Source organism: Ischnura elegans, chromosome 12 (genome assembly GCF_921293095.1).
Source record: "Ischnura elegans chromosome 12, ioIscEleg1.1, whole genome shotgun sequence".
Classification (NCBI taxonomy): domain Eukaryota; kingdom Metazoa; phylum Arthropoda; class Insecta; order Odonata; family Coenagrionidae; genus Ischnura; species Ischnura elegans.
This window is the reverse complement of record NC_060257.1, coordinates 82,234,849-82,341,043: the sequence shown is the minus strand read 5'-3', so window position 1 is coordinate 82,341,043 and position 106,195 is coordinate 82,234,849. Positions and strand designations below refer to the sequence as shown.

The window sequence follows — 106,195 nt, the reverse complement described above, 5'->3', positions numbered from 1 at the left end:
AGAGGACCAATATAGTTTTTCTATTCATCCAAAGTTCTAATGCCAAGGACTAGATATTGGAAATCAGCCTCTTGCCAAGCTATATGTATAATCCTCTGCAAATGGTTAAGACAGTGAGTACAATACATACATGCAACTATCTTAAGGAGCATCAATGGCCAAAGATAACTTTCCAATTCTGTGTTGGGTAATAGCACTCTGCATTCAACTAAATGTTTTTTAATCGAACAAAAGAAAATATGCAGATGTTAATTCCACCAGACAAACAAATTTACTCAAAAAGTGAATTCCAACAAACAACCTTACTGTACAAGTGCAATAAATTGCAAATAGCGTAGCATATTAATACCCAAAAAAGTAAAGGGAGAAAACGTATCATTTTGGAGCATAAGCAGGTGGGGGTTTAAGCTGCAATGTATAGCTACTCTGGAGCCATTCTTATGGAGAACATCACATGAAATCATCATACTTAGTTATGACAACAACAAAGTGAGGTTCTTATTGATTACATGAGGCTAATTACTGTAACACTTATTTAATTTAGCTCATTAAATACAAACTGGACGCTTGAATGTGGTGGAAGGGCTCCATATTAGCAATGATCACACTTTGTGACTTCCAAATTTTTCTTTTTTTTATAATTGCGGAAGTCGGGAAGTGTTACCATTGCTAATACATTTACCTTGTTCAATTGCAGTGTACATGGAGGACACTTACCCTGCCCCCCCTTATAGGACCGCACACATTGCTGAACATTGCAGAACCACAATTATAACTTTTTATATCACAACATGGCACTGTGCATACATGTGTATAATCAGTTTAAATAATACTACCTAAAACTTTGCATTTGACTCGATCATTTTTTTATTACGAATAAAGTAATGGTAGCTCAAGATATCTTTTGCCCCCCCCTGCTTGAGTTTTTTCCTGTATCAGCCACTGTACTATTGGGCAGCACATTTGAGGAAAACAGAAACTGCAGTAGTAAGATATCAAGATGAGAATTCTGTGCAATGGAAGAATTTGTAAAACAGGAAACAAGCTGATAACAGTGTACCTCTGTGAAAGTGTAAAGAAATGACTAGCAGATCTACGTTTTATTTCTTAATGAAGCAAAAACCAGGATACTGAGGAAGGAAGGCAAAAATAGACTGAAGGAGTATGAGATGTATAATACTGGAGAGCAGAGGAACGGAGGACAAGGAATGGTGAAGTTTAAGACATGATGGGTGAGGAGAGGGAACTCTGGAGGAATTGCGGAGGAGACAGGGTGTAGATGAAGAATTTACTAAGGGGAGAGGGCATGCTGAAAACAGTGTTAGGGGGAAGGATTTTGCGTAGGCCAAGAAGAAAAAGGAAGAGAACATGGTTCAGACATAGAATGGAAGGAAAAAGGCAACTTTTCCATGTAAATCTATACTAAAAAAACTGGAAAAATGACTACCTTAATAAAATCCAGCAATATCAAAACATAATACTCCCATGGGCGATTTTCATTTGGAAAACAATCATGTTTTCATTATATACTACATCAAATAAGGGCTTCTCAACACTGGTTGTGAAAACGATTATATTGACATTCATATAAAGAATGCAGAAGGATATATAAATATAACAATATTCATGAAATACAATTCCATACTTACAGTTTTTTTTCAACCTCTAAGAGATACCAAGATGAGGGACAACCATATTTTATGCATGACTGTATGGAACACCTAAGGCTACTTAATATGTATATATAATTGGAACATAACTTAGATCAGGGGTCTCCAAAATACGGCCCGCGGGCCGGATCCGGCCTGCGCACTCGTTTCAAGTAGCGTGCGATTCTCGCTCGTTTAACTCTGCGAGATGCCGCTTGGAGCATTGCAGCGCCATACTGCATGTTAAAGTCGCCTTCAACTGTTCGTAAATAAGAAAAATGCTACCGGATACTTCAGGAGACGTTGGTATCGAATACTTCAGTCATCGGTAAATTTGCTATCCAGCCCGCGGGGCGATTCGGAACTTGGAATGTGGCCCTCTTGGCCTAGCAAATTGAAGACCCCTGACTGAGATTATGAAACAGAAACCTACTCAACTAAAGAGCAATTTACCCAAAAGAAAAGCTATAACAGAAAAAGTAACAACTTACCCTCTCCATTTCACACTCCTCAACCAATGAGATATGAGGATCTTTGAGGCCATGAACTAGAAGAGTTGGTACAAGAATTCGCCGATGGAATGCAGAGTCACCATCTGACCACTCCTGTCCCCTCTCAACATGATTCATTACGTAAGGAGGTAGTTCATAAGTGCAGAAGGAAGGCAATTGTTTACCTCGAGGAGCATAAAACACTTCTCTGAAAAACAAGACAACAACAAAACTTTGGAATTCAATCTTAACTTCAGTATGAGCGATTAAATGAAAAGTGGAAAATTTCAAGTACACGAAAACGTGACGGCTAAGTATATATGATGGGAAAACCCCGTGTGACGTCATTCTGGTTCCGTGTGTCACCGTGTGAGGTGACCTTGGCGCGAGGCTATTAGCGCTGATACGATGCAGGCTGCTAGCAAGTAGCAGAGTACCCTGCTAGCAGGTAGCACTTGGCTTAAATAAGGGTTATTAATACCCTATCAAACAAAGGAAACTTTCCGACCTTGGGCAATTCTAATAAGTGATTATTAAGAAATGTTTCCCTGAGCTCTGTGCCTCATGCATGCATTGGTAATCTCAGACGATGTAAAACTCTAATCTACTCGTATAGAAACTAGGTCCCTGTGACGTCACGTGGAGTGGCATCGCATGTGCGCCAATCTGGCCTTTTTCAAATGCAGTTAAAATTGAGCATTGCCATTCGTCTAAACTGGAAATTCTAAAACCAAATAATTTTTATATTATGAATACAGTAATGCTGGGTAACGAATCACAATCAATGCCTTTTGTTTTCTTTGATGAAGGAAACTACCCTATTAGGATCTCATCCCTGTTCAGTAATTCAGACAGTCATATAACCTTTGGCAAAATTTCCATTTTACAGGGATTATTTACTTATCCAAGTGTTCACACAAGAGATTTTAAAGACTAATGAACAATGTAAAACCTTAACGAAATTAATGCCATGATGAAAGGATGGAAATAAAAAAAATGAAAATCAACAATATATTAATTCAAAGCAATAAAGCCATTTTTACAAAGAGAAACATTCAGAGTAGCAATAAAATTATTCTTGATTACATAAAGCCTTTCAACAAACATGAGTATTTGCTAACATAAGGCATAAATCTTAACTAAACAGGATTACTTGAAGTAATACAACTCCAAAATTATTATTCAAACTTGGTGAAATATAAATGTGAACAAGTTACCATAACTTTAAGATAAAGTGAGGCATTAAATATGAAACACAAATACAAGCAGAAGTTAAATTATGAATCCCTTTCTCTAGCCTGGAAATGAAAAATGTAAACTTACCTTTTAAATCCACACATGAGAAACGGCCTCATGACGGAGACAACGCATGGGTGAAGAGAAAATAGAGTCTGTTTGGGAACTAAGGGTGATGGACCACCACTGCTCAGAAGCACCAACTGAGATATTTGCTGAGGGCGATATCTGGCCAAAGCAGCTGCGAAGCACGAACTGTAAAGTAAAATAATGAAGTAAACTCAAAAGACAATTTTATGAACATATAAAATTGTCTCAGGCTTAATTTTGTGGAATCATGGATACAATTTTATGACTTATTAATTTCCTGCAAAATACACTGGAAATCATGATTTAATGTTAACAACTATTCATACAGCAGCAATTACCCATAAGTGAGAAGCACCTTTGAAACTATTTAATTCTTCTTATCTATATCATACGAGACATTCTCTGCTGCTATTTCTTACATATAGAAAATCATGTTCATCCAACATTTTTCAGGAGTCGTTTGACAATTTTTCACAACAAAAATGGCTACAACATAATTTACACTCGATATACAGCATTAGAGATGATGGACTCACTACTGCTAAGATGTTCCAATATAGCTAAGAAAACTCAATACCTTAAAAGAAGACAGCTTGGTATTTAAAGTTATGGTATAGAAAATTTGTATTAGAGCTCATTTGTAAAATCTTTCCAAGTGCAATTAAAAAAACACCCAAATCATTATACCTGTGAAATCAATCATTCTATTTTTTGCCATTAGATGATTCCATTCGAGTATTCGACAAAAAAGGTTTCCCTTCCACAACTGAATGGACGCAGGTTTGAAAACAAAATAAAATCAATTTATTACCTAAACAACAAGATCACCTTTACAGGGCAAAGAAAAATTACTAGGGATGGTCGGATCGGATACCTAGGATCCAAATATCCGGAGATATCCGGAAGACATCCGATTTGGATCCGAAATTTTAAATAATAACTTCAGTGGGTGAGTGCAACGCCCCTTAAGGGTGGAAAGAGTTCCGATTCTCTCTTCGAATGCGCCGTCGCATGCGATTCTTGTCCTACTCATGAACCGTTTTGTTTTAAAGCTCTCGCAGAAGTTACGTAGCAGAATTTCAGCCGTGGAAAATAAAAAAGGCAAAATATGACTGGCACATAGTGTGACTCTTCTCAAGAGATTGAGCAATCATCGGGGGAATCTCAGCGTCCTAGGATAATAACCACGTCAAAAGTAACTACGTTGCAGATTTCAGAAAACCACCTTCAGCCGTCCATCAGCCCGTGCTTGCTGTTCTTTTTTGTTTCCGAAATCACACGGACCATAAATCATTGTCTTCTAAGGAAAATATCAAATCACACGAGAACAATTGAAGTGTGTTTCTTCCTTACCCTGTCTCACCAAATGACCTTTTTTGGCCTGCCTGCTTCAATTCTCCATTTCTAGACGACAAATGCTAGGTGAGTGACTTTCTGGGCCCGAAGATATCTCGATAGCTTCGACAATTAGATGACATGCACGAGATTTAAAAAAGAATTAGACCAAACGCGTTGCATTCCTAAGTATATTTCTGTTTATTTTTCAGCTCTAATTGATTGCCACTAAGTTTTCTATTTACAATTGGACTATACTGATATGCAACATTGTCCAAACAGCACAATTGTCAAAGAAACAAGTGCAGCATTAACCCCTCAAACAAGTGGAGACGGATTGAAAACGCTAACTACATATATCACGTAGTGTGCCCCGCTTCGCTTTGAAGGCAACGACATCACTGAAGCAAGATATGTATGACTTATTCATCCTTGACTCCCTCAGTTGTAGCCTCGTAGCTTGACATACAGAGGGAGCGCACTCCTTCCCCTCCACCACTCCTTTACGCGCTCCTTTCCCTCCACCTCTCCTTTACGCGCTTCTGCTGCCCACCCCTTCCTCATGCTGAGCAGTCGAGCACCTCGTCGCATGTGACGTTAATGCTGTTCTAAATACTGTAAATTGTGTTGCTAATTGCACAGCTGCAATTTAATTTAATGATATACTGATAAAAATGTCTTTCATTGTGTAAAAAAATTTCTATTGAGATAAGGAGAACCAATGTATGCCATGTGCGTGCACTGTGGCGTGAAATTATCTCGAGGAAGTGCTAAATCCACCTCACCATACTGAAGCATTTTTGGGAGAAACACAAGTCCGTATGCGATGAGAAAGTAAAATTCGGGGGAAACGTGAGTGAGGAAAATTTGAATTCAGTCGATGGCAGGGGGGTAGCCAGGAATTTCGTTAAAGGGGGTCCAAAACTAGGGGGGAAATTTTTTAACAACAGGGTAAAAAGGAGAGGGTTTCAAACTAATTTTAACATCCTTCATAATAGAAAAAAACATAATTTTTCAAAGATTCTTTTTTTTTTCATTTTTGTAAATTCATGATTTTTCAATATTTTGTTTCCTTTTAAGAAGGAAAGTAATTGAGTTTCTATATTTCGAGGGGTTAGAATCCCCCCCCCCCCCCCCCCCCCCCCGGACCTCCCTCTCTCGCTAAGCCACTGGTCATTGGTTTGTCCGAAGATTTTTCCTATTTTCATTTCCAAACCCAAGTGTAACAGTTTAGGTCCTGAGCATGTAAAGATGTCTTTAAAAAACAACTTGAAAGCCTATAAAAATGATTTTTAATTTATAAAAATATTAAAACGTGTATGAAAATCTAAAAAGCATTCCTTTGATTGTATGTACCCAGAATAAACTTGAATAATTACTTCGTTTAATAGCAGGAATTTGTAAAATGCATTTGGATCCGAAAATATCCGATCCGAAAGATCCGGCTCCGAAAATCAAGGATGCGATCCGAATCCGAAAAAAATCCTGGATCCATCCATCCCTAAAAATTACACCACGAAATATGAACCCTGGATAGCTGATGCCAGTATAACCAAAATTTGTGCCATAATTGGGCACATTCTCAATCCCTCCGCGTCTCAACCTCTCCGAGACTTCATCACGAGGAGACGATTCGTGAGCATCTGAGTCCCAATCTCGCGAAGCATCAGAGTCCGTAGTGCCAGCTTGATTCTGCACGCCACTGATTCTCGCATCTAGTGAAGTCCTCCTCAATTTATAGTGAATTTATCAATGGTGTCGGCCTCTTTATGCCATGTGTGTACTCCCATTACTATACGCCGCTGCTTCTCCAATTGTAAGGTGAAACGTCAGAGTGAAACCTGTTTCCCCTCTTCTGACTTCACCTACCCTCTCACGCCTGCTTCGAGCGCGGTGCTCTGCTGTAAGCCAGCCGCAGCTCTCTCTCCCCTCCGGACATCGAACAAGGAAGGACCTCTTCGTGCCCGCCATTTTCCCAACTTCAAGACTACAATTAACCTCAGGGAACTCGGTATTATATGTATTGTGTACCTATAGCTTAACTTGCATATTAAATGTATTTATACTGTTGGAAATCAACCCTATTATTTTTGTTATTTTTCACTCCTGACCGCCTATTTCTCGTCAATTCATTTCTCGCTACGTGTGTGCGTTGCAAATTACTAATGCTTAGGTCGGAAATGCACCATTTTTAAACAACAGAAACTTTGAGCCAAGCGCTACGATTGGTTGCGAGTTTTCCCTGTTGCCTGATGCTCTATAACAATGGAAGCGCTTGGCTCAAAGTATATGTAATTTAAAAATGATGCATTTTTGACGTAAACATTATTAGTAATTTTGGTTACCACTGGCATCAGCTATCCAGGGTTCACATTTTGTGACACCATATTTCTCCATCCTATACATCCACTCTTATACATGCCAAGAGGATGGGAGTGGGGAGAAAGCAAACATCCCCAGGACCCAGGACCTGGAGAAGCTTAATAATGGTTTGCTTACAAGTTAATTGGGATGAGCTAAGTGATAATACTTTGTTACAGGGCCCAGCTAATATGTACCTACTCTTACATTAAATACTTTGGAAGTTCAAAAACTAAAATTTGTGGATTTCCCTGAGAAGATTTCTGCAGCACGATGCCGATATTTATTTTTCCCACAGCGCGCTTAAGTCAATACACATGATGGGCTCCTGTAAGAAATTCATCTTTCTGAATCTTTACCTGGCTTTCTATAGTATAACATCATCAAATGATGCCTCACTATTAGGAAATCGCTGATGAATAGTTTATTTCTATGCAACTTTTCTGGATAGTAATTTCAACGATCAAAAAAATTAAGTTATTCATGCACCAGACAGGGGTGTCATGGTGCCCGAACACCGTTCCGGCACTGGTTAAGAAAAGACACAATAGTCTAATAATACTTTTATCAATTTTGGTGCCTCAAAATCTCTAATATTATTCTTAACCAAAATAAAAATATTTTACAATTTTTTAATTCTGTATTCTGATAATTTTGCCATGACGTCACTGGTACCAGACCCGAGGATAATTTATTAAGGCCTGGTTACACAGTACATTAACATGTACGAGTTTATGTGCGTTTGCATAAACAATTTATGCAGACTGGAACGAAACATGGATGAATGCATGAACCAAATTAGAACGGGTTCTATTTTCTATTTGTGCATTCGCACAAGTTGGGTAGTCACACGGTGCATTTCTGTGTTATTTCCTACATTCATACACTAAGACATAAACTAGTACATGCTAACAGGGGCACAGCCAGGAATTAAGGCTAGGGGGGGGGTTTTAGGCACACTAATACTGGGGGGCTTGGAGGTATTGCATACCCGCCAGGGTAAGCAGGAGGTACTGAAGCCTTCTGCCGGAAAAAAATTAAGATAAATGATTCAAAATGATTAAGTAAAACAGATTTAACTTAAAAATTTCTGTGAGCTTTGGGGGGGGTTTTGTACCCCAAAACCCCCCCTCTCACTACACCACTGCATGGTAATGTACAATGTAAACAGACCATTAGAGCAAATATAAAAATCGCACATGGCCAAAAACATTGACTGTTTTGACTGTCTGCAGGATTCATTTTTAAGTGAAGAGGCTGAAGGATAGAATTATTCAACTATACTTCTATTTTATCATCAGATAGACTTTGACAGTTTCTTGGACATATTCATACATATTATCATATTTCAGAGACTGAAGAAGTTCACAGACAAATTTTAAAAGTATCAGAGTTCACTCACCCATAAGAATGTCCGATGGCAACACACTTTTGATTGTCAGAGACATATCTGTCAAAAATTTGTAAAACATCCTGAAGAAGTTTCTCAAATGTGTATGCAGCACGATTATTTGGAGCAGAACTGTAACCATGACCAAGCATGTCAGGGGCTAAAACTTCATACCCTGCAGAGGAGAAGTACTCCAGCATGACGGACCAAACATCAGCAGAACTCCCAACTCCATGTAAAAATAATAGCAAAGGTTTCTGAAAACAAGAAAAACAATGTTAAATCCACGATGCCAACAATGCCACTGGATTCTAAATAATGATTCAGACTAACTATTTCTTACCTGAGTATTTTTGTTATGCACACAACCATCTATTCCAACCTTGCCTTTGTCATTGAAAACTTGAGTTTTGGCTTCATGTACATCAAAGTGACTAGAAGAGACAGAATTATCTGAGTGACCCTCGTTCCCGCTTGGAACCACAGATTCATTGCCTAAATCATCTTTGGAAGCAAACGTCTTATCGTTGTCATGTATCCCGTTTTCTGGCACATCTATTAGCCTGCCAGAGAATGTACCAGCTTCATCGGTTTCATTGTCAGGATGCTTATGCGTTCCTGAGCCAGAATCTGGGGTTCTTCCATTAACTGGATTCGAAACCTCAAATTTGTATTGAATGGGTGAACTACTCACCAAGGAAGCATTGTATAGTTGAGGGTAGTCATCGCCACTACTCCTGATTTCATCTGGTTCACTCAGAGAACCAGAGAATGAAAGATTAATAATGCCACCCTTGCATTGCTGCCCGGTTTCATTAATTTCTGATTGTTCAATGAGTCGTTTCATACCGCTTCCATCAGATAAATCATCATGAGAGGCGGGGTATACGTTCAGTCTTTCGGATTCTTGGTTCTGTCTGGGAAGAACCACATCATCATTAGGACTTTTCAACCCATTAACACCATTAGGAGTATGATTACTTTTCTTTGACGGTGATCTTGATACACGAATATCAAATCCCAGGATAGAATTGAAAATGGAATGAAAAGCACTGTCGATCACTTCACGAGATAAACTATCCGCGTACAGGTCTATTGACTTGGCAATGATATTACCGACCACGATTATCTGATTATTCACATTCCCAGAGGGGTGTGTTACAACGCCATGATTCGCCGGGACATTATTGTCCCCACAAGGGCGAGGATTACGGTTGCAGTCATCACATTGTTTATATGGTCTATTTGCTCGAGCAAACCAATATTCTTCTGAAGATATGTCCAAATGCATGTGAGCCCTTCTTTCTTCGTTGCTTTTCTCGCGAACTGCCGTTATTGCAGTATTTTGGCAACGGCTCCATGAGTTCGGGAGTACATGAATAATTCGAACAATACGTTTAGAGCCAAGGTCGATGAACTCCAAACTTTTATCAATGCCAATTTCAGGATGAACTTGACATCTCTGACTTGAGCATGAATTTCCAAACCGGTGAATAACGGAGGTGATGTAATTGTAAAATTGCCCTAAGTGAGACCGAACGGTTGAAAAATTCATTATGCTTCATTCTGGACGGCTCAAATCCTGAAAAATTGATTAAATATAAATGGAAAAATGGCAAAAATTTAAACAAGCAATCTATTATGTACATATGGAATTAAAAAAAAGAAAAAAATAAGGACGCTTACCAGAGCAACTCATTTCCCACAGCGAAACGATTCAATGCATCATTTAAACCACATCTCATCCTCAAGTCATGTTGCAATTAAATCACTGATAAATCAAGATACACTCAACAGCGACAAAACATTTTAAACTTTCATCGTTCACTGGGCACAAAACAAACTTTGACAGGGATTGTCTATTATTACGAATACTAGAAGCCTTGGTTTCATTCAATGCTAAGAAACGATAAAAGCAAATCCTAATATTCAATAGATTAATTAACAAGAAAAACAACTCATTTTAAAAACTTGACAACAACCAATTGAAGCAACAGGTGCCCGAGACTTCAGAAGAATTGCACCGGTGTACCAACTCATTTAATTTAAGACAACTTTTATGAACAGATGATGCTCAAATGTCATAGAAAAACTAAAATTACATGCAAATATTTCCATGAATTATCTCGAACGATTTTTTCTCAAAGATACTGAACAAATTCCACCATAATTGTGCGTTGTTTAAAACATAAAATTATACTTATGTTGGCTAGTCTGCTGATTTTTAGGACAATCGCATGTCAATCGATATGCAAAAGCAACAGTATCGATATTCAAATCAGAGTCGGTGGTATTTATCGGTGAGGGAACATGATAGGTTTGTTAAGTTCCTAGTAGTTATCAACGAATTTAAATGAATGTAAATCTCTGAATCAAAGCTATAAAACAGTCTACATAATGTTTTTCTCATTAACTGTTTTGTTCATATCCTGAAATATCTTGACAATTGTATTCGAGTTCCTTGCTGTCTGCTGCAGTGTAATACGCAATTTCGCTCTTCACCTGTTCGGCAGAATATTTGTTGTTCTTGTTGATAGTTTTCCGGAATTTAAGTTGTTTTCAATCTTTACATTGATTCATTGGTGGATATTGAATCAAAGCACTACTGAGAAGCCGCTGCCTTTATTTATTGTGGTGTATCTGTCGCGATATCCCCTGGGAAAATGAGAATAACCAGAGCATTAATGTGTAAAGTAGGAGATTTAACGAAGCAGTACTCAAATCTTCCCGACTCATATGTGAAGAGGAGCATGGAACAGGTATACAAGTCTTTTACCTTAGTTAATGGTCGTTAGCATAAAAGGTAATGTTTGACCTAAGTAATCATGAACATTTTTTTCATCTTGAGTACCTTCTTCCTTACTATTATTGAATTTGTTCAGAGTAGACATTAAACATACCAATGTGCGACTGCATGTTCTATGCTGTCCCACCAAATATGTGTCAGTCGATCCTGTAAAATATTAATATCCTTTAATGAAGTAGAATTTTTTCTTAAGTGATTGCTTTAAAGAGTGAATTTCAGTGCCTAAAATGAGGTGACCGATCCATATTTTGTTGTATTTTTTTGTTTTCTGACCTCTAACAAGTAGCATTAGTGATGTGGGTTATAATACTCCTATATCAACATGCTTCCCTTTTACAGCCCGTATGAACGCTTTGTATTACCTAGAAAGTGCATTCACAAGCCATATTTACTCACATTTATCGTCAATGTTATTCTTCATGTCTTGATTTCAGTGGAAGCTTGATTATTTACCTCTTTTTTACGATAGTGCTGAAATAATTTTCTTCCTTGATGGATAGAATGGCATATCACTGTAAACATCTCTTTTTTTCTGAATGCTCCATGTTGAGGAAAATGTCCTAGGTGATGCATCAAGTATTTATTTTATGTGATCGTCAGGATTTTATGCTTTTCGATTATTTTCCATTATCTCATGGATGATGAAGGGAATTTTCTCTTTATTTTTTGCCTGCATTATAATTTTTTATGTGAAATCCTCTTACATTAATGAAACAAGTATGAGAAAGATCATCATTAACCTCGCTGCCTTTACAAGTGAGTGCTATATGTAATTATCATGCCTCGAAACTCAAAGAAGGGCGTTATCATTCTTATTTCGACAAAGAAGACAGCAGGTTACTGTGGAAATCATGGCACTGTGAGCCATGAATACCAATGTGTTGAATATATTGTCTATGACAAGAGAACAAAAGGCGGAAGATGTACACGGGATGAACACCAATTCGCAATCAGGAAAGGCGCCTAGGAAGCAGTGTTGGCCCATAGGTTGCTCATGGAGAAAAACAAAATGATTATGATGATATATGTTGAATCGGAGAAAATTTTTGGTTGTTTTGGTTGGAATTCTGAAAGAAATGGGAATGCTACGCAATGACCGATGATGGTTCAAATATTAAATCCAAGTATTAGTAATAACCAGTGGCGCAGCGAGGGGGGGTTTTGGGGGTTAAACCCCCCCCAGAGCTCACAGAAATTTTTAAGTTAAATCTATTTTACTTAATTGGATTAATATTGCGAATAGAATAGTGTGAGGATCAATAAAATATCCCTCAGAAGGCAGTAAAAATCACCATTATGAACCATTTATCTTAAATTTTTCCGGGGAAGGCCTCCGCACCTCCCTCTTACCCTGGCGGGTATGCAATACCCCCAAATCCCCCAGTATTACTTGCACCTTAAACCCCCCTAGCCTTAATTCCTAGCTGTGCCCCTGGTAATGACCATGTGAGCTGAAAAGAAGCAAAAAAAAGGAATGGAGAAACGCAAGAGATGAGTGATACGATATGCCACAGAAGACTACCGTATATCTTAAAGGAAGCTTTGGATTGATTGAATGGGAATTCTGAAAGATTTTGGAGTGTTCTCTATTGACCCAAATACTTTGTGTGACAGTCATGGTATGTCTCAATCTGCACCTAGTGATAAAGAAGCGAAAATAAAGGGGATTGTGATAATGTAAGTTTGAGGATGGTCAATTTCCTCCATTAAACATTAAATGGACAGTGGCTAGATGGCCTGGAAATCATTGTGAAGATGTTTGTTGTGTGCTGCAGCCGAGTAGGAACTGCGGTCAACATCAACCAGTTGTAGTGTAGTTCAATTGAAATGCTCAATCAGTGTTTTGTACCCAATTGGTGAAATATAAAGCGGAAAAATTCATGAATAATCAAACCAATAATCTTTCTACTCCTTTCATGCTATTTTAAAGCAAACGAGAATGCATGTAATCGATGAAATAGTTCAAGGTTGGAGACCTTCTAAAATGTCTGCTACTGAAGGTTGATGAAAATTAAATGCATTAACTTGACAGATGTTAGGAAGATTGAAGAAAAATGGAAGCGTTATCCTTGTTCAATTTTATTGTCCTTTCAATTTTTCATTTAACATACAAATTCCTCGATTGAGCATGTAATTTTGTCGAAATTCCCTTCAGAAAAAAATAGAGGCATTGATAAGATAATTTTTAAGGATAGGAATCAACATTCTTTTAAAAACTTTCTACACGAAATATAAATTTTTTTATCGAAATAGACATTAAGTAATAAATGAATGTTTCTCTTAAATTGTTGGTGATTGTTGCATGTGTACACCTCTTATGGTTATGGTTACAGGTGGGGTGGCGCACTCCTAAGGGATTACCTCAATATTTACCAAAAGAAGTCAAAAGGAAAACCTTTCGTTATACCACCAATCGCCCCTGGACATACCAGTTTTACCAGCAGAATATGCCTGGAAAGAGGAGGAAGAAAGTTTTTATAGAGCCTGTCAAAGAATGGACATTTTTCAAAGGCGATCGAGTAAGTATTAGGATTTTACATGACATACTGCATTTTAAATGTTCAATATTGTTTTGGTGGTCGAAGTTTAAAATCCATGATATTACACCCAATGGTGGATCTAATATTTTATTGATGGGGAATATAAACTAGAGATGGTCGGATCGGATACCTAGGAGCCAAATATCCACGGATATTGCCCTTCATCGGATACATCGGATCCAAAGTCGTGGAAGACATCAGGTCTGAATCCGAAATTTTAAATTATAGCTTCAGTGGGTTAGTGCAATGCTCCATAAGGGTGGAAAGAGTTCCGATTCTCTCTTCGAATGCGTCGTCGTATTGCGATTCTTGTCCTATTTTCGAACCGTTTTGTTTGAAAGCCCTTGCAGAGGTTACGTAGCAGAATTTCAGCCGTGGAAAATAAAAAAGGCAGAATACAACTGGCACATAGTGTGACTCTTCCCAAAAGATTGAACAATCATCGGGGAAATCTCAGTGTCAGGAAATTGAAAATGCATTTGGATCTGAAAATATCTGATCCGGAAAAGAGATTCGGCTCCGAAAATCAAGGATCCAATCCGAATCCAGATCCGAAAAAATCCTTGATCCGTCCATCCCTAATATAAACTCTTGAGGATGAGGTGGTCTTATTTGATGTATGACCAGGGGGAGGAAAAATGGGGGTAAAGGGTGTGCCTACATGTTGTATTCACCCCTGATTACCCCATTCATTCAGTTAGTTGCGAGATTTAAATGCCATCTATGATGTGTTCATTTTATGTTTGTGGGTAAGCTTTCATGAGATCCCAGACACTCACGGAGGGCTTCACTGATAGGGTAGGGATGGAGAAAGCAGGGGTGAACTCAACGTTGCCAAATGTAGTAATAGCCGCCCTTGTTTGTCGCTATAAATGTGTGAGTCATGTGTGGCCACAGGAATTTTGGGCCTGGGCCCGGCACCAAGGCAATATGACCACTCATTTGGAGGGCATTGAGGATAATCCCTGAAGCCCAGGGTATTGTCAGCTACCAAGGGAACGTATGAGGTTTGGCAACACTGCTGGAAGATTCGCGATGTGAACACGATGGAGGTTTGAGGGCGACTGAATTTTCAAAGCTCTAGACCACACCTGGTGGCTGCTGATTGGCAGAGGAAAAGTCGAGTGTCAAGAACCTTTCCCTCCCCTCACCCCCACTTGCTTTAACCACACCAGCTCACCCACAAAGATAAAGTGATCAGATTCTACCAGTACAGAGTATGTCGATTGATGTTTAAGGTCATTTTCATTGTAAATAACATCATTCCTTCACTGAGTGATTCAATCTGAAAGCTGTTGTGGATGAGTAAGGGTAGAACTCATTCCAGACTGAGCCACAGGCGTGTGAAATTCATGTATTAAGGGTTAATGGTCCAGTTCCTTCCCTAAGGCCACCCTGCGCATGAATTTTTATTTGGGGGATGTCCAAATGCTTCCCCTGGGGTTTGGATGTGGGATCCTGTGATCAGAGGGCCAATGCTCTACCCACTGAGTTACCATGCTCTCCCTGGCATAGCGTAAATGGCATGGAGTAACAAAAATTGTTGGCCAAAAATCAAACCTTTTTGATGTGTTCTGCTCCTGCCATTTTGAAGCACATGAATAAAAATTCATACTTTTTGGTTCAATATTATTTTTTTAAATGCAATGAAAGTGTTAATGAAAGCCAACTTCAAGAATCTTGATTAGTCATAATTTGATTTAAATCCTTTCTTGGAGTAATTATTGAATTAAGTACCTGTTGCTAATCAATTAGATGCAACTTAAAAACCAATTTTTCACGTTACCTCTCATGAGAATGAAATTATTTGTTTAATTTAGGTGGAAATTCTGGTTGGAAGGGACAAGGGAAAGCAGGGAATTGTTAGTCAAGTTGTTCAAGAAAGAAATTGGATTTTTGTGGAAGGAATGAACTGTCATCTGCGAATCATCGGGAAAACAAAAGACTTCCCCGGCACAGTCATCAAGTCAGAGGCTCCTCTACTAGTCACCGATCAAGTCTCTTTGGTTGATCCCTCAGACAAGTAAGTTTTCATGATGGGTTTCAGATGGCTGTCATTTAAAGGCTAATGGTTTTGTTCACTCTTCTTTTTAGAGCTAAAATGAAATGTATCAAGAATTAACTGGCATTCCAAGAGAAAAAATATTGTCAGCTTTTTGAAAAATGTATTATTTTATTGTAAATTTCACAATTTATTAGGTCAAAAGCATGATTACATCATTTATCAGAGATCATTTCTTTAGATAGAATGGTGAAGACTTATTACAAATCACCCTAATGCAGAGTATTCATACCATAGTTGTGATTTTTCTGTTCATTTCTTTGCTCCTTGGGTAAAATTATCGTGGTCATAAATTTTGGGCAAGATAAATAATTTTGAAAAGTACATGCTAATTTTCATGAAATGGAATTTTTTTGACAAATCGTTACATTTAAAAAAGCTTGTAATGCATTTTGCAGTCTCCACCATCAACACAGATTTTTAGTTTAAATTGTCTTTCTCCTCAAGGTCATCAGAAAGGACTTAATCGTTAATGTCCATTCATTGGAAAGTGTGATTCATTCATGCCTATTTCTTCCCCTAATGTTCATGCCGTTGGAGTGCATCTAAACTACATGTGTAATTTTACATACAGCAGACTCCGGATTATCTGGCTGCAGTTTTTCTGGGTTGCGGATTATCCATGAATGATTTTCACTGTTGCTCAATTTTTTCTGCGATCCTTATGAAACAAAATGGGATGCCAAAACATTGGAATTACGGCATTAATGCCAGGATATACGGGGCTTATTATTTCCGTACCAATCCCCTTCATAAAACGGAAGCAATCACGCCATAGCTGCATTCACGGGAGCACCGTGTTCCTGTTTTCCAAGCCTCGCACTGCGCGACCGCGCTCCTTGATCACGGATACACGTCGTGCAGCAGTTGCAACCCGGGCAACTTGTGTGAGACGCAACTGCATGGCATGGTGCGTGACAGTGTAGTTTCCGACGTTGAGCTGTGTTTTTGAAGCATTCGTGTAAGCCACTTTTCTGTATCCTTGATCACACAACCATGGGTGTATGGTTTTCGATACTATGTCGTACACGGATCAGTAGGAATACGAGTACAATCATGTTATCGCTGCTAAAAAGATCGCGAATTGGCGGAGAAAGCTCTCATTGAGTGCAGGAAGAACTCTAAAGTAACAGAGTAGCAGCATAAATAATAATATATTGTTTGTTTTCGGTAAATTATGAACAATGCAAGACATTTAGGTGAAAGATTGGGTTATCGGTGTTTTCCGATTATTCATGCCGTCTCTCCCCATCATTAGACCATTAGGATAATCGGCAGTGTGCTGTATTTTCTATTTTTCATTTTAAACTTGGCATCCATTTATTTAACTTGGTAGTTTAATTTCACAGAAAACCCTCTGCGGTTGAGTGGCGCTACACAGAAGCTGGAGACCCTGTCCGTGTATCCATTAGGACCGGAAGAATAATACCAATGCCAAGACTGGCAGAGGAAACACATGACTACAAAACATCTAATACTTACCTAGGTATGTATAGCTTCACTAGTTGAATGAATAGTATCCCGCAGAATTTGGTATTCACTATTCAGTATCAGAGGCAAGTCTAGAGGCAAGTAAAGTTTGGGAGTGGGAAAAACTTCGTGGGAGTGAATGGAATTCACTCCAAGAATCAAGCGCTCGGGGAAGAGTTTAAAATTTAGATAGAAGAATTTTGGCATTGTTTCTTAATAGAGGATCTCAACCTGGAAATATGTTAATTTTATCATTTGTGCATAGTTCTTCATTTCAAACGATAAAATTACTGGCCTAAGCAAAAAGTATTTTCTCCTTGTTTTATGGGCAAAACTTTCCTTTAGTAAGCTCTGAATACACCTCTTTTCAGTGTGCAAGAAAAGCAGTTTATAATAAAATATGTTAATCCTTTTAAAACTTTTTTGTGTTTGCATGTGATTTTATGCCACGTAAACTTACTTTTCGTATTTCTAAGGATTCAATATTTTTGTTCATAGATTTTCCAGGATGATCAAAAGACTCCTGTTCTCAAAAGTGGTTCACAATGTTGGAATGGATCCATTGCATGTAACAAGTGACTTTGTATGCAGTTACACATGTGCGCATTAAAGACTAGTGGACAGGAAAAAACTGCAATAATTAACTTTGTTCGAACCCTTACACTCCCCAATGATGATTCAGTGAATTTTCCCTTTCCTCTCTTCTTTCGGGACTTATCTTGCTTATCTCAACAAGAAGCTGATTCATTTTTCCTTTACAAAAACGTCAACCCCAATTGAGGTTACTCACGTAAAGTTGCAAAGTAAATTAGCAAAGGATATTGAATTGGAAATATAACTCTGTGTAGCACGTAAATGCATTATTGCCATCCATTTTTACATTTCATAGATGTTTTAACATAGACTGTGCTAAAACTTCATCTGTGTTGGTTTCAGTTAGTCTTGAAATAAGGTTTATATCTGAAGTATGCTTGCTAATAGGAATTGTTATGCTCAGAGCTATAATAATGGAATGATTATGGCTCAAATTAAGATGAATGTTTTCACTTGTTCCACACATTCCTTTTCTCTCTCTTACTTTATTTAATCCAACCCTATGTGCAATTTTGTGATTATCATTTGATCTTTCCAGAATCGCCGAAAGACACTCCTGCTGCAGAGGTCTCAAGCATTACTTTCAAACCCAGTCTTCAGACATTTGAGATGGACGTAATGAAAAGTTTATCTATCAATGAAGATCGTGTACCAGCAAAATCATACTGGTATTAAAATTAATGAAACGTTATTGTGTTTGAAGGTAGAAAAATTGTTCTTCGCATTTTCTTGATTTTAGAAGTAATAAATTATTTGTTAAGAAAGAATCCTTAGTTCGTTTTTAAATAATTGTTCAACGTAGCTCTGCTAATGCATAGCATTCATTAACATGTGACCAAGGATTGCTCCTTTTCCTTTAATGTACTTCTATAGTTCATTCCAGGCTGTTTCTCTAGAATGGAAAAAAATCAATGGAAAATTGTGCCGGTTTTAATACAAAATAGTGAGAGCGAATAGGTTGCTTGCTCAGTAAAGCAAAATCTTTGGCAGAATTAGAACATGTAATTTAAAATAGTCATTCACTCTACAACTTAGGATAAGTTCATGGGAAATATATGAGAGAAAACCCAAGTAGTCATTTTTCTTTTCTTATTTTGGATAAACAAATTTTCTGCCAGCATTCCCTGGAAATAACTCAATGTAGACAAGAATGTCCTACATGGGAAAAATCATTGGTGATATGTGTCTCCTAGATAGGATCTCCCAGTGGAGAGATTTAAGGAAAGCAGGACAAAGAAGCTGCTTCAAGCAAATCTCGGAATTAAAACTTTTGAGAGATACTCATGAATGCCAACAATGGAAAACAGACGAGGCCAAAAACCACTTGGCATGCTGCAGCGTCATGGTGTCAACTGAAATTTACCTTTGAGCTTGTATGTAGCCCTTGAAGTAGTGAATTTTGTTTTGACATTTTCTTGTTGTATGTGCATACCGAATTTTTTAGTGAAATGGCTGAACATTGTCGTTTGAGTTCTAGATCAGACTATGATTCTTCTGGTAAACTTTCATGTTTATTATGCTCCTTGATGGAGGCAACAAATGATAAAACGCTCCTAGATAGGATATACGTTTTAGTATGCCTGTACGCTATCTCCTGCTGAAATTATGGAGATGTAAATATGAGAACACAGTATCTATCAGGTGGCGTGAGGAGGTATTCCTTAGGTACATGTGTAGTGCTTGATTGGTTTATCCTGAAATTCTTCTTTCCTGCTATCTGGAACTACAACCGTGCATTCATAATAAAACCTCACGGAAATGGTACTGGTGAGTAGCACCATAGTTGAATTTAGAATCACTTATCTTATTGCTTGGAGATTGTGTCTGTGTCGCCTGTGATTTTTCTCATTAGCATTTCCCCAGATGATGTCTCAATGCTTCTGGGTTTCACCACTTGGATATTCTTGCTGATGTTCTTGCTGATATCAAAACACCAATGAGAAGGAGGATCAGACGGAAGCAAGGGCAGATGCAGTAATTCCGTTTGTATCTGGCACCTCAGAGAAGATTGCTAGGATTCTACGACAGCACAGCGTAGTAACAAGATTCACTTGTGTCACCAAGACTGGAGATGTCCTACCGTGCCAAAAAGACGTTTTGCCGCAAGACATTAAAGAAGGTGTCTATAAGGTGCCATGTTCATGTGGCAAAGACTACATAGGAGAGACATGTAGATAAATGAAAGTGTGCATCCAGGAACACAGAAGATCCACAAGAAATAAGCAATTTCAGCTCTCCGCCATTGCGGAGCATGCTTGGAGTGAACCTGGACACCAGATACTGTTTGACGAAGCAACAGTTGTTGCAAAAGAAAATAGGTATTATCCCATGCTAATAAAGGAGGCTATCGAAATATTCAAGACACCTGAAAACATGAATAGAGAAGATGGCTACCCTCTCCACAACTCATGGAAGAGGGTCAAACGAGAAAAAAGGAGGTGGACCAATCAACCTCCAGATGCTGGTTGGAATACCGGAAAAACTGTCGTCGCAAAGAAAATCCACACGGTGAAACCCAGGAGTATGGAGACATCATCTAGACAACGCCGCGGAAAACTACACATCAGCACTTCCCCAGTATAAGGTTTGGACAGTTGGACTGCATACTTGTTTCCGATTTCCTTCAATGAAGTAATGTCATTTTTTATTATATTTTCAAAGTTGCATTGCAGTTTCCTTTCCCATTTCATTGAAGTTATATCAGAAATCTCAAGGTGCCAATGGAGCCACAACTCAGTAAAAACATCAGTCTGGGAAAGGGCCCTCCATTCATCTCCTGTTATATTTTTTTCTGATTTTTATTTTATTCCTCAATGGCTATGATATGATGATGTGATTCCACAGACTTATTTATTATTCAATGGTAGATTAAAAGAGCCCCCTCCTTCACCCCTCCTTTAATTTCTGGAATATTTGAAAAAATAGTTAAATGTACGGTGGCTCTCCGATGCATCATTTTATGTCAGGAGCCTAAGACACAATGTTTAAAAACTGTTAATGAATATCTAGAAGCCATTTATCAATGTATATTAGACTTCTGACAAATTACCCGTTTGGTATTGCATATCAACCAAAGTGTAGGGGAAAGTAATGAACTGCCCTGTCAAAAACAAAGATCTTAATCTGTCCTTAAAACTACATTCCGGGTGCCGAGAGTTATCGGATGACAGACAGAAGAGTCTAGCTTGGGGTAGGGGGCAAGGTTGGGCTACCGCCGAAAGGCAGCACCACCTGGAGGGAGACAGGTGGAGGACCCTTAGCACCAGCAGGGTAAAGGTACCCTAAAGATTTGGTGCCCTTCTCCCATAGTAGAATCCCTGAGCCCACGGGAGTGAGACCTGCCCGCCGTAGCGTGAAACCGTGACTGAATCCGCAGCCATCGTGATTCGCCGATTCTTTTAGTGCAACTCAATTGTATTCGTGACACAATAAATTGATACATTGTTCATTGTTACATAGGGCGTAGTTATTTTGCACGAAAGAACCCTTGGAGACCCTATATAGACTATGAGCGTGATAGACCCAAAGGAAGAATTCTTTTATTTTGATGATTCAAAGAAAGGGCTTCTTTTGATGGCTCAGACTTGTTTCAGTGCTTCATATGTATGTGACAATGTTGAACAACTAGGCGAGGGTGTTAGGTGCGTTTGGGGGACAGCAATTGGCTGCAAACTGTGCTGGCGCAAAATGGAGGGGCGGAGGGTTCTCTGCCCCTCCTTTTGGGCTGTCATCAGGCAACTCTCGCCAGCTGAACTGTATTGCTCATATCTTCTTCAAGGGCTAAAAACGTTTGAGGTTACATGATCTCTAGTAGTTTTGGCTTGATTCTTAAGCAAAATTAAGATCCATAAATAATCAACAATTTTATTTTGCCCATCGAGTAACTAAACTATTACATAATTAAATCATTTTGAAGGACGAAAATGTGTCATGGTCCTCTTTGATAATTTATTGAAATCAGCAGCCAACATGCCATAATTTTTTGACGATGCAGTTTTATTTTAATTTTGATAAGCTATAAAAAGGATCTAATGAATGCCAAAAACTGTCTAGTTTTTATAGTATTATATTAATATTTAATTTTAATGAACTTCTTGGAATCATAGGTCTTAAAATCAGATTATCACCTGCGGACACAAGTCGCAAACCTGCTAATGTTTGACAAGCCATTGAGCTGTCCTAAAATTTGAAGTTGGCGCCAATGCATCCAACAATCTATGCATCAATTGCGTACTCTAGGCTAGAGTGCGATAGGAAATTAATTACTGTATCGCATGCAAGTATCATGAGCAAATAGGCCTTCTACTGGAATAATTTTTGCATGCTATTACGCGCATACTTTTCGTCTGCGGCGGGAAATACAATATGGCGTAGGAGTTCATTAAGTTCATCCTTCCGTGCTTCCGTAAATGGAAGAAGATTAATAAAAAAATAATTGTTCTCATTGTTCCCGGGTAAGGTATTCGTAATATTCAATCTAAAAGTAATAATTTCGCTAAGTGAGGCGTCCCTTTATTTCTTGTTTATTCAGATCAAAGTTAACCTTTGTTTTCTGTCTTTATCTTGATCTTGTTACGCCTATCCAAGAAATATGGCAACATTGTCCATGTATCCAAATCATCCATCAAGGCCTTGGAATGCTTCATGAACGTTGACTTTTAAATTGCTTTCACTTTGCGAATGCCGGTTTACTCAAGTTTGGCGACTGTGACCGTGCCGCGATAGAAAGCTGTAGAAATCGGCAGTTCTCAATCTTCACGTAATTATTCTTGCTATTAATCTTTTATCTCAAGATTAGGGGACGATCTAGTTTTAATTTCCATAGAATCTGCTTACAAACCGCAGTCCGCTTTACGAGGAGATGGCTGGCATGAATTCGCCTGTCGTTAGCATTAAGCAGGGAAGCCTTCGGGGAACAGCGAAAACAACCCTCAACGGAAAGCCATACTCTTCATTCCTCGGGATACCGTACGCTAAACCACCTGTGGGACCTTTACGTTTCACGGTAAGTACCGTCAGTGCTACAGTGAGTTACTGCTCAAGGATGCTCAACCGAATGTCTTGGCAAAAAGTGAATAGATTTTTAATGTGTCAGTGTGAGGTCGAGGCAGTCAAAACAACGTATGCGACCGTGTCTTCTCACACACCTCTCGCGGTGGAATTTTACAATTTTTATTATTTGCGCGTATTTTTTGTTGTGGTTACCTTACAAGGTCTAATTTATCGAAAATATTGAACTTCATGCATAGGTCTCTAACATAACTATAGGTATCTACATTTTTATGGACATTCTTTTGCTATTATGGTTATTTTTTACGATGTTTTAAAATCTCCAGATGATATTATTGATTACTGTGTGTACTGAAAGCTCAATATGATTCCTTTAATTTTATATTGATCAATGTTTTTCCTTATACGGACTACATTCAGCCCCCTGTTAAAATGTTTTGCAACATTGTTATTTAATCCCTCTTGGAGACTTACCTTTTCAAGCATGTGGAGGCATTGGCACAGCGATGGGGGTGTTGGGGGATAACCAGATCTCAGAGAAATTTTAAAATTTAATCCATTTTACTTAATTGGATAAGTATAATTTATATAATAGTGTAAGGATTAATAAAATATCTCTCAGAAAGCTGTAAAACTCACCACTTTGAACCATTTATCTTAATTATTAAAAATTTTCTAGGAAGAGCACCTGCACCTCCCCACACAGCACAAAGTGAATAATATGCACATAATATTCAAATATTATGCGAATATTATGCCACCACAATGGTATAAAACGCGCATATTATGTACATAATATGTGCATATAAATGGTATAATGTCCTCATAAATTGCGGTATTATGCGCATAATATGCGGAATATATGCAGTGATGGAATGGCATAATATGCACATAATATTCAAACATTATGCGAATATTATGCCACCACAATGGTATAAAACGCGCATATTATGTACATAATATGTGCATATAAATGGTATAATGTCCTCATAAATTGCGGTATTATGCGCATAATATGCGGAATATATGCAGTGATGGAATGGCATAATATTTGCATATATACGGAATATATGCACCTTTTATGTACATAAAAGGTGCATATAAATGGTATAATGTCCTCATATATTCCGTATATATGCAAATATTATGCCATTCCATCAGTGCATATATTCCGCATATTATGCGCATATATCGCAATTTATGAGGACATTATACCATTTATATGCACATATTATGTACATAATATGCACAAGTTATACCATTGATGTGGCTATATATATATGCACATATTATACTCATATATGCCATTTATATGCACCTTTTATGTACATATTATGCACAATTTATACCATGGATGTGGCCTAAAATATATGCGCATATTATGCCCATATATACCATTTATATGCTCCTTTTATGTACATATTATGCACGATTTATACCATTGATGTGGCTATATATATGCACATATTATACCCATATATATATGCACCTTTTATGTACATATTATGCACAATTTATACCATGGATGTGGCCTAAAAAATATATGCGCATATTATACCATTTATATGCTCCTTTTAGGCACGATTTATACCATTGATGTGGCTAAATATACGCACATATTATACCCATATATACCATTAGTATGCACCTTTAGGTACATGTTATGCACATTTTATACCATATCTACGAACCTTTTATGCATATTTTATACCGTTGATGCGTGATAACATGCAGTTGCATAATATTCGAAAATTACATGAATAAAAATTGATTTCTGGAAACGAGGAGAAATTTAATGAATCATTCATGTAGACACAGCATAGGTACATTGCACTAAAACAAGGCACAATCCTTCATCGTTGTATCACAAATATACAAATATTCAGTTAGGAGTCCTATATCATCGCAAATTTGGTTTAAATATCATGTGAATGACATCTAAAGACAAACATTCGCCCTTCCATAATCGTTACTCATGAAATTGCGATTAGAAAGTACAAAGTATGTCACACGAATTCACAATCACAACACTCGCGATGATTCCTTCCATGACATCCGCATGGTTGAACATCTACGGTCTTTTCTTAGCGAATGTATTAAAAATGGTCCAAAATGTGATTCCAAGCCACAAAGAGGTCTTCTAATCGCATAATTATCTCTGTGTTAGTCATAGAGTTGTGGCGAGCAATCACGCAAACGGTGTAAGCAAGCCGTTCTTGAAAATGCACTCCGAAACAATAAAGATAATATTGTCATTAATAATCACAAACTAAAATAATTATATGCATATATGATCAAGTACGTGATATCTTCAGGTCGAAAGTGCAGCTCACAACCTGGTTCAGTACTTAAGTGCCAAAACTTCGTCTTTCCTTGGAATAGCCTCCCTTCACTTTTCAAGCTGGGACTCTGACTGAAAAAGTACCGTCATAAGATATACATTTAGGTAAAAAAATTAATTAAAGTACTGGGAATAACACTCAAAATTAGGAGCTGATAATTTCAGATTTGCTTTCTACCCTATGACAAACGACAACGACTCACGTACGTGTACTTACTTTGATTTTAAATAAAGTCCTGTTCTTCATACCATGAAGCTTATTATTCCTTATCGTATATGCGTTACCAGAATAGTACTGTGACATAAAATAGTTCCGTAAACCCATCTTTTCCTCTTTAATATTAGATTTTTCAATAGACGTTCAATTCTCCCAACTACGGCAATATGGCTACGCCAACAACTAACAACAATGAACAACAACACAACGGCCATGCACAACGGCAATATGGCTACCAAGCTGCGTACCTCGCCAGACCGGAATATACCGGTGTGTAAAATAAAAAAATAATAATAATTGTGGAGTATTCTGCGAACGATACGAAATTGTTAGTGATATATTAAAACATAAGTTTTCACATTTTTTGATACAGAGGATGTATGATCATCGATTTTTACGGATACAATCACAGTTTACGGCGGCATAATATTTAAATATAATGTGCATATTATTCGCATATTATGTGCATAATCGACGGAATATTATTTGCATATTATGCCTATCCATTTATGCAACTTTTATACTGAATAGGATTTTTGAGTTTGCTGGGTGGCCGTTAATTAATGATTCTTATAAGAATCATAATTAATGATAAAATGTTACTAACAACGAAATAATATACATACAATGTCAATATTATTAATAGTTTACGGCGGCATAATATTTAAATATAATGTGCATATTATGTGCATAATCGACGGAATATTATTTGCATATTATGCCTATCCATTTATGCAACTTTTATACTGAATAGGATTTTTGAGTTTGCTGGGTGGCTGTTGATTTATGATTCTTATATGAATCATAACTAACGATGGGATGTTACTAACAATGTAATAATATACATATTATGTCAATATTATAGTAATAGTTTACGGCGGCATAATATTTAAATATTATGTGCATATTATTCGCATAATATGTGCATAATCGACGGAATATTATTTGCATATTATACCTATCCATTTATGCAACTTTTATACGGTATAAATTTTGAGTGTGCTGTGTGGGTCCCGTATCCCATACCCCCAGTATTAGTTGCTCCTGAAACCCCCCCTAGCCTCAATTCCTAGCCGCGTGCCTGATTGGAGGGATATATTGTACAACTAGTGTGTATCTAGCTCATTGACATTAGGACACTTTACCCTTTCCTGGCGGTGCCTCATCATCATCATTAGTCAACAGTCCTAGGATTGGTTAGACGCAGCTCTCCATTTCTCTCTCCTATCCGCTAACCTTTCCATATATATTTAACCGCTAACATTTCCACATATATCTTCTCTTTTACATCCTTTATAACGTGTCCTATATAGGATGTAATAACATATGTAACTCATTCGGTGCCGTCCCTTGCCCTATTTCCCTTCCACTTGACCTTCAGCGATTGTCTTCATCAGGCCATCGTGCCTCAAAATGTGGCCAACTAAGTTGTCCCGTCTTCTGCTTAAGGTCTTTAGGAGGCTTCTCTCTTCTCCCACTCTTCTTAGCACTTCCTCGTTACTTACTCAGCCAATCCATTTTATCTTCATCATTCTTCGGTAGCACCACATTTCGAATTCCTCCACTCTTGACTTCTCTGAACTCGTCAACATCCTAGCCTCGCTTCCATAGAGAAACATACTCCATATGTAGCATCTGATGAATTGTTTTCTTACTTCTTTGCTGGTATTTTCGGCTGTAAGAAGATTTATCTTAGAAGGTGGCGCCTACGAAAGGAAAAAAAATTCCCTGCTATGAGTGGTGTGATACTATTTTAAACCCCTCTCTATGGAGCTCTTTTTTGGGGAAGAAGTGCACATGTATCCTCACATCTTCATTGATTTGGGATCAAACTCAACGGAGCACCCTGCCACTGGACTAGACCTTCCAACCCTTTCTTAGCACAAGCCCATTGTCAACTTATTGCATTAGCTTTGCTCATTAAAAATAAATTTTGTTTGTGGTTTTCAATAATTCACACTTAAGAAAGGATAAATAACAATTTTTTAAGCATTGTAGAGTTTTAGACAAGTTTCTAGTGTTGAAAATAACAAATTTATTCCTGCATTCACGAGATCTGCATCTGAATCATAGCCAAGCCAAATGATTTTTCCTGGTAAAATTCACCCCTGGTGATAATGCATGCCTGTTTTTAACCCTTTCACGCCGAATGCCACACCTGTGCGGCGAGGATTTTCTTCCATAAACAACAAATGCCACACCTGTGCGGCGTTAATTTTCCTAACCTAAGCAACGAATGCCGTGCCTGTGCGGCACAGGTCGAAAAAAGTGACCATGGCGGACACAATAGACCCACGGACGCGGTCGCCCCTCGTGATCCGCCTTAGCACGAGCCCAGTCCCATCTTTGGCCGTTCAGGTCGACCCTTTCTTATCCTCTCCACGCGGTGTACTACTGTTATTTGCAGTGTGTTTTCCAAAAATATATTTGTAGCTTACTTTTGATATCTATTGCTATAAATGAATTCATCTTTTTTTGCTGACCACGTGGAAATTTCAAACAAAAGTCTAACGTTAATATCAACGGAGTTGTAGACCAACTAGTAAATATACTAAATCCGTCTATATCAATGTTAGAACTTCGTTTAAAATTTCTGCACGCTCAGTAAAAAAACACAAAATTCATTTTGAATGTAAAAAATCGATGCGAACAACAAATATTTGCATACATTTTGCATTAACATTTTAGCCAGCTGACCGTGGACTCGTCCTAGGAAGGGGCTTTTAATCCCTCTAGGGTCTGGGACAGAGGCCAAGGAAAGGGTTCGGCGCCCAACTGAGTTGGGTCCAAAATTGGTTAGGGAGGGAACCACTGCCTTCAGTCGACGCGAAAAAGCTTCGTACAGAGGAGTAAAGGAAACTTTCAAGATACTCGTATTGAGGAAGAATTTCCCTCAACGAAGGTCCGGCGCAAGAGGGTTAACTGAACTTTTGTTTATCCACCTGTCATTTTTGAACACTCCAATGCTTTTCTGATTTTCAAGCGTTGAATTTCATTCCATGGTGTTAAAAACCTTCATTAAGTACAAAAACAAAATGAATGTTGATTTGATATTCTCAATTGCATTCTCCTTAAACAGCCCTTTTGCTTGAATTGCTTCTCTCACGCCCTTGCTTTTCTTCAATGAGAATTGTTTTTCTAATCAGAACCTTCTGCTCTTTATTCTATTTTTCTATTGATGAGTATCGTCAAAATTTAAGGTGCATGTGTTGTCAGGTTTACTGTCCTAAAATTTTCATGGTCCTCAGCTTCATTAACATGAAGTAATAATAGAAATGTATTCTTTTTTATTGATGAATGGATTCATTGCATTACATGAGCTAAGTTCATCCTTATTCGTCATTAGTACTGTATCACATTTTCAAGGTTTTATTTTCCATTTTTGAAAGTATATTATGCCAAATTATTTCAAATATATTAAATATCTGAATGGAAATTCAATAATTTTTCTTTTGAAGTACTGCTCTTCAGTTGAAGTACATGTATGCATATCTTAATTCATTCATTCAACCGAATTGTTTGTTTGGATATGTGAGGGTAGAGCTCACCCCTGACTAGGCCTTATACATGTGAATTTCACACATTTGGTGTTGCGGGGCTAGTTCCTATGGGCCACCATGCACATGGATTATTTTGATTAACACGTTCCCTGCTGTGGATTTTTAGACGAATTCACTCATTGCACCTAATGTCTTTATTTTTCCTTTCGCTATAATACTTTGATCCTTTCCATTTGAGTTTTGGTGTGTGTTCGGCTATGTGCGCCATGGCGGTCACATCGAATACCTGGCACTGAAGTAGCTGTGACTGATGGCATGCTACGAGAGGCCAAGAGAGCAACTCTTACTTCGGTCATTATGATCGAAGCAGCGTGAAGATGAAGTACACGTTTTGGTCATTATGATCGAAGCGGCAGTGAACGCATTAAGTGTCTCCAAAGGCTTCACTTTGGATATGAACCCTGGAAACCCCTCAATCACGAGCCTTGTGCTATGAGTATCACAGGCTTTACTTTTATCTGTCTTGGTGAGGAGGATTTTGGACACATACTATAAGATAATAAGTATAAATGTATCCATACCTCATTAATTAATGACATGTGTGAGAATATGGTCCTAGCACACAGTGATACTCTTGTCATTTAATGTTATGGGGTGTCCATGTTTAAAATGAGTTAGCAGGGTATGTGCAAATGGAGGCAAAGTAGGCAGAGATCGGTGGAGTATCCAGGAATTTTATTAGGAGTGGTCCAAAATCAGGGGGGAAACATTTTTGAAAAACAGGGAACTAAGTAGAGCGTTTTTAACTAATTTTAACACTTTTTACTTTTTGTATTAGAAAATATTCATTTTTCAAAGAAATCTTTTCCATGTTGGTGGTTGTTTTCGGGAATTGCTGCGTAGGTAACATTTTCTAACTCGAAGTTTCACTCCTCCTACCGGGAGCGTAAAAGCTACATAAGCTCAGGACGAGAACGGTTTCCCATTCTCTTGATAACGCTCCCAGTAGGAGGAGTGAAACGTTGAGTTAGAAAATGCTACCTACGCAGCAATTCCCGAAGACAAACACCAACATTGATAAAAGATGCTGTGAAAATCTTCATACGAAAATCTTTTCCATGATTTTTCAATAATTTATTTTCTTTTATGATGGAGTAAAGAAATTGTGGTTTCATATTTTGGGAGGGCGGGGGTCCGGACCCCCCCCCCCCTCGCTACGCCACTGGAAAAGATAGAGGCTAAACATCCGCGTTTGCAAAAAGTTCATACGTATTTCCTTTTTGAACCAATTTAGGGTTTTTTTTGTGAATTCAAGTGCCCCACACTGATTATGCAACCCAGTAAGCACCTTCAAAATTGCTTCGCCAAATCCACCTTCTTGCTTTGAGGATAAGGATCTTGTCTGAGTTAATGCCCAATAGATGACCGAGTTAATATCCAATATCTTGTCGCAGTGAAGAAGCCCTTCCTGGAGAAATAATGACTGAATCTAACCTGTGATTTCTTGCTCAAAGCGAATAAAATGACTGTGCCACGTTTTGGAGTTTACCAGGGTAAATTTTTGTTTTGATGGTCTTAAAAGGTCTTAAAATGAAGTTTGCGGAAACATTGAAAAAATGACTGATTGTCACTTGGTGTACGTGATTTATCGCGATTATATTTTTTTTGCCTGGCTGTGAGCGTGCAAGTTGCCAAAAAATTTGGAACTCTGCAATAATCTGTGTTGGAGATAATTATATATTCCAGTTTCCATTTATTTAGCTTTCAGTTCTTATTATTATTCATGATTACGAAGTTCTCATTTGATGATTGTTTGTGTGTCCCCGGGTAGTCGCCCTTGAGTAAAGAAAAAAAGTGGAGATTCATGTTGACCGTCTTTTGTCATCATATCGAAGACGCAAAACAAAGTGCCCCCAAATGAATGTGTATCTCAATTTTGAAAATATTGTACTATATACTGGTACAATAACTAATTTCACCTAATTTTCATTGTTTTTTGCAGCTGAAATTTTTGTTTTGTTTAATCTATGTTTTTTTTAACTTTATTGAGCCACCTTTAAGATTAGATTCGTTAAATTGTCACTGCAGTATGTGCACCTAGATAAACCATCATGCAAACCATATGTTTCTCTCTGTATATTAAATTTTAGACCTATTGGCATTGTTTGAGGAAAAGCATCTGTTAATTACTTAAAACAATTTTTTCTCCAGATCAAGGCAGTTTATAAAAACGATTTCTCTATACCTTGCACGGGATCAGCTTTTACCTTGCTCAACAGCATTGATCGTTATTTGTGTCCGTACGTGCGTAGACCAAAAACATTCAGCATACAATACCTCAGCAAAAAGGTTTGCATCGGGGATATTAACAGTGAAGTGTAATATCCTTTGAGTTATGTTTTCCCTTTGAGCGTGTCAAGAGGTGTGCCTACCCTACAGGATGTCAAATCGCAGAAGCTGTATGATGTGACGTAAAAAATAATAATAATAGTTTTATTGGACATTAAACAAATTTGAATTTGCAATAGTATTCGTCATACACATAGGAATTATCAAATACACAAAATAAATATGGCAAAATCAATAGGATTATGCATCAATAAAGGACAACACAATTTCACATTCGAAAAACTCATTTATGGAGTAAAAAGCTTTACATGCTTTAGATGGTGATAAGAAAACGATGCGTCGGCGAAAACGTTGCGGCCGGCGCGTTCTTAACGTCGCGGCGTTAAGAACGCGCCGGCCGCAACAGAAAGTAGCACCCTAGCAGAAAACTAGTGTAGTTTTTTATGATATACCTACTTCTCTATATAAAACCCAATTATAGCGTTTCCTTAACATTCCTATTCCCTTTTAGCGTGAAAGTGCGAATTTTCGCTCGGGTTGCCTAGTTTTAGTTAACATTAATTAAATTAAGCGGCGCTCGTGAGCGATCTGTTGATCCCTCTCATGCGCATATCGAATGTCACCCGTTCAATTACCTGATGATGCCGCAACAGAAAAAAATTCATCGTGGTCTTCGGGTAAAAGATGCTTTGTCATGACGTTTCCCTTTGCAGGATTAGTCAATATTTATTCAGGCTGTGTTTGTAATGAAACGCATGTCAAACATTATTCTCATTTGAAATACTTTTTAAACTGGCATTTCTCTCGTTATCCCATCAAAAAATATATCAACTATTAAAAAATCATTCAGTATCGCTTGACGCAGAGTAAACTAAAGAAAATTTAGATGCAGCTGGTTTTCATTTAGAGCAGTTTGCGAATTTTTGATCCTGTTTCAAATGAGAGTGCCAGTTGTCTTGTTTGAACCAGAAATTCTTTCTGTTTTACCATTAAAACTTCGTAGTTTTTATCCGACGAAAACAAATTTCCGTTCTGATTTGTTGATCTATCTACCAACCTAAAGTATTTTTAGATTATTTGATACATTGCGCATTGATTATTTGCATCTACCGTCTAAGAAACAGGGCCGACTCTACAGTCCGGGCACCGAGAGTTGTCCGTTGACAGCTAGAAGGGGTTGGGGGAAAGGTTGACAGGTAAGAGAGGGAAACGCCCACCTCACATGTAAACAAAAGGGTTCCGTGAAGAAAGCAGCCGGCCAAAGGACAATGAGCGTGAAGGATCCAAAGGAATAATCCTTTGTTTTGGCGATTTGCAGAAAGGGCTTGTTTTGGTGGTTCAGGCTTGTTTCAGTGCTTCATATGCATGTGACAACGTTGTATTACTAGGTGAGGGCGTGAGGTGCGTTTGGGGGACAGCGATTGGTTGCAAACCATGTTGGAGCAGGGCGTGGCGAGGGATATGGTGCGTGATAGAATCCGGATTTTAAGGCGGTATCGAACGTTTCTGCGAAGATAATAATGCGATCTTGGTACAATTTGTGGCGACATATGAAGCGTTATGTCTCAGGAGACCTCTAAGTGAAGAAGGCTTTGAGTTTAAGAGATTAAGCTACAGACCACAAGTAGTATGGATTAGATCTGAATATGACTTAATTACATATTGAGAGCATGCGAATATATTAACTATTTTGAAGTAAGGCATTTTTATTAATTAATGACAATATATTTTCTCAATATATTCTCTCCTTTTAAAGTGCCATCGGACAACTCTCGCGGGCTGGACTGTATTTAATGTTTTTCCTTCCATTTGATTTTTTGGTGATGTTCAAATTCATGAATTTCTCCGCTTTAAATATGCGTAGATAGTCACGGAGTAATTGAAAATATGCAGAAAGGTTCCTCGGGTTTGTCGTCCATGTCTCCCACGGAAGACATGGACGACATCAACCGGTGGAAACCCCGAGAAACTTTTCTGCACCTGATACGCCGGGAAAACCCAAGATCATACAATAGGGTAGTTTCCTTCATCAAAGAAAACGAAAGACATTGATTGCGATTCCTTACCCACCATTAGTGTATTCATAATATAAAAATTATTTGGTTTTTTCAAATCCCAGTTTAGACGAATGGCAATGGTCAATTTTAACCGCATTTGAAAAAGGCCAGATTGGCGTCCATGCGATGCCACTCCACGTGACGTCACAGGGACCTAGTTTCTATACGAGTAGAAAGGAGTTTTACATCGTCTGATGTTACCAATTCATGCATGAGGCCCAGAGCTCATTGTCTGGGAAATAAGTCTTAATAATCACCTATTAAAACTGCCTATGGTCGTAAAGTTTCCTTCGTTTGATAAGGTATTAATAACCCTTATTTAAGCCAAGCGATACCTGCTAGCAGGGTACTCTGCTACCTGCTAGCAGCCTGCATCAGCAGCCTGCGCCTAGCGGCGCACATGTCCTCGCCCTAAGGTCACCTCGCACGGCGACAGCGGGAAGCAGAATGACGTCTAACTGGGTTTTCCCAGCATTGATACTTAGCCGTCGCGTTTTCGCGCGCTTGAAAAATTTCACTTTTCATTTAATCGCGAAAAATAGATATCGTCATTAAAAAATTTACAAGCGTGAAATACGTACTCCAAGGGTAATTATCTTTCGATTTAGGCTATAAAAAAATAATAGGAAACCACCCTTTTGAAAAGATACGTGGATTTCATATTCTGTTTTGGAGTTGGGATTTTTGAATATTTATTCTCGTGGTTGTTGACCTATGAGACCTTTCCTCTCAATAAGAAAGTGTAAGGTCATGGTTACGGTCGCAGATTCGCACTTATTGGACGATTTGATAGATACACATAGTATACACATTCTGCCCCCTGCGAATATCTCGTATCGGTTTCCTGAGGATTGTTAAACGCTTCTTATAGTGGTTTTTGAGACGTTTACATTAAATTTACCTATTCCTTATCTTTAAACTGAAAACCTGAATTTTAATAATATTTCTGAGATTTCCTCGAGAAATATTATTCGTTATTGCCAGATTGTCACTACAAAAGTTCGTGTTAGTTAGGGAAAACCTAATTTCCTCCAAACCGACTGAAAAAGGTTTGGTTTGAAATAGGGATGGACGGATCCATGATTTTTTTCGGATCCGGATTCGGATGGGATCCTTGATTTTCAGAGCCGGATCTTTCGGATCGGATATTTTCGGATGCAAATGCATTATAAAATTCCTGAAGCTGAGATTCCCCCGATGATCGTTCAATCTCTTGGGAAGAGTCACAATATCTGTCAGTCGTATTTTGCCTTTTTTATTTTTCAAGGCTGAAATTCTCCTATGTAACCTCTGCGAGAGCTTTCAAACAAAACGGTTCATGAGTGGGACAAGTATCGCATGCGACGGCGTATTCGAAGATAGAATCGGAACTCTTTCCACCCATATGGGGCGTTGCATTCACTGAAGCTATTATTCAAAATTTCTGATCCATATCCGGTGTCTTCCGCGACTTTGGATCCGATGTGTCCGATGAAGGGCAATATCCGCGGATATTTGGATCCGATCCGACCATCCCTACATAAAACCTGAATTTTAATAATTTTTCATAAATTTTCTCGAGAAATATTATTTGTTATTACCAGATTGTCATACCAGAAGTTCCTGTTAGTTAGGGAAAACTTCATTTCCTCCAAATCGACGCTACTGCACTGAAAAAAGTTTGGTTAGAAATGTTATTAAATTCTGATAAATTTATCAAACTTTCCGGTTCATATAGAACTTTGAATATTTCAGTAACAATGACCACATCAGTTTGATAAATTCCATAAAAAGAGCCCCAGCAGTTCGATATAAACTACTGAAATCAAAATGACGATAAAACCGACATAGTGTGCGCGCATATGAAAGATTTTCCACCCAGAAAAAAATTGTTTTCAAAATCATAAAATTGGAAGTTTAAAGTGAGTTTCCGCAAAAGAAAAAAAAGTGGAAAAAATACCTCAATACTTTAACAAAACTACTCCCTATCATATAAATTCGATAGATTTTAACAAATATGTTTTTTCCCTGTGGACAAAAAATTCTCTGGCATTCTTAGTTTAAGTGAATTTCCGTCGAATCATTACTTCAAATAGTTTTATGACCTCTCCCTAAGTCTTCTTAGTGTTTTTCATTTTCGTTTAGTCATCGCCTAATCTAGAGGTGTCAGGACACTCCGCTGCAGACCTACGCTTACCTTCGATATAGATTGGAAGGCGTTGTCTGGTGAAATATTCCCACCTCAGGGTTATTTTTGTTTACGCCGCTAAATATGGAGATCGAGATGAAAGCAAGGACACCTCGGCGGAATGCTTTGGAAGAGAACTCTGGGTGTAGGAAAGCTGTGAAGCAAATCCCTATTTACACGATTCATAAACACGTACGAGTTAATGCCCGTTTCAATAACCTTACGAGGTAATCACCATTTTAGGGTTCTTCGTCTGTTTTGCATGAACGATTTTTGTGGAACGGAAAGGAACATGTACGAATGCATGAACCAAATTAAAACGGATTCTATTTTCTGTGCATACATTCGCACAAGTTGGGTGCCTATGACACGATATTTTTGTCGCGCTCATTCACGCGTTCATACATTTAGACATAAACTCGTACGGATTAATTTACCGTGAAAACAGGCCTTACGAAGCAAATCTCCGATCTATTATTTATTTTTTACGGTTACTCTTTCATTCCCACATCTACATAAAAAAGCGGAGGAGACAAAATTTTATCCGTTCACAAATATGTACACGGAAAATTTTATATAACTTAACGCAAATTCCAGTTGTGGGAGATAATGAAGTTGTAGCCGACAAACAAGGACGAATTTTTTTTCAAATCTTTAATGAGTACATCCTTTGGTCAATAAGCCAACGATGTTGAATGTAATTCAAATTGGAAATGCCTTAATTGTGAATTGCACTTAATCGCCGGCCAAAATTTTCGTAGTGATGATATCTTTGCTTATGTCAGGGTCGGTTTGATAGAGGGGCCAGCAACATCCTTGAATTCTGGGAAAATATGCTTAATATTATACTGACTACTATCATTCTACTACGCAAATTTTTATTTCAAATGGTCAGGTGTTCGAAAGGAGACCCAGTTTTGTTTATATGTTCTGCATATCTCCTAGGCGCCCGCGAAAAGCAGCTCTCCCCAAAACAGCGCCCGTAATATGCTCCTGATTTGATTTTCTGGTTATTTTCTCAAATGAGAACTGCGAGATGTGTTCTTTCGCATTTGGTTTTTCTAATAAAAGACTCGAGTGATTTCGAAAGCAGTTTTCAATGCATGTGCTCTGTATTGCGTTATCCTCAAGAAAATCGTAAGAAACGCTTTGAAAGGATTAAATTAAAAATGTATTGTGGTGTTCAGCGATGGTGAATGAGTGAAACCTCATGATGAGTGTGGAACTTTTTGCCTTATTATCAGTCATTAATCATCTTGAGGTTTTCTAGTTGTAACCCTAGACAACAAAGCACTTGAAGCCAAGGACATCTTGCGATGAACTTAGATAACGTGCTTCATTCAATTCAAATAGTGCTACAACCTATCTGCACTACGAAACCAGTTCATTTGAAAATTAAGGTAGTTTCGTTAGTTTTGGTCGCGTAGCATGCCAATTAAGCAGTATTTTGTCATGATACAAAGTTATTACGCATCAAGATATCACGAAAGTAAAACCAGTTTGGGCATTATTGTGAACTATATTATTCTTTGTCCTCATTAGTTGTGTATCTATTTGCTTTCTTATCGTAATACTCTCGCATCTATGAGGAGTTGTTCAAGGTAGCGTTTTCCCAACCTTGGGTTAATGGAATTCACTGTTCAATCGCCTTGTCTTCGATAAATCATAGGTTTGTCGCAAATACCTCTCATCTATAAATAAATGCCTCGTGACGTGATTTTGTGTCAAGTTTTAATTCACATTCTGTAGGTTTTTTTTAGCGTGGATAAGGTAGATCGAGCCACTATAATGAGCTGTTCGGTGCCATATGCATGCAAACTCATAAACACGAAGTACGTTCCGTGGCGCTATTTGACCATATTTAGATTTCGACAGCGAAAAATGTCGAACGAAATTTTTCCTCTACCAATTGTTATGTCGTGCCTTGACCAACTCCATTTTGCCTTATTTTATTTAACTTAATTTATTTAATGTCATACATTAATTTGGTTTTTGAGTGTATTGATTTATATCTTAGTGTATGTTTTTCTAGGTTTATGTTTAGCAGCAGCAGCGGAGTTTTCTTTTATAGCAGCAGTACTAGCTCCCAGCCAATCAGCTGTCTTCTAGTTGATTCAGGAACGGGATGGTTTCTTATAGTATAGTTGGCTTCTTTTCTTGAGGTTTCAGTCTAAGCATTGCATTGGGTTAGGTGGGGAAAAATATATGGGAAGGTTTTAGGGCAAATTTGGGAGTTTTATGTCGGGGTTTATTTGGAATAATGTAATCCCAAAGATTCATTAACAGTTCGTTATTGGTTTTGCCAAAAGAATGCTGAAAATTTTCTACTGCGGTTTTAAGAAATGACAAAATTGGTGTTATTTTGAGATCGCTTCGGATTTGGCGGCTGCTAATGAACCATGGTGCTCCAATTATTTTCCTAATAATTTTATTTTCACAAGTCTGTATGCGCTTCAGATGGGTTGCTGCGGCGTGTAGCCAAACTGGAGAGGCGTACGTTAATAGCGGTTTGATCGAAGAGTTGTAGAGTAAAAGCTTAGTTTTTAAAGCCAGAGGAGAATTCGACTTCATCAGTGGAAATAAAGCGGCGTAGATTCCCTGCGATTTCTTAATTGATGGCAGGATGTGACAGGACCAGGTGAGGCGTTTATCTAGCGTAACTCCGAGGTATTTTACAGTAGAGCATTTCGGAATACGCTTATTTCCGTAGTAAACAGGTTTATGTTTATGATTGCTTATTGTTAGTTTAAAATAATGTTGCTATGCATTGTTGATAAAAGAGGGGAAGTTTGTTGGGAAGAAAGTTAAACAGAGAAGGCGTGTATTAAAGAGGGGAAATGCTAAATTGAGGTTTCAAGGAAGTTTATATCATTTTTGGGATATCGACGTCACACTGACACTTTTCATTGTCATTTTAATGGAATTTTTTCTCGTAAGTTTTTATTTCTCCATCGAACCAGAACTTTAAATTGAGGAGTTTTTATCTAATAAATTTACAAGTTAAAAAAAACTATTCTTTGAAAGACCTCATCAGTAGAGTAGATAAGCCAATTGTGAGTTTTCGACATTGAGTTTATGAAGAATCTACGTTCTTACCTCGCTCGAAGTTGGCCATTTGTCGCAATTGAAGGCCGTTTACGACACTTTCCGAACGCCGCACGCGCTGAATACGAATCGAATCAAGCCTTTCCCTTCTATTGAGGGGCGGAAGCTATGTGAACGTAACTTGATGTGCTGAAGGACAAGAGAATAATGGGGAACTTCCGATATAGGTCATGCGTAGGTCCTTTGGACTATAGCCACATTGAATCAAGTGAACTCTAGACAATTATCTGTCATTAGTATAACTGAGTACTGTAGTTGAATTTTATTTCTTTTACCTGGCCCAGATGTGGCCACAATCCGGCCCCCTCTTCCTCTGGACCAGGGCTCTATTTACAAGGTTATAGATACGGAAATGAAAGAATATAGTCATCAGTAAAAAAATAATATGATGGTAGATAAATTTACATAATAATGTGGCTAGGCCACGTTGCATTTTTTTGCCAGCATTGTAACTTTTTTCGTAAATTCATCAAATTCGGGCTACTATGAAAATACAACGTAAATACGTTGAAAAATTCTTTAATCGATTATATGAAATTTAGATAATTTTATTTACCGTTGTTTAGAATGGATACTTCGAGTTTAATCGACAATGCCAATGCGCAACCTCACCCATTTTGAGATTAATTATTTCAGACTATTATAATCGCACAATTTCGTCCAATCTTCATTATTTCATGTGCATGAAAATCCAGAGTATAAAATAAAATATCGAAAATGCTGGATGCCCAAGAAAAACCGTTTCCATGGCAACTGCAAAGTTCATCCAAAACAATGTTTGCGTTGCCATAGCTGAGTGACTAAGGAGTTGCGACCCTATGTTATAGCACAAAAAATGCTTAAAATTTTCTCCCTTACAACCTTCTGAAGTATTGCAGATTCATCCTGAAACTCCGTGTATTTATAAGTGTTGGAAGGGAAGGAGCTCACCACCCCCTGGAGGGGGAGAATATTTTCTAAGTCGCTTCCTTGAAGGAAGTTCCTTCTCTCTAAACTGTTTATATTCCAAGGCCACCGTCGTCACTGTTTCTCTTACGTGTTAGCCAAGCCATTCAAAATTAGTTTCTTTTGTAGTGTCGAAATCAAAGGATGTATTCAATACACCTTAATTAATCGTTGAACGCTTCAATTAAAAAAAACTGGAAATTATTCTCGTGATCCTCATGTCATTGTATTTTAATCCTTCGTCATGCTCTGCGAAAGAAAGAAGTTTGAAGCCATATTACAGTAGGGAGATGGGTAGCTGGAAAATTTCAGTGATAGGAAGTTAATCCTTGAGTAGTTACATAGTTAGTTGATTTCTTTAATATTTAATTGTATTTCTACTTGATGAACTGTGAAGAGAAACTTTTTTTTCATAAAAATTTAAAATGAGTTAAATAGAAAGAATCATTATATTTGGAGAAAGAAGCATGTAGTTTTACTTTATTATACGCTTTTCAAAGTCAGTGTTCCTTGGAATTTTATTCATGTTATTCATCAAGGTCGGGTTATTATGGGAAATAAAACTAAAAAAACGTTAAAAGATTTTTAAAGTGATTGTTTGAAATTTGGATAATTAAATTTGTATTTTTTTACCGTCGTTTAGAATGGTACTTCGAGTTTAAACTAGAAAATTGTTGGATAGAAGGACTTTGGTAAAAGGAGATTGTGCTGGTATCTGTGGTTGAATTGCATATATTATCTTGGAAAGCAGATAAAAATATTGTTACCTCACTCACTATTTACCTCACCGTTTGCGTTTGGAGACTGTGCAAATATCACATAAGATTACACTGCGGTACATTTTCTTGCGTATGTGGGTAGCCGCAATCTTGTATTACGAAAGGTTTCAGTTTCAACCTTCTCTTATCTTTATAACATTTGTAAAGACCTCGATAATTTGATTTTTATCACGTTTATAAATATCATCAGGTGAGGAATCTAGTTCTTGAAGCCCTGCAAAAAATATCTTTTATTCTTTTTGCGTTACTACTAAGCTTTCTCACCTCCCTGTTGAAGCAAAGAAAATTCGCTCTCTTTAGTGTTTTGAGGATTCTCGTATGGTTTGCCGGAAATGCTCAAAATAAAGGGAGGAATCTTTAAATATGCCCCCGCGAATTTTATAGCGTCCGTGGGATTTTGAGGAAAATGAGGGCTTTCTGTGCTGTTCAACGTTATCTATAATGAGAGTTAGGTTCGAAAATACGATAACTCTTTCGAGTATGACCACGCCGAAGACGCGGATAATATTAGCTCTCTCGGTTAGTGAAACTCGCTCCAACCAGCACGTTAACAAATAATTTAATAAAATGGCGCATATGTTTCCGTTAAAAGTGTAATGTGTGAAAAGGAAGCTTAAAATTAACGGTTGTCAAACAAATTATAGGAAATAATAGGAAAAATTGTATGCAATGCAATTAGTAAAACATTATTTTTTTATTACCAAACTGGAAATTTACTTTGGATTTTTCCTCTTTTGTTTTACTTGAAATCCCAGAATCGAATGTCTTTAATCTTGCAAATTATTTTGTGATCTTGCCTCTTTTTTGTGTTAAGTATTTTGTAATTTTAAGCGGAGAGTTTGGTTATAAAAGATTATGTTTTGTTCATTGCATTATATGCTAATTGTCCGATAATTTCTTGTAATTTCTTTAAAAACAGTTAATTTTAAGTATTCACACAAAAAAGAACCAAGATCACTTGAATATTACGAAAATATATATGCCAATGGAGTTTATGACTTATCGGTTACTGATAAGGACCGTGGGTTACTGTTTGAGACCTGCGATGATAAAATTGGAAGGTAAATTCGTCGACCTGTTGCGTCGTATATTGTGTCTACCGAAAGATTGTGAAAATCATCAGTCGCGAACATAATAGAATGTTTTTTTGCTTTGTGTGTTTGGGGCCTCCGTGGACGAATAAAAAAATCGCGAGTTAAAATCTGAAGGTTAATACAATGACGGATTCGTTGGGACAGAACATTCCGTGGTTACACATTAAGCCAATCTTACAGGTATCACCATTATCGTCAAAATGGGCTGGTTCCTTTCCGTGGCCCATCTATAGAGTACATCAGCATTCTACCCCGCGAGCCGCCTCAAAATGCGTGTGGCAGTGGGTGTTATAGGACACCAGCCTTCAACAAATAAAAAAGAAAACGCTCTTTAAAAAGTACCACAAGCATTTATCTAAGTAGAGGGAAAACTAATTCCTATATCCATCCGTTCGACAAAATATCTCTTTTAATTTATCGTTTCTGTCGCACCTATAAATATAGTGGGGTTCTAAAATTATGTTCTCTGTGTCGCTCTTAAAATTATATATTCTCAATTCCACTTGCAACCTTAAAATGGGCATCCATGAAATAATCTAGACAACTGGGAGGATGTCAGTTCTCAACAATATTAGCAGTCAGTTGATGCTTAGAAAGTCAGAAGTAACTTCTATTACTCCATTTGTATTTATTGAAAAATCATCAGTGCTACCGTGCTGCCTCCGAATCTGTAGCGGCTCCCAGCCTAATTCATTTAACATCTGTGTAACGCTTTATGTACACCCGTAGCAGTTTTTGACGAATCGCGCTTTCTCCTTTGTATTTTATCAAGTTCACAGATGCAGTCTTTCTGCACCGGATCCCATATTCTCGCAACATAGTAAAGGTTTTCCCCGACGAGTGCGAAAAAGCACCTACATTTTACTTTTTCGTCCGAAAATCAACCCGTAGCGAGTCATAGCTTTTTCGGTGATGATAATAAATATGTCTGTTGTTATAATCATATTTGAATTTGCTTTTTTTCTTAGTTCTTTCGATAATCAACTTCCCTGTGAGTATTTATGAAGTGACGTCATAACGCTTTACCTGAATTGATTTTATTGATAATTGAAAATATATTGGCGATAACATGAATCCATCCAGCCACTCAACACAAACCCGCACATCACAATATCATTCCAAGCACTTAAGTCCCTTACATTTTCAATCGCATCTTGCCATGAAATTTGGGAAAAGCATGCACTAAATGAACCATGATAATAAAAATCACTCCAAATAATCTAAATAATAATGTTTAAAATTTGATATCTGAAATGTAAAGTACAGGTTTTTTGTTGTTTTCTCTATATCTAATAAAATCCAACGATCCAAGCGTGATGGAGAGGAATTTGTCCACATTGAAATGAACACTAGGGTCCGTTTTGCCACTTTTTTTTAGGAGCGAATCGTAATACCCGGCAAAAGTTGCGTACCCGGGTGGGTATTACAGATATGATTTTTTTTCAAAATCGGTTAATAACTTCTGTTCGCCCTTTTTTTGTCTTGAAATTTCGAAATTTTTAACAAGAAACGTAAAAAATATAAATAATTTAAATTTGGTTTTAGAAAGCACTCATTTTTTTCAATGGTGTAAAACATTGGTCTTTCCTTGATATTTTATACCAAACACGACAGCTCTATTCCTTCTAATTATCGAGAAAATGACCTTTTATCGTATCCCCGAAAGCAGTTTTGTGGGTAGGCAACCCGCAACACACATTATCATTTTACGCTGTGCATGCGATAAATGACGCGAAATAGAGATGTTTTTCAGTCAAAAACGTGTAAATCATCTCTGAAGTTGTCAAGGGCAGTCACTTGCAATTTTCCACGATTATAAAGTGTATTCCGACCTAAATTTCAATGTTACTGCATAAGAAAAATGACGTAACCAACTTGAAGATGATGAAGTAACATCGAAACTCAGGTCGGAACAAATTTTATTATCCTGGAAAATTGCTGGTGTTTATTTCAACATCGCAAGATCTAGATGAAGTTTCGTGAGTTACCGATCCCTAGAAAAGTAAGGCACGTTTTCATTGTGACTGATTTGGTCATTGAAAAGCCAGAGGAAGAAAATAGGAAGGAGATATATAGAATGAAAACAATTCGTGACGCCTCTAAGTGTACGCCTGAAAAAGGATTTCGATACTTCGCAGACGGCAGCTCATCGGGTAGACAAAACATTCAATAGGTGGAAAAGGATAGATACACATTTTTATTCGATCAAAGCCGTTTGCTGCATACATGGCATTCATTTAAACACAAAACACATAGCCTGCCTAGGATGCGTGAAAATTATTCCTGAAATTGCTTATATATTATTCTCACCCGCTTACATCCAAGCCCCTTCGCCTTACAACGCAACCCACCTTACGTTTCGCGATTTGTCGAAAATCTCCGATAAAAATATTAAAAGATTGAGCCTATAATTTATCCTCATTGAATCTTCTTTTACTCAACCCATTAATCCCCAGCGTTGCGTTAACGCAACATTATTGAATCCTATTTCTCAGAACAATTTTCTACTTCAGAATAATTTTTTCTTCAATTTACTGACTTTTTAAAGTATCTCTAACTCTAATTTGGTCATTTTCACCAACATTTTCATTAATTTAATTGTATTTTTATGACCGATGGTGTTTGGCATAAAAAATCGATGCTTACAAGCGAGACACCCTAGGAAAAATGACATACTCCAGCATGTCCGTTAAAAGGCAGAATGGGGCATTTCCTCCAAATGGAATACTGATTACTCCCGGCGAAGATGTCGAGTGTGCAAATCAAGATAAAAAATATAATATGTAACCAAAGTTTTATTGAATAACTTTTTTGTTTTTACTTACCGGAGTTTTCCCAGTGTTGCGTATATGCAGCATTATGAAAATCATAGCATATGATGAAAATATTTTTATTCCAAAAATCCATATTTATTAGACCAAAATAAATAGGAAAATGAGGAACAACCGAAGTTAAAAGCCCCGAATACAGTCTGGGGAATAATGGGTTTAAGGGTCTGCATGGTGAGTGCGGGAGTAATGGGTTAATAAATTTGATTCCATATTTCGTGTATTATCACCGGCAGGTTTTCTCTTCACTACTAAGCCCGTTTCCTCACGTTAAAGGCAGCCAGTATTGGTTAAAATTAATTTTAATACATAACCTCTTTAGCCACGTTAAATGTACGATTCTCCACATTAATTATCATTACCTGACTCCAAATGAAAAAAAAACAAAAAACAAGGTGTAATGCATACAGCGTTTTAAGTGACTCTAAATTCAGCATCAAAATCCACCTTTAACAAGTCACCCACACTCCGAAAACAAAAATAGATTCAGGCATGACAAAAAAAAACACAACATTAAATCATTAACATCAACATCCTTTCTGAGTGTCACCGTTGCATACATTTCTCCGCCGAGTTCCCGAATTTGCAAGCCGACATGCATGCCGATGCATTTAGTTAAATTATATATATATTCGGAAAGTTTCCTTCATTTGATAAGGCATTAATAATCCTTATTTAAGCCAAGCGCTACCTGCTAGCAGGATACTCTTCTACCTGCTAGCAGCCAGCATCGCAGCGGAGCACAATATCCTCGCCCCAAGGTCACCTCACGCGGCGACAGCGGGAACCAGAATGACGTCACTCTGGGTTTTCCCAGCATTCATACTTATTGTTAGCCGTCACGTTTTCGCGCGCTTGAAAATTTTCACTTTTCATTTAGTCGCGAAAAATAGATATCGTCGTTTAAAAGTCTAAAAGCGTGAAATACGTACTCCAGGAGTAATTATCTTTCGATTTAGGCAATTAAAAAATATTAGGAAACCACCCTATTCGAGCAGAAAGACCAGTGACGAATTTAGCGACGTAGTATTTCGGAAAAAATGTTCAATTTTCTTAATTTCGCAATTTTAGACGTTAATTTTATTTTTTTGTTTAGAATAATCTTGAAAATTTAGTCTGGCATTTGGGTAAGCTCTGAACAATGCTTTTTCTGCCGGAGATTGCGATGTATCCAAGGCAACCTGTAACAGGACGAACCCGCCAATCGGAGCGCTTGGCTCAAAGTTTCTGAAGTTTAAAAATGGTGCTTTTTCGACCGAAACATCATTACTAATTTTGGTTTCTACTCGCATCAGCCATTCAGGGTTAAAATTTTGTGACAGGATTTTTCTTCACCCTCCATACTCCGTTGAATATTAAGAATTATATTCTGTTTTTCAGTGAAACACGTCTTAATAGGTTGATCGTCTAGATTTATAGAGCTTGAAACGGTGAGACGTCTTCAATACTTAATAAGATAGGTAGGCTTACAAACGATGGGATTTTTTCAGTGCATACTTGAATGTACGGGTGGTTGCCTATATTCATAGGATGTAATCATCCCCAATGTGACCAATCAACGACATTGATCACCAAGTTCCAGGTCAAAGTTTGCAAATCGGTACAAGTCGTCGGGGACAAGTTTACAAAGTTCTAATTGTGGAAAAATCCCACTGCATAAGCTATTGCAAATCCCCATAAGTAAGGAAGTTTCGATTGGCAAAAATCACTCTCTTTAATTTAGGAAATAATGAAGATTCATCCCTCAGATCCCTTTAATGCTTTAGTAAAGTTTTTCGTCACAGTGTAGTGCTTAAGTACTCATTCAGATTTAAGGTGTCAAATTGTAAACAGAACTATTTGAAGTGATGTTATTAATACTGATAATTTATTCCATGTTTTTCCCAAAATTCATGGCAAGATGTAATTGAAAATTTCATGGAGTAAAGTGATTGGATATCATAGCGTGCCAGTTTGTGTTCTGGTGAAGTTCTGTTGATTTTTCTACCAGAAAATTGATGCTTGAAATTCATGTGTTTGAGGCAGTTATGTATTTTTTATAGTTGAGAAGATTTTTAAAAAAACTTTAGAAATATTTTTTTCTTTTCCTAGGCTCCCCAGCCTGCGGAATCATGGAGTGGTGTGAGAGATGCAACAGTGGAAGGAAGTGCTTGTTCCAGCAAACATATGGTTTTCCGTAACTTCATTGGAACAGAAGATTGTCTATTTCTGAATGTATACACTCCTAAGGTATGCTTGTGACTTTGAAACTTTATAACATTGACCTTTATTATTTTTAGTTGGCTTTATCTAATTACCAAGTATTTTGATCTTCAAAAAGCTCATTGAAGAGTTTTTTTATGAAATTAAACATTTACCGCTACTAAAGAGTGGTGTTTTCTCTTTTGGCAATGCTCAACTTATAAATTATTACTTATAAGTTATAATTATAATTTTTAAGTTAAATTATGTCTTTTTGTTTAGCTTTTTGCTGAAAAGGAACAGTTTACGGATGCTAAGGCAGTGATGGTTTGGATTCATGGTGGTGGCTTTGCAATGGGATCATCCGAATTAGCTATGTATGGGCCGAATTTCCTTTTGGACGGGGATGTCGTGCTTGTCACCATCAACTACAGATTGGGTCCCCTAGGTATGAATGATTATTTCCTTAGAATAGTGAACATCCAAAAGAATGATTAAAAAATGTAGGTGTGTACCTACTTGTGCTAAAAAATGAGTGCATCTGCAATTTTAAAATTTTCCCTTATTCCCAGTACATCTCCAGGCTACTGAGAAGATATTCCGCCTGTCTTACCTTGGCCATTCCTAAAAGATATAAATCATCTTGTTCAGTTGATAAATATTTACTTGTACTGTGGAACTTGGATAATTCTAACATCAAGGAACCAGTTAAAAACTTTGAATCATCCAAAATTTGAATTAAAGAAGTCCTAAATAAATAGTTCCAAAGCAATAAAATTCATTTGAAAAAGGCTATTCGGGGTTCCAGCCGGGTGGTCTCCCTCCATTCTGCCGACGTTTCGGAACACGAGTCGGGTTCCATCCTCAGGGCTAATGGTGAGCGGATGAAGTTAGATCAGCTTATATAGCCTTCAATTGGTTGTAAGGTCTAACGTGATTGTCCGGGAGGCAGCCAATCTTATTTTCCTTAGTGCCGGTTTCCGTACATTACTTAGTGAATTAATTACTCATTAGACCTTACAACCAATTGAAGACTATATAAGGTGGCAAACTTCATCCACTCACCGTTAGCCCTGATGATGGAACACAACTCGTGTTCCGAAATGTCGGCAGAATGGAGGGAACTGGAAGCTCGAACAGCCTTTTTCGAATATATTCGCCGGGAAAGCATCAGATTTTAATAAAATTCATATTTAAAATCAAAACTTTTTATTAAATTGGCACCCTTGATATATAAATATGTACTTTGATTAACGCCTATTAACAAGTAACCTTAGAACAGGAATAGGAGTATTTGTACGAATATAGAACAGGAATATTTATTTCAACACGCTACGAAGTAAAATATAGTAAAATTTTTATTCTAACCTTAAAATGTCCTCAGCAACATCTGAACTTCTTTGCACTACCAGCTTAACTCATAATAGTATACGTTTAGATATGGTGTCTTAGCATAATGCACTGCATTAGAATCATAACCAAAGAGAATTTTGTCTAACGCAAGCCTTTTGAAAAAAGCGTTAGTAAAGCATATTTTCCGACGGATTCACAATTATTTTGAGTCGCAGATTATAATTTATACCTTAATTTGACTCCCAAGAATTCGAATTATCCACGATTTTTTTTAGCAATTTTTGAATACATAATGCTAGGGACCGAGAGAAATATTTTATAATAAGAATATTATTAAAGAATATTTCGAATTAAAGAAGTTCGAATTACCCAGGTTCCACTATATTTAACTTCCTGTAGGAAATTAGGAAAATGAATATGATTTTTTTTTCTCTTTCGAATTTGTAATAATTTTTATAAACCGACCTTGAAAAAAAGCCAGTGAAAATTAAAACTAAGCCCTTGTCTCTTTATTGTGTCTTCTCTTATGCATGCTCTCCTGGAATGATTCACTGAAACCCTCTTATTCTTAGGATTCCTCAGCACTGGAGACGGTGTTTGCCCTGGAAACTGGGGTCTGAAGGATCAAGCATTTGCGCTGAAGTGGGTGCAACAGAACATTCATGCGTTTGGTGGTGATCCTAGTCGTGTGACCATTTTTGGAGAGAGTGCTGGAGGGGCTAGTGTGCATTATCATGTGCTTTCCCCAATGTCCAAAGGTTGGTATGAGCTTATGAGTTGTCATTAGAGTACATATACGTGTTGAATAATGTCTGAGAAGGTTCTAATACATGGGCCGAGTTTCAAGTTTCATGTTGGGGGGCCAGCAATCCTGGCAGGGTTTTAGGGGCTATGGAATAAGTTCCTAAAATATATCATATTAAGCAGAGTTCATGTTGAGTGAGAGGTGAATTTCAGGCAGTATAATTTACACTCTGTGTGCCATAGGCTGACTTTTCTTGGGGCTGTTTCACCTCAATGGGCATTGTTGGACTCAACGTACGGGTAATTGAGAAATAAATATGACCACCAACACCAATGTAATATTACGGGAGTTTACTGAGACTCCAAATACAGTTACACCGCAGCAATGCAATATGTATAATAAAAATCAAGATGGCGACACACACTCGCAGCAGGTACAGTCAACTACCTCCATCCAGTCTCTATTGGGAACTATTAAAGGCGCACTCTGCTAGGTGGTGCACATCTACCTCTGATTCACTCTATTGGCAAACCCGTCAACCCTTGCCAAGTGACTGCTGGTGCTCGCATAGGGGTGCCAAAGGCATCAATACAGTTGATATGGTACAGTCTAGAATCCAATTGATTGTCATCTTTTGCAGAGTCAACTATGTCATGAATGTATTGAGATAAATCTTGTTCTTTGCTTTTCCCATGCTCATAAAGAGATGACATGAGAGTTTTCACAAGTTCCCTAGTTGAGGTAAAACAGGGAAATTGCTTAAACAAATAGAGAGCAATCATGAGACCCAGTCATGTTTTAGGGAAATCCACATTAAGCGAGTCTGTATCAAGTATACATATATCTATGACAGCAGCAATCAAAATCACAATTCATTTAGTATTCAGCTAATGCAAAATATATGTGTCAGTATTCCTAGAGAGGGGAAAGTGTTATTTTATAGGCACAAGAACGACACACATTTAATGGTCACTTACCCCTAGAGACAAAAGTGATCCTAGTCAGTAAGATACAGCAATAGCATATCATAAATAAAATAATTGCGTATGATACAGCACCTGGCACAATGGGTGCTTTCCATTCACGTGACTCACGCATCTACTTGTGTCGACTCACGGAAACTATTTATAATTCTAAATTCCTGCACGTAATCGTTGCTTGACTTGTGTCACAACAGTCGGCGACACGCACAGTGTGGAGCACGAAAACCGATACACAAGTCGACTTGTGTCGATGAATGGAAAGCACCCAACGTGATCAACACATGAATATACTCAAATGACAGAAAGATGATGACCATTTATTGCACTGTCTTAAGTATACACCCATGCCTCGCATAGTACTATTTTGATTAGCGCAATTTTGATAAAGCACAAATTCATTCCTCAGGGAAACATTGCAACGTAAGAGCGTAGGTTTCCGCGGCGATGGTCTGATCTCTGCATTTCTCCAGGGTTTTCTTCCGCGTGAGGTTGTTGGTTGATTGACAACAGTTTCGCTGGCTGCCCTGCCAGCGTCTTCAGGTCGAAGGTGTCGGCTGTTGGTTTCTGCCTCGCTTATATACTGTAGGCTGGATGGGAGCTGCACTGTGATTGGCTGTCTGACTGTCCCAGTATACAGTATATAAGCGAGGCAGAAACCAACAGCCGACACCTTCGACCTGAAGACGCTGGCAGGACAGCCAGCGAAACTGTTGTCAATCAACCAACAACCTGACGCGGAAGAAAACCCTGGAGAAATGCAGAGATCATTGCAACGTAGTGTAGCCTAATCAAAAAACTTTAACACTCTAATGATAAAACGTGCGCTAAGTACACACGAAATTGCTATCATTTTCGCATATTATTAGTATTGCTTGCCTCAAATCTTCTTTTTTGTTTATATATTAATTGAAATCCATTGCTGTGCATTGGCCAAAAGCATTACTGGTGATTGGGTCCGGATAGCCGGCCTACTGAAGTAATTTATCTCATCTCCTTAACAGAATGACAATAGTTTATTTAGATCATTAGTTAAGCATGGAGCAAGTGGAAATGAGTTTTCTGTAAGCAATATGGTGTGAGACGTAATAATTGTTTTTAGACTGGTTTGAAAAATCGTCAACTGCAGGCAATGCATTACGAACCCTTGAGATAGCAGATGTTAGCCCACCCGCATGACAGGAGGGAATTTCAAAAGCACGTACGAATTTTTTTTAATGTGAATAAAAGTCTTTAAATGTATGCCTAATACCTTTAAAGATATTTTAAACAATAAAAATTTGTATAAATAAGGTTTTCTAAGGCTATTTATGGGAATATATATGGTTTGGAGGAAATTTGATACCCAACACCTGTGCTACCAGGAACGCATCCCTATCTTCCAAATGTTAAAACGCTCTCGTATAACGCAAATTCGTAAAGCGCAAAGACCCTAAGGAACGCATCCCTTGCACTACATGAGGCATGGGTGTATAATTTAAGGGGAGAAGAGTAATTAATGTTCTATGTATACATATGTGTTTTATCAGTTTTGATCTTTTGTTTTATCTGTGTATTTTCAAGGTTCAATTACCAAAAAAGCATTTCTAATGGAAAGTGTCACTTTTCAATGTTTCTTTGTTTACCTGAAGGTCTCTTCCATCGAGCCATTGCTCAGAGCGGTGCTGCTTTAAATCCTTGGGCATATAGAGCAAAAGAAAATGCCAGAAGCTTGGCTTTCACGTTGGGGAAAAGTCTAGGTTTCACAGGGTCAACATCAGAGGAGCTAGTTAAGTTCCTGCAGGGTATTGACGTCAAAGAGCTAGTCTTGGCTTCGGAAAAAGTTTGTCCTCAAATGGTATGTATCCAGTTAATGCTTCCAACGATGGATTATAGAATCTTTAATTAACTTATCTGTCCATAAGTGCGATTAGTAACACATTTATCATTTTATTTCAGGAAAAACTGGCAGGAATTACGTTTGCATTTGTTCCAACAACTGAAGATGATGGGCCGAATGCATTTCTGCCTGGCGTACCCGCTGAATTGAATGCCTCAGGAAAATTCAACAAAGACATCACATTCATCACTGGAGTTACCACAGATGAAGGTTTTGTTGTAGAATGTGAGTGCTTTGCGAAGAAACATCGTATCTTTCAGCTTATAATTGTACTCCTTCATTGCTATATCATTGGAGGAACAACTTTTTGAGTTTTGGCATAACAGTATGGTGACCCCCATGGATCGAGCTGCCTGCATTTTGGGTGCTTGGGATAAATTAAGCGTTTATTCAAAATTTGATTTTTATGTATTGGCTTTAATTTACACACCAAGAATTGCTTTGCATGTAGTCCTAATTCATGAGCAAGCTATTTTTAATACCATGTGGTAAATTGATGAGAATCCTTTTGCTAGGTATGTAAAAACAATTTTACGGTGCTGGTAAGGCAAAATCTCAAGGTTTCCTTTCACAAATTCACTCCAATTTACCCTGTATTTGACTACGGACAGATATATTCATATTTCTGCATCTACTATTATTGATTATAATTTTAACTATATATATGCCGAGTAGATAACTAATGAAATCCTTTTTTTCCAGTCGGAGAAAGTTCTATATACAAGAATCCACCCATTCTGAACAGTATTGATCAGAATATTGAAGTTTTTGTGCCAAAAATTCTTGGATTGCCATTTGGGTCGGAGAAGTCCAAAGCAGCTGCTCAAAAAATCAGGAATTTCTTTTTTGGTGATAAACCCTTGACAATGGAAAACATCTCCCACTACTATGATGTAAGCTGCCTTTGTGTAGTGTCACGTATTTGTTTCGTATTATGTATATACGGAAGTCTTCTTTTGCTGGGTGGGGAGCAGACTGAGTGCCCTCATTCAAGGATATACATATGCTGTTTATCAGTGTTGTCATGGCAAAATTAGCAGTGCTGGAACACTCTTTCCTTAGGTTTTTTTTTGGTGAAATATTACTGTGTTTTTTTAATCACAAGTTACGTCTGCATAGTTAAAAATAAATTACTATTTTGGTGACAAATGTATATGTGTATTAGAAATTTTGAGAACAACAAAATTGTTAGTGTAATTTGACTATTATGTCTTTTCTTAACAAGTGCCGGACAGCACCATGACACTTCTTCTATTAAATAATTTAAAATTGATACCAGCCAAAATTCAGTGTAAATTAAGTACTCTGATAATATATATTGTTAAGTGCTGTTTGAGCTCCCAACACAACATTGGAATTCCTAGATGGGAGCAGTAACTTCATGTATCTACCGATGGGCTTAACACATTCAATGCGGGCCCGATTTTCATGAGTCGTCAGAATCAGCTGATAAAATAAGAAAAAAATAGAAAGAGGTTTTCGTGCCGTAACTTGCGTTCAAATGCTGCTATTTACGAATGGCGCACACGGGTCGAAAGAGGGAAGCTTGCTGAAGGCAATGCATGCAATCGGAAGACTCGGAAGTGGATATTAGTCTCGTACAGAGGCGGAGAAAGGGCTCCCGGCGTGACTGGCAGCCCTTTCTCTGTTGGCCCTACCGTCCGTATCTCGGCTTGGACGGCTTGCCAATTGACATGCTCCGTGCTGAATGTGTTAAGGTGATTTTGATAGTCAAAACTAAAGTTATTGATAAATTGCCCGTGGAATCAAAACGTTAGAATTTCATGTTAATTTTAGCTTGTACTCCCAATTCACACTCAAAATATCCAATTTAATTTGAGGATTCCAAGTTTCATGTCTTAGTCAAGCCGTATTCTTCTTATTCCTGTCCTTATAATTCATGTTACCATTGTATTTCAGAGCCAGACTGACCTTTTGTTTTTGTTGGGCATTGACCTTGTTTTGCAAGCTGTTTCATTGTATTCATCTAAGCCTACCTATTTCTACCAATTTTCATTCGAAGGCCTTCTTGGAATTGGGAAAAAAGTCATTGGAATTGATAATCCAGGTAAGAAATTTTGTCAATGTGTTTAAAAATTGATAGAGCATGTTGCGATTTAAATGATAGCTGCCTGATTTCAATTTCACCTCTGTACATAGTTACTCATTCACTTGTTGAAAGCAAAAAGCAGTTTTACAAGAAGCTTTGAATGGCCTAGAAAATTCAGCCATAATTCTGGTATATGTCTCAAATCATATTTTGCAAAAACCTTGATCATGTTTGAGGAATGTTGATTTTAATTCTCAATCCTGGAAGTGGCATCACGTGGGTACTTTTTTAATGGATGTACATTGGCTGGGTATTTATTTTTTAATTAAAAAAATTATTATTGAAATAAAATTAATTTTTTAAATTTGGTATTCAAATGCCTCAATTTTAATGGGACAATCAAGTGGATTAAGTCTTCTGAAATTTTTTCTTTGACATACCGGCTATACATATTGATTTCTTATCCTTATAAATTGTTGTGAATCTGGCAGACAATAAATAAAACATAATTGACTTCATGTAATTGTATGTATAACGTCTGCATCCAACTCATTTGCAGTTTCAATTTACTGTTCCCTATGATATGTTTTCAAAAGATTAAGATGAATTGTTTGAACTATGCATGTCATTTTCATTGTAAATTTCTTAAATCATATATCTTTGGCTAGCCTGCCACGAAAGAATTTGGACACATTTGAGTATCTCAGCTCTCAAGGACTTGAGCAGTCAGTTGATGTTTAGAGTGCCAGGAGCCACTCCTAACTCAATTTGTGGTGATGGAAAAAAATTACCACATTCTGTGTACATATTATGTCGATCATCCACAATAATGTCTAAAGGCCTGGTTACGCAATACATTAAAAGGTACAAGTTAGTGTTTGATTGCATGATTGATTTTTGTGGAAAGGAACAGAACATGTACAAATGCCTGAACTAAATTAGAACAGGTTTATATTTTCTGTTCATGCATTCGCACAAGTTGAGTGGTCACTCCATGCATTCTCATGTTCATTCACGTGTTCATACATTTAGGCATTAACTCGTGCATTTTATTGTATCGTGTAACCAGGCCTTAATGTGTGGAACATCGACACTTTCCCTAAATATTTTTCTTATAGGCAATCTGCAATGCAAAGTGTTTTGTTGGTTGCTTGTCAGTCAGGATATGAATGCGTGAATGAATTTGAGATTATCAACGTATCTGTGGAGAAACCTTTCTCAAAAAACCACTCACACCCAATTGCAGCCCTTCATGATGACTGATTCACATCGCATCTGAATGTCATGGGCATGTTGAAATTTTTTTCCCCATCCCAAGGATATCCCTCCTGTTGATCAAATGTCTATTAAAGGCTTATACATATTAGATTTTCCCTCTATTGTGCAGCCAAAGCCTGAGTTAACCTACTCCTGGAAATCTTACTAACAGCTTACGTGCTATCCCATTATTTAAAGAGAGCTTAAATACCTATTTTACTAGGAACAACGTAAGAGTTAAGTATGAAACTAAAATCTCACCTTAGTTTCTTTGTGGTTTTGCTTCATTAGTTCATCTTTTCCTGTTTATTAGACAGCATTTTAAATGTCTGGTGGAGCAAAGGTGAGAAATCACATAAAACATTAACTGCAAACCATGAAGCTCTCTATTAGTCGAGGAAAGATACGCGAAAAAAGGCCATAATAAAGAAATTTTTGCGTCCTGGACGGATCGGAATGCGGTTTTTTGCATTCGCTTGCAAAAATTATTTGTAAAAAAGTTGCCATATTTTCATTTGGGAGAAACCTTTAGTTGCATTGCTGCAGGCCAAAATGCACTCGGAAAATGCAATTTCTGAGACGCCCTTTGGAAAATGTGATAACTTTGTAGAAAAGAGTCAGAACTGGCCCGGAACGGGTACTCGGGGGTTTTTGAGGTCGCTGATCACGATTATGATGTTCAAATTGACACCCGGACCACCTTGGGCTCAGGAACACCGTCGAACGTCATCTCCGTGGAACTGTCCCAGAGTTCATGCGGGAAAGGAAAAACAAGCGGTATCCAGGGGTTTTTTGGGTCGCTGAATTCAAATATGACATCGGCGAACCTCCGCCGGACACCTGGTGCACCAGAACCTGGACCTGGACGCCATCCCCAAGAACTTTCTTGACAATATCGACAAAAACAACCCGAAAATTATCGGAGGCGTGTTTTTTGAGGCGCTAAATCACAATTCCACGTCGAAAACGACCCTCCGAACACCTGGTGCAACTAAAGGTTTCTCCCAAATGAAAATATGGTAACTTTTTTACAAATAATTTTTGCAAGCGAATGCAAAAAACCGCATTCCGATCCGTCCAGAACGCAAAAATTTCTTTATTTTTGCGTATCTTTCCTCGACTACTATGTAGCCGAGTAGTTAGAACTTTTGTACCATAAAATCAATTACTAGCTGGTAAAAGTTCAATTTATTTATTACTAGGAGTCTGCCATGGTGATGAGTTGGGTTACTTATTCAGTATGGATATGTTGCCTGTCCAAGAAATGGATCCCGAATCCCCGGAAAGGAAGATGATCAATCACTTTGTGACATGGTGGACGAATATTGCCAAATCAGGGTAAGTGTGCTGGTAAATGTTTTTAATAATTTTATATCGATAATCCTTTTCCTCGCAGCAGAGGATTTCACCCACTCAACAGTCTCTTTAGTATAGTATTTTATTGCATTATAAATTAGCAGAAATTTACCTGGTGTGATATTATGCATGCTAATTTCATAAATGGAAGCAGCCTACTTATTTGCAAAAGTTTTGTGTTGAATTCTGCATGAATTTTGATGCCCTCGAGCTGAACTTATTGTGAATTTATGTTTTTCAAAATATTTCAGGGATTCCACACAACTCTTATTTATTTCAAAGAGTCAGAACCATTTTATTATTGGTTATACTTTTTGTCTTATTCAGAATCCCCTTACATAATTATTGCATTTTGTTTCTTAAGGAAAAAAATGCTAATCAAGATTTCAGTGTGTTGAAATAATTGGCATGCTTTATTGTAATGCATGAAATAATTGGCCACTTTCGTATTGAATTTAAAAATTTTTGCTTTAAAATTCCATTATTTCTGTTACGCATATTGGATAACTCCATTTTACTGACAACTTTCACTTTCTTAAGTTTAAAAAATGGACATTATTAGTCCTAATATTATAATGGTATATAACAAAGCTTTTAATGAAGCAAATGTTCCCCAAATGAATGGTGTTTACAATTTGAAAATTTTCTTTTTGAACAGGTGCCTGAGTATTTTAACAGGAACAGGTGAAAGTATTTTAGGCTAATATATTTATTAATGAGCTAGCTTCTGAAGCAATATATTTATGTAAATGGGATTCTTGTTTACTCATGGGCACATAAATGGTTTTCTCCACCCTTTATGAAAATTCAAACTGTTGAATATTTAAATATAGCTTTCCCTGGCATTTTTTATGTCCTTCAAATATTTTCAATAAGTGAATGTCATGATAAATATTATTTTGTAAATTCAGAATGTGCAGCCTCTAAACTAATCCTGCTAGTGCCCTGTGTTGTCCTGTGTATAGCGGTAAACTTTTACCATGGAATTTCCACGTGTCACTACTAACATATTGGGTTCCAACTTTGCTGTGTGAAAGAAAATGAAGTTTTAAGAGATGAGGGTTTTTGATAAAGTGTCCAATGGGCACTAGTTTTCAAGATGAATAGAAAGTATGTATGTACTATTCCTTAAAATTTCATTTTATATCACACTGCAAAGTTTTAATGGTGACAATTCAGTAGCTTACCCTGTTAGTTCAATTTGTGTGGAGGATCACAGTTACAATAGCAATTCTCTCAAATCCCACATCATGATGGCTGAATTTTTTTTTTCTTTCCAGCAACCCTAATTCTGAAACTGGCGTCAATTGGGAGTCCATGCCAAAAAATTTGCAGCAAGTTAAATTCCTAGACATCAATGAAGTGGTCCAAATGAAATGTGGACGAGGACCTCATGGCGACAGATTGAAATTTTGGGACTCCTTGCTGAAGGAGTTTGGGGGTGAAAATAATATCTTTGATTTGAAGTTAAAAGAAAAGTTGTAAACCAGATCCCATTTTATGACCAAATTATCTCTGTAGATGGGTCATATTTGATGATGCATTATATATGAAAAGACATTTTGATGTTAAGCTGAGATGAACATTTTTACCGAATTTTTTATATGAAATATTGTTAACTTTTTGTAGATGAATATTACTGTGGGAAAGTTATTACCACCAGCATGTTATGAAGTAAATTGTTACAGCTTCTATTTTTATATGGCTATAAATTTGAGTATTATTTTCAAACTCTCCTGTTATCCTGTTGTCAGATTCAAAGTACAAGGCTATCCTAGATTCAAATGCATATCTGCTCTATTTGAGCAAATGACTAGAACTAGTGAAATAGGAACGTTTTAAGGGTGCTTTGAATCCATGTAAATGTGGAAAGCTTCACTTTTAATCCTTTTATGGTAATTTTTCTCTATATTGGACAGTAATTTGCATTTTATTAAGTAAATTTTGTCTAATCAAACAAATATTCTCATCTCTGTGGCTGGCTTAGACTAGGGGCTACAAATTATGGCCAGCGGGCCACATCCGGCCTGACACACAATTTCATCTGGCCCACCAAACAAATACCTGTATGTTAGCCTTGAAAATATAATTATCGCACAGCTAGCATTGCTGATTTATTCAAAGCTAAGGAATTATTCAGAGTGTGTGAAATATAACTATCGAGCAAATTCGTCCAATGATCATTTGAAATCAATTCTAAAAATTGGCTCATCTAATCTGGAACATGAATTTAATGGAATTTTGAAGCCAAAACTACAGTACCACTAATTTGGTTAAATACAACTAAAGGCACGAATCTATTTAATTTACCCACTAACCATGCTCCACCTCTATACAATTAGTTTTTCCATGGAATGGAGTCAAAAATGCCAATAAAGCATGACACAGAAACCAAAGTTAGGTCATGAAAATGATCATATCAGGATTATTTGCCTCATTTGATTATTGACTTGCGACTCCCCACCTAGAGAGAGAATAATCAAAGCTCTTCCCTGCAATTTGAAGGCGGAAGTCACTGCCTCAAAATAAAAAAACCATCACAAGCCCTCATGGGATTTCATTTTCAAATTAATCACATGAATAAAATAAAATGTCAGGTGAATAGCTCGGGTTGCATACCAGATAGGGAGGTGAAAATCAGGCAAGGAAATCATAGAAACCCGATGCTGGTCAGGGAAATACTTCAGGTGCACAGCATAAAGGTGGAGGTAGCTGTTGAATATGTATATAGGGCATTGCTGAGTTATAGCAGTGAGGTGGGCATTTTGTTTTGTTTGGGTTCCGTTGGAGAGAGGGAAGAAGGCAAAGTGCAACATTTGGTTGACCTGAAGGCCAAGAGGGCTAAGTTAACAACTGAGGAGGCTGTGGTAATCAATGCTAATGATAACCGCAATCAAACAAACGATTGATGCAATAATGGCAAGCTGAAGATTGATTTTTTTTTTGTGATGGCGTTTAATAATCTCAGATTTTCAAGCTAAGACTACTTTGATTTCATTTCATTTTATATTGTTTTTGAATTTCAAATGGAAAATATTACTCTCCCGGAATAAACAAATTTCATTTCACTGCGTGCCTTGCTGGATTTTTCTACAGTCCCCCTTATATACGAGTGCTTTGCCATTGATGTAAAGTCAGGTAAATAAAAAAATGGAAAGTTGGTATGAACCCTGTAGCTTCATTTTTACCTTTCAACATTTATAACAGCATTAGCGTCTTTTAAAATTCATTAGAGGCTACTCAGTAATTTCTTCAATTAAAAATTACACGTGTAAGTTACTACAGTCATGTAACCATCATTCAAGACATCACTCATGAAATGAAAAATTTTGATTAACTTGCAACAAATATCAGACATTGAGACAATTGAACTTGTTTCTAGTGCTGCCCAAAAACTTTGTGGCATCAGCCACTATGACTGATAAATTTGAAAGATTTTGTACAGCCCACACTTTCAGAATCATAGTGCAATTTGCAGGAAAAGGATGACGAAGAACATGAAAATATTACATGAACGTGTAAATGTTAAAGTAACAAGTCAAATTTATTAATAATTACACTAAAGATACAGAGATTAAAAAAATCACTCCACAAGTAGCATGTAAGAAAAATTCACAAAACATAGGTACATGTAAATACTTATCTTCACTGAGGCATATGAAGATATTCTTGTGCATAAGGTAACAAAACCCATTCTATGGAAGTAAATAAAAAACCACTAATTTTTAGGTTGATAAGACAGCCATAGATGCATCTAAGGCATTTCAGGCTAGATTATGAATTCATCTTCATTTTCATAAATTAATTCATTCCTACACACTGCAATACTGTTTTTAAGGTCAATGAAATATCTTATGAATAAATGAGAGGTCACTTCTTGATAAAATTTCACCAGTAAATTTGTAAGTGCAGTGATATACATAGTTTGTAGCACTTAGTGAAGGTTGGATGGCAACACCAATATATTTTTTCTATGATATACTCCCTCAGTAAACAGGATAATTAGATCAACTGTGCATTTAGCATATACATAGTATATTCTGTAAAAAATACTGACAGCATTCCTGTACTAACATAACACTAGGTAAATGAAAGTCAGGCAGAATTGGTTGGGTTTTATGTCCCATGACCCAATCTGTTCTTCATATTTCACTAAAAATTCAAGCTTTACATGATATAATGTCATTTCACTGGAGAAAAATTGTAACCATCAATTAAAAAATTAAAATCTGATCCACACTCTTACAGAGTGAAATACAATTTTTTTTAAATCCTCTGAGCACCCTAAAACTCATTCCAGCTCAGAATACCAGGGATACTGCTAGCTAATAAGGGATCAATTTCAAGTTTAACATTCACTTCTTTAAATATCAATGACGTAAAAATAAACCTTATTCATTATTCTACTTAAATAAGCATTTAACATCAAAATATCCCCCTCAAAACCATTTATACAACTATGGGATATCATTACTGACAGCAATTGGTTTTGAACATAGTTCCAGCCACTCTTCTCAGGTAAAGTAAAGGAATTGGTTAAGCAGAAATAGTCCAGAGACGAGCCACAGATTCAGCACGCAAATTCAGTAAGTGAAATAAGTAAATATGAATTTAATTATATTCTTCCACTCAGATTGCCGCATAATTACAGAAGTCATCACTCCTTTAAATACATACATAATTAGTCAGCTTCCATTACCAGAAAATTCAATTGCATGATGATTTAAATGGAAAAATGAGTGACTGCAACTAAAATACTCTTCAATTGCCAGTGGAATTCTAAGTGGTAGTTAAGTATCATTCTACCGTACAGAGAGTGAAACTAGCAATACATATTATTAATCACTTAACTACCCTAATATTTTACAACTCCTTTGATTCAATGCCAATACTTGTGACACCTCACTTAATGGAATATCTCATGAAAAGCTACTGCAAAATAGATCACTATTAAATAATGAAATCCACAAAGATGTTGACGTGAAATTGGTTTGTGACATTGCATATGATCTGGGAACATAAGATACCAGTTTTGATAATCACATTCATTTCAGGCAAAACACTGAATATCACAGAGAAGAGTCAAGTTTACATGATATCCAAAACCATGAACAATCGACATGAAAAGGGTTAAGTTGTGAAAAAGGCATTATGTACTTCAGAAGCGTTAGCGATGAAATCTCCGAGCGGGTGAAATTAAAAAACTAGTGTTTCCATAGCGGGTAATACCATGAAATGCTCCATGTTTCTCATATTTTTAATCCAAAACTATGCCAAGAGTGAAGTTAAAAATCGTAAGTTTTTTCCAAAAGAATGAAAGAAAAGTTACAAAACAATTCCACTTTGTAATTGAAGTACAAATGCTGATTAATAGAAGTGAGAATGAAAAATAGGTTGTATAAAAATGTATGTGAACTTAATTAGATGAGGATCGCCAAAATTTCTGGCAGCATAAGATGGTATTCACATATAAATCATGCAATAGATGATGTTTGTGTAACTTGGGTGATGAACAAGTGAGTTTTAGACGATCTAAATGTTTAATGGATATGAACATGAGTGTGATGAATGCAACTTAATTGATCATACTACATGAGTATTTATACCTGATAGCTTTAAATCTGAGAAAATAACAGCATTTAACACCATCATGAGAAGAGTCATATCTCAAAAGTGTGTTAATTTTAACTGAGTGATTCCAAATCAATTAAACACTGACTGACCCAACCAATACCATATGCTTCAACTATAAATTCAAGTCTCACTAACTAATTCTTAAACAAAATCTTGATTTAAACTCTCCCATAAATATTGCAAACAACACAAAATATGCATATGGGTGGAATTGGTAGTTTATTGTCGAAGCTACAGGTCTGGAACAAAAAGTAGATACAGCGACTACATTTAAAAACCTGCGGTAATCATATCTAACTGGAGAGCTGAGAAGTGCGTGAAAATAATGAATATGTTTAAGTATTTAAAAAATGTATTCACAAGATGCCGTTAAAATTTATTCAAGGAGTTGGAAGCTACATGTGTTAGGATTAAGAGATAAAAGTTTTGGCCAAATCTGAGAAGGAGTATTCGAGGAAAGTTAAAATGCTGACAACAATACGGAATGGTATTAAATAAATTTAATTGATAATAAATGTCTTAAGCAGAGGCTAAGCTTGAAAATGAGACAAAAGTCATACCTCTGCAAGAACTGAGAACATAAATTTAAGGAATAACAAGATTCGAGGCATATATTCTGCAAAACAACGTTGAGAAGTTAAATTATTAATTTAAAAAAAGTTGCTTTCTTTGTGAAACAGTCTCAACCATTTAGTTCGACATGAGTGTCCGCTTGGAAGAAATTACGTTTAAAATTGGTGAGCCTAAGGATAAATTGTTTGTTGGGTTGCGATGGGATGGTGTTGGGGGGGGGGGGAAGATAAGGCTGCCGATGTTCATAAAAAAAACAAAAGCAATAAAAGATAGTGAATGAATTTGAAGTCATGAAACGGATATAGAAGATGAAATAAGTAAGGAGATGTCTATTATGTAATAGGTATTCAAGAGGATGATGATGGAAGAAAATATGAATTAGATTATTGCATATTCATACAAAATGCATAACATTATTGCATTTTCATCATAGGAACACAGAGGAGAACTTTTAATCCGTCCATTTTTTGGTTAAGCACAGAATAAATCTCTTAAATTCATGATTTTCATCCTATTCTAAGAAATATTTCGGTGTTCCGTGGGTCACCACCTACTCTCGTGAAAACACCAATCAATGACATAACAGAGGGATCGATTTTTATCAGAAAGATGAGAAAGAAAGAATTCACAAGATTTAGAGAGGAACACACATTATAATTATTATACAAAAGAATTCATAAAAAATTGTTTTTGAATAAATTAATAGTGATATGAACTGATGAGAATGATCATTCACTCAAAAGAGCCATTTTTTATGCAAGCAATGACATCATATATTTTTATAAAATCATAATCTATGCAACAGATCATCCATTTTTGCTGATCAGTAATGAATTATTACGAAACAACAGTAATTCAGTATTTTTAATTACAATAAATGCCTATTTTCAATAAAATTTTCATCGCCAGATAAATTATACATAAATAAGAATACATAGTTAGGTTTGAGGACTTAAAAACAGTCACAAACAAGTTCCAAATTAACCATTAAATGCATGCCTTTCATTCATGGGCAAAAACGCACAACATATATGATAACAGAAATGTATTTCATGCAGATGTTCATCTAGAACAGGTGTGCCCAGTGGCGCCGACTCCATGGGGCCAGAGGGGGCCCGAGCCCCCTCAAAAATACGTTATGGGTGTGAGGAAAAAATGTGTCAGGCTTGTCGCCTTTCCCTGGAGTGTCCAGATATCGAGATTCGAATAATCAGGGTTCTATTTTTGATCGTATGACTATTCTAAAATGCTTAAAAAACTTAAAACTCACTACTTATAAAATTTCCTGGGGCAAGATCCCCAGTTTGGGCCCCCCAATATATTTTGTAAGTCGGCATCCTTGGGTGTGCCCAACGTATGGTCTGCGGTGCTTTACTCCATGTGACCCTGCCTTACATACATTTTCATATACGTATGTATTCGTGCATTGGGGGGAACATGAACACGCACTAAAATTGATCTTGATATGAAGTGAGACCTACAGTTGAAAAAAGGTTGGAAACCAGTGATCTAGAATAACGGGCGCACCCAGGATCAAAACTAGCAGGGGGCAAGCCGGGGTCGTTCAAGTCGTAGCACAGAAAAGGTTATGGAAACCAATATTTCAAGAAAATTATAACAGCATTTCATTAGTTTTTAAAATTATTTGCTCAAATTAAAAATTTTTATTTTAATCACGTTTTCCACTAATATCACTTTTCTTAGATTAAAAAAAAAAATTATCAAAACTTTCGTTTTGAACTAAATTTACTATTTTGCTTCTGCCCCCTGCTGGGTATGCCCATTTTTAGAATGTCAATGTATGAATAATAAGGGGAGCAATTTTCAAAGTAGATTAAACTTTATGACGGCCTCACAAAACAGCAAATTAGCATTTAAAATAAAGCAATTGAGATCACAAAGTATTTTAAGGAATCAAGAGAGAAAAAAATTGTAACTTCATGTTGAATTTGAGGGCACACTACAGAAAAACTGAAAATAGTTAAATAACACGCTCAAGGAATGGATTCTCATAGAAAATGATGCAAATTAAAGATCTTGTAAGTTTAGCCCAAATATATAGACATAGTATTGCTACTTGGACACAAAAATGCAATGGTTAATGATAACTATTTGGGAAATACATTAATGACAATTAATGTCAATCATTCAAAAAAGGTCCTCTATCAAAATTCTATATTGTGCATCTTGTGCAACTATGACTTGATCAGAAATGGCTATTGAAAAGTGAATGCCAACGTTAAATGTCAGAAAAGAAAAAATTTGCTTCCATTTTTGTACTTACAATGAGCCTCATGATATGAACTAGAGCATGTGTACATCACTCAAGAGTACTTCAACAGTGATTCAAAACTTGGAAGCAACGTACAATGCTTACAGTACATGTCGGGAAGATGGCACTAATGAAGCAATCCCCAATTGTGGCTCATCATGCCGCATTACTGGGAAATAGATCAGCACAACTCACACCTCCAAATATCAGCTCACATTTGCATGTCAAAGTCTTAAAACTAATAAAACATTCAAAAACTTTGGTATTAAACATTTAGGTCTTAAATGCACCATAAATCACCAAAGCATGCCCAAATTAGACTAGTATTGTACAAACCAGCAACTCAATGCAAGACCACTGGTTCTGTGAGGTTATGCAATGAAATTTTGATTTTGGTGTCTTGAAATAAGGCATTGGAAGTTGTGCAACGTGAACTTCTACCACTGATCATAGGAAAAATAAATTTCATCTAACTATCAAATCTAATTCTCATATTGCAACAATACGTGGGCAAAAACAAGAAACTGCAGCTTCATTAAGCTGTTTTGAGGGCACTCTACAATCATAGCACCCTTGTGTGATATAGCCCTGATTAGATAGGTTGTCGATTGAAATTCATCATTTTTCAAGGTAAATTAAATGCTGAGTTAATACATAATTGGAATACATAGAGTATGTACACCCAACATACATATATCTTTCTCTTCTTTGGCAGTTTGATCCCATGTAAACAGTCACGTCAACTGGGTTATTTACACTTATAATATTCCCATTTTTGGTCTTGTACTTTTTCACATCCCTACTTGTATAGAGACAGTAACAGCAATATATATATATATTTAGAATCACATGGCAAAGAAAAGACTCTGTTGCCCATCATAACATGAGATGTTATTTTCAAGAGTTGAATTAAGCCCACACCTGTAATAATAAAAACAAGATCGAATCAGTACAAGTGAGAAAGTAATTCAACTTCGTCTAATCACATTTTCGCACATACCCGCAAGGTATAATCCCAGCTTCCAGTTGACAAAGCAGTTCCATCGGGTGAAACTTTAAGGCATGAAACCCTATTCTCATGGCCATAGAGCATAGTCACCCTCACGCACTTTAATGTGTCCCAAACGTTCACCGTATAGTCGTTATACCCCGCAAACAATAATCTACCTGTAATTCAATAGGTTTTCATGTTCTAAGTCACAAAAGAGTGTGAAAGGAAAGTAAACATGCATTATATAATCAGTAAGATTACTTTCGAAACAGTAAAAGTTAAGCTCAAGTCACAGAGAATGAAATGTGGTTTTCCATATTTCAGTGTCAATGGGCACAAACTTACTAAGAAATGAAATGAAATAATCAGATTTTGGGATGAAAAAGTTAAAAAGAAACCATTAAAAGAAAGTATCACAATATAGCAAGTTGTGACCCATCACAAAAGCATACCTTTAAGTGGGGAAATTACAATTTAAAGAAAGCAGACTACGTGCGATAGTATATTTAAGTATCTCAAATGACAAACGTGAAATGCAGAGAACTGGAGGATCATGTTTTGAGTCTAGTTCAAGTGAGATGGCATTTTAATAATTCTTTAAATAAAAAAATTGACTTTCTGGCAATAAATCGGTGAACTTCATCACAGTGATATAAGTTTATAATGCGACAAGGAAATAGGCTACCTAGTGCAAAATCTTCCACAAAAATTAAGTAAAGAAAGCATTTCGAGTCAATACTTACCGCTTACAGAGAAATCTACAGAGTTAACACCAAATATTATGCTTTCTTTGGTGTAAACGGCAACTTCTCGATCAGCACGAAGATCAAAAAGTCTACACTAAAATTTTAAGAGACAAGAACATTAGGATAATACTTTTAATGAATACGCTCAAGAAAAATAATATTTTACTTACAGTGGAATCATCAGACCCAGTGGCAATTGCATCCCCGCTGGGATAAAACTTGACGGTGTTAATATCCGACTCATGGCCTTCAAATGATTGTACACATTGGCCTGTCCTCATATCCCATATCAATGCCATTTTATCACAGCTCTAAGAATGAAAACATAGATTTAATTGTTTAAAAAATAAGTATGTTTAGCCACAAAACAATGACACATTTACACATTACCCAACAGGCTGCCTCAATAGACATCTAAAGAACAGAGTTAAAATAAAAAGCATTGAATTTGAAAGACAATCAAGAATATTTTAAGTATACCTGGACTAGCCACGGTGATAACTTAATGGAGTCACCCACAATGCACAAATTGTGAGAAAAATCCACAGAGAAATGAATCATTCACCTTGATTGGGATTCGAACCCTCATCCCTCAACTTCTGGCCGAGTGCTTTAGTCCGTTAAGCTACTGAGGCGTCTTTCTCCCCTGTGGAAATTTGAGGGCAACTCCGAGCAAGGTGGCATGGACTGCTGAGCATATGATGTGACAAGCTGTCCAAGTCGTGTGCAATGCATTACAGCTGGAGAGCGAAGTCCAAACTTTGAACACTAAGAGGTGTTCGTTCTTGACTATTTGAAGTATACTCGGACTAACCACAGTGATAAAGTGTGTGTTCAAAGTTCGGGCTTAGCTCTCCGGCTGTGGCAAAGTGTGCACGATTTGGACTGCTTGTCACATCACATGCTGAGCAGTCCATACCACCTTGCCCGGTGTAGTCCAATCATTTCTTAAGGGAAGAATGATGCCTCTGTAGCTCAACTCGCTAAACCACTAGCAGGATACTGGGGGATCTGGGTTCAAATCCCAATCAAGGAAAATAATATTTTCTCTGTGGAATTTTCACACGACAATCAAGAATTTGGAATACTTAGGAAGCACATATGTGACAGGAAATGAATATTTTAATTACAGTATAATCATTCAAACATGTTTTTACGTATGTATTCTCCAATTTTCCAATCAGATAAAAGAAATTATGTACCAAAATTGAACTAAAGGCTTTCAAGTGGCAAATTCAGTATGTACTTACACCAGAAACAAATGTGTTGCCTGTTTCTGAAGGAGCAAGATCTACTGCCATCACGTCACCACTATGACCATGAAAACTTTGAAGCATCTGCCCAGATTCGACATCCCAAAGGGCACAAGTTGAGTCTCCACTACCCGTCAGTATCTACAATGGATAATTATTGTAAATAAAAATAGAGCAGAATACTGTTATTCCTTTTCCTATTAATTTGATTCTCGAGAGAAGAGAGATACACAAACATGCATGTTAGCTAATTTACTCAATTCTCCACTTAATTAGATCATAGAACATATAATTCCTTGAAAAAGTGTAATTACCTGCTGATCTGAATTAGGGAATGTGCAACAAGACGTGTAGCTTGTATGCGTACCAACAGTCTTCTTCTTGGTGGAGACATCTTCCTCAAGGCTCAAGGGATACACCGTAACCTTATTATCAAGTCCCCTTAAATGGAAATGAACGCTTTGTAACAACAGAAAATGCTGGACACACAATCAACTAACAAAAAACTACCTTTAAATGATAAAATACCTTTTACAGACAAAAATATCAGGTTTAATTGGACAAATAACGGAACGGTGATCCTTAAAAATAAGAAATAATTTTTCTAACATCACTTTCAAATTTTTGCTCAAAAGCTTCCTGAACTTTCACACATATTTCTTCCAACTAGCACCTAATGATCACTTAGGTGGCAGTGATAATTACATTTCCAAACTAGGCCAATAATAGTTCTCGCAAAATATCATGTCGCTGTGCAGCAGGCAATCCTGGGATTTTGCTATGGAACTCTCCAAATGCTTGTGATCAGTAGAGGAAGGTTGTTTTGTGTGGAGCGTTAAACTGATGAACCCTTCGTGATTGTTACTAACACTCCCACAACAAGAAAGGAGTGATTCACCACTACCTGCCTTCTATCTACTGTCTTATCACACAGCAACAGCACAAGGCCTGAAATTCTTCCCTAGTTGTAAATATGGTCTGGTATGATTGGGGGCCCTTGCCTGGGGTTCATGATGAGGCCCCCCTTACCCTTGGGAAAACACTGGGGTCCTCCCTTGGAAAATTTAGGACATTTCATGCCCAGAAATGGAATGAAACCGTGCTGAAATAAAATAAAAACTTCAAAAATAGCCTTTTCAAAAAAACCCTTTCAAAAAAGCATTAAGTTCTTTTATCATCTGACGCCTTTATTTTATTTTTTTATATAATCTTATCATGCAGAGTAAGTCGTAAATAAAGCAACCAATGAAAATGTAGAATTTTATAATTGCAAAAATATTTTGGTTCGAGTAATCTGGGTCTTTCTTTTACTACACCTTTCATATACGCATCACGATAGACGTGAGTGTTGTGGGGGTCCCCTAAGCTCAGGGCTCTCGGCCAGCAATCGCTGACCAGCCCATCTGGCCACACCACCCCTGGTTGTAAGGGTAGGTCTTGGCAATGGATGATTTCGTCACTTGCCTATTACCCTTGCATGTGTGCGCTTCGTGCCTCGGTCTTCTTCATTTCCACGTGTACTTAGGTGCATTTGTATTTCTCTCACAACGGCCATTACCGAATTTCAACATTTTTCTTAAGCAGTTTGATTGTTTGAGCTGTAACTTTATGAAAGAGATTTATTATTAAAATTAAAAAGAAGAACTTTGTGCGTTCACATGAATATTTATTTACACGGCCATGGTTTCCTTTTATTATTTATTTACACGACCACATCCTTTTATACCAGGCTAGGAGGGGGAGGGAGGAAAGATACCGTATAAGCTTGTGTAAGAGGCGCACACGTGTAAGAGGCGCACCCCTATTTTGAGGATCGAAGCTATAAAGAAAAATAATTTTGCGACTTTTTTTATCCTATCGTGCGGTGTTGCAGACGTATGCCTGGAATTTCGACAGTTATCGAAATGTCCTCTTTCAGTACTATTTGAAAAAGGAAATTTTGATAACTGCGGCGGCATAAGAGGGAGTAGAAAGAGTTCCGATCCTCTCTTTGCATACGCCATCGCTCTACGTTGCTTGTCCTACGCACGAACAATTTTGTTTAAAAGCTCTCGCAGGAGTATTGCAATAGAATTGCAGCCGTGGAAAATTTTAAGGCAAAACACGACAGGCAAATGGCATGAGCTTTCCCAAGAGATTGAACAACAATCGGGGCAATCTCAGCGCCGTAGGTTAATAACCACGTCGTAGATTTAAGGCCCCTTGCACACACACCGATTTTGGACGGCCGGTAAAATATCGGCCGTCCACATTCCAATGGTGAACAATGGGAGAGCATTGGAGCTTGCACACATACCGACCACACGCCGGCACCGGCAAAATGCCGGTTAGCTGCCGGCTATTGTCACTGTGGATCGCCGGCGCCGGCTCAAAAACTTAGCAACGTATCGTTTGACCGGTAAAAATCCGGCGTGTGTGCAAGCATCGCTTCGCCGGTAAAATATCGGCTTATATTTTACCGGCCGTCCAAAATCGGTGTGTGTGCAAGGGGCCTAACGGAACTACACTCGGCTCTCCATCAGCTAATGCCTCTGCCGTTTTTTTCCTTTCCGAGACTCCACAGGAAAATATCAAGTTACAGGGGAACAATGGAAACGTGTTTCATCCCTACCCCATTCCACCAACTGACCTTTTTCGGTCTACCAGGTTCAATTCCCCGAGTTTCTGGAGGTCAAATGCTACGTGAGTCACCTTCTGAGCTCGAAGATATCTCGATATATTTCAGCAATTGTATGACACGCACGAGGTTCTAAAAAGAATTAGACCTAACGCGACGTATATCTTACAGCATTTAAGTTTTTTGAGCTCTAATTGATTGACACAAAGATTTATAGCTAAAATAAGGCTACTAATATTCAGCATAGTCCAAACAGCACAATTTCGGAAGAAACAAGCGTAGCATAAGCGCATTCAAACAAGACGAGACGGACTGGAAACTCAGGCAACGCAAACTGCGTATATCACATTGCTGCGCCTTCGCCCCTTCGCTTTAAAGGCAACGACGTCACATGCAAGATCGGACGTGTTCTTCCCTTTCTCCTTCGCTCGTAGCTTTAAATACGAAGGGGAGGGAGCCCTCTTCCCCTCGACCTCTCCTTCAGCGCTCTTCACTTATAAGCATTTCCGATTTCTTCTATCCACCATTAAGTCCAACAGTGAGCACACTCGTTCGAATGTTTTCAACCGCAGGTTTTGACACCAATATTACTATATGCAGTATAAATGCCGCGGGATGCCCACTCGCGGCAATAAATTTAGCGCGCGCTCCGGAGCGAATCACCCCGCGCGATCTTTTCAATGTTCACCTCTGGGGTACCGACGTGACGGCGCGATGCTTGCAAAAAATTCAAACAGGAGCATTTTAAAAATACGTCACTAAGGGAGAAACTCCCCTTCCTGCTGCTTGATTTTGACCCAGGGTTTCAGATGACTGACTCACGCTGAAAACCAAGGCCACTCAGTTCCCCTTGAACTTGCAACCGGTGAAGGGGAGGGGGGAAGATAAGAAGTTTGTGTAAGAGGCGCACCCCCATTTTCGGCTGCAACATCTGGGGAAAAAGGTGCGCCTCTTACACGAGCTTATACGGTACTTCTCTGGCAAATCATGGAGGTCATAGGTACATATTTAAAAAAACACTATTAAATTTCAATGGCGAGGACAGATATCTCCTTCACAGCAACTGGAAAATACTCAGCCAAGAGATGGCTAACCAGAGAACAATGCCCAGCCAGCCTACAATATACAGGGTGGAGAAATATTTTGTTTTGAAACTTTAACCATGAATAGCTGATGCCAATTGGAGCCAAAATTAATTATGATGTTTATGTCGAAAACGCACCATTTTTTATACTGTAAAACTTCTATGTAGTAAACCTCCTTACATCATAAACCTCCATACTTCATACCATCCCTACGGTCCCGTCAGATTTACATGTAAATTTATAGGCATTTTTACCTCTCTGTAGTGATTTACATGTAAATTTATAGGCATATTTTAACTCTATGCAGTGAACCTCTTTATCTCGTAAAACCTCCACTTATCATACCAAGGAGACACCCCCGAGACAGCCTAACTACCTCTGCAAATTGTATTGAGGCAACTAGAGACTATTAATGCAGCCGCGATTACATACATGGAATGACATTTCCAGCAATAAATGTTTCACCCTTATTTTTTTCTTATACACCTTTAATATGCTGTAATTTTCACGTTAAATTGGTTATGGCCATTTTGTTCCACATGAGAGCACATCTAACAGTTAATAAGAAAAAAGGTATCCAACTATCCTAATAATTTAAGTGACTGTTGAATTAAGAGAGATCACATTGTTTTCTCTTGAATCATGGTAAAAATCATGTGATAGTGTTTGCTTTCTGTAATTATTTAGTAATAAATACATGTTCACTAATTCATGCATGTTTGATTAAACACATAAATATTAGGGTTTAAAAGACAGTAGTGCCCTTCATTTCCCAAGGATATGAAAAAATGGTACCTATCACTGAAACCTCTCTATAGTGAACCTCCATACATCAAATTGCCCAAATTTTGGTCCCTTCCATTACGATGTAAAGAGGTTTTACTGTACTACAGTAACTTTGAGCCAAGCACTCTGATTAGCCGTGAGTTTGCCCTGCTGCTGGATGCACTGGACAACTCATTACTTCGACTGCCGGAGATCGCGATGTATCCAAGATATCTGGCAACAAGGCGAAATCACAGCTAATTGGAGTGCTTGGTTCAAAGTTTCTGTGGCTTAAAAATGGTGCGTTTACAACCTAAACATCAAAAGTAATTTTGGTTCCTATTGGCATCAGCTATCCAGGGTTAAAATTTTATAATTTTTCTCCACCTGTTTAAGCAAGGCAGAAACCTCATGCCAAAACCTTTGACCTGAAGATTCTGGCAGGATAGCCAGCAAAAACTGTTGTCCAACAAGCCAACTGAAGCAGAAGAAAACCTGAGAAAAATGCTGAAATCAAACTATCCCCACAGAAATCTTTGTTCTAATGTTACATGATAAGATTTATCAGCCTTTTCAACACTAATGCTTAGTTGTTGGGCAGATGAAATGGGTCAGTTAAAGATATTATGAATACATTAGACAAGATTAGTTCAAAAAAGATCCATCAAGGTGGACATTTGCCACATGCAATGGCCCAACTCCACAGTGCCAACAAATTAGTAAGTAATGGAAACAGGAAATCTGCTGAATCCACGGTAGTTGAGGAAACCACTTTTTTTAAACCATGACAAGGAGAGGAAAGAACATCTACCACAAAAGAAGATAGTACCTCTACCTAATGCATGCAACACCCAAGGTATAGGGAAGGAGTTCATAATAGAGAAACAGATTACGAGGGAAATGAATGGTTCTTTAAGAAAAAGTTAACATTTACCCTGACGTGAAAGAGAGTATGACTTAAGGCCATTACACATATAAAAATGATCTTGCACATGGGCATTTGCATGATCATGCAAATGAAAATCATTCACTGTGCAAATTAGTGAATACGGCAAATTCTCCGCGGTTCATATCATCATGCGAATGAAATTAGGCTATGCTCCAATTGTGCTTGCACCAAACAAGACGCAGGGTCCATCTCGCACAACATCGCAACCTCACAATTTTCCACTCACATTTTGCAATTTTGAGAGCACATTCATCTCAGTAATGGCCAGAGCATTTAGTACATGTATGCTTTCAAAGAATCCAAATTCCCAAATATTAATTCTCGAGGAGTGACCATTCCATAACCCCAGATGGGATTTTTAATGAAGAAATTTCATTAAGATTGCATCAGTAGTTTGCATAATTTTTAATCTTACACCTAAATTCAGGAAAAATAAAGCAACACTTACCACAGGAGTTACCTCATCACTAAAAAAATAATAACCATAAAAATTATACCCCAACCGCATCATTATGCACCGCCATCTACATAAGAAACAATGAGCATGCAACAGGAGTGTAAACAAATAATTGTAACGGAAAATATTCACGACTAAAACTACTCATAAAAAGAGAAATAAGAATGAAAGAAACCAAGAAGATGAAAAAACAAAAACCGTAAATTCCAAAGCCTTCAGAAGCCTTTGATGACATACCCACAAGCAACTAAATTCCCTGATGGAGCATAAGCACAGGCCATCACCCAGGTGGTAGGCATAGTGACTGCATGCTCCTTGTTGGTAGTGAAAGCATCCCATATGATCATCTTTCCATCCTGAGAATCAATAATAATTGTATTCACTTGTCTTAGGGCTGGAACATCAAATGGAATATAAAACACTAAAAAATCATGAAACAGATAAATTTTAAAATTGATAGTTTGAGAGTTAACTTTGTGAAAGCGATTCATTATGAAAAATGAAAAAGAAGAACTTTGTGCTTTTACATTAATATTTATTCTCACATTTACACGACCATGGTTTCAATTTTAGACGTCATCATCAGGTGAACTCTACAGAGGTCCATCACATCAATTTACACCAGGCAGGGGGGTTCAGGTGAGAGTTGCACCTGCCATACACTCCCTAAAGGGAGCCTCCTCCCCCTAACTTCTTTCTACCGTATGACCAAGTTCTTTCCCCCTCCCTCATTTCTGTTGACCAATCCGTTCAACCTAGCTACCTTCCACCCTCCCCCTCCTAGCCTGGAATAAAAGGATGTGATGGACTTCTGTAGAGTTCACCTGATGATGACGTCCAATGTTGAAACCATGATCATGTAAATGTGTGGATAAATATTCATGTGGGGGTTCGGGTTGGTGTGGTGGCTAGAGTGTTGGCTTCCCACCTGGTGGGCCCGGGTTCAAATCCCGGCAGCGGCAGAGAATTTTTAGAGACTGCCCGATCCCTGCTTGAGTGTTGAGTGGAGGACATTTCAAGCGCAACACTCCGTCCGTCGGATGGGACGTTAAGCCGTGGTCCCCTTGGCACCTTTCGTTAAGAGCAGGCTAATGCCGACGCCGGGTTTCTCTCCACCCTTCCTTCCATACCCTTCCCTCATGGCGCATATGACCTCAGCTGTCGGTCGCCTCTTCCAAATACCATTCCAACATTCATGTGAAAGCACAAAGTTTATTCTTTTTCATTTTTCAAGATGAAGTTTAGTTGTTAAAATCCGTAGGTTATGGAAGACATATTAAGCAGTTATATATATACTAAGTAAACTTAAAATTACATGTTAACTTAGTTCCCATAGTAGTAAATTGTAAATCAGAACATTGCTTACTTATAATACACAGCATGTAAAAAGTATGCAGCAACAAACATGGAGTGAAAAGTTGACGGTGAAACATTTGAGGTGAAATTCGGCATAAAAAAATCATTTAGCCTGGGCAGGATTCGCATCTGGATCTCGTGATTGCCATTCAGGTAATCTACCAGTTACACTACCAAGGCATCTTCTTTAACAGACAACGGCTTAGAAAGCTCGTCCTTGAGCTCCTGTGCCACAATGTGGGCTTCAGCCACCAACACCTTGTTAGGCAAGACCAGACTGACAAGGAGACTTTGCGTAAGTGATGTCAAGAAAGAAAATGAAACTTCTTTATTTGAAAGTAGACACTTAGATAGGAATACTCTTGAAGGGTTTTGTCCATATACGCCCGGGTTTGAGAGAAAAAAGCATTAAAAAATTTAGAAATAGGGTCACGTTGAATTTAATTAAAAATTTATGCCCATTGTTTCAAGGCTGATTTGGCCTTTTGGTAGTGTACCGCATTTTTGTTTTAAAAGACCAGGGTTCGAGACACAGAAAGAGTAAATTTTTTCCAGTCTGCCACCTTCTCCATTTTTTGCAATCTGTTCCATCTTCTTCAGATTTGTTGATTTCAGACGTTTTACATTTTTTTTACTTGTTGGCTTCTTGAGAATAAGCCCTAAATTGGCATATATGTCGCTAGCTAACCCTTGCTTCGAATTATTCTTTCCATTGCCAATATTCATCCAAGCAAGAGAGATAAACGTGTGGTGCTCGCATCGAAGTGAAGGGAAATCATTTCCAAAGCAAAAGATCAATTGGAAGAAGGGTATATGTATTCATTTACAAGTTCACTCAAACCCTTCCACTTCAATTTCTTTTCTGAAAACCATGCTCCTATCCTCCGTTTATTTTTTCTGTGGTTCTCTTCAAATGGTATGGTCGTTAATGAAATCATATTTTGTAGTTTGTATAATCAATGTATAACAGTGAAATAAAAAGTGATTATTATTTCATTTTTAAAGTACAGTAGATTCCGTTTAATGGGTCCACTGGTTACTTGGGGCAGCCGCTTAATTGGGGCAGATCTTGAAGAACAGAACCCAATAGAAGAATATCCCAGAGTATTCTCCACTTAATTGGAGCAGCGGCTTAATTGGGGCAAAGTGCAGAAGTCCCAATTAACTGGAATCTACTGTATCTAGTTGAATAATTTGAGAACACAGCTATCTCTACTTGTATGAAATCATTTTACTACTGCCAATGCATCGTACTTCATGAAATTAAAGAGTTCTTTACGTACATTATGGATGTTTTAACAACATTAAACTTTCAAAATATTTATATGTATTGTTCCCTGCTAAAGTTATGAAAATCTGATGATAAGCTACATTCCTCACTGCGCCATTTGGCATCGAAAGTTCATGACAAGCTAGACTCTTCATTGCGTGATTTGGGATTGAAAATCCATGCAGCTAGACTCATCATTTCAGTGCAAGAGGTTAAGATAAATCTCACGCAAGACATTATTTAAGTGTTAGACAACACTTATAGTGGTGTTTTAAACTTTAAAGACGTACCACTGAGCTGTTCTAAGAGTTAATAATACCAGGATTATTCGAGTAATTAAGTGTACGTCAAAATTAAAAACAAGAGGCCTATCAGGATGATAGCAAAGGACTTGATGAATCAGACACCTTACAATATCCGAGCAATAAAAAGGATCTTAAAGGAACACACCATAAACTTAACGGTGGTGCAAACAATTCAAACAGAAAGAAGTCGTAAAAGAGACGAGCAATGAGTGCTGATAAATAGGCTCAGTTTTTAAAGAAGATGATGATGCAAAGCAAATGTAAAATTGAATAAGAGGCAGAAAAAATATGAGTAAGAGCATTAAAATATAAATTTCTAACTAAAGCCTATCTAGTTGTGTAAAACACCAAGGTTATTTACAACTCATATTCAACGTAAATATAAAAAATCTTGTTTATTATCACTTATATGATAATATTATGTCCAATATTCAACTAATTCCTTATATATAAAGACAATACCTAAAGTAATGTCAGCCGCGTATGTTAGAATTTTGTGAGACACAAAATTTTATTCCTATTAGACGTTTTTTATCTAAAAATACTAAGCCCCTATGACAACCCTGAGAGCACAGGAAAAATTGTAGGAATATAAAATCTGTCTATTATGAGTCTACAGGTAACTTAATCAATGGAAGTTTGATGTAGACCTTGAATATACACGATGTGTGCTTCGGTAGCATAATTGCATATGTTGCAGGATACGGTTCACAAGGAAACTTTGTTTGGTTGTTATCAAAATTGCCATAAATTCATTTTAGCTTGAAAAGCCACATATTACTACTAGATTAGCAGTACTATACGGATATTAAAAAAAAAAAATATTTTATGCCTACATTTGGTATAACCTTTGACCTAAATAATACGTTACCAGTAGACCAAAAAAGAGCGACATTGGCCCCCTCTAGAGTAGACCATATGTAGACGTTTACATTTGGTACACGGGAAACCATTAGGTTTGCTGTATGCCAGATATAGGCGTCTACATTTGCTTTAGATTAGGTATAATGCTAACTTTGTGCTCTCAGGTAACAATACAAGCAGTGGCGCAGCGAGGGGGGGGTTTCGGGGGATAAAATCCCCCCTAGAGCTCAGAGAAATTTTTAAGTTTAATCCATTTTACTAAATTAGATTGATATTACTAATAGAATAGCATAAGGATTAATAAAATATCCCTCAGAAAGCCGTAAAACTAACCATTTTGAACCATTTATGTTATAATTCCGCAATTTACTAATCTTGCACCTACTGCTTATCCTGGTGAGTATACCATATCCCCCACACCCCGGAATTAGCTGCACCTAAACCTCTCCCAGCCTTAATTCCTAACTGCGCCCCTGAATACAAGGTCAATTCAAATTTATTCTGACAAAAATACAAGAACTAAACAAAATTTAAGGTAAATAAATCTAGGCCATGTGTTACACTGAATTTTAAGGCTCCAACCCACTGGGTATTTACCAGGGTGCCTCTTTTTGCCACTTTATTATAAGGGTGACTTGTGGTACCCTAAATCTTGCCAACTCACAAAGGGATTTGACTCAAAAATTTAATCGATTCTTACTTACTTGCAACTTGATGTTACCATAGTTGGTCACAGAATTAAAGGAAAAATATAAAAAGGAATAATTTTAATTTGGCTACACGGCTTAAACTGTCTCCTAAACTTCTCCTTCTCTTTGAAAATTTTCAACCATTACGTTTTTGGTATCGATCAGAGTCAGATCCAGAGAGGGGCTTTGCACCCCCCTAGGGGTATCAAATTTACAAAAGATCAAATGGGAATTTTGTTCAGTTGTCGAATAAACAGGAGAAGAGAGCCCCAAGAAACCCTTTGTATTCTGTATACCGTAAGTTGCTGCACGGGCCTGCGAAGTACTTGAGCCACAAGCAAAGGAGGGGAGGAAAGGACCGACAAAAAAAACTGTATGGGACCGACACAGGTAGCTGGTGGGTCCGTTCGCCCGTCTCTTTCCTCCCCCCGACGAAGGCAACTAGCACCTCTAATAGAAGTATTAACTTTTTTTACTTTCCCATAATATCTCAATCTAAATAGCATATTTGTGAGGTACTAAAAAAGCTAAGAAGAATGATATAAAACATGAGGTATTTCGATCATAAATAATGAAATGGTCGAAAGTTATTTTTTAACCGTTATACTGTGTGTTTTGTTTTAACTTTCGACTATTTTGTTATTTATGATCGAAATACCTCATGTTTTATATCATTCTTCTTAGCTTTTTTTCAATACTTAACAAATATGCTTTTTAGATTGAGATATTATGAGAAAGCAAAAAAAGTTAATAATTCTATTAGAGGTGCCAGTTGCCTTCAGGGGGGAGGAAAAGGAGGGGCAAACGGACCCGCCAGCTACCTGTGTTGGTCCTTTCCTTCCCTCCTTTGCTCGTGGCTCAGGTACTTTGCGGACCCGTGCGCCAACTTACGGCATACACACTATAGATGCACACGAATTTTATTTCGAACCACTCAAGCGTATTGCTTTCAGAAGTCGTCTACAATGCATCTTTTCAGACAAATCAACAAGATGGGTGCCCGATCCGCCTCACCACCAAACTAGTGTAGAGGCAAATGAAGTGAGTCAAATGGAGCAAGCAAAGTCGATCTGTTGCTATTGGCTCCTAGTATGTACTGCCTGAGTTCGATTTCCAAGATATTAGTGGGAGCAATTTAAAACAGAACAGGAAAAGTTGAGGTTCATCAATTTTTGCAGGAGTGAATGGTTGACACGGTCAAATTCTTCGTTCAAATCGAAGAGGACCATAATGGTTGCCATCCTACGATCCATTGCACATCAGATATCGTGAGTAACTTTAAGCAATGCGGATTGCGTACTGAACAAGGGCGCTTTGGGGTGATTGCAGGCTCATGATGGGCCACTCCTTACACGGAGATAAAGGGGTGGTCCCCCGGAAAATACATAATTTTACATAATAATAATGAATTCAAAAATAAAAAATTATCGTTTTCTTTTCCGTTAAACATCCACCCGGTATATGGTGACATTAAAATGGAAAAACAATAGTGAAAGGACCAGTTAAAAACCGTTAAAGGCCTTGCGTGGTCATAAAACGCCCCTTTCCGCATAACCCTCCTCGGCGAGGATTGAAAAGGGAGGGTAGGGACAAAGAGCATAGGTTGTTACCTTTCCCAGAAACTGTTTATTTCTCTCTCTCTTTCGCATGCCGACTTAATCTCTTAACAATACAATATACAGACTATAAGTGTTGTCACAAGCCTCAAAATAGGGTAGTTTCCTTCATCAAAGAAAACGATAGGCATTGATTGCGATTCGTTACCCACCATTAGTGTATTCATAATACACAAATTATTTGGTTTTTGAAATACCGGTTTAGACGAATGGCAAGGGTCAAATTTTATCCTTATTTGAAAAAGGCCAGATTGGCGCCCATGCGATTCCACTCCGCGTGACGTCACAGGGACCTAGTTTCTACACGAGAGGATAGGAGTTATACATCGTCTGAGGTTACCAATGCATGCATGAGGCACAGAGCTCAGGGAAACATGTCTTAATAATCACCTATTAAAACTGGCTAAGGTCGGAAAGTTTTCTTCGTTTGATAAGGTATTAATAAACCTTTTTTAAGCCAAGCGCTACCATTCAGCAAGGTACTCAGCTATCCGCTAGCATCCTGCGTCCTATCAGCGCTCAGAGCCTCGATCAAGGTCACTTCACAAGGAGAGAGGGGGAACCAGAAATGCGTCGCACGGACTTTCCTACATACGCGTAGCGTTTTTGCGCGCTTGAAATTTTTCACTTTTCATTTAATCGCAAAAAATAGATATCGTCATTTAAAAATCTAAAAGCGCGAAATACGTACTCCAGGAGTAATAATCTTTCGATTAAGGCAATAAAAAAATAATAGGAAACCACCCTATTCTCAAAATTTTTTGTAACCACCTGGACCACCACAGCTGCTGGGAGATTACCCCTCAGTAAGGGCCCCCACCTTGCCACCCCCCCCCCCCCCCAGTGCCAAGTGAAAACTATGATGACATTTGGGGGAGCACCTTGAGTCAACTTAAGTCATAGTGACTGCTCTTGCCACTTTTAGGTAAAAAATCAAAACTTTCTGCAAAATAAATTCCTAAAAATATTCATAGGTGGATAAACCAATGAATAGAATGAATGAATGAATATAGACTGTGGAAAATAATTCAACCAATATCATGAAGAGTCCAATTTCACCAGTGATCCAGGATTATAAGAGGTTTAACTAATATTGGGATCCATTACAATTTGCACACCACCACTTGACAAATCAGATTCATGATACTTCTTCAACAGTTGGGCCCGAGGCCCTGATTGAGATCTTTGAAGAGCTGATATACCTCAGACAAGCATATTTTTACCCTCACAAAAGCAAAATTGAAGTTAACAAAAGTGATCTGGTAATTTAAGAGCTGAAAACTAGAAGAACTGATTAAGAACTGATTAAGAAACTACATTATTGATCAATGGCAGATTCAGAGTGGGGCTACAGCCCCCCCCCCCCCTGGGATATCCCATTTCTACTAGATAAAATGGTAATATTGTTCAGATCCCCACTACTGTTGGGGGATTACTCACTCCCCCCAGACCCTCCACCCAACCCCCCTCTGTTCATATCCATGGATCCGCCACTGATATTGATGATATTAAAAATAAACTCGGTGACATCTCGCAGATCTCATCTCAGTCTCAACCTTCACAGTTCAGACAAGCAGAGGCAAAACCAGGAAGTTTTCAGGAAAGGGATTTCATTGATAGAATGAAATTTAAAGCTTTTGTGAACACCTTCATGATACGCTTTGAAGCTTGATATTACCTTGAAAGGATTAAGATTAAAAATTTTCACTCAAAGTTTTAAATTTTACCCTCAAGAAGTGGATGCTATTCCTGAGAATCTTTGTCATCATCACAACACATTCCTTTGCAGTTATTATGATTAAGCATAACACATTTTAATAACTGCGTGGCTTAAGAAAAATAAGGCAGGAATAGACAAATGCCCAGGGAACTCCGAACGAAACATTATCAGACGTACTTACAGATTTCTTCTATTATGTCACATTTCATCCCCTGCCAACAGGTTTCCAATAGGGTGGTTTCCCATTATTTTTTTTTTTTCCCTTAATCAAAAGATTATTACTCCTGGAGTACATACTTCACGCTTTTAGATTTATAAATGACAATATCTATTTTTCGCGATTAAATGAAAAGTGAAAATTTTCAAGCGCGCGAAAACGCGACGCTCAAGTATGAATGCCGGGAAACATCTCCGTACGTCGTATTTCTGGTTCCCCCTCCCGCCCGGTGAGGTGACCTTGAGGCGAGGCTTAGCGCTGATACGTCGCAGGCTGCCAGCGGGTAGCTGAGTACCTTGCTGAATGGTAGCGCTTGGCTTAAAAAAGGTTTATTAATACCTTATCAAACGAAGAAAACTTTCCGACCTTAGCCAGTTTTAATAGGTGATTATTAAGACATGTTTCCCTGAGCTCTGTGCCTCATGCATGCATTGGTAACCTCAGACGATGTATAACTCCTATCCTCTCGTGTAGAAACTAGATCCCTGTGACGTCACGTGGAGTTGAATCGCATGGGCGCCAATCTGGCCTTTTTCAAATGAGGATAAAGTTTGACCCTTGCCATTCGTCTAAACCGGTATTTCAAAAACCAAATAATTTGTGTATCATGAATACACTAATGGTGGGTAACGAATCGCAATCAATGCCTTTCGTTTTCTTTGATGAAGGAAACTACCCTATTCATCTTCATAGTAGAAACCTTCCCAAATCTTTCTTTTTGACACCCATTCTCTCCACTGAAATTTTAGGCATCATTAAATCCCTTAGCAATTTCTCTTCAATAGGGCCCAATGCCATTCAGCAACCCATTTAAAATATCTCCGCACAAGTGATGGCATTACCTCTGGCTAAAATTGTGAATCTATTCTTTCACTATGGTATTTTCCCCTCTGCAATGAAACAAGCAACATAACTATCCCAAAGAAGGTTCTGATTCAGAATAGTGACAATAGATCCATTGATTTTCTCCACATTTTTTAATTGAGAAAGTTAACACAACTTTCAGTCATCAGTTCCCTTTGTTTCTGCCACAAATTTCAGGGAGTTATAACCCATTCGCTGCTGTGTGCATATCTTTTCTTTCTCCCTGTAGTGCACCGTGAATGAATTTTCCCTTTTCCATATCCTCACTCTTTTCAGGAATGACAATCTTATCCTCAGACAATTAGTGAGTCAATTTTTTTAGATAAGAATCTCTTTTCCTCGGAAGTAGTAGAGTGTAATGTCCCATGTAGGTACTATGCCCCTCACTTTTCTGCTGCATGCGGCAATTAGCTTTCTGGAGAGCAAGCTGTAGTGAAATGGCTGAACCCCCCTTAGCTACGTTGAGCAACAGTTTACTTCTCAAGTGAACATAAAATGAAGTATGTATATCCTCTTGAAAATGAGCTGAGCAGGTCAAAACCAGGGGTTACTTCAGAAAAATTACGAGGTGAATTTAACAAAGTTCATTTTTACCATCAACTCTTTCTTCCATCAAGTCAGCTCATATACTTAAGATAATTATTCATTTGAGAAATGTTTGATACCTTTGGGAGGCATTTCGTTCTCAAAATCTAATCCACTTATACATTAATTGACAAAAAGGAACATTTTTTTTATTTCTATCCTTATCATCACTCAGATAAAACTAAGTGGTGTATAGTTCCACAAGGTCACATTACACGTGTAAGCAGTGGGTATACATTTCATATTTCTTCAGTAATGTGAGCCTGGGTGGATCATCACTCATGCCATAATGATATGTAGGAGCTATGAACATGTCAATAGTGTCACACTCTGTTCATGCATCTGCCAGCTAATCTTGACTGTCCATTGTTTTTCTGGAACTTCTTCCGGTTCCTTAAGGCCAGTCGTTTTACAGTGCAAATTCCATAAATTAAGGCACAGGATTAAAAATACCCCGTTACAGATAATATGCCAAAATTATTTCAGAGGACCAGTAAAAATGTTTACCTGGGACGATGAAACTATATGCCTTTTATCTTGAGACCAATCTGAGCAAAGGACTTTAGCCTGATGCCCTTTCAGTATTCTTCGAGGTTTTATGTTTAGTGTAGCAATGCCTTCCAGTCTGTCAGCAACTGTCGATACTATAGTGGGTACAAAAGTTCGCATTCTTAGTTTGATTTATAACATAAATACGAATGATGACAGAAATGAAAAGGTCATAAAGGTACTCCGAAGTGTCATCCTTATTTCATGCAGTTTCATGAGGGCACTACTCTTCCAAGACAAGGGTTTTGAGCAATGAGCAAGCAAGACCAGTCTACGATCATATTTCATCACTACCACTTGATTCTTTCCGAAAAGTGCGAAGAAATCAATAACTAATATCATGCATAACCATCTACAAGTAAACATGAGTCCAAAGCTTCTAATCTTTAAAAAAGAACGTCTTTAACAAAAACAGACGAGATGAATTTCGGATGTCTCGTCATATTCTGACCAGATACTATTAACCTAATTAAACAAACAGTGACACTGCAAGTTAAAAAATATTTGGATGAAAATTGTAAGCTAAAATATATTGTGAGGATGCAATTTCTTCAGCACTTACAAGGGACGTCGTTCAACTTCTGCCTTTCCTCTTCCAGCTTAGCCTTTAACGTTTCCGCCTCTTTCGTTAGAGTTTCAATGCTATCAACCGGATTGTCTCCGGTTTTAGACACACCTCCACCATCTGAAGCCATTATACAAGTTTGGGCTATATATAAGAAATCTAACCAAATGCCTAACGTAGCTGATCCTGTGCCAAACGGACGTCAATTCGATAACTTCAACCACTTCAACGCAAGAAAGTCCTGCGCATACTCCCAAAGAGCCCAAAGCACCCAAAGAACCATGGAAGTTGGGGATTCCGGCGGTACTTTCAAATCAAGTCATATATCTTGATTTATTCTCTCAGACGAATCGTATGGAAGTGATTATAAAGATGATGAAGAATTTCTTCGCTTGAGGACTATGAATTCATAAAATTTCTGAATTAAAACTGCGAAGTTCGAGGTAATTTTCTCCGGATCGTCCGAATTTGTTTTGGCCCCATCCGGAACTTCAATTCATTACTCCGTAAAAGTTCGCCATAATTTGTGGAAAACAAAAATTAATGAAATTACAGCAATGAACATCTCCCTCTTCCATTATTGCTACAGATCCCTATGTGAATAACTAATCTGTGGCAAACAAGCCACTGATAGCAGTATCTCTTCGCTTAAACGAATTACGCAATTACACGAGGTATCCAATAAAATTGGGTCACGCACTGATAAAAAAGATATCAATACTTAAATGATATCCCGACGAACTTTATGAGGTCAACTGATTCGATCAAGGCTTGAAAGTGGAAAAACGAAATTGTCAGTCTCACGCGCAGGTTCTTACGTAACTTTAATAGTGATCGCCATCTTGCTTTGTCTGGATTGGGTGGTGAATCCACTCAGTCCTTTGTGCATTTGTTGTTTGTCATCCTGATATTTTTACACTTATCCTGTGCCGAGCCCATTTGATAAAATGGAAAATTTAAGTTGTGTAATTGTTAGTTTATTATTTATAGGCCTTGGAAGTATCGTTAAAACTCAAGGTATGACTTTTACTTTGTGGTTTTTAATGCATAATAATCATGGATGCAGAGGACAATCGAGTGATTTTGATATGTAGGACACGGATACTTTTATTGTATTATCGAGTGACCTTCATGTTTAATGTATTAATATTCATTGCTTTTGCCTAGAGTTAAGTTACAAGCACTGAGCCGTGGTTCGTATTCTGTTTCACCGACGGGTGTCTTAATTCAGGATATAAATCAATCAAAATATAGTTGCTCATCCATATGAATGAATAGTTTGTGTCATCTTGAGTAATTGCTTCAGTGAATTATCATTTATTTGTAGTATAATTGATTTAGTGACCCAATTTGTGCGTGCACTAGTTAATTTGACTAGTGTGTCGTAATGACTCGGGTGTCAACTTCACTTTAAAACAAGAATCCTATTCTATTCGAAGCAACATAATTTCTATTTTGGAACTGTTTATTTTTTCTCACTTTTGGTTACTTTATTCTTTAATACGCTGTACGACTTTTCCGAGTATTTTACATACGTGTCTGGTATATTTTGTATCTTCCATAGGGGGTGATGAAGTCGTTTATAAGGGTAAAATACTTGTGATGGAAGGGGATCCCTTTGAAATCGATTGTAAAGTTACAATGTTTGAACCTATAAAATGGCAATTGGACAGTCGCACAATAGTTCCTGACAAACGGAACAAATACAGCTTCACTAAAAAAACTGTGGCTGGTGCAATGATTTCTACTCTTCATGTGCCCAGTGCTCAATCTTTTCATTCAGGAACGTATAAATGCAATTCCTTCCACCGCGATGGTCATCATTTATTTGTTTTAAGTGGTAAGACCACCCCGTTCAACTTTGTGTGATTTAACAGCCGTTCCATTTGATACCTAACAGTCTTTTTTTGAACATACCAAGCTGTTTTACTTATTGATAATATTGGCGTTTGGAAATTGTTTAATATTAGACTCCTTGGCTTCCTACAAATCCCGTGCGTTGGTTACGTGCGGTGACTCACAAGTTGAAAGATGCTGGCTCATGCGTGTGTTGAGCAATTAAACATTACTAATGCGTATTGCAGTGCGTATCCTACTTACCATAGAATTGCATGGTCAGTTTAGACAATTGGGACATCTTAATTTTCGACGCGAACACTTTGTTTGAGATTAAATTTATCATGCCCAAGTGTGCCATTTTTCACCATCGTTGGTATAACTATCGCCTTGACGGGAACAATCTCAGTACATCGGGCTCCTTCGATTATTTTATGCAGCTTCTTGTGCGTGTCTGTGGCCGGCACTGAACTGTCGAAAAATACTCCCTTTTGTCATGGTTGACGACAGACTTCCTGTTATTCATGATAGACAGTCAAACCTTAGTACCAATATGATGCTCAAGCAAGATGTTTTTTTTACCCCAGCCCATATTCTTATCTGGACATGTTTATTGGAATGGGTTCGCCCGTTGAATCCAGAGAAAGCATGCTAACACCATTTTGATTGCAATTGCTTTAAAGGTGGTTTATCATTTGCCATTATATTTTGAAAAGTTCATAATTATTTCTTGGGTTGGGTAATCTGTGGTTTTTAAGTTTCTGTTTTGGGGACGATTTGAGCTTTTACGCAACTGTTTTGGCATATGATCATAAGACCTTTGTTTTCAGCTATCTCAAGAGCACTCTTTCGTTATTTAGTCATTTATTATAGAGCAAAGTAGTAAAATTATGTATTACTTCATCATTGGAAATTGAAAGGTCATACATCTTTCTTTTCCAATGTGAATATAGAAGTAATAGCATTTTTTGATGTGGTGTGATCTTCCTCTGTGTTTCACGTAAACCCCTTAACCCTTACCTGGCGCGGGATGATGGTAGATCCTCAGGCAGTGGCGTAGCCAGGAATTTCGTTTGGGGGGGTCCATAACCAGTGGGGGAAATTTTTGGAAAACAGGGTACTAAGTAATGGGTTTTAAACTAATTTAACACTTTTCATTATCAAAAAAACTTCATTTGTTAAAGAAATTTTTTTTTAATTCATGATTTTTCAATATTTTGTTTTCTTTTATGAAGGAAAATGATTGTGTTTTTATATTTTGGGGGAGGTCCGGACCCCCTAGACCCCACCCCTGGCTACGCCACTGTCCTCAGGCTGGTAAAGTTGTTGTTAACTTCCAGGCTGATTTGGCGACATCTCTTAGCTACTTAGTATCAAACAAGCAGCAGCAAAGTGATCTGAGGACTTGATATGTCCCCGTGCCTCTAGAGTTGCATTATAAATACCTCGTTTTTTTGCATGAAAGTAATTACCATTGTCAAGTAGTGTTATTACTTAATTTTGCGTTTTGGTGTAATAATTGAATTATGAGTTCCCAGGACCTGAATGAAGAGAAAATTAATTATATGATTAGTTTGAAGTATACCGGGACTAGCCGCGGTGATAACTTTTACGGGAGTCACCTGCAATGCACAATCGTGCGAAAGATCCACAGAGAAAAAATCATTCGCCTTGACCGGGATTCGAACCCGGATCCCCCGATGTTCTATGTCCGGGCCTGCTCTCCGGCTGTGGCGCTGTGCGCACGATTTGGACTGCTTGTGGCATCATATGCTCAGTTGTCCAGTAACACCTTGTCCGGTAGTGTCCGAAAAATATCCACAGGGAAGAATGACGCCTCGGTAGCTTAACTGGATGAAGCACTCGATCTGAAATCGAGGGATCCGGGTTCGAATCCCGGTCAAGGCGAATGATTTTTTCTCTGTGGATCTTTCGCATAATTATATGATTTTACCTTTTCACAAAAAATGCAAGGTCTTTTCTAAAAATATGAAAAATTGTTAAATATTGAAAATATCAAAATCTTATAATCTACAACTGTTGAAAACAATTTAAACTTTCAAAAATGGAAGGTGGTTTTGACAAAATATCAGTACCTAGTTATTAAGCAATTAAATAAATAATTTTGGGATGCGGTATGTCCGCACGCTAGTACTAACGTCTCAAAAAACTGCGCCAGTAGTCAAGGGTTAATAATTTTGACACCGTAATTCCATGTTGATCTTGTCACAGTCAAAATCTTCTGATGTTTGGATGCGTTTTTAGGGGTGCGTCGACAACGGTATTTTGCATCTAATGTTTGGACTTGTTCTTGCCTACCGCGTCATTGGATTTATCTTTTGCTTCATTAGTGGTTATTATCTCATGGAATTATTATCATTGTGTTGACTAACGCTTTCGTCTCTTTTCCAGGTGATATTGCCCCAAATTATGATTTTGAAACATATAAAGTTTTGGAGCCTAAGCAACCCCTTGTTTTGCAATGTAATGTTACTGGTACAGATCAGAAATATTCATTAAAGTGGTAAGTGTCCACATTGGAATGTTAATTTCTGGACTATTTCCTTCGGATAAAACCATTATTCAATTCATGATTTTAGGTTTAAGGAAGATCAACCAATTGAACAGCCATCTGATGAAAAGGATACACGGGTTAAAATAGTCGATGCTGAACATAAACTGATCATCAACAAGCCTAATGAAGATGACATAGCTAATTATACTTGCAGAATGGTCCACAGTAGCGTTAATTCTAGTGCTTTGGATTTGAATGCCACTATTACTGTTGTTGGTAAGAAAAAAATCAATAATTAATGATTCTCTATGGTTTAAGTGTATACCACCGAGAAGTACATGATTCAATTCATTGTTTAGGTCGTCCTACTGTTCGAATGCCCTCTACAATGAGTTTGGTTGAAGGTGAGAAGCTGGTCCTGGATTGTTCTGTTAATGGAAAACCAACACCAGAAGTGGTATGGAGTTTTGGTAAGTGCAATATCAAAACTTGAGCTATTAAAAGTGAAGTGAGCAATGGATCTGGTGGCCTTGATATGTAGGGTTTCGCAGTGAGATTCATTGGTTTTGGAGGCTTTTGGGAGCAGCTGCATACTTATGGCTTGTCAAGCGAGCTTTTGTAGCCATTGCTGGTCACATCATCAGGCGTTGAATAAAAATTGGGAGTTGTTTGTCATTAATATACTTGTCAACCCTCATCACTTCATTAGCATTGGGTGAGTGGGGGGGGGAGGGTGACCCTGATGTCATAGGAACTCTCATCCCTGTCATTGAGCAGTAAACGAACTCTCCCCTGTTGTGGTGTTGAGGGCAGGTGAATCATTGTTGAAAACATACTGGAAGCATTGAGGCCGATGTATCTTTTGGAAGATTCTCTCCCACGTCTGGCTGAGTTAACTGGTCCACTGTTCGCAGTCGTCTGTTACCTTAGATAAAGCTATTAGATGAAATTAGATAAAGGCCTGGTTTCACTGTACATTAAAATGTATTGTCTAAATGCATGAATGCAAGAATGAACGCCAAAATGCACCATGTAAAGGCCTGGTTACACGGTACATTAACCCGTACAAGTTAATGTACGTTTGCATGAATGATTTTGGTGGAACGGAACATGTACGAATGCATGAACCAAATTAGAACAGGTTCTATTTTCCGTTCAGCATTCGCACTAGTTGGGTGGTTACACGGTGCATTTTGGCGTTCATTCTCGCATTCATACATTTAGACATTAACCCGTACGTGTTAATGTATCGTGTAACCAGGCCTTAAGAGCTGGTCTTCAATGCGATGTGAGATTCAAGGGAGGCATAATGCTATTCTTCAATGGACATAAGCCATAAGAAAGATGGTCAATGTTCAGCCTTGCGTCTTACGGCTAACAACATTGGTGGTGACGGGGTAAAGTCTTCACCTGCCAAACTGAAGGTTGCGGGTTTGAGTCTTGTCTGGGTAGGTTGCTCCTATCCAGGGCATGGATTTTCATGAACATTTAATTGTTAATTACTATGACAACCCCAATGTAAAGGCCATATGGTGCTGTTTTCGGTGGCATGACAAAAAATAAATTATGTCCAGCCAACTAGTGTCTCTTGAGCCCTGCTTGTCTTGCCGAACAAGCAATGTCTTGCCAAACCAGAAGTGGTCCTTAAGTAATTCAATTGACCTCAGCTTTATTTCTAAAGGCCTGGTTACACGGTGCATTAACACATACAAGTTAATGTACATTTGCGTGAATGCTTTTGATGGACAGGAACGGAAGATGTACGAATGCATGAACCAAATTAGAACAGGTTCTATTTTCCGTTCATGCATTCGCACAAGTTGGGTGGTTACACGGTGCATTTTGGCGTTCATTCTTGCATTCATACATTTAGACATTAACCCATACGTGTTAATGTATCGTGTAACCAGGCCTTCAGAAAGATATGGCGTATAAAATGTAAATAAAGAAAAAGCTGAGTAAGCATTATGTTTACAGTTGACTGGGTAACCCTTTCGTGCCGGAAAACCCTTCCGCATTCTCAAATGCAGAAGAAAGAAGGTGAAGTGCAAAACAAATGTGATGATAACACAAGTCTATTGTGACAGTTATGGTATCAGAACTCCTCTGTTTCTGCCTGTGCCTTGATTTTGTATGGCTTACGTCTTCCATTGGAGACAAGCAATATCGTACAGCATACCTGTTATGTCTTACGACTTATGTCTGCTCAATTACCTCTGCAGACCAGCCTTAACCACCCAAATTGTGTGAATGTATCAACAGAAAATGGAATCTATTCTAATTTGGTGCATGCATTTCTACGTGTTCCCCTCCCATCCACCAAAATTGTTCATGCATTTTGATATTTACTGGTACAAATTAATGTATTGTGTAACCAGGCCTTCAATCAGTATTGTAAGCAGTATTTAGCAAGCTCTCTTTTGAATTTGATTTGTTGAAAAAGACAGTGTGTTAACAGAATTCTGGGAATATAACATTTTGCGTAATATTGACAAATTGTTCACTTTTCTTAATTGCCCCACGAGTAATGTTACGTATAAATTCTAAAACTCCTAATTTGATGTTTCCTAGATAATTTTTTTTTTAATATAATGAGTGGTCGTTTGTTTTGGGTTTCATGCCTTTTTCATCTAGTAGGAGTGTGGGTAGCTCTGCAATGGGATTATTTTTACATGTTAATTTTCGTAGAATATCTATGTTATTGAGTAAAAAAAAGTAGAAGCAAATGTACATACATTTAGTCATCATCTACTTACGAACTTTCAGAGGTAGGAGCATTCAAGAAATTGACACGGTGTGGTGTAGAGGAATTTGCTTTTCGGGCACATTCTTAAGGAAGTATAAATTAAATTGATGTGAATGCAGGAACTGTTCAGTGTTTCCTGCATTTTTCCTTCCCACGGGCAGCAAAATCTTTTCAGCTCCAGCTGCGTCGCACATGCAGCAAGATCAGTACGTCACCGTCATGAGTTTATGCAAAATAGGGTGGTTTCCAATTATTTTTTATTGCCTAAATCAAAATATTATTACTTGTGGAATACGTATTTCATGCTTTTAGATTTTTAAATGACGATATCTATTTTTGCGATTAAATGAACCTTATCAAACGAAGCAAAACCTTCTGACCATAGGCAATTTTAATAGGTGATTATTAAGAGATGTTTCCCTTAGCTCTCTGCCTCATGCATGCATTGGTAATCTTAAACAACGTAAAACTCCTGACTACTTGTATAGCATCTAGGTCCCTGGGACTTCATGTGGATTGGTATCGCATGGGCACCAATCTGGCCTTTTTCAAATGAGGTTAAAAAGTGACCATTAACATTAGTCTAAACTGGAATTTCTAAAACCAAACAATTTGTATATTATGAATGGTGGGTAATGAATCTCAATCAATGCCTTTCGTTTTCCTTGATGAAGGAAACTACCCTATTGTAGTGCAGTATTTCATTCTGTAGGTTAACTACACTGTTCATTGCCTTGATTTAGTTTTTCAACTTATGAACAAGGTCCCAGAATGCATCTTATTTGTCTGTCGAGGAGTTACTGTACTATGTTACTGTTGAAGCAGTGTGTACAATGAAAGGATGAAAAGGGGAACTAACAGAATAATCATATAATGGATGTTATCTAATTTGCTAAAGCATTGGGATGTGTAACTGTATGGCTGAAGTTGGTGGACACAGTTTGTTCAACTGTTAATTACATGCCGACTTAATAGTTTTTTTTATGTCTTCCAACTTTCCAATTGGACTCAATTCTCTGAATAGCAGATTTCTCCGTAATTCATAGAATTGAGAGTGCCTGTCAAAGAACTTTAGAAATATTCTTGAATTACAGCTGGGAACATTTAGGTTAAGCCTGAATCACATAATTTTTTTCATTCCTCTGAGTGAGAGCTCCAGCTATAGCTTTTCAGGGACTTAAGAAATCCCCCAATCCATCAATCTCTCAATCACACTGTCATTCCACCGTCCCTTTTCCGTCACTCTCTCTGTTGCTTTTTCCCCCATTTCAGATGTTTACAATTGTCAATCCATTTACAGCTAAATTGGCATCACAGTTAATGGCAGTGTGTTCCAATTGGCTGAAAAATTGTGCTACTAATGGAAAACCATGCATGCCGAATGATCAAAAAAGGAATGGCATTTACCTATTCTGAAGCCAATGTAAAAAATGATCATGTGATTCAGGCTTTGTGCTCTGCATCTCTTGCACACTGTTGCATACTTTTCAGTAGTGCTTGAGGGCATCTTGTTGACACAGGCATGAGAATTTCTTGCATTCGGGGCATGTGGGCCAGTTCATTTCTATGTAATAGGTACCTCATTTTTGGAGCATTTTTGTTTGGAGTTATTTGGAGGCTTCTTTTGAACATGACTTTGACCCTTATGCTAGTTAAATACTTTTTGGCTATGTTGCCACATCAATTTTCAGGTGGCCCCGACAAATGGTGGTCGCTTTTTTCTAGGGAATATGGTATTTTTAATTATGGTATTAGTCTGGTAAGTAGGCATTTTTATCCATATATATAGGCATTCATATCAGGGGATGGGAGCAGGAGGTCAGAGGAGTAGGTTGTTGAGTGTTTTTCCGAATTACGGGTTGCCAAATATAACTCATTTAAAGGCTGGTGACAGAGTTAAAATTGTTCTTCTCCTCTTTTGTTATTTCAATGGCTTCTATGACGAGTCTCTGTTTGAAATCTTTCACTTTGGCTACAATTTTTGTTTCTTTAAGGTCAATTGCGTGGCCCAGTGCTGTGTGTTGGGCTACCGCAGACTTTGTTGAGTTGCTCTTTGGTGTTCTTCTGCCTGTGTTTTTGCTGATCTGACTGTTTTGCCGATGTAATTCTTCCCACAGGCCTGGCAAGTAATGCGATAGACCCTTTCGACTTGTAGTGCAGTTCTATCCTTGACGGTTTTTAGGAGATGTTTTATCTACATGTGAGGAGAAAAGATTGTCCATATCTGAAATTTTCGTAGGATGTTTCCTATTCTGTCAGTTTCCTATTCTATCGCTGAGGTCATTTGTGGAGGAGTTCACAGCTTCTGCGGTGTTGTTTTTGTCTTCCTTATTCTTTCGCATGACCTTATTAAATGTTCGTGAGATAATTTTGCCGTAGAATCCATTTCCCCGCAGAATGGTGTATAGTTTCCATCTATCTTCGGCAAAGTTGTTTGGGTCACTTATTTTGTTGTAGCGGTGAATCAAGTTGTTGACCACTCCATTCATTTGAGATGGGTGATGATGAGATAGGGCGTGTAGGCAGCAATTTGTTGCTATCAGTTTTTGATAGACTGCATGCCCCTATGTTTCATTCTTCTTATTTTCAATGAGAACGTCCAAAAATGGAAGTTTTCCTTTTTTTTCCACCTCTGTTGTAAACTTTTTGTGGTCATTGATACCATTCAAATAATTATAAAATTCTTGTAGCTTCTCCTCGCCACGCGTCCACATAGTAAAAGTATCATCTTTGTATCTCATCCAAATCTTTGGTTTGTGGGCGACATTCTGGATTTCTGTTTTCGCTGTGTTCCATAAATATATAAGCTATGCTATAGAAAGAGGGGAACCCATCGCTGCTCCAAACGTCTGTTGATAAAAATTATTGTTCCATCAGAAGAAAGTACTCTTAAGGGATATCTCTGCAAGCTTGGCGATGTTTTCTTCCCGTTGGGTGGAGTTTTTGATCAATATCGTAAGACTCCACCCACCAAGCCACCACGCCCTGCTTTTGTAATTAAGTTGATTGCTTAATATTTTTGGAATTAATAAAGGGCAACTCAAGTGGCTCTTGTTCCCTGTAATTAATATTTCTGATTCATGAACGAATGTGTTGTTAAACAAATCAAAACCTCAAAATCTGAGTTGACTGGCAAAATCGGGCGTGTCTTTCATCCAAATTTCTATAATCCTCTTGAAATTGCTGTTGAGATATCATTCAAATAAATTTGTCCTAGAAAATCGTTAATGTATGGAGTGTTTGTTTAAGTGAATCAATGCAATATACTGCAAAGATATGTGGTAAATGATATGGGACACAAGAGTCAGATTCAGAATGATTGGACATTAAATGGGGAATTTTGTGGAGATTGATTTGCTCATTTGTCCTTAATTCTGTAAGGAATGAATAACCAACGGCATAAGAGAATTCTCAAACATGTACCATTAATTATATATCTATATTTTACGTCAATTATTCCATGCTATGAAATTTATGTGATATTCTAATACCCCTCCCATCCCGTTGTATGATATACTCATTCCCTACTCTGTTTTACTTTTGATATATTTTTACCATTTAAATGCTTAAATTCATCGCAGAATTATATTTTTAATGTATGAGGTAGTGTAAAAATACTTAGGAGATGAGTTAGTCTTATATTTTTCATTTTAATGAATCCTACCAAGAAATATCTTTGCATTCTCTAAATTCAGTACTTCAAATTCTCTTACTCGTGAAAATTACAAAATTGAGTTATAACTTTTCACCAAGCCATTGGTTTTGATCAAGAACTGATTGATTAAAGATAACCTTACAGTTATTTTCGAAACCTACTAACTTGTCATTTTTCATCTAAACTCATTTGTCATGGCCATGATTGGAGATCATGAACTTTAAAAGAATTTTCAGTAGTGACAATGCTTCATTCTAGCAAAAGAGAAATTGCTTCAACATGATAGTGCTGTTTGACCTGCGCATTAGGAGTTCCTGTAGTATTTCCCTATATGGTTTTTAATTTCAAGGGTAGTGATTAAATTTTTAAAACATGTATATGAGGTGTGTTTTGATACATAGTTCTTATAAATTATAGTATGGATTGGTGATAAGTAATAGAACTACGTGTTTATTTTCAACAATACCTATTCATCAATATCATGTGTTATTTATTTCTAATGACAACTCAACTAATCAATCAAGTCTTCAAAATGTCATGTTCCGAAGTCTGGGGCTGTCCAGGTCGACCATTTGCTTGGCATTAGGGGATGATGCTTCTTATATTTATGCTCATGTATACATCTTGGTTTTCTTTGTTGTAATTATTTGTTTATCTGTTGTATAGTGATCTAACTGCTATGTAATTATGTCAGCTATTTCCTCTGCAGTTTTCATCACTTATACCACTGATGATTTAAGTTATTATCACTTTCTGGTTTCCAGCGCACTTCTAGGTCTACATTTTTCCTGTATCTCTTTCTCTAAACTCCTCATCTTGTCACGTGAAATGTATGTTTGATTAGGGAAAGTTATATCTTATCTAATTTTTTTATTTTATGATTTTTTTCCTAATTTTTATATTTCTTGCTGGAGAGGGCAGTTATAGTGCAGGTGGAGAGGATTAGATCCCATGAATTTTGTTGAAATCCAATCTAATGAAAGTATTTACCCCTAACTATTATTCAATCTGTGCCTTTTTCAAAAGAATAAAGAAACAGAAAGATAACAGCGTCATTACCATGCATGTGTGATTATAATGACCAATGGCCATATTTTGGAGGTGCTCTACACTTATCTAGCGAACCTTCTGATAGAAACAGAGTGAATATTTTAATTTACTAATCATTCTTTTAGCATTCTCAAAGCCAGACCATTTATTTTCATCATTTTTTTACTTTTCTTTTTGTCTAGAAAGATCAAACATTTTTCCCTTGGCGTTACAAGGCCTCTTCAATTTTTGTTTTAAAATCAGACCGTAATTATTAGAGGTATAAATTTTAATTTATTATCTTATAAAGAGTATGACTTCATTTACCTTTATGAAGGTCTATTTTCTTGCTGAATAGTTAGGATGAAAGAAGATGCAGCAACAGCAGTCATTGCATTTATCTAGGGCGTGTCCTCTGTGGCACTCATGCCCTTTGCGTTAGTTAGCAGGTGCCCTTCTACTCTTGGTAAATGTCTTCTCTCTCCATAGATTAACTGATGTTCCCAGCTGTAGAGTGTCATTGTTGTTGAATTTTCTCTAACCACTGCATTAGAAGCTAATTTAAATAAAGCGGGATTCATTTTTTTAAACTTTTGTGTGTAGGATTGAAAAGTTAGCTAATTTGAAAAAAAAAATTTATATCAGTGGTTGCTGGTTTAATTTCTTGCATGAGAGGCTGCTCCTTTGGGGAAGAAAAGAAATGCCATTTTCATGAAAATTTTGCAATATAACCTTTGGATTATCCTTCTTATGTTGGTAATACATAGGTTATTTTTGTCATATTTTTTTGATATTGCATTGAAGAGAATTCATTTTTTGGTAGGATCTTATTGTGATACTTCGTGCTTGGAAAAATGATGATCATTGAAATATTCTTTTTTAGAGTTCATGGGCTGACACGGGTGTCTTCCATAGCCGTTTCCCTTATTTAAACTGGAAAAATAATAGATACACTGTAAAATACATTGACTGATAACATTGTGGGAATCCTTCCATTGATGAGTGTTGACAAGTTTTACATGTGGTCCAAATGAGGCATGTAGCCATAGGGGCTTCAGCATTGCTTACAATTTTTATTCTGGTTTTGCTAAAATATTTTGCCCTTGACATAACTTGTTAAATGTGGGCATGTTTTGATAATATTCAACAAAATAATTTATGAGAAGACTGGCCTTTTTCAGAAAACCATATTAAATTAAGAAAGAAGAACTTTGTACTTACACATTAATATTTATTCACGACCATGGTTTCAACGTTAGACGTCATCCTCAGGATGACGTCTGACGTTGAAACCATGGTCGTGAATAAATATTAATGTGAAAGTACAAAGTTCTTCTTTCTTAATTTAATTATGAATCGCTTTCACCAAGTTACGCCTCAAACAATTAAGAAAACCATATATTTTTCGACCATGTCAATTTTAGTGATCAAATTATGTGATCGATGTGATACGTCAGCTTTATCCTCAAAAAATGACAATGCCTCTGCCCGCTTTATACCTAGCCTATCTCTCTTCCTCCTCCCAAATAAATTTCTGAATGTGTGGGGAGTTGGCACATGGTAATTCTCTTCAATAAAATGTCCAGTGCTGGTACATAATCGAGTAAAAGTAATCAGAATGCTTGTAACAATTACTTTTGCCGTAATGTGTACTGGTAATGATTACTTCTTATGAAATGTAATTTTTGCTTGCAATTAACTCCTTATGGTGAAAGAGGAATTGTTACTTTCATTTTAATCGTTGCTTGCTGGTAGTCAGCAAATTACTGATTTCACTGATTTGCGTAGGCTTACAGATAACTTTGAGTCACTGGGTACCGTAATTGGCTTGTATAGGTTCAGCAGACCTTATGCTGTAGCCTACTTAGCATGGGTACAAAATTTGATACCCCTTGTGTGGTTAAGGCAGTTATAATTAATTGTATGTATCGCGAGTGACATTGCAACTTCAGCTATTTCTATGACTCAATTATTCCACCTTTTTACTGCAATATTCAACAGTTGTTAGGTGGTCTTTTGAGTGGGCAATCTTACAAGAAGTAATTGTAACTGTTATTTTACTAATTAATTTTAAAATCATTAATTTGTACTGATGATTTATTATTTACCGTATGAAGTGACTTTGATTAAGCCCGGATGCTTTTTCTCAGTACATTTACCAACACTGAAAATGTCACCTTTGAAAGTTCTTTTATGAACAGATTGACCATTTTAAGTTAATTTTTCATTTTAGGAAATGTTTCAATCAATGAAACGTCTGGGCGATACAAGCTGCTGGAAGACAATGGAGTGCCAAATGCTATTCTTAGCATTGATGAAGTTATTATGGACGACCGAGGAGACTACACGTGCTTTGCCAAGAATGTTGCCAACTTCACGAAAGCTACTACCTATGTTAGAGTTAAAGGTAATTCTCTTTTCTATTAAAAAAAAATATTTTCTTTGCCACTGTATTCTCTGCTGTATTTCTAATTAGCCTAAAGAGTTTTACTTACAATTTTTTGTTGGGCAGGGGTCGGTTTCACTTTTTTTTTTGCTGCGATTCCGTTTCGGCTCTTACATCTGGTTCTAGTTTAACTGTAAGTAAGTTGTAAGCTGACTGTTATTGAAAATTCTTGAGTCGTGAGTTGACCCTGGCTATGGAGCCATGATATTCATTCTCTGCATTTCTGGCCGCACAACAACCTGCTAATAATTGGTTTGGACATAATTTAATTACAATGACTCCACAATGCCGCTGTTTACTATTAATGCCTAGAGGTAACAAAAGTGGAAAAACGTTTATGGGACCAGAAGATTTGCTTAAAGGTTTGATTTTGAAGAAGGAAGATTAGCACTTCAAAATTTTGTCAACATATGGACGTAATTATAACCCAGTATAAAGTATGGCCTGGCATAAAAACACTAACCTGTATATTCAATGTAAACCACCCCTTACGATTTCTGTACACCTCTGCGAGCTCACCCCTTGAATTCACTATGGGGACATGGTGCAATCAATGCAGCCCATGACCCCAGGAAATCCCATCGTTGCGAGGAACTTCCACGTGAAATCCTCCTGCTCTTGCTCATTCACTGGCATTGTCACCCTGGCCAATAGGGGGGATATTTCTCTTGAGACATTCTGCGAATGAATGGAATGTACTTGAATAAATTGGAAATCAGAAACAGGTTTACAAGGTCTGCTTACCTTGATTATTCGGGACACAGAGACCTGTGATACTTGGTGAAGATCTGCGCTTACCATCTGTGGTAGAGAGGTGATCAATTAAACTATGATGCCAAATGAGGGTTACTATTACCGACTTGACAGTTAATATTATTCATTTTAAAGCCAGTGCTAAATTAGGAAGATACAATTTAATTTATGCTATACTTACTTGAAAACTGCTAGTGGTATAGAATTGTAAACATGCCAGCAGCCTCAGTACTGGTGAAAGAGCCTTGCTGCCTCGTTCACAGGAGAAATGAGAGGCAGGATTACATCTCTAATTGGGGTCTTCGCAAAGCGGTGCCTTGCACGGAATTCATCTTCGTTATACAATTCCATGGGATTGCTCCTGTCGAACAAGTTTTCCCTTGGAATATCGTCCAATTTATCATCTAAAACCTGCCCAATGAATTCGGAGATTGGTTTATGCAGTGGCTGATGACATATCAAGGGTCGGTTGGCCCTACAGGGTCCACTGAGAAGACAGCCCTTAAGAGTTTTAAGCACTGGTTTAAAGAGATTAGTGTGGAGTCTTTTGTCTGGAGTTTAGTCTTTTCCCATTTTATTTGGTTTTCTCTATAAATGACTGGTTAAGATTGTGGAATGTGAAAGCCATATTTTGTGCTCCATTTTGTTTCATTTGCCTATTTTTTTACTTGTGTTCTTACTGTTTAAGTTTTATATTGCGAGTAGTATCCGTTCACATTGTGCTCATCGCTTATTCTCCTCGTCTTTATTTCAGACAAGTTGGCAGCTCTTTGGCCTTTCTTGGGGATCTGTGCTGAAGTATTTGTCCTTTGTTCCATTATCTTAATATACGAGAAAAAACATAATAAAGCTGAATTGGAAGAAAGTGATACAGACCAGAGCCCTGAACAGTAAGTATATTCATGATTATGATAAGTTTTTTTTACGGCCTCAGATTGCAAATAAAATATTAATATTTAAAGATTAAAATAAAATATCCTTCTTGCTTTCGTCTAGGAAAAACACCCCAGATCATGGCAAAGACTCTGATGTAAGACAGAGAAAGTAAAAATGATTCATAAGTTAACAAAATTTTGTTGACCATTTTGTTTTGTTACCATTTAAGAAATCACCTTGAGTGAAAGTTGTTTACATGTCAACAAGCCAATTGGGAAGCCAAGTGTGAATAATAATAGGGGAGTGGTTGAAGAAACTGAAGTGTCTGGTCTTCAAGGTGCTTGCATTTTCATGAGTGCTGGTTTGAAATCAAAGTGTGTGCAGTTGCCAAGTGACGTGATGGATGTTGCCTGGAGTGTTGTGTATATAGATTCGAGAAAATTGCACTTTCACAATCCTGTTTATATCCTTGTTAAAACTTTTAATGTATGAATCATATAAAATCATTAGCAAGTGAAGTTAAAAGAACTTGTTTAAAATCGTTTTCATGAATTCTCAAAATTAAGGTGGATGCTGCATGTGGGACAACTTGGTCTGGAGTGTCTTTTTTTGCTGGCGTGGAATGAGATAATGGATTGTAAATTATTATTCATCTCTTAGTTTTTGGAAGTCATTCATATTGTATAGAAAAATATTGTTATCAATGAATGAAGTTTTTAAGATTCCAGTCATTAATGGGAAAGTACTATTGACTGGAACTGAAATTATTTTTTTGTTATGTATAGTTAATGCAACAAAAGCTCTTTAGGTACTTAAAAGCACTCAACATCAGCTGATGAATTTCTAACTTACTTTTTATGAAAGTGTACTTTGTATAAATTTAAAATATTAATGTTAAACTTAGCAGAATATCATCTGCTGTGTGGTCTGAGGTTACATTTAAAATCACAGTTGGTGCTAGTCGATTGACATGTACTTTGTAGTATGTTTTTCCAATGCTTGCTTACAAAATAATCTTTCTGTGAGGAATGCTTGATGAAAGAGTCTCAGTGTGTACAAATTGGTTTTCATGCATGGTTCATAAGCTATAATAAGGCTATAATCATTAAAATCATAAAGGCGTGAAGGTGGAAGAAAGACCGCGAGGTTGCTTTAAATATTGTTATGAGGTCTAATTCTGAGACTGTTTTTCTTACTTGCTGGTTAAAATGGGCTTAAAAATAAATGGAGCATAAAATTTTTTCCTTACTAGAGCACTTCAACTCAAAATGGCAACACTTTCTCAATTTTGGGATCATTTTTTATTATATGTATGTGCTTTCTATAACCATAAATAGTCTAGAACTAAATACTATGCTCCAGGGGGGTCCCTTACCTCATAGTAGTGAAATTTGACATTAATTCAGAATTATTGTAACCATTTCTAGCATATTATAGGTATCAAATACTGGACTTAAAAGTTATAGTGGCTATGGAGTGCAAACGTTTGACCTCCTGATCAGCTGCAAGAGTATCATAGACTCTTTGAAAGTCAGTTATATATCTAGATTTCTAAGTTAGTTGAGCTTTCCTGGTTAAATGACCCTGCATAATTTGATGACATGAAGTGCATGTGAATCTATTCCTATTTGATTTTAATAGAAAGGGTAAAGTCTATCTTAAATTAATCCTTCTCATCTAACATTAGCGAAAACTAATTTACTTGTATTTTGCAATCGCAATAAAAAAAACCTATCAGAAAGTAGTGGGTAAATCACACTGTTCATGCTTGGTATTAATGGCATGATGTTGTTCTTTATGGGGGATGATTTACTTAAATGGATGATGTGGCTGCACTGAGCACATATTGATAACTTGGAAGTAATAATCTTAAATTTCTAACCAAGAGTGTTCTTAATCGATTAGTAATTTCAATGTACTTACTTTGTTTTGAAGCAAGTGATTGTTTTTAACAAATTTGGCATATTTAATTTTACTTTAAGTAAAGAAAAATTGTATGACCATTCGGGTAATAAAGAACTGGAATGTTACTTGATTTCCCTGTGTAGTGCTCTCTCTAGTGCACGAACACATTTCAAGAGCTTCTGTGGCAATATGAAATGGACTGTTATGTTTTCATTTAACATTCTTAATGGTTTCAATAACTAATACATAATTGTAAGTTAATTTTAAAGAATATCTTTATGTTATGAAGTCATAGTGTTCCCATTTGATATTGAATAAAATTTGGTGATTTTTAAAATTGTAGAAAATATCTAATGTTTACTGGCAGCTCTCATTTTAATTTTGTCGTTATTTAAAATGTAGTGAGATTGATGAATTTTATCTTTATAATGTTCTGGAAAATTTTCTCTCGCAATCAAAGGAGATTTCACCAAATTGAAAGCATAGCCCTTGTCAGTTCATTAAAACATGTTGCATGCACCCTTCCGTACAGGTTTTGAATCAGTGTCCGACTCAGTGAATTATGATTTTTGTGCAAAAGTAAGTTTTCACTATTTAAGATTTTTCCAAAATATTTGCTTTGTTTGAATGGTGTCCCACTTCCATTTCTCAGCATTGATTACAGATACCCTCTGCATATACATATTCTCATGAATGATTTTAATTTTGGCCACCGGACACAAATTGTGTGCACTGTATTGACCTTAGAACAGTTTTTGAGTCTGTTAACACTCCACTCCTTTCAGGTGCTCAGATTCTTTTGTCAGATATCATGCATGTAATATACTGATGTATTACCATCACATAAAAATTCGCTAAGTACAAATCATGTTATAATGTTCATATTTCTGGAGTCATTTGCTTTCATTCTAGTGAAAAATGTGCCAAGTAATGACATACAAGATACAAGATTGATGTTTGATATGCGGGTTAACGGCTGACTTTAATGGTGATCAAGTTCTTTGTTTTTATTAAGGAATTTAAAGATGGTGACATGATCCAAATCACCCCAGTTCCGAAAGTTCTTGTATTGTGTGTTCACAAGAGGAAAGTCGGTTGGAACATTTTGTTTGCTGCAAGGTAATTTCACCATGGACATGGGCAATGCTAGTGATTCGTGGTTCTCTAAGGAAGGGTGTATGATGCTTTAATTATCTAACAGGGCAAATATTTTGCACAGTTATGCTGTGGGTTGGTGTTAGGAGTGATATGGTGGATGTTGCCTTGTGATGATTCCTGGCTAGTGTTGATGCTAGTAAAAAATTGTCACTGTTGTTGGTGCCATTGTCAACCATGTCCATTGAATCTTAATCTCTCACCATGGCCTTAATATTGTTGCTTGTAACATGCTTCACATAATATTTGGCAATGGTGAAATTTCATAAACCCGTAGTAAAGGAGTGCTTTGAATAGAATTCGATTACATATATCACTTGATTTTTCATTTTACGCTGTAATGATTCCTAGACTGCTGTGACACCATGGACGCCTACATGTAAGGTTCTCAGCTATGATACCATATACATATATATATTTTAGCAGATATGTTGACAAAATCTATGGAATTTCACCCAATGTGTCTCTTTGCACATAAGAAATAATAGTTCATTATTGATGGAATTTTATAAAATTGGAATGCTGGTTGTAAGGTGGTATCAATCTTCTTCCTATTCTTTTTACTTTAGGTGCAGGTCAAATATTCTGGTTAATTTTCTTGTTTGTCTGGAAGAATACTTTTGCATTTAGAACTTTTGCATGATTGCATTTCTTGTCTGCCAGAATGTATTTGTATTTTTTCGTTTTTGGAATGGTAAATTTGCATTTCCACTGATATTACATATAGTGTTGATGTGCATTTTGGCCAAGAAGTATTAATTTTCATGTTTGAGGCCCAAGGTTAGGAGTTGGTTGGAGCCCTTTGGTCTTTTTTACTGGGAATATGTGTGCTATTATATTTTGCAAAGCTTTTTAGCTGTTTTGAGACATATTGGTTGAATTTTTGTAATCATGCCAGTGTCTCTGAAGTTAATAAAGAAAGTATATATTGAAATAATTGTTTTATGGGGTGACACTTAGACCTTTTATGTCATTGAGTTAAGCTATTGCTAGAATTGGTATAAAAATTTTAAATTTTTGCCTCTACCGAGGATTTTTAAATTTATATTTTACCAGTGTTACAAGTTAGATTATTTACTTCCTTACATTGTGTAAATTTTGATTTTGATGGTAGATACATTATAATCTAAACTTTTTAAGTATGATGAAATAGTTAACATATTAGCTGGGTTCATCTTGTAGCTGTATTATTTTGTGCCAAAGTAGGAAATGTTTGGGTGTTAAAAATTTGATATCACGATCATATTTTGTCAAAATAGGAAAATCATTGCCTTGTTATGAAGTTTTCCCTTTTTCGCCACATATAAGAGGCTGAGGTCAGCTATTTTCATTTGTATAGTGAAATATTCTTAGAAATCCCTCAAAATTTCATGAAGATAACTTGACCTTGAATAAAAATTCTAGGCCATTTGTATCTTTGAAATGTTTGCACCATTTTTTCAGAGCTATTTTATAGATGACTTATAAAATACAAAATGCATTAAGCCTTGGTGGTGGGCAGTATAATATAGTTGTGATGGTTTATTTGCACTAATGTGTGTAACAGATCGATGCATCAGTTGGTATGAAGTATTTTCTTCTACCATTTGGGAGGAAAGGATTACTAATCTTCAAATACCTGCATTGAATTTTGATCATGATCCCAATGTCATGGGTAAAAAGGCGATATCCCAATGTCAAGGGTGAAAAAGGCGATGGTGTAATCATGTAATAGTATAGCAGGAGGTGCTACTAGAAATTTGTTATTAAATTAATTTTCTTTATTTTCCAGTTCATAGTTCATCAATTTTTTTCTAGTGATACAGATTTTTTTCCAATGTTTGGTTAATTAAAATACAGCTTGTAGCGTTGTAAATAAATATGTATATAAGGATTTATTGATTAGGAATGTACATGATGTAATTCTAGATTATGTAAAAGTTACCACATTGACAATGTTCATGATTACTTTGACCCTGTATAAATATAATTTTATTTAATCTGAATTGGCTCTGAAATTACTCAACAATCATTAATGTCGTGAGAGTCTTCACCCAACAGATATGATTTTGGTGTTAAAATACCCATATGCTTTCATTGCTTAAAACTTTGGAAGAATATTCAATGGATTATTTCCATTAGGAAAGTAATTCCTTTGCATTCACTACTTAGGGAAAAATTCCTGTGAGTTCCATCAAATTTCACCAATTCCTGATGAAAATTGTCAGGTAACTGTCAGTTTTCATTAGCTCAAATATATCAAGGACTGATGGCGTTATTGGCAAGAGAAAGGAGAACAGCTAGTCAGTTACGTTTTCAATATTTAGTAAATGCATAATGCATTCTTTTCCTTGGTTTACATTGTAGAAAGGAAAAACTTGGTCATGGTAGAAAGGCTTGAGCATTCCAATGACCCCTTGTGGCATTGCGTCGTTAAATCTGGTTGGTTGTTCACGTAAGCCCAGACATAGGGAAAACTCCAACCGTCGGTCACAAGCTGGTTCAGGGAAAGACTCCACAAACAAGAAATCAGCTCACAAGAAAAAAATTGCCAAAAATAATTTAAGAGTATTTTCGTTCAATATCTATTCCAAGTAGATATTCAAAATCAGAAGTATTACAGAAAACAATGATGATAACTAATGATCCCATAGGAAACATTACCAACTAAATACCAGCAGTATAATTTGTCTAAAATCGGCCAAGTCAGTCACGCCATCCATCCACGACCAGGGCCTGAGCAGAAGAGGGCTTGGCTATTGCACGACGAGACAGGATTGAGGGGAGGGGTTTTTCCAAGGAGCGGAGGGGTAGTCAGGCCGATGTTCTATCCGCTGCATCACTGCCCCTGTTGACAGGCTGCTCCGCAAAACATCATCCCTGGGTTGGAGTGAACAGCATACCAGCCAGAATTTTCCCCTCAAACTTCTGGGTTGGAGACATCAGCCGAATCAGAGGGATATTCATTGGAACACAAGGAGGGGAGCGCGAAAATCCTTTGCGCGAAAAACCTTAGCGCGAAAAGTCCTTAGCGGGAGAAGTTCTGCGGATAAGTTTGGAGGAATTTCTGGGGGGGGGGGGGGGAACACTAAAAAATGCCACACCCTTATGCATCACTGACGGCGATAATTTTTGTTGACT

At 37.2% G+C, this 106,195-nt stretch overlaps 5 protein-coding genes across 7 annotated transcripts in view; 3 read left to right on the top strand and 2 right to left on the bottom strand.

Annotated features, from left to right (window-relative positions):
• Positions 1–10,756, bottom strand: part of LOC124168866 — a 17,607-nt gene extending 6,851 nt beyond the window's left edge. Inside the window, exons 1-5 of the mRNA XM_046547227.1 lie at positions 10,239–10,756; positions 8,896–10,134; positions 8,565–8,809; positions 3,464–3,631; positions 2,141–2,348 (exon numbers count right to left, since the gene is read on the bottom strand). Of these exons, the coding sequence (XP_046403183.1) occupies positions 2,141–2,348; positions 3,464–3,631; positions 8,565–8,809; positions 8,896–10,107 (1,833 nt within the window). The 5' untranslated portion in view covers positions 10,108–10,134; positions 10,239–10,756. The remainder of the gene's footprint in view (positions 1–2,140; positions 2,349–3,463; positions 3,632–8,564; positions 8,810–8,895; positions 10,135–10,238) is intronic.
• Positions 10,757–10,920: 164 nt separating this feature from the next.
• LOC124168867 (probable 39S ribosomal protein L24, mitochondrial) lies at positions 10,921–18,791 on the top strand. Its single transcript, XM_046547228.1, has 5 exons — positions 10,921–11,311; positions 13,692–13,877; positions 15,719–15,921; positions 17,310–17,446; positions 18,563–18,791. The coding sequence occupies exons 1-5, from the start codon at positions 11,216–11,218 to the stop codon at positions 18,697–18,699; spliced, it is 759 nt and encodes a 252-aa protein (XP_046403184.1). The 5' UTR covers positions 10,921–11,215; the 3' UTR covers positions 18,700–18,791.
• A 3,643-nt stretch (positions 18,792–22,434) lies between these two features.
• On the top strand, positions 22,435–57,929 carry LOC124169762 (esterase FE4-like). 2 transcript variants are annotated; one of them, XM_046548475.1, is made up of 11 exons: positions 22,435–22,783; positions 22,870–23,029; positions 46,508–46,645; positions 46,880–47,045; positions 48,523–48,708; positions 51,307–51,512; positions 51,614–51,779; positions 52,257–52,447; positions 53,475–53,622; positions 56,064–56,199; positions 57,498–57,929. In XM_046548475.1, exons 2-11 carry the CDS (start codon positions 22,886–22,888, stop codon positions 57,700–57,702), a joined length of 1,686 nt encoding a protein of 561 aa, XP_046404431.1. In that variant the 5' UTR covers positions 22,435–22,783; positions 22,870–22,885; the 3' UTR covers positions 57,703–57,929. The 2 variants fall into 2 exon arrangements, with proteins under 2 accessions (XP_046404431.1, XP_046404430.1); XM_046548474.1 differs by having other exon boundaries at positions 22,437–23,029.
• A 6,293-nt stretch (positions 57,930–64,222) lies between these two features.
• On the bottom strand, positions 64,223–84,846 carry LOC124169761 (guanine nucleotide-binding protein subunit beta-5a). The gene is made up of 9 exons (XM_046548473.1): positions 84,157–84,846; positions 83,553–83,689; positions 73,797–73,915; positions 68,001–68,127; positions 67,684–67,827; positions 66,604–66,744; positions 66,431–66,527; positions 65,697–65,863; positions 64,223–65,617 (listed from the first exon to the last, which is right to left on the bottom strand). The coding sequence occupies exons 1-9, from the start codon at positions 84,287–84,289 to the stop codon at positions 65,606–65,608; spliced, it is 1,077 nt and encodes a 358-aa protein (XP_046404429.1). The 5' UTR covers positions 84,290–84,846; the 3' UTR covers positions 64,223–65,605.
• Positions 84,847–85,002: 156 nt separating this feature from the next.
• LOC124169760 (neuroplastin) lies at positions 85,003–105,060 on the top strand. 2 transcript variants are annotated; one of them, XM_046548471.1, is made up of 8 exons: positions 85,003–85,176; positions 85,724–85,999; positions 88,408–88,519; positions 88,596–88,786; positions 88,870–88,980; positions 98,174–98,347; positions 99,894–100,029; positions 100,136–105,060. In XM_046548471.1, exons 1-8 carry the CDS (start codon positions 85,107–85,109, stop codon positions 100,185–100,187), a joined length of 1,122 nt encoding a protein of 373 aa, XP_046404427.1. In that variant the 5' UTR covers positions 85,003–85,106; the 3' UTR covers positions 100,188–105,060. The 2 variants fall into 2 exon arrangements, with proteins under 2 accessions (XP_046404427.1, XP_046404428.1); XM_046548472.1 differs by lacking the exon at positions 85,724–85,999 and having other exon boundaries at positions 85,010–85,176.
• Positions 105,061–106,195: the final 1,135 nt, after the last annotated feature.

Excerpts from the sequence above, each read along its gene's own strand:
- LOC124169761 (XM_046548473.1), bottom strand. The coding sequence starts at position 84,289 with ATGGCTTCAGATGGTGGAGGTGTGTCTAAAACCGGAGACAATCCGGTT. Across the intron at positions 68,128-73,796 it reads GGGAATTTAGTTGCTTGTGG|GGGACTTGATAATAAGGTTA; the intron begins GTATGTCATCAA and ends TTTCCATTTAAG. Across the intron at positions 65,864-66,430 it reads TGTAGATTTCTCTGTAAGCG|GTAGATTATTGTTTGCGGGG; the intron begins GTAAGTATTGAC and ends ATTGAATTACAG.
- LOC124169762 (XM_046548475.1), top strand. The coding sequence starts at position 22,886 with ATGGCTGGCATGAATTCGCCTGTCGTTAGCATTAAGCAGGGAAGCCTT. Across the intron at positions 23,030-46,507 it reads TGGGACCTTTACGTTTCACG|GCTCCCCAGCCTGCGGAATC; the intron begins GTAAGTACCGTC and ends TTCTTTTCCTAG. Across the intron at positions 51,780-52,256 it reads TGAAGGTTTTGTTGTAGAAT|TCGGAGAAAGTTCTATATAC; the intron begins GTGAGTGCTTTG and ends CTTTTTTTCCAG.
- LOC124168867 (XM_046547228.1), top strand. The coding sequence starts at position 11,216 with ATGAGAATAACCAGAGCATTAATGTGTAAAGTAGGAGATTTAACGAAG. Across the intron at positions 11,312-13,691 it reads TGAAGAGGAGCATGGAACAG|GTGGGGTGGCGCACTCCTAA; the intron begins GTATACAAGTCT and ends TTATGGTTACAG. Across the intron at positions 17,447-18,562 it reads AACATCTAATACTTACCTAG|AATCGCCGAAAGACACTCCT; the intron begins GTATGTATAGCT and ends TGATCTTTCCAG.
- LOC124169760 (XM_046548471.1), top strand. The coding sequence starts at position 85,107 with ATGGAAAATTTAAGTTGTGTAATTGTTAGTTTATTATTTATAGGCCTT. Across the intron at positions 85,177-85,723 it reads AAGTATCGTTAAAACTCAAG|GGGGTGATGAAGTCGTTTAT; the intron begins GTATGACTTTTA and ends TATCTTCCATAG. Across the intron at positions 100,030-100,135 it reads ACAGACCAGAGCCCTGAACA|GAAAAACACCCCAGATCATG; the intron begins GTAAGTATATTC and ends GCTTTCGTCTAG.